Source organism: Desmodus rotundus, chromosome 7 (assembly GCF_022682495.2).
Source record: "Desmodus rotundus isolate HL8 chromosome 7, HLdesRot8A.1, whole genome shotgun sequence".
NCBI classification, from domain to species: domain Eukaryota; kingdom Metazoa; phylum Chordata; class Mammalia; order Chiroptera; family Phyllostomidae; genus Desmodus; species Desmodus rotundus.
In genome coordinates, this window is record NC_071393.1 from 103,093,803 (window position 1) to 103,237,981 (window position 144,179).

Below are 144,179 nucleotides of genomic sequence, written 5' to 3' on the forward strand. Positions count from 1 at the left end.
TTGTGCTGTCCTGATTGGGCGGGGCAGGTTTCAGTCCACTGATTGAAAAACAAAACCAGGGCTTTCATGCAGTGGCTGACTGAGCCGGTGTAAACAAGCCCAGCATGGTGTCTGGCATGGAGAGTTCAGTCTGAGGCTCTTCCCAGTATACAGAGTACCCTGGGAAGCCCCTCAGCAAATGGTCACTAGACTCTTTACTATTCACAAAACTTGGGCCCTCAGTTGACCATAGGGAGTCCATCTCAGCAGACATGTTTCTTCTTGGAGTTCAAATCAAATAAACCTTTCTTCTTGGAGTCCATATCCTGTATGTCCTCTAAAAGAACATATTGAGGGCAGGACTGGGTCTGGAATCCATCAGCTCCCGAATGACCTAATAGGTGCTGGGCAATTGTTCATCAGCTGGTAGCAGAAGAGGGTGTGGATGGCTATGTGCCCACTAGTACCAGGAAAGGCCCTGCTTCTCTCGTGTTCCAGCTTGGGCCTACGTCGTCCTCCCTGCAGAAAGACTCAGCTATGTCTAATGACCCAATGCAGCTGGCCCACCAGGAGGAGGGGAGGGGGAAATCGAGCCCAGGAACCTGACTTGGTAGCAACATTTCAGGAATAAAGGGCAGAATGCTGCTGAAGTACAAGGTGGGGACTTATGCCTGGGGCAGAGGGAGAAAAGGAAGCAAAACCTTAGTGAGACTTAGGAGCGCAAGCACTAGGCCCATGTTATTTATTTACTAGTCACAGTCCTTTGGGGTAGTTTGACCTAACGGATACCGTGTGACAGAAGCAGGATGGTAGCTGCCTGCATTTGTTCAAGCACGCATGTGAGGCAGCCCACCACCACCACTTCCCCAGCAAACTTCACACTATGGGGTGAGCTCTCCAGGAGCTAAATATCAGGGTGAGCTTTTCCGGTGGCTACTTCATTCATGTGACACCATTTGATTTTACTGTTGGTGAAACCGCAGAAACTGTGGGTGACAATAAAATATACCATCAGTTAAGGAGAAGGCAAATGACCGTGAATCACAAATAAACAAAGCAGTCCAAGCTCGAATATCTGGAGGGATGGCCCTGGCGCTGACGTTCTCTGAGGCAGATCAGTCCCTAGGAAGAAACTGATTAGCGCAGAGAGCTGGCAGATTGCTGTCCCAGCAGGGGTGAACAAAGGGAAGACAAGCCTGGGGTGTGGGGGGTGTGAAACCTCTCACCCTCCTCCTTCCTTCCCCCCACCCTGGGGGAGGCTAATTAGCTGGTGCCTGTTGCTAGGCCCCAAAGAAGTAATGCTCCTTAGCTACACTTAGACTAGGAGCTAAGGAGTGGTTCTCAATGGAGGCTGAATTTGGAACCACCTGGGGGCTTTCAAAATGACCCTCTCACCTTCTCAGATTAGCATTTAATTGATCTGGGGTGTGGCCTGGGAGGTGGGAATTCGCATGTTTAAAATCTCCCTCAGGTGATCCCAGTGAGTGGCTGCCAAAATGAATAACACCTGGGTTAGAGTAACCCCCGGAAGGAGAGTTGGTTGCACCTAATATTTTGAACGTAATATTTTGTGAGCGACCACTATCCCCAGGCATTGTGCTGAGTGCTTTCCATGAATCCTTTCAAATCCCTGAAATCAACTTGCAGGTAGATGTGCTCATTTCATGGTGAGAAGTGAGTAAAGTGCGGTAAGCCTTAAAGCTAAATCGAGGTCACAGAGCCTGTCCAGTTGGCCTGCCCCCAGACCCAATCCTTTAGTGCCCTGGGCTGCCTTTCTGGGAGAACAGCACCATCGTTTCACAGGCCGAACAGACAGGTAGAGAGACCAGAGGTTATCCTCCCACTCTTCACGGCAGACCATAAAGGCTCTCTGACACCTTTTCTGCCAGTATCACGCAGCTGTCCTTGAACCAAAGTCTTCTTCCTCACAGCTGTGCTGCCATTACCTCCGAAAAGGGTTTGCCCCTGTTGCTGTTAGTACTTCATCTTTCTTGTTCTTATAATGAGGCCACACCAGATGCTAAGGGATGTAGCAGAGAATCAGAACACACAGTGCTTGTCTTCCTGAAATCTCTTGTAAAGTAGCAAATGTTAAATGAAACTACTTTGGAATAGTAATATAGGGTGGGGACAAATTGTTCAAAGGCAATGAATGGCTCTAGCCCTAATTATTTAAAATGGGGTCCTCAGACCAACTGCACCAAGGTCCTGCAGAATCTCAGGCTCCACCCCAGACCTGCCCAGGCAGAATCCGCATCTTAAGTGACCCTGTGTGACACATTTATACAGTAAAGTTTGGAAGCAGTGGTCACGAACAGTATTATCGGCACTACTTCTGTCTCGTTTTGTGGCTGCGGGAACATCTGTTGTATCCTCTTTTTCCTAGGAATTTCTCACATATGATCTCTCCCTCTCTCTCCCTCTCTCTCTCTCTCTCTCTCTCTCCCCTGCTCCCTCCTAGAGCACAGTCGCAGTTCTCCCCACCATGCTAAAAGCACAGGAAAGCAGGACGAGCAGAGAACCCGGATCTTGTTCATAACTAAGTCTTTGTCGGTTTTCTCATATGGCCCCAGGTGCCCTGGCATAGCTGCTGATATTTAGTTACGTTCTGCACCAGCAATCCTAGCATTTGGGAAGTGAAATTCATTTTTATCTCTCTAGCTTATGAAAGCCTGGGGCAAAGGAGGTGAAGAAAGGGTAGCTTGGGGGAAATCAGTATTGGAAGTATCAGGTGTAGCAGTGGGGTCAGACCATTTTCGCATTAAGTTCTGGCATTTTATTTAGGCCCTGACAATCTATCCCTTTAAATGGAGATGGGAGAAATTTCTGTAATAAGGCCACAAACAAAGGTTTGTAGTTTTCAAGTGTTTGGCATTTGACTCACAAGTCCTTATATTAAGTTACACCCTAAACTAGGGTTATGTTCTGCTGTTTGGAATAATTACTCTTAAAAAAATGTTCAGTGAATTCCTCTCCAGCACGATCTTCAGACACGTACAATACTGTTTCATTTAATGAGGGAATGACAGTCTCGTTTAAGCTTACATAAGTAAGTGATTTTTTCATTTAGTCAGGTAATAAAATGAATCGCTTTTAGATCCTAGATCTCCTGTTTAACAAACCTGTTCTGCTCCTGATTTTAGCATTGAAAACAACGCCTTACCTTTGTCACTGGGCAGACTCCAAAACAAAACCTACTCAAACAGAGGAAGCAATTTGCAAATGCTGGGAAACTCTGGAGTTGAAGGATATGGGTGACTTTGAAACAAAGTATAATTCTTGCAAAGTTGCAGAATTATGCTATATGTGTTTGCATTGGGGAACATCAGTTATGAGCCTAAGTCATGGGTTAGAAATAGAATTAAACTGATTAGTGTCGTAGGATAAAAATAAAAAGGAAGGCCTGTGACAGCTTCCCCCGTCCTCCCCACTCCCCAGAAAGGCTCTTAAAGGAACATTTAAAACACAAGCCTTTGTTCCCTCAATCTACGGTGCTCAGGTCAGGCGGACCCTGCGGCGTGGCTGAAATATCTCAAACAGTCACTCACGAATGTGTCATTTGACCTGCTGTTCTCCCAAAGAGGTATGAAAAATGTGTTTCTTGCTGTGATAACTTGAAATCAAATAAACATAATCTCTTTAATTCTTTCTAAATAGTTCTATATTTTAAGTCTAAACACAATAGAATACAAAGCTTCTGGCTTTCAAAAAAGTTTTTTTTTTTTTAATGTGTGTTGTTGGATTTTTTTCTTTTACTTTGTGTTTGATTTGAAGAGTATAACTTACGTTTTGAACCAAGTGAATATGTTTCCTTCAGTTTAGACACACACAAAAGACAGCCATGTTATTACTTGGTTAAACATACATGTGTGCTTTTACGAGACTGTTATTTTTAACCAAAGACAAATTTCTTATTTATGTTAACCATCACCTGATAGGCCAGAGAAAAGTCTTCACCAAGGCTTGCAAAAAATTGAATGATATTTCCTTATGCAAAAAAAAATGGTTCTGGTCCATTGTTTTTATTTATCTGCAATAATGGTATTCACTCAAGTTTGTAATAACACTGTCATGGCTGAAGGGAGTTTGTTTTACGTATTATATCTATTATCTGCTTCCTCTCTCTTCTTTAAATGGAATTTCCAAGGGGAAAGTTTGAATGTAGCTTGGATTTAAGAGTAAAGAAAAACCAAAAGCTTTCCTAAAATCTCACTGGATTGGAATTTTATATTGTTTGAAGATTTTTAATAATTCTTGTTTGTTTGTTCTTGGCATTGAGCATTTGAGTAACACAGAACTTGCCTTGTTCTTAGAGAATTATAAGGCTTGGAGTCATCATATAATATCCTATTAATTTCTTTTGCTGTTTTGAGGCAAGCCTACCACCTAACCTTTTGCCCGGACAAGGATTATCTAGTGCTCCAGGGCAGTGGAAGTGTTCGCTTTGCTTCACCACCACTAGAGTGTGCTCTAGTGCCATAAGATTCAGCATTTCTTCAGAGGTTGGCAAAGTAGATGCAGGAAATACCTCGAAAAGCATCTTTCTGTCCAACTGCATGTCCCTTTAAGTGTCTTGGTAAGACTGGATTTGGCTCATGGCTTTACCTTCCATGTTAACACCTGATAATATTTTGGATGAGTTTCATTTTTTGTAGTTGAATTAGCTCCACTTAGCTCTAATGGGGTGCTAAGAATTATTACTTCCCCTCCTATGAGCTACAGGCAGTAACTCTTCTACTGTACTTATAAAATGAGTGTCACTGTGGCCCTAGTGCATGGATGTGAGGTGGGGTGAGTTGGGAAGAAGGAACTATCTATTGCCCTTGTAGCACTCGAGTCCCCGACAGAAGGCCACTACCCCTGTTCTGGGTGTCAGGGGCAGTGATGGGGGGAGTGACGAGAGCACAGTCCCTGTATCTGCACTGGAGGCTGGTCACATCTTAGCAGCACCTCCTCCCTGCTCAGCCTCTATTGAAACAGAGCTCTGTCTTTCATCTTTACTCCTCTGCGGAAGAAAGCAGGTCACTGAGACTCTCCAGGCACCGTGGTCCCACCCAGTATCTCCAGTGATCCAGGGTCCTTTTGCTCTTGGGCTTTTACACAGTTGCAGACAGAATGTAACTTCCTTCTCCGGGCATGAGTCATGGTTGCTCCAGCAGAGGCTGAAATAAGGTCCTTGAAGCTGCAACCACTTGTCTCCTTAGAGCTCTAAAACTCTCTGTCTGCATTGAGTTCAGAGACAACCACCTCTGGAGCTCACGATCTCTTTCTGACCAGAAGGTACCCCAAGACCACTTTCAGAGAGTATGTAGCTGGCTGGAGGCAGTATGGAGGCCCAGCTTAGGTCCAGCTCGGGGGCTACCCTGAAGCAGATTGGCCCCAGAGGGACCACAGCCCTGAGAGCCATCTCAGGTGGCCCAGGGCACTAAGCTTCCTTTGCCTCTGACGGGGCCTGAAGGGACAACCCCCCCCCCCAACATAGATGTGTAACCACCTGTGTGGGACTCCCTGCTCCTCTGTTCCCATGAACCTCTGTTGGATTCAGGGTACACAGCATTCCGGCTCCCATTTCAGCTGGGCAGTGGTGGTGAATGCTCTTCAGCTGAAGGTTTTCCTTGCACGGTGGAGACACGGAGAAGTGGCTTGGGAGATTTCAGGACCCCCCTGTCCACACAATAAATCACCTAGCCCCTTTCAAAGCCATCTCCTATAACAGCAAACTATCTTATTTTTTCATTGTATTTTTTTCCATTACCATTTATCCACCTTATGCCCCCCACCAACAGCAGACTCTAAATAAAAGCAGTGCATTTCCTAGGGAAGTATAGCTTTAAGCCAAGTGACATAATGAGTAGCCCCTCCAGCTTCCAAGCAGAGCCCCATCCGCACGGACATCTGTGAGCCATGGCTCATCTGCAGCGCCCCTTCCGGGAACTCAGAGGAGCCAGCCCTGCTGGACTCTCGCCCTCTGGGGCAAATGAGCACCATCTGTCCTACTTCTGATTCTGAGATTCTAGCAGGACGAGGAGCCCCCAGAATGCTGGGTTTTGAGGCACCTCAGAGGCTTCTGAGAATACCATAAAGATGATTTGTGATAGCAAAGCCCCCAAGCTGACCCTGACCCTCCTCTTGCTCTCTTGAAGTTCCGTGGCCTCTGTGCTTGTGTGATTTGCAGACACTCTTGAGTAAGAAAAAAAAATGCAAATGCCGCTGTCGGCTCCTCACTTGGGCAGCAGTGAGACCCTGTAGAAAGAGGACAGGTCCCAAGTCACTCCTCTTGTCAGTCGTGTCATCGGGGAGGTTTCAAGTTTTCTGGGCCTCAGTTTCCTTTGTTATTAAAGACAGGTGGTATGAGAACCAGGCATGACGTGGCATCTGCTGCCCCCAAAGGGAAAACCAGTGCTATGCACTCGGGAGAGAACCCTTTAAACTAGGTGCACGTGCTGATCGGCCATCCGCAGGTGCTTCACTCAGTCTCATTCGTCAAAACTGCCTTCCAAAAGGACTGACGAGCTGCTCCATCTGGGTTTGTATTATTTGCCAGACAAGGTGTAATTGAAAAGCAAGAGCGGTTTGACAGACTGGAAAAGGAAAACAAAATCTGAGATTGACACAAAAATGTTTACCTACCACAACATTGAATTTTCACCACTGAACATGTTATATAATATGTTGGCTTTTTCAAATCATTGTGGTTATTTATTAATGTACTGTGGGAGAAGTTGGAAATATATAAATTATATATATCAGGCCTGTCCAGAATGGGCCCAGCCCTGTACTATGAAACATAGAGACATCTATTGAAGAAGATATGAGATACAAGAAACATTGTACATAGGACAATGATGCCTCAGTTGCCTTCAAAGTAGGCACCTTGGGACCTCACACAGTTCTCCCAGCATCTCCTCCACTGTCTAAAGCACTCTGCAAAGTCCTTTGTTGGAATCGCCACCAGCTACCCCGTCATATTTCCCCGAATCTCACCAGCCATCTGAATCTCTTCCCTTTCAAAGGTGATTTTCGTTTTGGGAAAAGCCAGAAGTTGCAGGGCACCAAATCTGGGCTGTAGGGTAGCTGAGTCACCTGGGTGATTTGATGTTTGGCCAAAAAACTCTGCATGAGACATGATGCTTGAGCAGGCACGTTCTTGTGATGAAGCTGCCAATCGCCAGTTGCCCATAGCTACAGCCTTCTGAATCATCCAAATAGTTTCCATGGAGGAATGTTTGGTTTAATGCAAAATTTGATGCAGATACATTGCTGTACTCACTCAGTCAGTTTGAATGTAATGGCCACACAGTGCACATGCTCACTCAACAGTGTCTACCGCCCCCACTGACTAGTACAGTAAAGTCATCATTGTTCACGTATGTGCATTCCAGTCCACTCTCCTTGGCTGCCAGGGAACATCTATGTTGTGCAAACCATTCTCTTAACCTCCCTGGTGTCTGCTTCCTTATCTGTAAAATGAAAGGCTTGAAGGGCTGTAACTGTAGACCAACGGGCCCCAGACCAAGCTAATCAACAGGGTCACCTGGGAAGTGTTGAGCATGTGCAGATATCCAGAATCCACCTAAATTACTAGTATCCAGAGTTACTAATTAGAATCTCCAAGGGTGGGCCCAGGAATCCACAATGTTAAAAAGCTCTGCCAAATATTTCTCATGATCAGCCAGGTTTACGAAACACATTAGAAAATGGCCACACTTGGTCTTTCTCTAAGACGCCTCTTTTCTCACCCTACGTAGAGAAATCTCTCTCAAACCCATCCCTGGTCTCTTGCATCGCATTTCTACTCCTTCCTGAGGGATTCCACAACATGCTCCTTTGCATCTGTGGCCTTAGAAACACATCTTTGTTTCCCCTATGTCCTCAGGTCCCCTCTCCACTGGGAGCCCCAGACTGTTCTGACTGCTTCAGTTCCTGTCCCCACAACTCAACTAGTCCCCACAAGTGAAGCCGCTCCTCAGGATGAACCCAGTCTCTCCCATCCACCTCCAGCACCACCCACACATCCACATGCTCAGGCTACGGGGCCTACACTAGCCCAAGGCAAGGGCACTTCCAAAACTAACTTGAGGACTCAGTGAAAAATGACAGGGTGCGGACGAGATAGCGAGATAGCCGCCCATCATTGTTAACGTGTGGGCCTGGAGATGAAATGCATAGGTCTGAACTCCGCACTACCACTCACTGGCTGAGTGACTTGGGCAAGTTGTCTAACTTCTCCAGAGTTCCCTCTCCTCATCTGTAAAATGGGAATAGAAATGTTTTCTAGCTCACAGGGTTGCTGAGGATGTACAATGAGATCGTGTGTAACATTTTTTGAGTGTTTATTTATGCAGCAGGCAGTGTTTTGAGCAATTTACAGGAATTAACACATTTCACTGCTGGAGGCAGATCTCCAACCCAGCCACCACTCTGTAACTCATGCAGCTTCCTTGATGAAGTGCCTGGCATACGGTAGGAGTTCCTTAAATGTTCATTTAAAGCAAATCTGTGTGTTTATCCTCATTCTGACTCAGTTTTTATCTAGGATCCAAAATTGAGGCTCTTGCTTTGTATTGGGACTCTTCCTTTACCTCATAGTCCAATTGCAGCTGCACTATGAATTGTTCTCTAAGACTCCACCTTACTGCCGTGTCTAATCAGCCAGTTCCCCTAGGACTCAGCTACTCCTAAGAGTTCCCTCTTGCAAGGCCTTCCTTCCAAACACCTGCGTCTCTAACACTGCACAGTCTTTCTGTTCTTCTTCCATCACCATGAAAAGGACGGGACTGCGCTAGCCTAGTGGAAGATGGGAGACATGTGGAGAATTACATCCCCCCAACCAAGGTAAGATCAGCCAAGATCAACAGAGTCACCACGACAATTTCCCAGAGGCATGAGCACTAGTAAACCCTCATTGTTATATGCCACTGAGGTTTCGCAGTGTTTTCTTACACAGCATCATTGAAGCAATAGGTGACTGGTGCATAAATATTAAGTGATATCACATGAACAGGATAACAAAAGCCAGAATCTAGAAAACCCTAGAGAATAAAGTATCCAGTTTATTTTCTTGTGCTGTAAAATTCCCCACATTCTGAAGGGAGAAATGTTATCGATTAAGAGACTTAGAAGACATATGAGCCAAAGGCAATGGCTAGATCTTACACGAACCTTAATTCAAACAAACCTGCTGTAAAAAATTGTGAGACAACCAGAGAAATTTAACACTACCGGAATAGTTGATGTTTTAAAGCAATTATCACTAATTTTCACATGTTATAGTGGTAATATACTTATGTTTTTTAAAGAGACACCACACCTCTGGGACACATACTGAAACATTTGTGAATGAAATGATGTCTGGGATTTTCATCAAAATAATCCAGTAAACCAAAAGACAGGGGAGGGGAATTGATGAAACCAGACTAGCCGTATATTGATACGTGTTAGAACTGAGCGATGAGTTCTAAAGTTTTATTATATTGTACTGTTCTCTCTAGTTCTGTGTATGCTTGGAAATTTCCATATTAAAAAGGGAGGAAAGGAAGAAGGAAATGAGCAAACTTCCAGGGACAAATGGTGAGTCACAAAATAAGGTGAGGCTAGACACTTGCCACACAGTGTTATGATAAGAACCTCATGCTGGGCTGTTAAAACCTAACTTCAAGCTATGCATCCTTTAGTGTTAAAGCGGAAGCCGCCATGACATGGTCCCAGAATATAATGGGGAAAATGTAACAGCGGAAAATAAGCATGTAAACAACCTCCAGATCAATAAAGGCCCAGTGGCATGAAATAAGAATCAACAGGTCTAACAAACTGGAAAATCCACAGCTCAGGAAATAAATAAATAGAGCAAGCCTCAAGATATTAAGAAGAAAATAGCAATTGTGAAAGAAAAATAAAGAAGAAAAAATAACCTTGTAATTATTAAGTAAATATAAGACAATGACGAATAAGAAGCAATTAGACATCATAGAAGTGAAAAATGTAGTTAATTATGTACACCGTTAAAAATTCATTAGATTGGCTAGCTTGTGGCCTCTTTACAACTGAAGAGATAATTAGTAAATTGGAAGAAAGAACTAAGGAAATACCTCAAAATGTAGCTCAGAGAGATAAGAAATAGAAAATATGTAATAGATGTAGAAACAAGGAGAAACCCAAATGAACTTTCAGAAGAAAAAGAAAGATAACATGATAGAGAAGCAATATTGGAAAAGATAATGGCCAATATTTTTCCAAAACTAAAAGACCTAAATCTTTACATTAAAAAGAACAATGAGGGCCTAGAAGAATAAAGTTAGAAACATCTATGCCCAGACACATCACACACAAAAAATAAAAACAACGAAGACAAAACAAACAAACAAAAAACCCCAAAAGCTGCCAGAGAGAAAAGGCAAAATAGCTAAAGGACTGACGACCTGATTGATAACAGATTTTTCATCAATAGATGCCAGGAGAAGAAATAGTCATAAAACTGCTAGGGGAGGAAATGATGAATCTGAAATTCTGCCCAGCTAAGTCATCATTCGGAAAAGGGGCGAAGGGAAAGATAGGTTCAGACGTACAAAGATTCAGAAATGACTAAGGCAGCAATATTTTTGCCAATATATCTCCTAGGGCAAGGGATGTAAAAGAAAGAATAAACAAATGGGACTACACCAAATTAAAAAGCTTCTGCACAGCTAAAGAAACCATAATCAGAATGAAAAGGGAACCAACTGTATGTGAAAATATAATTGCCAATGATACCTCGGACAAATGTTTGATCTCCAAAATATATAAAGAACTCATATGACTCAACACCAGAAAGACAAACAATCCAATTAAAAATGGGCAAAGGACCTGAACAGACACTTCTCCAAGGAGGACATACAGAGGGCCCATAGACATATGAAAGGATACTCAACATCACTAGCCATCAGAGAGATGCAAATTAAAACCACAATGAGCTACTGCTTTACACCAGTCAGAATGGCCAGCATTAATAAATCACCAAACAACAAGTGCTGGTGAGCTTGTGGAGAAAAGGGAGCCTTAGTACATTGTTGGTGGGAATGCAGATGGTGCAGCCACTGTGGAAAACAGTATGGAATTTCCTCAAAAAACTAAAAATGGAACTGCTTTTTGATCCAGCAATTCCACTGCTGGGAATACACCCTAGAATCCTGACTCACCAATTCAAAAGACCTATGCACCTCTATGCTCATAACAGTGTTATTTACAATAGCCAAGTGCTGGAAACAGTGTTATTTACAATAGCCAAGTGCTGGAAACAGCCTAAGTGCCCATCAGTAAATGAGTGGATCAAAAAACTGGTACATTTACACAATGGAACACTACACAGCAGAAGGAAACAAGGAGCTCCTACCCTTTGCGGCAGAATGGATAGAATTGGAGGGTATTATGCTAAGTGATATAAGCCAGGTGGCGCAGAGACAAATACCATAGGATCTCACCTATAAGAGGAACCTAGTGAACAAAACAAACAAATGAGCAAAATAGAACCAGAGATATGGAAACAAGGAAGAGAGAGTGACCAGAAGGGAAGGGGGAGGGGTCTAGTCAAGTAACCTGCATAAAGGACCCATAGACATGGACAACAGAGTGGGGATTGACTGTGGGAGTGGCGGGGGGCAGGGAGGGAGACATGGGGCAGAGGAGAGCAACTAAGAAAAATTGGGACAATTGTAACAGAACAAAAGTAACATAATATTAATAATAATAATAATAATAAAGAAACTACTAAGGGATCTATTTCAGGGGGAAATGAACCCAGAAGGAAATGGCAGGATGAAAGAAGTAATTGCTTTTTCAGGCAGCACTTAGAGGTACCAACATATTCCCACCCCCACTCCAAGTATTGCCTGAGAAAAGCACCTGCATTTAAATACAAATATTATAACGCATTTAATTCCACGTTTCTCATCTATCTTCATTACCATTACCCTGGTTAGGACCGAAGTCAGCTCCCACATAGATTACCACTGCAATTTCCCATAACTACTTCTCCTGCCTCCGCATAGTCTTATTTGCCTATCTCACCACTCCGCAGGCAGTGACCTCTAAAGCATAAATCATACAAACCTTTGAATTGATAAAATTTTATATGGATAAAATTACATTTGCAAGTTAAAACAGAATGGCTAAATAAGAGAATTTTATAAATGTAACACACACAGGAGACAACCGATTTAGGACAAACATTTATATTGCTCCTTCTTTGCTTCAGGCTCTTCTTATACATTATAATCTGTAACTCAAAATTTTGGGCTTTTTTTCATTCTCAATTGTTCCTTTACAAATATTTCCCTATTCTTTATTGAAGGAATACAATGCATATGGAAAAGAAATATATAACAGTACAGAACAGCCCTGACTGGTGTGGCTCCGTGGGTTGGGTGTCATCCTGCAAACGGAGGTTGTTGGTTCCATTCCCCATCAGGACACATGCCTGGGTTTCAGGTTAGGCCCCTGCTTGGGGGCGTGTGAGAGGCAACCAGCTGATGTTTCTCTCACACATTGATGTGTATCTCCCTCTCTTTCTTCCTCCCTTTTCCTCTCTTTAAAAGTAAATAAATAAAATCTTAAAAAGTAATAGTACAGAACCACTCATGATGAAAGAAGTATCTCCCATCTTGCTCCTCCTCTCACCTAGTCTCCCTTCTCAAAGGCACTTTTAGCCTTTTCTTCTGGTTTTAGTTCTTCTCATACTTATCATCCTGAATAATAGGCCTCTACGACGATCTCTTAATTTATAAGACACAGAGTTCATTGCTGTAACCCTCACCTCCACTTCTGATTTGGAGAGTTGTTATTTTCGCTTTTCTAATTGTTTACTTCCGTGCCTTTACATAACATTCCTTTTTATGTGATATCTGTGAGCTTTTTTAAAAATGGGTTTGTTAAAACTTTGTGGACCACTGACAGACACCAGTCTGTGACACCAGGTTTGTTTGTTTTCTGAACATCTGGAGCATAATTCACAAAATGTATGTTCAAAACTACATTGGAGGGAATTTAATAATCTATTACACTGGATAGCCAGGAGTAATTTTGAGAGAAAATTTACTTTCATGCTGAAATTTACTTTCCTTGGGTATGAAACACCTCCATATAATCCCTCATGTTATGTGGAACTAAAAAGATGCAGGAAAATTTGAGTTATCTTAGGCCAACTCAGGGTAATACTCTGGTTAGCATTCATTACGAAAGTGCCCAATAGACATTAAATAACTGTTCCATAATCTGCCTTCCCTCCTGTCTACTATTTTAGTGAAATACTTTTGTAAGATATTGTATCGATAGAAGAATGCATAAAACATTTGTAAAGAGTTTAAACAGCCATGTAGCCACAGCCCAGGTCGAGAACAGAAACACTGACAGCACCCTAAAGCTCACATGATCCCCTCCCCAGTCACAGCCCCCACTCAGGCCCAGACGGAACTACCATTATCCCAACATCCGTGATGATGATCTTCTGATATTCTTTATAGCTTTAAACTCTATGGGTATATCTTTAAAGAATATAGTTCAGTTTCAGTATCTCTCCACTTTAAATACAGGAGTCATTCTACATGTATTATTTTATCACTTGCTCTTTTTTTTTTTAAATCCTCACTCAAGGATATGTTTTTATTGATTTTAGAGAGAAGGGAATAGAGAGAAAGAGAGAGAAAGGTCGATGTGAGAAAGAAACATCAATTGGTTGCCTCCCATATGTACCTCAGCCAGGGACTGAACCCACAACCTAGGTATGTGCCCTGACCAGAAATCAAACTTGCAACATTTTGGTGTATAGGACGATGCTCCAACCAACTGAACAAAATGAGCTACCGGCCAAGGTCATTTCCTCATTTCTTAACCCACTATTGCCTGGGTTCCATATCTACTTCTCTATTGAAACTGATCTCTTAAACTTTCAAGGTTAAGATATTTTCAGGTCACCAAATGTAACTATAGCAGGGCCTGCTAGTTATCTCCCAATATTCATTCTCTCCTTCTTCCTTTTGTAATAGAATCTTGGAAATTCATTAGGCTGAAAAGGTACATTTCTTAGCTGCCTTTGCACCTAGGAGTGGCCTACTCAACTGTGGCCAGTGAGATGTAGCGGAATTGTGGAATGACATTTCCAGAGTGCTTGTTAAGAGGGTTACGGCATGCCCTTCTCTTCCCATCTTTTCCTTCCTCAGATAAAGAGGGATTGTCTGGAGCATTAGCAGCCATCTTGGATTCAGGACACGGCCTTGAAGATTCAAACTGAGTGGGATAGTGCAGAACGATATAAAAACCTCAGTTTTGTCCTGAATGACATCAAGGAGTGGCCAAACCGGTGTTGGACTGACTTCCTCCAGACCCTTTTACATAAGAGAATAAACACTTGCATGTTGAAACCACTGTAGCAGGGTCTCTGTTACTAGTAGCTAGTAGCTAAATGTGATCTCTAATGGATACAACAGTGGTCTATTATTGTTCTTTTATTCATTCATCACATAAATATTTAAGTACTATTTTGTTCCAGGTACCACATTAGGCACAGGTATACAGTGGAAGTAAGATAGACACAGTCTTCCAGGTTTCACATGCTGTTCAAACCTGGAAGATATAGAAATGGAGAAATCACAAGGCAGTTGGGTTTTTTAAAAAAGTTGCAGCTTAAAGAAGAGGTTGGTGGTATGTAGTTTTGAGATTTATCAGCCTGTAGTTACTATTTACAGTTTCACTAAAACAATTGTGGGAAAGAAGGCAGAGAGAGAGGTAGTAAGTCCACAACTCAGCCCTGGTACATGGGAGATCTGACAGAGGCAGAGCCGGGTGGAGATGCCAGGGGTAACGGAAAGCCAAAGGTACATGCTGTCGTTGAAGCTGGAGGAGGAAGGCTCCAGAGAGGAGCGGAGAGTCAGCATGCTTACTGAGAGGTGGTTAGCACAGGGAACCGGCCATTCTTCCTCCTCAAAGGAAATTAACTGTGAAACTAATGAAGCCTAAGTTTCACAGAGGATCACTAGCACAGGCTCCTTTGAGTGTCTGTACCTAATTTTGTATCTGCAGTTTTATATTCTTTTGCTTAGATGGCTCTCCAAATGGTATGAACTCAAGCCCCATAAAACCTAGATGTGTTGTCCCTCTTCATCATCCTTCACCTCTCCATGACAACCTGACCACAAATATTTCATTGACGTTATTTCTTTCTTAGCTTCTGTGATACATCCCTCTCTTCCACTGTTCTCTTCTCCCACCATTCCCTAAATGAAGCTACGGGCTAATAACATTTGGCCTCAACCCTGTTCTCTCCACACTAAGCCTCTGTGAACTTATTCACTCATATCATCCTTACAGGAACAATTCCCAAATTCATACTTCCAGTACTGACCTTTACCTCCCAAACATAAGCAAAGAATGATGCCTTTTTGAAAGTAATTGCCATGCTAAGCATTTATCTTTTTATAAAGCTCATGAGCAGGAAAAAGATGAGATGGATAAAAAAGGAAAGAAATATATGCTTGGCTCAGTCAGTATTATTCATTGGCACACTTTTGTAGAAAAGAAATTGAATGCAGCCTGTCTTAGTAATCTGCTGAACAACAAATCACCCGAATATTCAGCGGACTAAAACAACAGCAGTGATCCCCCCCCCTAGTTACTATAGGAGAGCAATCTGTGGGATTCTCACAGGCTGCAATCCATGTCTTGAAAGGAGTTACCATCATCTCAAGGCTCATAGGAGAAGAGAACCATTCCCTACCTCCTTCGAATGGCATAGGCCAGATTTAGTTCCTCTCAGTTGGTGGACTGAGGGCCCTAGTTCCTTGCTGGCTGTGGGTTGGAGATGGCCCCCAGTTCCTTGCCATGTGGGCCTCTCCATAAAGTAGCTCACAACATGGTAGATGGCTTCATCAGAGTGAGCAAGCGAGAGGTCAAGAGAGGCAGTGACCACAAGAGAACATGCAAGCAAGATGAAAGTCAGTCCAAAGTGACAGCCATCACTGTTGCCTTATTCTACTGATAGAAGGGAGTCACTAGGTCCAGCCCACATCCAGTGGGAGTTACACAAAGGAGTGAATACCAGGAGTCAGGGATCACGAGAAGCTACTTTAGGAGCAGCCTAGCACACAGCTCCTGCCCTCCAGGAATGCACAATATAGGTGAGAAAGCACTGCGTAAGCACCTGAGAAAGACTAAGGGATGCTGGCACAACGACTGCCAATCAACGTAGATGTGTGTTAGTCTCCAGCCGAGACACTGTGCTCCTGTCAGATGGCTTATAACGAGCTTTAGACGGTCACTGAACTCCAGTGCACTTTGAGAAGCATTTCACAGAGGTTGCCCTCCTCCCCACCCCTCCAGAATAATTGCTACAATAATGTAAAATGTAAGTCTAAAAATCCGAGTGTGCTATGGCCCCTGAAATAGTCCCCATTCTTTTTTCCATTGCTGCTAGTTGGAAAGTACAGTGTGTTTCATTTACCACTTTGTAAATGAATACTCCTCTTCATTAAAGTAGGAGACAGCACTATAAGGATATGAATTATTTCTATTAATGCAGAAACTCAAGTTTCTCAGCTCATCTCCTGAGATTTCCTCATGCCATAAGAAAAAAACAGCCCAATTGGCTTATTTTAATCTCCCTACAGATTACTGAGCGATTTAATAATTAGCACACGGGCTTATAATTACTCTCAGTAAACATATGCGATCAAAGTAGTTACCTGCTTACTTGCACCTACTATACGCACACGTCCCCTTGCTTTAACGCAGTTTGGGCTCCGGCCTCCTAATCTTGGTCCTCACGCGTAGTTCCACCCCGCGCCACCGGAGGCAGAAGCAGCCTTTCCTGGCTCGTGGTTTTAGTCCCAGCTTCTGTCTCTGTCAGACCCTACCAAGTTCGTAAGAAAGGGGGGAATTGCCAAGGGAAGACAGCCCTGTTGCCAGACTTGCTTCTTAAGAGAAAGTTTATCCCCATTATAAGCTTTCTTAAAGAATAGTATAATTATGTAAGTTTTACCACTTGAGAAAGCTCCCAGGGCCTGGCTCATGCGAGGCCTGGCATTTTCTGCTCCCCCTGCTCCGCTGGAGAATGGAGCGGTTTAGCCTGCAGCACACCAACCCGGAAGTCGCACCAACACAGGGACTGTGTCCTCCTCACACTTTGCCAGAGAAGCTCCGTGCTGACCGGAGTCCTAGGGCTCACCTGGTCCTCCTCCCTGGGTCCCCCTTCCTGAGCCTCATTGGCCCATGGGGCTCCAGAGCGGCGGCAGGGGCCGGGCCCCGGGGCGGGCAGCCCGAGTGGGGCCGCGGAGCTCTGGAGGCCTGGGCGGCGCTGTCGCTGTGTTCACCGCTGTGGCTGTCGTGTACACCCTCACGCTGCCCCCCTCGGTGCCGGGGGGAGACTCGGGTAAAGTACTCTCAGGGTCGGCTGTCCCACCCCTTTCCCCGGGTCCACACTCTTCTCAACAGGTCTGGTCAGCTTACACCCTCCGTCCACCCGCCTGTGCCCAGGGTTCTGCGTTCCCGAACCAAATCCGGTTTCTTTAGTTCTCAGACTTTTGACGCCGGGCTTGCTAGTTTCGTCTGATGGGACTCGCCGACCTCTCCACTACCCCAGATCATTTTTCTGGACCTGAGTTTTGCTTTCCAGGCCGTTTTAGTCTGCACGTACTACTTGCTGCATGCTCGTGTTCCAGACAAAAGGAACTAACAGTAGTGCTGAGCAAGGATCCTGGAGAGTATTCTAGTGCTGGCAGAGACAATACACAAGCTACTGAATAAACAGCTGCATATTAAGTGGTGCCAATATAATGTTGACAGGGAAATGTGATTGAGAAGGGGGTAGTAGTGGCTTTTTTCCCTTTTTTGTTGAGTTTATGGGGTGGTATTGATTAATAAAAGTATAGGTTTCGGATGTACAATTATATAATACATCATTTATAATACACCACAAGTCAAGTCTCCATCTATCACCATTTAAACCCTCTTTACCCCCTTCTACCTCCCTCCAACCCCCCTTTCCCTCTGATCATTGCCACAGTGCTGTGTCTTCTATGAGGTTTTGTTTATTTGTTTCTTTAATCCCTTGACCTTTTTCACCCAGCCCGGGACCCCCCTCCCCTCTCAAAGCTGTCAGTCTGTTCTCTGTATCTATTCTGTTTCTATGTTTGTTAGTTTATTTTGTTTATTAGATTCCACGTGTAAGTGAAACCATATGGTATTTGTCTCTCTCTGACTGGCTTATTGCACTTAGCATAATGTCCTCCACGTCCATCCATGCTGTTGCAAAGGGTAAAATTTCCTTCCTTCCTTCCTTCCTTCCTTCCTTCCTCCCTTCCTCCCTTCCTCCCTTCCTCCCTTCCTCCCTTCCTCCCTTCCTCCCTCCCTCCCTCCCTCCCTCCCAGCTGAGTAGTATTCCATTGTGTAAATGTACCACTTTATCTAGTGGCTCCTTCTGAATGGCTAGTCAGGAATGATCTCTGAAGAGGTGATATTTTCCTGAATATTGAGAAGGAACCAGTCTTGCATAATATTTGGGGGAGAATACTTAAAATAGTGGAAGTCAGGTCATGGCTTAAAGCAAGCTACTTCTATTAAAAAGAAAGTCATGCCTCACGGGCCATTTAAATCACACACGTTATTGTTTTGTATTTGGTATGAGAAATAAGGTCCAGATTTCTCTTTTTGCTGCCAACTTGAGTGGCCATCCAATGAAGCCTAATAATGGCCAGTAATTTTGTCAGTGCCCTGACTTCAGCTAGTGAATCCATGGATTGACAAGGCTGAGGGCACTAGTTATCTTTTGCTGCGTAACAAGCTACTCCCAAATTTAGTGGCTTAAAACAAAGAACATTCATTATCTCATATTTTATGTAGATCTGGAAACTGGATGCCCTTTAGCTGTGTGCTGTTTCTCAGGACAGCGTTGCCATCAGGGTGTAGGTCTAGGCTGCCGTCCTCTGCAGGCTCAACCTGGGGAGGATTTGCTTCTAAGCCCAATCTAGTTCTTTGCCAAGTGGGTCTTGGTGAGCTAACTTCTGTCGAGAGAAAGGGATGGTCCTTGTTCACTTGGTGACCTAATCTTGGAAGTGATAAATCACTGCCCTGTCTCGAGTCATGGAAGGTAGTCAGTCACTCCAGCCCACATTCATCCAGGGAGAATACCAGGAGTTGGAGATTGTCAGGAGTCATCTTCAAGACTGCCTACCACGTTTGAGCTTCCTTGAAGTTCCATTTTCATGCTATCACCTTTCTTCTTTCAGGTCCTATTGAACACGTAGGAGGATTATTTCATTAGTAGGGAACGGAGTTACCATGTTCCCAAGGTTTTATAGTTGTGAGAGTATTGATGTTGGAGAGCGTTAATGAGAGGTTGGGTAGTTCTGCACCTTTCCAAAAAGAAAACCACTGACAATTACCGTGGTTGATTGAGCCTGAAGTATGGGGGTAGGCTGAACAATAGTTAACATTTATTGAGCACTTACTATGTGCCAGGCACAGTTCTAAGTGCTTTTACGTGGATTGTTATTTTAATCCTTCAGCTGCTACCCTATAATGTAGGTACTATCAATATCTTCTTTTTGTAGATGGCAAAATTAAAGCTAAGTTGTGTCCAGAATCACTTATCTAGAAAGTAGGGGCAGTCAAGGAAAGAACCCAAAAAGACTGGCTTTAAAACACACTCTCTTAACCTCTACTCTCTGTGAAAGAATTTCCCAAAATTGTTAAGTCCATCATTACATATATAGTGATATTTAAAATCTATGATTGTTGCCTTGTCTTTATTAATTGTTTTCAAAAAGAATAAAGTTATCTATTTACTTTGAGTTACCAAACTTTTGAGGTGCTATAATTTGTATAGTTTGACTCTAAATATCAGTTGCTTCTAATATTTTTATTCATTTCTGGGAAAGATAAATAAACTAGTCCAAGTATCCCCAGTAAAATTTGTATAATCATTATCTTTGATGATTTTGTGTATGTTGAATGGACTGTTCTTCAATGTTTGTATTTATGAAACATATTTTCTATCAATAAACAGAACCCATCTCAAAACCACTATAAAGCATGTATTCTTCTAACTGATAAATCTTAAACTACACTCCATAAATCCATCACATTGTGTGGCCTTGCCAGTGTTGTGCACTACTTGATACGTACAGTTGACTTATGGGCAGCAGTGCTCATAGTCCTTTGGAGGAAAGGGTGGGAATCTAGCCTTCACTTCAATTTGTTATTCTTGGGGAAGAGAAATTCACATTAGGATTCTGTCTTTAACAGACTTGATATATGACGATATATTTACTATAAAAAGTATAATATAAAGGAACCTAATTTTTTTTTTGAAACGTTAAGCCTCTGCTAACAACTCTGAGCTTGCCATCCATCTGTGTCCCAGACAGAAGAAAAGGTGTGGTTCATAAACTCGAAGGTACTTCAGAGTTGCCTGGGCAACTTCAGCCCCGGTGCCAGAGGGTCCTAGTGTAGGTGGGTTTGGGCTGTAGTCAGATTTTCGGTTTTATAAAGTACCCAGATAATTCTGACTGCCGATGGGAGTAGGACTTAAGTTTCAGGAACTCCTAGTGTAACAGGTTGGGGAAAAGCAAGGACCCAGGAGGCCCTTTGTTGGTTTTATGTTTTACTATTCACTTACCCTCTTCTCTAGTATATTCAATTTTAAGGGTAATATTTCCATTTAGCTCTTTATCAAAGATGCAGTTATAGGCTTTGAATAGTAGTAACATGTATAGATTTAGTTTAACATTTTGTAAGAGTTGATGGAAATTTGTCACATTCCAGATTTATCCTTATACTAACAGAATTCCAGCAAAGAGTTCTACATAGGTATAGTAACAACTTACTGATTTTTTAATGGTAAAAAGAAGTTAGAGAAAATGGGCTGTTTTTGTTAAATAGAGGAGAATGACTTATGACCTTGAAATTGTGAACTTCACTGTACTTCATCACACCTACACAAATGTAAGAACAAGAAACCGATTAAAACAGTTTTGGACTGAAGACGCAAGAGCTGTCTCATTGTAGAGTAAGACTGTGTACTTGACAGTAATTACAAAGGGAACAGTTACTCTAAACATTTTTAGACCATAAACAATTTCTTTAAAAAGTATGTAAGATACAGAAAGTACATTTGGTTTCCAAGGTTTTCTTGACTATCCCCAGAAAACTTAAAAGATGCCCTTAGGTAATTGACTTAGGTGAGCAGTATCTGTCTTTCGGTGTCTTTGTGGGGGTTCCATGATGGAAGCAGTCATTCACGTAAGAGGGGTGTCTGAGTAGCGAGGACGACAGTGTGATGTGTCTTTCCGCCAACCTGTGTTCGGAGCTCGAATTAGAGTCTGTGGCCAGAGGAGGGAGAGGTGGTGATGTCTTGACAGGATCCCGAAATGGATAGGATAATATTTTTAAATAACTTAGTGAAAAGGCAGAAACGAAAGCAACTAGCTGGAATATAAGGCGATCTAAGGGCTACATGGAGAGGTTCAAGCAGGTTCTATGAAGGAGGAAGTGATCCATTTTGATGGGGGAATTGGCTTGGGAGAGGGTATGTGTAAGGAAACTGTCAGTGGGAAGGTGGCAATTGAACTAGGCCTTGAAGGACTAAGAGAGAATACTGGGTGAGAAAAGGAGTGACACGGCGCAACACAGGACCATTCCAGTGGAACAGTGGGCGATCAGGTTTGACCGAGGCGAGCGTGGGTGTCACGGCCATGACCCTTGTAAAGGGAACTTGAAGCCATAGAGGGCCTGTGGGTCATGCTGAGGAATCTGAACTTCACTGAGAAACCAGCGAGCAGCCATTGAGAAGTTTCAGAAGAGAGATACGATCTGGCTTTTTGGGGGGTTAGGGGAGTGACCACGGGGTGGCATTAATAAGTGATTTCAGTATGAGGATGAGTTGAAGTAGAGGATTAGTCAATGCTATTGCCGCAGTGCAGGCCAGAGAGGGTGCAGGTCTACACTGTGGCTAGGGCAGTGGGTAAAAATGGAGAGTATCGGTATTCATTTAAGGATGGCAAATGGACATTCATACATTTCCTAATAGATAATAACATTCATAAATCATCAATTAATATTGATTGATTTCTTAAATTGCACTGTACTACAGTGTATAGGGATGAGGCAAAAATAGTCCCTGTGTTCTGGATACTTAAAATATTAACCAAACAGGCATTGAGTTAATGCATTATAATTTTAAGAATATAAAGGACTGTGTGAATAGTATAATGACATAATGGTTTGAAAAAATAGATCATGGTAGTTGGGGTTTACCAAAATAACCTGGAGCAAATACCCACTTGGAAATTGCCTAGAGGTATCCAGCCTAACTGAGGTGGAGAAGGTGTTCAAATGTCAGGTTTAGGGCAGCGTGGCCCACTGTTGGGGGCGCCCTGACCTCAGAGTCTGCATTTCATAAGGTCACATCTTTACAGACAGTTTTGTACTAAATTGTTGAGAGGTAACTCAGCATATTACATTAATGCTCTGTAAGAGTTTTTAAAAATATATTTGCAAGTGTATACAACTTTCAGGAGGGGAGAATAAACATTTTTGTAAAAATAGAATTCACCTATATTTTTACTGACCAGTTATTAAAAGCTACCACAGATAGTTTGTTCAATAAGGCCTAAGGTAGAAAATAGTCTTAGACTATTCATGCTGTTAAATCTCTGAAGATTTACCATTTTATCCGGTCAAATTAATGCAAAACCCCAATGCAAGCATTCGGATTTTGAAAACTTTGGAGGAGTGTCATTTTCTAATAGTAATTATTGGTTTTACATTATTTTTTCACAGGGGAACTGATCACAGCCGCACATGAGCTTGGAGTAAGTATTAGTTTTATTGTTTAATCAATGCTCTCATTAACAGTTTTAGGAATTAAGAAAGTTTAATTAAGCATGGAATAAAGTAGATTAATTTATTTTTAAACCCCAGTTTTTAGTAACTTATAAGTACAGTACGTGACAATTTACTTTAAGTTTTAAATCCAATTAAACTAAATTATAAAGCAAAGCCTTTACTATATATACAGTAGCTGGCGTATTATCACCCCAAATTTTGTATAAGCTGTGGAGAATGAAATAAATCGGGTTAACAGTTTTAATAAGTTTATTATTTAATAAACTTTATTATGGTGCATGATCCCTTCAGGCGAGACCTTAGGACTGTCGGCGCGGCGGTAATCCGGGAGCGGCGGGGCCTTTGCACTCTCCAGCCAGTGCGCTATTTCAGAACCGGCTTTTTTCAATAGCCTTTTAAAAGACCCTAATGTACTGTGAACCCCGAGAACAAACTGCTTGAGAGTTGACAATGAAATATGTCACCCTTTCTCTAGGTGATACACCGTGTGATAGACGCCGCTGCCAGATCCACTAAAGAAAATATGTGTTTGTATTGGCGCCAAAGGATTACAATAGAAAACCACTATTTAAACAGTTAGTCATTGGCCCGTAATCTTTCTACTTGCCTGAGGAAAGGCAGACTTTGCAATTAAAGCCAGTGTGACCCTTCCTTTACTGATAGATGAATTCCTTCTAACTTGCGAATTTTTCTGTAGGTTGCCCATCCTCCTGGCTATCCTTTGTTCACGTTGGTGGCTAAATTGGCAATTACACTGTTTCCTTTTGGTTCCATTGCCTACCGAGTCAATCTTCTGTGTGGCTTATTTGGAGCAGTAGCTGCCTCGTTACTTTTTTTCACCGTTTTCAGGTAAAGTAGTTGATTAGTTAAGATCCAGTTTGACTAATTGGAGGTGCAGTTTTCTTACAGCCCAAATACATACATTAAAAATGAGTTTTGTTGTTTGAATGGTTTTCCAATATCACTCAGGTGATTTCCCTTTCTTAATTTACAGTAATTTCGTGTGCCTTTGACCGCTTAAGTGATAACACAGTTGGTTCTGCTTCATACAGTGGAGCGAAGGTGTCACCAGTTCATTATCACAATTCTCTGGTTAGGCAGAACTAATAAGGTTTGTCATTTTATGAAGATGCAGATGGGCCAGTTTAATTCAACAATATGTTCATCTTTGGGTAAATGGTAAATATCCTTTAATTACACACAGTATTGTCGATGGGCAGCTGCCTATCAGGTTCCGAGCTAATACCTGATTGTATTGTATTTGAATATGCACGTGTTGTGTACTTTTTGAAATGAGGCTGTTAACTAAGGAAATCAATTTGGGATGTGGTTTAGGAAGGTTTCACTTTGTTCCATTGTAGCTGTGGGGAAATAGGCACATCAGTCCCCACTTACTTCGGTTTTGAAGGCCACCCTGCTTTTAAAAAATGGGTCATTTGTTTAGGATATTGATCAACTCATTTGTCTTTGCTGTTTCTGTTTCCTTTATTCTTAACCCAGTCTGACCGGTGCTTAAGAGGATTAAAGTGAAAAATACAAATTATACTTTCTGTAAAGGGAAAACCAAATCAAAACACTTGTTTCAAAAACAATTGCAGGTTTGATTATAAAACAAATAACTTTTATATGTAAATGTAATGTAGTTTGAATAGACATGATATCGAATGTCATTTTGGAGACCAGTGTTTTTGTTTGTATTAGTCATAATATTGCCCTTAAGCTAAATTCTTTTCTAAATTCTCTTTTAATTATTTACAATAAGGTAAAAGTTAACATAATTATGACTCTATACTTTTAAATCTATTTGTAGAAAACTTTCAGATTCAGATGTTATAATTTTTGGTTGTTGACTAAATTATTATCTATATTATTTAATTTGTTTCTATTTTAGTCTTACAGGTTTTCAGTGATAGCCAAATTTTTAAGCATGAAATGTTAAAGTAACTTCTCTGCTTGGATTGGTTTGTGTTATGGATGTTATGAATGTTTTCTTTTTCTAAATGATTAGAATACTCTTTATAAAAATTGTTTCTTCTGAGTCTTTTATAATTAAGGATCTGTCATTATTTTTGTTGATAGGAAAACTTTTTTATTTTTAAATATGTAGGTTGAAATTTAGAATTACCGGTTCTAAAGGTAACACATTACCTGGATGTGTGAGTTATTAATTTTCACAAGACATTTAAGACAAAGACCTTTAAAGAAAATGCTTGTATTTAGATAGTTCATTTATATTTCAGAAGATCATTTATGTAACATATACATATATTTGAATTTTATGTGGATATAAATAGCTTTTATGCAAATAAGGGATTTGTTTTCTAGAACTTCTCCATGTTTTTCAGAATATTAATTGTGGAAGCCATTCCACATGAAAACCACTGTAAAAATCATATATAAAAATCTTTATTTTTATAGAATCCAAATACCTTTGGACAGTAGTTTCCCTTAGAGTTTTCCATATTTTAAAATAGCTTTTATTAATTATTATTCTTGACTATAATGGGTTATAGAGTAGCACACTAGCCTGTAACCCTTTTCTTTTAATATATATATAGTCTTAATGATAAATTTTTATCCTTGCCGATACATGTTTTAAATCAGAAAACTCTTAATATGACTAAACTGGATATTTGAGTGGTTTTAATAATATAATACTTTGGAAAAGTTGCTTTCTTTCAGAAAAGGAATCTAACAATATTATCTCTTACATACATTTAATATGAAAATACTTCATTATTTTGAATACAAATAATTGACAAGGTACACGTCCTTTGGGAACCACCTAGTTCAAGTGGCAAATCTGTTTTGTCAAACAATAGACACCCTTCAGGAAAGAGCAAGCCATCTCTATGGTAATAGGACTAACAGTAGCCTATTGATTGAGTGGAAGAAGACATTATATACAGTGTCAGCTGGCTTGTTACAATTTCATTTGTTGTATGACCTGAACTTAACCTTTAAAACCTTTCTTCTGTGACTATAAACCCAACAGCAGGACACAGTTTCTGTGCAGCCATTACGTGGCGGCTTTTCCAGCCCAGCGTACAGTAATGTCCTCCTTTCTAGGTGGGCTCCGTTATCAGACTCTGTTTAGGAGACATCTTACTACTTTATTCACTTACACAGCAAATCATCATTCTGTTTTGTTGTTCAGTGCTGAAGGGTTTTGATTCACGAAACTGTTTTATTCTTTCTTTCCCCTGTCACTTAAGAAAACATTACTGTACATGGGGGATTAATGCCGACTGGTGTGCAGTAAATTAATTCTTTTAACAGGTTTCGGGTTTTTTCAGGTAATTGTTCACATAGCATTCACTATATTTAGCTCTTGGGGTGGACATAAAGACCTTCTGTACCTTTTAAACAAAGATTGTATTTCAAAAGCAAATTTCTGTTTAAATGTGTTGGCGTAAAAAGCTCCATTTTTTTTTCAGTAAACATGACTTAGATCGAAAGAACAATCTATTCACTGTTTCCAATTACCATGTAATTTTTGTGTTTCTTATATTTTTCTCTTGCTTTTAAAAGCAGTCAGATGTCATTAACACTACATTTTTTGGTCGTTCTTTTCTAATGGTTGGCGAGAACTCATTTATACTGGCTTTGCCCTAGTGTGGAAAGCATATGAGTAAAACAGCACATTGAAAGCTATCTGTGTCACTGTAGTTGACTGAATTAAAAGTAGTGAGATTGTGCCAGTTGTTTCTGTATTTATGTTTTGTCCCCTGCAGGGGTATTTTTAAGCATGCCTTATGTTAAGGGAATTTAATGTAATACGTTTAATTTATAATACGTGAAATAGTATTCATTTTATTAATGTGCACATCTGTGCATTTAAGACTGTAATACAGTTAGTGTTTTACAGGAACTGGGATTTTCTCTGTTAAGGCCATTAAAGTAAATGATTTTTGAGTTTGACAGTATGATATTTAAAGTGTTAGATTTGAAATTCTCAAAGCCCATTAATATAAACTAAAAGTTATAATGTAAATCACGGATATGAACAGCACTTAGCATGCCCTGCACTTGAATTTCAAACTTCCTTCCTAGGAAAGAAAGATCAGAGTAGGTCCTATGTACTGAGTGAGGAAAACACCGAAAGCACTGCCATTAAACATCAGTGTGCTTACGTTTCCTGTGCTGGTAGCACTGAAAGGGAATCGGGCTGATAGCATTGTATGAAAATGCTTTGCCTCAGGAAAGACTTAAATTGTTTTTGATCTCTGATGAGGGCGTCCTTTGTCATTTATTTAGGTTGTTACGAGGCAGGGAATATGATCTCCACAGGCCTGAGAGTCAGCATGTCCTTTTCAAACTCTCAGAGGCCGACTGGCACTACAGAAGGGTTCATTCAGCAGTGTTTGTTGAGCACCCACGTGAATTGAAAGTAAACTTGTTTTAGTTTTTGTAATCAAAATTCAGTGCTTATTTTAAAGAAAGACAAATTCACTAACTGTTACTTAAGCAGTTTTTCAAATATTTTTTTTTCTAAAAGGCACTGTTTTAGGAAACTTGCATAAAAAACTTTCTAATGCCACTGACATTCAATAAGAAATCAGATCTCTTAATATCAAGCAGTTTACCTAGAATATATGAGTATTAATAATAATTAAAAGGATACTGAAGCTATGTCTGTTTTCTCCAAAGAACCTGCAACCAACTTCAGTAATATTGAAATACCTTTGGGAGGATTATTTTATGCCAGTATTTTATTTATGGGGTATTTCATTTTTTTTTAAGTTATATATTTCTAAACATTGTGCTGCGGCTGAAAGTTAATTTGATTATACTTTTGGCAAAGGGACGCTTGACTCTGAGCACTGTGTCTGCTCCTCATAACTTCAGTAAGATTCCATTCAGTAAGGAATAGGAAAATGACATCCCTAGAGAATGTAGCGTCTCCTGCTTAAGGAATGTGTGGATTTTTCAGCTCAAGGAGTATTTTAGATTATTACCACAGAGCATAATATGAAGCTCGGCCTAATTTCAGAGGTAACAGATAGTCACCAAGTTTTTGCAGTTGAAGAAGGATGGAAAGTACTGGAGCCTTAATTTCCCTCCAGAGACTGTCTGTCTTGATCCGTGGTTAATTGATCATATATTTCTCTCATACTTGTATTAAAATTGTATTGACTCCGACTAGTTAAGCATATTAAGAGTTTGGTTCATTTGCATTTTCTTATAAGTAGAGGGACATATTAGGCTCAAATAGAGCACTTCATTTTGAAGGGAAAAAAGCAGGGCAAAAACTCTTTTTTTAAGACTGTAGAGTCTTTTCTGACAGCTAGTCAGAGTTAGAATTAGTTCAAGGAAATGTTAATAATGCACTGCCTGGCCTAATCCCTTTGATATCACCAGGTATCCTCCTGTTCATGGGTTAATTGCTTTAAAAGCCAAGGCAATATTCTGAGCGGTGGGCCGCTTCACCTTTTCACAGCTGTTACCATTGAGTGACAACTAAATCCCATGTGTAAGATGAGGAAGAGCTCAATCTCCAATTGGGAGAAAATTTATGTAAACCACAATCCCTTCAGAATGTGCGGAAGTCATAGACTTTCTTGATTTACTCTGCTTTTCCCAGAAAGCTCTATTGTTCACTTTCCTAAGTCCCATCAACCCTTTGTAGCAGAATATCACAGCGGCAGCAGATAGCTTGAAATATATAAATGCTATCATAGCTCTGATTAATAGCAGTGCTTATGAGTCAAGTCTGATAACAGTGCAGCTCTCCACTCAATTTCAGATACTGCTAATGGAATCTGTCTTCTCCAATTGTAATATGAGAAGGCCTAATTTGCCATGGAGCTTGGAGCTGTCACCAGTAGGGGATTGTGGGGTCAGATGGGAGCTGCCAGGTTTTTGCCCTGCAGCTTGTATCTCTCACTTTGAATAGAGCAGCCCCCTGCCTGCCAGTTAGCTGATAGGCCGCCATGGGGTTTATGCCACTATGTACAATGGGAAAGGGCTGCATAGGCTGACTTTATAATTGTGAAGCTAGCTCATATTTCCACAGCTACTGTGCTGCATAATTTCTAATAAGTGGTTTTAACAAATGTCAGATTATGAAAAGTTTCCTCAATTACAAAAACTTATAAAACATTTAAATTGCTAAATCTGTTTCCTGCCGAGATTTTGCCACTAGAACTAGTAGTCATCAGTCATTATGGCTATAATAATAAATGCATATATTTCTTAAAACTTCAAATAAAATTCCAGATCATAACTCCTATAGAAATAGAAAACAGGCTTCACGACACTAAGATACACTTCATAACTTTACATAACAAGAGGACTTAATGCTAATTTTCTATTTATTAATTTGGTTAGGGTTGCTAATGAAAGTAGTTTAATACTCTCATTTTGTTGATTTTTGTTATTTCAATCTTAAGTTTACTTCATATACCTTTAGGATTTTAACATTTTAAAAATTATATAGCATTTTCTAATTCTGAGTTAAAAAGGACTTAATGTGCTGCCTTGGCCAGTGCCTTTGCGAATAATATGCTGGAATATACTTTCAACCAATTTTGATTTTGCTACTGAATACAAAATACAGCTGTCAAAATTGAGTAATATTGAGGTCTTGTGTGTTTTTAAGCATTTCAAGCAATATTGACGAAAATCCATAATTTGGGAGTTATTTTAAACTGGGCTGTGCTTAAGAAGATAATGCCCCCCATTGTGCAAGTTATGTGGCATACTATGAGAACTTAGTAAAATGTAAATAATGATGGTTTCCATAAAGCCCAGTTCAGTGTTTTTTTGTTGGATATTGGTATAAGTCGATGGGATAAAATAAAATGAATTGTTCTAAACTATGAATAGCTTTCTCATTTATTGGTTAATGCATAAATCTTACTTGTAATGGAAATTGTGTGATTACATTTTATTTATGGAAGCTATTCATAATCTTACTCCCTCCATTTCAGTGGTGCTTTTTTCCTTTTTTTTGAAAGCTTTTAAGTCCCCCCTACTCAGTTTTATTTAGTGGTTTAAAATCGGGAATATTACTTTGTACTTTTCCTTTTAGTGTACTGGTGGTTGATATTTATGTAGCTGAAAATTCAAGGTAGAACAATTCTTTTCCTTTTGATCGACTCTCGTGAAATAGAACAAACCTTGGTAGGATTGTAGCTGGAGTGAAAGTAAATCTTTGTAAAATGTGGGGAAAATGACTTATTTGCAAATTTATTAAAGATGGAAATGTTTTACATTTCTTAGGTGCAGTGGTGGTTGCTTCAGAGATAGATATAACTTCAATATACCTATACCGTGTCCTAAGTTATTGATTTATGTTCATTAGATCTGAAAAATTAGATTCTACTACTCTCTACATGGCCACCAACTATAATTTGCACACAGCAGACCTGGCACATACTAGATGCTCAGCATGTATTTTGTTGAGTGTTGGGTTAATTGCCACCGAAAGAGAAAGGTCCAGCAGTGCGCCTTTCTCTTCAGTAGGTTGGCTTTCCAGTTTGGCCACTCTCCAGGTACACTGAAGAGATAAATGTATAAGTGGGAATTATGTGAATGAACTAGAAGGGAACATTTATATAACTTTCATGAAAAAGGCCCAGAAAGATAAGAACTTGGGAAGATGGAGGTGATAGGTTTGCTATTAATTGCTTCTTGCTTTAACCACACTGTAATCCATTGCATTTTTTTTAGCTGTCAATTAGAGTTGACAGTACCAGTAATTTATTGAACAGTAGTGCCCAGGTGCTGCACTGTGGCCTTCCTACTGGACTCCACTTACTTCATGGAGTTTTCCATGCAGAACGAAGGCAGTGTACCCTCCATGTTGGGTTCTCTGCATGCAAGTAACACTGAAGACAGATACGTTCATGGATTTTATGAAGCACGTCAAATGTGTGTTCTGAAAGAATTTCAGGTTTCCGTTATTTGCCTTTTGATGGAGGGTTAGACAAACATGTGACTACACATGAAAATCAAATACTGTGTAGTGGAAAGAAAAATATACCTTGTAATCAAGCAAAGCTGTGTCAATGGTGTAAATTGTAACCTCTTGATTTATCCATTGTGTCAACAGATGACTAGTATTCTATCAGAGAGAAAACAACCGCACATACAATACCTTTATAAGGAATCTTATCTAGGTCTCATGGATTTTGTGAACCGAAGAGAAGGCAGTTAACCATAGAATTCTGAGCTTCACCTTTGGGATGCTCTTAATAGCATCACGTATTCCTTACCCTGCCCCCTGCCAGTGGAGAACCCCTGGCGTTTGCATTGTCTGGGCGAATTTTAAATAGGTGATCACCCTGCCCATACTAGCTATCATACTCTTGGTGTGTCTTTCCTCATTGACTAGCCATATCTTATAGAATACGAGCTACAAGATTTTAGTGTCAACCCAAGTAAAAAGCAACTAGGTAGATGTATTTACTGCAGATGTACTACAAAATACATTTTATATTTTAAAAATAAATATGTAATAAATAAAATAGTAATATAAAATATGTTTATTTACATAAAGTAGAAGATACCTTAATAAATTTTGGATTGCTACTTTGAATCATCGTATCTTTGATTTACTCTGTTAGTATGAGACTGAGCATACCTCGGCGACAATGTAAACTTTGATTTTGATTGTTGGTGTTGATGTGTGACTGTCTTTTACAGTACAATAGTTGCGTTATGAAAATAATCATAGTGGTGGTATTTGACGTATGATCTTTATGTAGCCTCATTAGATGTTATCTGTATACATCAGGTTAGGTACAAAAAATTGTATTTCATTTGCAGAAATGTCTCCTTTGATCTTCTCCTATGAAGTTCTATGAGAATTAGATTGAGAATGGAAACATTTTTTCTCACCTTATATCTAATTTATTATAACTGTTCTTAAATTAACATGGAGGATAGTTTAGACTATTTGGCAATTTAGTAGTGAGTTCTGGTGAAAAGACTTCATTTTGTTCACCATCTCATTTGAATTTTTCTTCTTTTTCTCCAGTTTACTATTAGTTTTGTTGAAGTAGTTTCATCAATTTAAGTAGAAAAATGTGTGTCTTTTAATTTTAAGATGTCACTCTACACATTATGTGTAAATAAACAAACATTAATTCCTTGGATGCTTTTTAAAAAATAATAATGAAGCGTACTTATTTAAAACAATAAAATGAAAATTGGAAGTAGGACTTCTGGGTTGCCAAGTGAGAACACAATGGTGTTTTCCGATTATGTCATTTTTAATTAAAAAAAAAAGCCATCAGACTTTGGTCTCTGGGTACCCGTTTGTATTCAGTACCCACTTAATACAGTTAATAAGAATCTGGAACAGGGGCAACCACGCTAGTCTTAGCAAAAGTAAGAAATACTTCTTGGAAAGGTGATGCTTATGCTGAGTGTACACAATCAGTGGGAATTGCCCAAGTGAAGGCAAAACAGTTCTGGATACAGAGAACCTCATATACAAAGAAGCCCAGAGAGGGAGAGAAACAGTTTTAAGCACAGGGACTTAGAAGCCATTTAGTGTTGCCGAAACACAAAGTCTGAGAGGTGTTATATCAAAAAATGAGGCTACGGGTGGGCTGAGATCAGATCATAAAAGGTTTTGTCTATTGTGATGAGGAGCTTGTCGTATTTTATAATCAACAAGGAGTCAGTCCAGGGTTGGAGGCAGAAAGGTGCAAGAGCAGGTATGTTTTAGATCCGTTGCTCTGGAGGCAGACAGTGTACCAAGCTGTTGTGTTGGTGTGAGCCTGGGGTGGTGATAACAGCTGAAATAGGGCACTGGTGGTATGGGTGGAGAACAGAAGATGAGTTTTTCACATGTTTATGAAGTGAAATTGGCGGGTTGTGATATGTTCAACAGAGAGAGAGGGAAGGGATCTTTTAATGGTGGCCTCTAGGTCTCTTAGGCAACTAGGCAATGTGGACCATGAGAGGCAGGTGATGAAAATCACTAAGAGAACATAAGAGCAGGAGCCATTTCAGGAAAGAGGACGAGAAATTAATTTTGCATGTGTTGTTGACATTGAAGTTGTCTGGGATATCCAGAGTTGGAGTGGCTCTGTGGCCGGGTGTACAGCCGTCAGTCAGAGACGTGAGAGTCCTGAATTAAGGGAGAGGCAGTGCTGGAGACAGATTTGGTTTCTTCAGTTGGTAGCTGGCAGTTGACATCAAGAGCGTAGATAAAGCCACCCAGGCAGAATAAACAGAGTGAGAAGAACAATTGCCCGGGAGTGAAATCTTGGGAAACACTGGCTTTAAAGGAGTTGAAGCAAGAAGAGGAACCATTTGGGAAAATACAGATGGCAGATCCAGAGCTATAGGTGGGAAACCAGAGGGATGAGAGGTCCCAGATGTCAGCACAGTGGAGGGAGGAGTGAACGACACAGCAGAGAAGTCCCAAAAGCCTATTGTATGTGGCAGTTAGATGGCCACTGGGGACCTCAGCAGGAGCAGTATCAGCAGAGTGCTAGGGTGAGCACAGAGGGTAGAGGCTGCAGATGTGGACCATGAGAGGCTAACACTGTGCCCACATGACCCCGAAGCTTCGCGTTGTGAAAGCATCCTGACATCCGCGTGCTCTGTAGTCATTTATCTCTGTCTCAGTAAAGGGAAAGGAAGCATGCTCAGATAACGCAATATGCCTTGAACAATATAATGAGACTGCCTACCTACAGAGTCTGTGAAGGACTTGAAGGCCTTCTCCAATGTCTTCAGAAAGTCCTCATTCTTACCGCTGCTGACATCCTTCTTTGGCTTGTCAGCAAGGCTCAGTCCAGCTTGCTGCGCCCTGACATGGGGCATCACACCTCCTTGTTAGAATGTATGTGATGTCTCAGCACTGGGCCACACACCTGTCTTCCTACATGGCACTCACCCTGCAGACTTATTCATGTATGGCTTACTGCTTGTCTCTCAGGACCAATACGTAGTTTTAATGAACATTTTAAGATTTTGAGAACAGCTTTATTAAACTCTTTTCCATCACGGGCCGCTTTCAACAATAGAAGAACCCAGTGCTGTTTAACAAGGCTGTTGCACCCTTCAAGTCCATGTGCCCTTCCCCGACCACTTTCACTCCCTGCATGACTTGGGCTTTCAGCCCACCCATTTCCTTGATGCCCCTACACTTGTCTTCCATTTAACTGAGACCGAGAATGCTTTGCTCATTCTTTTTGTCTCCTCCATCTGCCCTCTGGCTTTACTTCCCTCTCTGTCCTGTGTAGGCCCCATGGTTCATGACTTTAGCTCCCTTTCCCTCTTGTCATTCTGACTTACCTACCTAGTGAAGCCCTTGACCCTGGCTCAGGCTGCTGCTGACTTCTCCCCAGCCACGCAGACTCCACGTCCACACTCTCTGCGGTCTCCAGCCTCTGCGAGCATTGAGGGCTACCATCAAGTCCTTGTTGTGTATCCTGTAGCTTGCGGAGTTTTCCCTCAACAGATGTCTCAGAGTATCTCTACTTTTCCCAATCCACTGGTCTGTACATGTTACATGGTCAGTGAATGCTGGTGGATTCTGAGTCTTAGCATAAAGCAAACCTTTAGAGGCAGTGTGTTCAAGTCTGTGCATTTTAAGGGACATTCACAGTTTGATTTATAAAATATACTAAAAACCTTTGATTGTACATTTTAAATGGATGAGTTATATAGCATATGAATTATCTCAATAAAGTTGTTTTTTACAAAACAAAACATTCAAATCTAGAATTAAAAAAAAAAAGAAAAATGGAAATTGGAGAGCCCAGGGAATTCCTAGGAGGGCTGGATTAGTAGTCTCTGAGCCTAGAACACCTATAGTCCCAGGCAGGTATGTTCTAGGGGAACCACCCCGGGCTGTCATCTCTGGGCACCAGGCTCCCCAGCTCACCTGGGCTCTGAACATTGCCCCAAAAGTGCTGCCGTTGTTTTCTGTGGAAGTGATACAGAAATGCCACCAGCCAGGTCTGAATGTATTCTGTCCCCATGCCTGCCGCTTTGCCTCACCAGCCTCCAGTTGAAAGAATGGAACGGGCGCTTCTGACAGGCAGAGCCCAGGTCACACACCTGTTCGTGCTCTAGCTGCAAGGGAGGCTGGAAAGTATGCTGTATTTTCAGCATGTACCGTAGGAGGGCACTATGCCTTATAAGCTGGGCATGCCTCAAACATAGAAAGGGATTTTAAATGTTGAGCAGAAAGTTTAAAAACAAAACAAAAGAATACTCTTTTGTTTCTACTTTATATTAGGACTACAGTGCAAACTCCTATAAGACTTAGTTTGATTTCCAAGCAAGCTCTTTTAGATGCTAAAAAGATCAAGATTATAGGTTTCATTTCCATTAATGGTTTTATAATCAGTTACCACTCTTCTATAACCTCCCTCGGCAGTCTAACAAATTATTTCTCTGATATCAAGGAAAATCAGTTGTAGGAATCTATGAATTATTCTTTGCAAAACCATCCTGGCCTTAGCATGGGGGATGGGCAGAGATTCAGATTATAGGCCTTGCTAATGTAGGATTAGTCTTTAATAAAACGCTAATGTATGTAACTAACAGTCTAAGGTGACTGGATAAATTTTATCACTGGAGTTGATCATTTTACCTTACTCTCTTCAATTTTTAAAACCTTATGAAATAGTTGAGAAGGCAGTTAATTCCAATAATTCATGCCAGCAATTGAAACACTTCAGGATGTCTTCCTGAGCATAATAATGTGTTAAAAATCATTGTAGATTAATGAGTCTTGGGTTTTCTTCCTGAGAATTCATACGTATCAGGACTGTCACCTCTTTCGGTTCTCTTTAATTAACTGATGGTTTTAAATTTTGACTAATTGCCCTTTCCTGGGTTGGTGGGAGAGGGAGAGGTTAAAACCAGTCTTGAGAAATATTGAACACAATTCAAGCTGATAGTTTGCTGTTTCGATAAAAGAGAAATAAACACAATTCTAGTAGTTGACATAATTGTTATTCTAGTCTGTTCTTCACTCCAGGGGGTGCATATTTAACCAAATAAAAGTACTATAATGCAGTGGCACTAAATAGCTAGACTAACAGTTTGAATTCTGGTTAATTGCCATAGGACCTTGGAAAAATCACTTTACCTCTCTTGGACTCGATTTCTTCATTTAAAAATAAAAAATAGTATCTTTATGTGGAATATGGTTAAAATTAAATAAATTTATGTATGGTAAGCACTTAGAACAATACCTGGCACATGGCAGGCAAAAAAGTCAATAAATGTTAGCAAATTATCTGAGGAATTTGTTGATTTATTTTTTTTAACTTTTTATTTTAACATAATTTTAGATTTATAGAAAAGTGGCAGGAATAGCGCAATGTCTGTGTGACTTTCACCCAGGTTCCCCAAATGTTAATATTTTGCACTTTCTTTATCCTTGATTCATTTTGTTTTTAAGCTACAGTGATGGTATTCTTTTACCCATAACTATACTTCGGGGTATGTTTCTTAAAACCAAGAACATTTTTTTTAAATACCCACAGTGCAGTTCTCAAAATCAGGAAATTACCAATGGTACAACATTATTATCTAATCTATAGACTTGGTTCAGATTTTGCCAGTTGTCCCAATAACACACTGTATAGAAGAACATCCCAGACTGTGCCTTTTTTTTCTATTGTCGTGTCTGTTTATTCTTAATCTGGGACAGTTCCTCATGGGTTTTTTTTTTTTTAATTTTTTGATACATATAAGCCAGTTATCTTGTAGAATGTCCTTCAATTTGAGTTTGTCTTTTCCTTCATGGTTAGACTCAGGTAAAGCAGTTTTGGCAGGAATATCATAGATACACTGTTGTATTCTTTTCTTTGAAGAGAGCAGGAAGCACGTGAGGTTTGTCTGTCCCGTTACTGGGCTGTTAACTTTGATCATGTGGCTGAGATGGTGTCTGCCACTGTAAAGTTAACATTTTTCCTTTAGTAACTAGTCTATTTATGGAGGGGGGTGGGTACCTTTAGACTCTGCACGTATTTCTGGTGCTGCAAAACTTTACCCACTGGTTTAGTATGCATTGATTGGTATTATGGTTGTGAAATGGTGATTTCTAATTTCATTGTTTCGTATACAGTTATTAATTGGCATCCATGAACTTTCTCTTCTCCCCCATTTATTTATATCACTATACATTCATAGATTCTTATCTATTCATTGGATTATAATCTATTACTGTAAGTATTTTGATGCTCAAATTATCCCCAAATTGTCTAGTGAGAGCCCCCTTAAGCGGGCTCCTGTGTCTGTTGTTACATCTCTGAGCACTGCCTCCCTTTCTGGCACAAGGTGTTTCAGGTTCATTTTGTACTTGATCTGCCCTAGCCTTGAAATCAGCCATTTCTCCAAAGATGCTAAATGATATTTAAGTAGAGGAAGGAATCTTGTATGTTACGCTGACTTTCCAAAGTAATATTAACAGATGAATCATAGGAGTTCCTTTTAAAATGTTATTAATATTTTAAGATTAATTCATGCTCTCATTTCACTAAGTTTCCTATCTGTGTTTGGGGCTAGATGCTTCCAATAGGAGTGAAGTTTAACTCCAGTTCACATTTTAAAAACGATGTCAAAATAATGGTTACAGACAGTTAAATACTATAGATGTTCAGAGGTGGGCTAGAAACCTGGGAATTGGAGAGAAGTTTGAGAAAAGAGTTTGAATAAATACAAAGGAGCAGAGAGCACATTCAGTTCAGGGGTACAGCTTGAGCAAAGGTATGGCGCTGCGAATCGGCATGTTTTACTGGAGAATTTTGAGAAGACTGACTAGTTGGTGGAGAAAACAGTGTTGGTCATTAGTAGCTAGGTGGGTGGGGTTCAGTTTATTGGGAGCCCAGACTTTAGGCCAACTCATTACAAATTTATCCCGCAGGCAATGAAGAGTCCCTAAGTTCGGGGGCCAGGTGGTAATAAAGAGTATGTTTGGGAAGTTTAATCTGATGTAATATTGCAGAACAGATTGAAAAACAAGACAAGTCAGAAACCTATTAGAGTAACTGAGTCAGCCCAGAGCGGTGTGGCTCGTGTCGTTGGCATATCAACCCACAAAGCGAAAGGAGCACTCCCCCATCAGGGCGCAGGCCTAGGCTGCGGCTTCAGTCCCTGGTCCGGAGGCATACGAGAAGCAACCTGTCGATGTTTCTCTCTCACAGCGATGGTTCTGTCCCTCTCTTTCTCCTTCCCTTCCCCTCTCCCTAAAAATAAATAAATAAAATCTTAAAATAAAGTGAAATAATTGAGTCAAAGACCTTAGGAATACAAATTGAAAGGAATTTGGAAGGAAGAAATGATGTCAGTTTCTTGAGTCAGAAGAACTAGAATGGATACTGATGAAATAAGAAAGTGATGATTTTTAGAAAAGAAAGAAAACAAGTTGCAAAGAGAAACTCAAAGAAAAACAAGTTTGGTGATAACAAAATTTTTATTTTAACTTGTTTTCTATCAGGATTAATTAAGAACCATAGAATTACTCCATAACTTTTTATGCAAAACAATACAGTTAGTTAAGAAGCAATGACGTGGGGCCATATAATATCATAATTATTAGATATATTAATGCTTGTGGAATTTCATAACACTTGTCACACATAGATATTTGTAATAGCTTTAACTTCCATAGCTTTAGATTTATAGTGAAATAGGAAGTTTTCTTGGTTTGACATGCACCAGTATAGGCAAGCATATTACCAGTCTCAATCCTGTCGCTGACCTGAAATCTAGATTCCTGACAGATTTGAAATACATGGCTCTGGTTGGCATCTGGGGGAGTGAGAATATTGTTTCCAAGTGTAGCATTTGATTCTTATTGTATTAGTAAAATTCCCATACCCGTTCCTGCTTTTAAAAAATATATTGTTTTTAACTTCAACTCTGTGTAAAAAAGAAGTCATCAGAAATTAAGAGCTTAGCTAACAAGATTTTATTGGTCATCATATTTGGTCAACCATGAGTGACCAAAACATACTTTGGGAGGTGAGTGTAGAAAGTGCCTAGATCCAAACATTCCCAGGAAGTGAGAATGAGAGTTCCTGAATAAATATTTTGGCATTTCGTTAATTTTTACAATTGAACACATTTCAGCCTTAACCAGATTATCATTCTTTGTGGATATAGCGAGAAAAATGACACAGGTTTGTTATCTCTCTAGCTACTATCTCTTCAGGCTTTCTGAACTGTCTTGAGTCCTAGAGGTTACATCTGAGAACTAAACCTCATTTCATCCACAGGACACCAAACAGGTTTGTTCATTTGTTTGTTAATAGGTTAATATATGGACTTCCTAATTAAAATCTGTTGAAAAATACTATTACATGAAGGAATGCATTAGCCATGGAATGTGTTGGGATAGTGCTGGGTGACTGTCATAATTTCTGCTGCTACAGTTTACAAAAGGAAAATAAAGTCAGTTCTTCTTGGTGGGAAAGAGATTTCATGTTATCTGTACTTGCAGGCTTTCTGGCTCATCTGCTGGAGGAATCCTTGCTGCGGGGGTGTTTTCATTTTCTCGTCTAACGTGGCAGTGGTCCATTGCAGCCGAGGTTTTTAGCTTAAACAATCTGTTTGTGGGGCTGCTGATGGCTCTTACTGTACACTTTGAGGAGGCAGCAACTGCAAAAGAAAGATCAAAGGTAACCTATTTTGATCGAAGTGAAATCACTTTTTGTTTTAATTTTTACGTAGATGCTAATTTTTTTTTAAACTTTGGTTCAGGTAACTGTTTATCTGTTCTGATTACTGTCAAGGTAATTTCTCTTTCATGTTGAGAGAGAAAGTATTCTCAGGTCTTTTACTGTGAACCATGAGAGCCTTTATGAAAAACGGCATTTTTCCCCCCCTTGGAGTTCAAAAGTTTTTTGGAGAATGAGGGGTTCTGAAATCCCCTGTGAGTCCTATGGGAAAGACAGGCCTATTGGTTAGTTCCTCCACTGTGTGTGCGCGCTTGTGTGTGATTATAAGATGCCAAGCTCTAGATTGACCACTTTAAATTGTATACCATTATGGTACATTGACTTATTCCCTAAATGAAAAAAAAAAATCACATTTGTACTTTTTTAAAGGAAGATATCAAATGTAAAATAAAGTAGTTCAGAGAAGATAACAGTAAATTCTAAGGCAGGCGCTATCTACAAGAAACTCTGAAAGACAAAGCGCACCTGCGTTCTGAGCGCTCCCAGCCCGCGCAGCGCCAGCCCACCTCGCACAGGCAGCGCTGCGCGCGCCGTTAGAAAACGTGGGACAGAACCCACCGCAGCGAATCTGTACTTTCCGGAAACAGGTCTGTGCTGCTGTCTGCGGGGTTTTGTTTGTTTGTTTAAAGTAAACTTTTCTGATTATGAAAATAACACATGTTCAAAAAAGGGAAAAACACTACTCATCAATAACCAGATTCTAAATAAATAGGGTTGTATTTCATTTATTGAATTTAATAGAAAAAGTAAAGCAAAGAATTGCTGGATTTAGTTACAGATTTTACTTGAATAAGAATTACACAATATCCTATTATGGTTAGGACTTATCTAGCTATCATACAGGACTTTCTGAAATTTAGTTTGAAGACAGTAATTTAAGGTCAAATCGCAATGATTTGGTGAGAATTAAAGATATTAATAAAAAACAACGGTGATAAATATTAGTGACTGGTAAAGCATCTAAACGATTGATTTTAACCTCACCTGTGGTATGCCTAGTTTTACAATAAAGAATGGCCTTTTACTATTGTGCTTGCTTAGAGTTTTAGGTGAGCATTTAACTTGATTTTTCTCTTTTGTTTATTTTCAGGTAGCTAAGATCGGTGCTTTCTGCTGTGGCCTTAGCTTATGTAATCAGCACACAATAGTACTCTATGTTTTGTGCATAATACCATGGATTCTCTTTCGACTTTTAAGAGAGAAGGTAGGCTTTGGAATTTTGTAAAATTGAAAATTCGTAATACTTTATTTAGGCCCAGTATAACATATCATGGGGCTTTAGTTCTTTTTTAGTTTTACATATTACATAAATTACATTAGGCTCTAACAATATTTAAAAAATAGGATTTACAACGATTATGTAGTATTGATTACAGTGGCATCTGGCCTATTTCATTATTTTCTTGCGGATTCTGAATTGCCCTTTGATGAAAATAGGCCGAAAGTAAAATTTCTTAACTGTTCTGTTATACATTCTAAGATACTAGATAGTGTATTACTAACAGTTCGTTCTTTCATCCAGCTGTCTGTTGAGTGCCTGCTGTGTACCAGGTGCTGGTCTAGGTGCTAGGGATTCAGCTCTCAACAAAACAGACCCATCACTACTGTTGTGAAATAAATAATAAGTCTCTGGTAAACACCCGTTCTGTTTTCTCAGATTTCCCTAGAATTAAAATGATTATTTTCGTTTTTTCTCTGAAAGGAAAATGAGTACTCATTAAATGGCGGTACAGAGCCATATAGAAAAGTTACTTTGTTAGGGTGGAGGAGCTGTGGTATAGAGAAGATAGGGAGCTGAGTTAGACGCAAGTCTTGGGAAAGATGGACGCTCTTTATGCTGCCCGTCTTTCTCCCAGAGGCTGAAACAGTCTGTATGCAAAGCCCGGTCTGGCGTGATTTTACTTACTTTATTTATTGTTTATTTGTTAATGACACCTCAGGCACATTGATCATTTTATTATTTGTCACCTATACCCAGCTATCATCGGAATTATATTAGAAAAACACATAAATTATATAGAAAGATGGAAATAATTCTATCAAAGCTTTAGATAATTGTATTTACGGTACTTGAATATATTTTATTTGTTAGCTTCTAAGCAACAAAGCAAAAAGAGTAATACGGAGTTGTAAAATTTTTATTATATGATAAAAATAAATAAAAGGGAAACATAATTGACAGGAAAGATGAACTTCTTGGAACTGAATTTTATTAAGTTAATTGTATAAGACCTTATGTAATGAATAGTAAACAGTGTAATAAGCACTGTAATTTAATAATGGTCTTATAGAGTACACAGCAAGTTCTTTATATGGTCTTTTATTATATAAGCTCTTGATAAATAAGTGAAGATATAAAATTAAAAAAATATAACTCGGCAGAGACTTCAGGAGGCCCAAACATCTTCCTTGTGAATTGATGGGTCCACAGATAGGGATGCACTGACATCCTGATTCAGTAACCTTAGCCAGGCTTCTTTTCGTTCTTTTCAGCTTTATTGAGATATAATTGACATTGAACGTGATATAACTTTAAAGTGCACAATGTGATTATTTAGTATATGTATATATTGCAAAATGATTACAACAGCTTCGTTACCTCTCAGTTACAATTACGTGTGTGCGTGTGTGTTGAGAACTTTTGAGATCTACTCTCTTAGCATCTCTCAGATATACAGTACAGTATTGGTAACTGTACACCATGCTGTGCCTCATATCCTCAGAACTTACTCATCTTATAACTAGAAATTTGTGCCCTTTGACTGCTTTCATCCACTTCCCTCCATAACCCCCATCTCTGGCAACCGCCAATTACTCTGTTCCTAGTGCAGGTTTTTAGATTCCACATATAGGTGAGATCATACAGCATTTGTCTTTCTCTCTCTGACTTATTCCACTGAGCACGATTCCTTCAAGGTCCATCCATGTTGTCTGTCACAAATGGCAAGAGTTCCTTCTTTTTATGGCTGAACAACATTCCAATGTGTATGTGTATAGATAAAGATATAGTTACTGTATTTTCTTTATCCCTTTATTCGCCAGTGGGCACTGAGGTTGTTTTCATGTCTTGGCTATGATAAATAATGATGCAATGAACAGGAGCATGCAGAGATAGTGATCTCACTTCCTTTGGATACACGAGTTATACCCAGAAATGGAATTGATGGATCACATGGTAGTTGTGTATTTCATTTTTTGAGGAACCTCTGTACTGTTTTTCAAAGTGACTGCATCGATTTGCATTCCCACCAACAGTGCCTAAGGGTTTCTTTTCTCCATATCCTCATCAGCTCTTGTTATTTCTTGTCTTTTTGACAATAGCCATTATAATAGATGTGAGGTGATACCTCATTGTGGTTTCGGTTTGCGTTTCCCTGATGATTAGTGATGTTGAGCACCTTTTCATATGTCTGCTGGCAATTTGAATATCTTCTTTGGAAAGATGACTATTCAGGTCCTTTACTCATTTTTTTTTAGTTAGATTATTTGTTTTTATTTGTTTGTTTGCTATTGAGTTTGGTTAGTTCCTTATATATTTAGAATATTAACCCCCTTATCAGATGTGTGGTTTGCAAGTGTTTTCTCTTATTCCACAGGTTGCCTTTTCATTTCATTGATACTTTGTTTCTTTGCACAGCCTTCTTTCTTTGATGTAGTCCCACTCACTCGTTTTTGCTTTTAGGGCTTGTGCTCTTGGTATCATATCCAACAAATCATTGCCAAGACTAAAGTCAAGGAGCTTTTTCCCTACATTTTCTTCCAGGAGTATTATGGTTTCAGATCTTACATTTAAGTGTTTAATATATTTTGAGGTAATTTCTCTGAGTGGTGTAAGATAGGGGCCCAATTTCATTCTTTTGCATGTGAATATCTCATTTTTCGTGGTCTTCGTGTCCGTTTTTATGCTAGTACCATACTGTTTTACAATACAGTTTAAAATTCAGAAGTGTGATGCCTCCAGTTTTGTTTTTTTTCCCCATCAGGATTTCTTGGGCTATTTAGGATCTTTTGTGGTTCCATAAACATTTTAGGATTCTTTTTAATATTTTTGTTAAAAAAATTGCCATTAGAATTTTGATAGGTATTGCATTGAATCTGTAGATGACTTTGGGTAGTATGGATATTTTAATGATACTTATTGTTTCAGTCCATGAATATAGGATATTTTCTGTGTATTTGCATCTTCAATTTCTTTGATCAATGTCAAAGAGTTTTCAGTGTACAGACCTGTCATATCCTTGGTTAACTCTGTTTCTAAGTGTTTTATTATTTTTGATGCTATTATAAATGGGATCATTTTCTTTTATTCTGGGTAGTTAATTTTTCATATGTAGAAGTGCAACTAATTTCTGCATGTTGATTTTGTATTCTGCAACATCACTGAATCTGTTTATTAGTTTTAACAGTTTTCTGTGAAGTCTTTAAGATTTTCTATATGTAAGATCATGTTATCTGCAAACAGAGACCATTTTACTTCTTCCTTTCTGATTTGTATGTTTTTTTATTTCTTTTTCTTGCCTAATTAATCTGGCTAGGACTTCCAATACTATGTTGAATAAGAGTGGTGAGAGTGGGCACCCTTATGTTAGCTTTCAACCTTTCATTATTGAGTATGATGTTAGCTTCAGACTTGTCATATATGGCTTGTATTATGTTAAGGTATGCCCTAGATCAATTAAATCAGAATTTTTTAGGGGGCTCTGCAGATGGGCAGAACTGCTGGCTGGAATCTCTGCTCAGGAATGCAGGAATACACTTTCCCAAGATCTGAGCACCAGTTGCTTTGTAAGCCCAGGTTCCCTTCTCTATCTGTCTGATCCTCAGTGGTCGAGCTCTGCAAATGTCCCCAGTGGTTCCCATGAGGTGACACTAGAGTGGGCTTCCTGGAAAGCATCCTTCAATGCTAGAGGAGCTGGATGTCCCCTTGGGCTCTTTTTTCCCCCCTGCAAAAACCATAGGCCCAGGGGTGCCCTCTTTGTGCAGCACTGTGCTGGCCTGAAGAAGGGGTGATGCGGTCAGTTCTAATGCAGTCCTTCTCAGTCTCTGTGTTCCAGGGGCACGCTTCAGCCTCACCCTGGTTTCTGGTATTTTCACAATGGTGTTTTGTCTGTGGATCGTTGTTGGTTGGTCTCTTTGTGAGGAGGGCGGAAGTTAGGAATGATCTGTGTTGCCAGCTGAATGGTGTCACTCTTAGCCAGGCTTCTGACATTGGAGAAGGTACATTCAGATGTCAGAGAAGTGCATTTCAGCCAAGTATTTCGTGTTAGTTGACTGGGAGGAGGCCCATATGCTTTGTGTAAAGCATGCAGGGCTCAGAGCGGACAAGGTAGGAGGCTGCTTGGAGAGCCTGTCGGCCCTGTACTGAGGGCAGTGCTAGAGAAGGATGAAATTTTTGGAAGTGTGACTCTTCAAAGGACCTTTTATTTCTATTATTTAAATAACAGAGGCTAGAAAAGAAGGTCCACCAATCATGTGACAGGGTAGTTGGATTTGAGGTAGAGGAAGAAGTCCTGAGTCAGTTGGTTGCAATTCTGGCTGCTCCTTAAATTATCTGGAAAGCTTTAAAAAAGTAAGCGTGTGTGGATATGTGTATACATATATTAATGTATGTATATATGTATGTGTGTATATTTATGCATATATATATATATATGTATGTATGTGTGGTGCCACCCTAAAATAATTCTGACTTGGCCCCGGGTGAAACCCAGACACTGGTACTTTTGAAAAGCTCTCCAAGTGATTCTAGTATATGTACAGCTGGGACGCATTCTCCTGCAGTCTGTGAAGTAGCTCTCATGTAACTGTCTCCCTGTTTATTTCCTACAAAAGGAAAACCCTGCAGCAATCGCATCTCCCCATTCTAAACTGATCTCTGTAATATGTAGAAACTGCCAAAATACAAACATTCACTTTCGTTAAGACTACTTTTAAGAACAGCAAAGGCGTGTTGTTCGGTTAGTCATTTCTTACACTCTCTTGAGGCCATCATTTTTATGCATCTCATTACTACTTTAGAAATATCAAGTGAAATCAGCACAATAATAAAAGCACTCCATAACCAATTAAGAATGTTTATTTGAAAATGCTAATATAAGGCAACTGCTTATCCTATGGCTGGTGAATGTGAATCTTGGTTCTTGTATTTATTGTAACATGTGAATTTCCCTTTTTTTAAGGGAAAAATTAGGAATTTCCAATGATAATATCTGTAAGAGACCCACTTTCCCAATTACTAAAGTGACCACTATTTGAATCTTTCTGGTAGTACATCAGAATTCTTTTGGGCTTAACCTTTATAAGAATTTGTCGGTATTATCCTTTGTTTTAGAAATGTGCAGATGAGAAATATATTCTCACAGAGACAACATTGTTACATAGAACAACAAATTTCCTTTAGTACTCCATTCTGTATGTAAATTGAGAATTACGAGCATTTAGGTAAGCTAGTAGGTTATTTAAAAGTTAGCTTCATTTGTGCTAAATATTTCCATGAAATGCCCAAAACTCTTGTAGAAAGAATTATATTATCAATGTATAATCAATATAGACCTAAAGTCTATTCCTGCTGAGAGCAATGAAGTGAATTGGTATTAGGACAGTATTTTGGTCATACTCAAAATCAGCCGAACAGCTTAATCACTTCCACGTGGGTCATCTCAGCTGTGCAATGCTGCTATCGTGACATGGTTTTGGATGTAACAGATGCAATAAACATGGTACTTATGAGTCTTTGCTTATAGTATTTGCTTCACTCAGATTTCACCTGCCATGCAGAGGCATTCAGGCTGATGCAATTTTCTAGTAATCCATGGTAATCAGAAGGTTTAACATAGTATTCCGTGGTGACTTAATATAAATTGAGAGATCAGCTCTGAGTAAACATATCTGATAGTTCTCTTGATGTGTCCTTGAAGTTCCAGGATGAACCGGCTAGAATAAACATTGTCATACAACACAATATGCTCTGATGCAGGAACTGTCCCTGGGATATTTGGTGAAGTTGAGTCTGTACTTCTCTGCGGGTTTGCTGCCCTATATCTACCTCCCTGTCTCATCCTACCTCAATCAAGCCCGCTGGACCTGGGGGGACCAGACGACGTTGCTAGGATTTTTGACTCATTTTCTCAGAGAAGAATATGGAACATTCAATCTGGTAAATTTATATTTAAAGCCCTTTCAAGAAATAAGTGCCAAAACTTCTGTTTTGCCTGGACCTCTATTGAAAAAAAAGAAAACAAGTTTATCAATGACAGTATGTAGAATTTTCATTTCAGTAACAAACTATCCCATTGAAATGTGGCCTCTGATACACGTAAGGGAAAAAATGGAATCACTTAACCTGACATCATACTGTTGTATAGTTTGAATGTATTTTTAGGATGACAAGTGTTAAAAAGACTCCCGCCAGCCCTTGAAGCACTTCCATAGTGTTGGGGGTCACTTTGAGCTCTTGGTCTTTGATTTAAAGTATTTGGAAAAGATTAAAAGAAAAAAAACCCTCAACATCTTTAATTTACCTGGGCCAGCACCTTCTTCTTACATATGTGATGACTAGTGTTCATGTTAGTGTTTAGTGTAATATCTATGTGTAAATGCTTTAAAAAATGTAATTTCACTAAGTGTGTGAAATTTAGTGTGTTCTCAAGTTTAGAAGTTCAAAGGCGCTTGTTTTCCCTAAAACATAAATTAAGGGAACACATAGAAGTGGAAGGTTATCTGAAAAATAAAAGGATACACAGGTGATTTTTTATTAAAATAAAGTTTTAATACAGACCGTTGTACCAGATTTTTCTTCATGGTTCATGCTTTTTGTGCCTTAAGAAGGCAAATCTCAGAAGAGTACATATTAAATGACACCATTTATACAAAATTCTGAGCCATGCAAAAACTAAACAAGCATTGTTCAAGGATACATACGAAAGCAGTAAAACTGTATGATTTTAGAAAGTACGGGAATAATTAGCACAAGGTTTGTGGTAACAGGTACCACCGGGGGATGAGGCGGGCAAGGCTGCGTGGGGCACCTTGTGGTACTCGTGCAGTTCTGTTTCTTGAATGACGCGGAGTCTGTAGAATTTTTTAAACTATCACTTAAATATATACTATACGTGTTGTTTGTAAGTCAGAAATACTTCATAATAAAATAGGGTAGTAAAAGGATAATTATTTTTTACTTAAGAATTTGACGTTTTAAATTTATATTCTTGTTTATTTGTGTTGGTCATTCCGTTAAAGTTTTACATGAGGACGATTCCAGATTTGAAATTTGTATAGTTGACACGTAATTGTGAAATTATAGACTAACAGGTGATAATGAGCTCTAATCAAAGTGCCCAATAAAGAGCTTAAACAGATTCTAACAAAAGTGTGAAGTCTGTCAATTCAGTAAGGTGTTAATAATTTCTGCTGGAATAGTTTAACTGATTTTTAGCCAACTATTATTTCTGAAATTCTTCCTAAAGGAGGTCCATGTTTCGTTTTCATTGACTTTGCTTTAAAAATTCAGTAAGACTCTGAAGTAAAGACTTTGAATGGAGGTGTTGCATTATATATTTAAAGCATGTATCTTTTAAATCAAGATAGATACAGTATCCTAACAGAGCTTTAGTTTAATGCTTATGCAAATAAACTTTTCTTATTTATGTTTAGGCTAAATCTGAAATAGGATCCGGTATGTCTAAAATTTTACTGTGAGTATGAAATATTTGAAATTATTTTTAAATTAATTTTCTGTTTGTTCCTTTAAATGGTTTTCAGGATTTCTGAGTTTCTCTCTGTGTGAAGTGGTATGTTTGTGAGTAGTTTTCACCCATACAGTTAACAGTTGTTTTGCATATGGTCAAATATTCTACCACTTCCTTCAATAAGAGAACTTAAAATGAGCAATAAATGCAACACCAAATGAGACTATTAGGAGACTACGTAGAACCTATAAAACCAAAATGTTTCAAGTTTCACTTGATAGGAAATTAGCCAATGTAGTGTTGCTTTATAAAAAAAAAATTATGCCTTATCCTGGTTTTATATATCTCCTTTCTTCCACAGACATTTTATAACATAGTATTTATTCACTTGAACAATTATTTTCTTGAAAGAATATACAATCATTATGAAAAGTTTAGAAAATATAGTTAAGCAAAAATAGTAAAATGAAACTTACTGTATTTCCAACATGCAGAGATAACCATTATTATTAATCCATTAAGGTTTTTATGTATTCTTTCAATATTTTTAATATTTTTTTGTTTTAAAAAATGGGATCATAATATGCAAGGGTAGATAAAAGTAGGTTTACAGTTTTTTGTATGGAAAAATAATAATAGTAATACAAGAGTAAACTCTTGTTTTGCTTACTCACAACTGTAAACCTACATTTGCCCATAGTGTACATGCTAATTTATTAGCCTCCTGGTTTTGATTGTATAGTACATCTTGAAAATATTTTCCTGCCACCAATTATTCTTATATAACCTTTGGCGGTTCTCACAATTGATTTTAAATATTTCTTTGTATGTCTGATGGAGACTTTTGTGTCCCCTTTTTCTCTTTTGCTGGAGAAGGTAGATTCTTGCTCAGTTTCCCTTTTAAAGATATAGACAGGTTGGCCAGTGTCTCTGGGCTTTAACTTTGTCCTGTGTTGCTCCACACCGAAAGACTCACTGCCTGCTCTTTGCTACCTACCTTTTGGGGTTGTTATCGCACCCAGGATTGTTGGCATATTTTGTTTTTACAAACTCACGTAAACTCCAAAGAACTCTCGAGAGGAATCCTAGACCACACATCTAACTTCTGTAAGTTGCACGTAGAAGTCATCTATTGGATAGGTAAAGGTCTCCTTTACATTGAAATAATAGCAGTTTGGTTATATGCCCAGAAAAGAGACCTGACAAAAATGATGACCACTCACTGTTTGTTCGAACCAAATCATAATGTGAAAATGGAGGCATAATCTTTGCACTCTCTGATTGAGTGAGAGAATTTCTAGTGTTTAATTGTTTCAGGTGGCCAAGAGTGTTGAGAAAGGGAACTCATAATTAACATACTAGAAAATCCTTCCAAATGATGGAGCCTAATCATCTACCCTTTGCCAGTCAAGCAAATTAAATTCTTTCCCCACTCATTTCTCTACATTGCAATCCTGTACAGTAAGGCAATTATTGAATCTAACCCTAGGCAGTGACCGTGTTTTAGAGCTTACATTTAAGCAACAGATCTCTGAGAATTAATTTTGAGACTGACTTCATTCCTTTTGAAGAATGGCCTGAAATGGGCCCCATTCCGGAATCAATTTTTCAAGTGTATTTGAAAATGAGTAAGGATATCTTCCCACAGTAGATGAGTCTCCATTAGTAACATGAACATTGTGTGGCTTCCATAATTATAGCATCACATTTTCTCCAGTGAACTTGCCGAGAGGGAGAAGAAGGTTCTTTGAGATGGTGTATAGAATCATATCTTTTTCAAAAAAATGGGGACTGCTAGGGCTATCTTAGAACCCAGATACCATTTGGAACATGCTTATTAGTTAATTAGTTTACGGAGCTCCTAACAGAAGAATTTAGTTTAATTGTAAGGAATAAAGGATACATTTCTCAGAGATTCCTTGAACATTTTTTGAGCCAAATTAATACAGAAAACAAGGAAACCTTTTAAGGAAGAAGGTAACCCAGGAAAGAATGATTGGAGATCATTTCTCTTTTTTCATTCATGATTGAATCTCCAAAAAATGATTTGAATTCATTTTGTCTTCAGTTACTAACCACTGGAGGCCGTGAAGTTCACAAACCCATTTCAGACGACTTCTTATCGAACCAGGCAGGAGTACCCCGGTATCACAACACTGAAGAGTTATTTGTTCTGATGCTATCCCAAATTATATAAGTTGGTGACCAAATGTTAAATTGGAAAACATCTTAAAACACCTTTAACTCTTTCTTATGGTACTTTTTCTCCAGAATTTGAAAGCAGACAAAATAATTTTCAAATCTGACTTCAGCCCTTCAAATTATTCAGTGCATAATCTGAAGTATTATACAAAGAAAGTTTATTTGGAATAAGCAAATTTGTTTTCTGCAAACAAAAACTGGATTGTCTTTTACAGCTCTCAGGTAACAAGTATGAGGACTGAACTCTCGTTCAATATTCAAGCCCTTGCAGTTTGGGCTAATATATGTTTATTAAGAAAGTAAGTAATTAATTTTTTCCATTATTTTCCCTATGTTTATTAATTAAATTAATATGTTCAATATGTCATTGTAAAACATTACCCCTAATATTTTATATTCCAAATAAATGACTCTAACCACTTCTATGAAAGCAAATATGTATTACTTTCTTGCTAGGTTTTTTTTTTTAATTATAAATTAGTGATTTTGAAAGATTGAGCCAAGTATTACCATTTAACTAGGAAAGTCATTTAATATCTTAAACTTTGGTTTGACCCCTTACTCTACCCATATCCAATTATTATTATTGCTTTGCAAAAGAAGCAAACAATTATTTGAATTTCTTTGAAGATAAAGTAACCTCCAATGATAAAAGAAAACCTAAAAAAATAGCACTATTAACCTTCATTAATTTGTTCCTTTACTTTCTAGCCTGTCAAATGTATTTTTATATAAATGTATACATGTATATACATTTATAGTTTCATTTCCTTAATGCTTAATATTATATTTTAAGCATTTCCCTATACCATACAAATTATTTAAAATCACATAAATGTCTGTATAATAGTCCATCTTAAAACCTAGGGAAATAAACATTCTCCTGTTTGAGGATCTTTAGATAGCTTCTACTTTTTTCACTATTATACGTGATGCCAAAGCATTTTTATAGATTGAGGACTGAATGGTTATTCACATTTCTGGTTATTGCTTAAAGATTTATGCCTCCATGTGAAATTACTGGATCAATTAATGTGAATATTTTTAAGGCTCTTGATATGAATTATCAAAATTAGTTTTCTTAAATATTGTACCAAAATACATTCTTATACAACCTTATTCTCGCCAATACTGAAATCTGTCATTTTATTATTCTGATGCATAAAATTATCCTTTTGTTTTGCATGTGTGTTAACTGTATCTTAAGTTTAACAAGATTAATCATTTGTATATCTTATGCAAATTTTAACTTTGTATCTTTTGCTGCATACTTTCTGTTGTCTATAATACATATACAGTGTAGTTTATTACTATGTTTTAGTTATCTATTGCAATTTACACTTGAAAAACTGAGATCATTTTTTATTCTTACTTAAAAATGGAAAATTTTAAAAATGGAAAATTTTAAATATTTTCCTATAGTTTAAAACTATGTAATATTATTGGTGATACTCATGTACATAAATAATTTTGGACATATTTTAACTTTCTTATAGGGACAGGCAGAGCCCATCATTAATATGGCTTTTTACTGGAATGTTTTGCATTTATTCATTGTTCTTTGCTTGGAGGGCAAATTTAGATATTTCAAGACCACTTTTCATGGGTGTGGTAAGTTCTATTTAGATATATCCTTTGACCAGAAAGTTTGTGAAGAATGTACCAATTTGATTCTTGTCTCGCATTAATCCTGTGGAAAGGAAGATCATCTCAGAAATAGTTAAAATTGCATATACATTATTGTAAATCAAAGTTATGCCCTGGCTGGTGCGGCTAGGTGGATTGAGTGCTGACCTGTGAACCCAAAAGTTGCTGGTTCAGTTCCCAGTCAGGGCACATGCCTGGGTTGTGGGCCAGGTCCCCAGTTGAGGGTATTTGAGAGGCAACCAATTGACATATTTCTCACACACTGATGTTTCTCTCCCTCTCTTTCTCCCTTTCTTCCCCTCTCTCTAAAAATAAATAAATAAAATCTTTTAAAAAAATTAAATTGAACCAATAAGGCAAAGTCCTCTTTTTAGGAAAAAAAAAATGTATTGTTTAGATAACACAATAGTAGATAAAAAAAATAAATGTAAGGTAGACTTAAGTTAGTCATTTTTTATGTGTACTTATAGATAGATTCAGGTACTACTGTACTTCAACTGAAATTTTTTTTAAAGAGCAAAGAAATATGAATTGTAATCCGGGACTCTTATCAACACATTTTATTTATTATTTTTTACCTCACCAGTTCAGGCCCATGCAAAAGAGCAGCCACATTTCTGTTTTTCTCTGGCTGCCATTTCGGGGGTTCTCCCCACAATAGAAACTCTGTAAATGTAGATAGCTCTTTTCTAACAGCTGAAACAATTTTTTGTGTGTCCAAGTGGCCTGGTAAAAATAGCCTACTCACCTGAGTTCTGAATCAGTTGGGAAACAAGGTAGACCAGTACCACGAGTGGGAGAACCACCTTTATTACTGATAATGCTGAGGTTGGAGAATGTGCTTTATGTCTGTGAGCAAAAGGGCTTCCTCACCCTGCATCCAGAATAGGCAGGCCTACCCAGTAGTCACAGGGAGTGCTGCACACGGCAAGCCTTCCCCACCCCACTGGTGCCGCAGGGACCCAGTCTGCGGCTGGACAAGTGCTTCCTGTGGGCAGCTCATTCCCAAGTGAAAGAGAGAGGAAAGAGAAGGGCTATGCAGGCCTAGTCCCAGCTCCCAAACTGCCCAGTCAGCTCAGTCCCTACGGTCCTACAGGAAGAAATAAGTGAGAAGGCAGAGAGAGGCCCGGAGTGTTAAACCAACAGAACTTCTGCACATGGAAGGGAACCTCAGGAGTTAGGATCCACTTTGTGGATCCACGTATTTCAGGAGTTCATCGTGAAGTCCATAGCATTAAAAAGAATGTATGGATCCAAAAAGAGAGATTCACATGTCAAACTAGAAAGAAGGAATGTTTGAAAATCAAAAACTAAAGTAACATAAAGCTGGATTGGGGAAGTCCATTAACAAGACCTGAGTGACGGCAGCCATAAGCAACTAGGTGTATGCAATATATTTTAAAAATGGGTAAGTACCAGACTGTTTGCGAATCAGCCAATAGGACGTACTGTTTGCGTGCCCCTTTGGCAGGTGGAACGGTTCTGGATGCAGAGCAATGCCGCGGTGGCCGTCCTCGCCGGCGTCGGGCTGGCTGCACTCGTGTCTGAGAGCAACCGGGTGCTGAACACCAAGGGGCTTCAGTGTCTGGAGTGGCTTTCCGCAGCTCTTTTCGTAATTTACCAGATATATTCTAATTACAGGTAAGAAGTGGGTATTTTATAAAAGGTAGCACTCAAGCTAGAGACTTTGGATAGTTAGGGTCTAGGACTTTGTTTCATCTCTGATTACCACTGGTTTCAAAGTGAGACAGCGTGGTCTGAGTGCCGCGATTCTTCAACTTCTGAGCCGCACTCCCGGCCGAGTGTTGTGTGGTTCCGGCCATTGCAAAGGTCCCGGGGTGCGTGTACACTGTTTGTATGTTTTCCTCTGAGGAACCCTAGAGATAGCTTGGAGAATCTGCAGTGTATGTAAAATTCCATGATGTAGAAGACCTCTGAGACGGTGAGTAAAGATATTTGGGGCTGCTTGTATGCCCAGAAGTAATTCACTCTGTGCTTCAACGATTTCTTCTCAGTAGTACCTGGCCCTTATCTAGTTCCTCTGTCGTAGTGAATATTAATTATTTTGAAACAAAGTTCTAAAAGTTTCTTAACCCTTAGGCATTAGTAGTGTTCTATGTATTTTTCAAAATCTTTTAAATAACATTCTAGTGAAAATCTCAGTCTGTGATAAAAGATGTCCGAGTTTTAGAGACAGTTCATTCGCTTCCAGCAGTATTGAGTAAACATTGCGGAGGAAGAGTCCATTGGAATTTTGTTACAGTAAGATTTGATTGGTATTTTACAAGGTTAAATTTCCTCTTTCAACTTAACTTTAAAAACCGATGTTCTTTATCATGCCTGCGTAGGGCCAGTGTTAGGAATGCTACGTCACCAGGAGAGGCCTGGTGGGATCCCAGGCCTGCCGTGGGTGTTTACCCAATCTTTTCTTATCCCAGTCTTCACCGGGCTCCAGTCTCTGGGGCAATCCATGTTCAAGACCAGGGATGTCAGCACAGGCTGGGTGGTTTTATCTTGCTTTGATTCTTTTATTTGCCCCTGTGAATGGCCTAGACAGGAACATTGCTGGGCGGTGAAATGTGACGCATCACCCTGCAAAGGGAGGATTCCTATGAGGACACTGTTGCATCAGTTACGAAAGCAAGGATAATATTTTATTCCTGGAAGTGTTTATTTGCTTTGTGAAACTAACCTGGTGATTCAAATTTAGGCTGTGTTTCTCAGTACCATTAAATGACCTGGTAAAAATGGGAAGGACATGGCTTGTTCAGTTTTTCCTGAAACTTTTACTCTTGTGGTCTTCTTTTTTTTATGGGAAGTACTCAGAATCCATGCTAGTTTTTCTTGAAAGTAGAACAGGCACTTAATCATTGAAGGGAGTTGTACTGCTTTTGTTTTGATGCCTGGAGAGAAGTAGCAACTGAGCCCTCTGTTCCTTGCCTCCCTTCTCATTGGTCTCATTCCCTGATGATTTCTTGGTCTGTGAGGGAGAGGGAGGGAGAGAGGAACATGGGGAGCCTGTGGTTCAAGGAAGGGAGTGGTGCAAAGGATCACCCTTACAAGTTAGACAAATGTCATCTCATTTTCCAGAAACTGGCAGATGGCAGATTTCCTTTTTTTCTTTAAAGATTCTATTTATTTACTTTTAGAGAGAAGAGAAGGAAGGGAGAAAGAGAGGGAGAGAAACATCAATGTGGGAGAGAAACACCGATGTGCAAGAGAAACACTGATTGATCAGTTGCCTCTCACACACCCCCAAATGGGGACCTGGCCTGCAACCCAGGCAGGTGCCCTGACTGGGAAGCAAACTAGCAACATTTCGGTTCCCAGGCCGGTGCTAGATCCACTGAGCCACACCAGCCAGGGCTCTTTTTGCATTTCTGAATGTTCCTAAAGGGAATTAACATGAAATTATCTTAAATTCTAAGTGGAGTCAGAAACCTTACTTCTTTTTAGTGAAATTGGATACACTTTTAGGAAAATAAAAGGTCTTGAGCACTAACTGATTCTCTTTTGATGAAAATAATTATAAATTCTAGAAATTAAATAATACATTGATTTTTTAAAATTGCACAATAAGCCCCTTTTTTTCCCCCACATGATAGTGTTCACTTTTCAAATATAAGCATGTTCTTAGAAAATATAAATTTGAATACTTTGAAGCAGTAAATATAGATTGTATGATGGGAAAGGAATGGGGCAGAAAATAAGCCCTTATTAAAACTGAAGCAATGTGTTAGTATTTTAACGTGTTTTTTATCCTTTTATTTAGCATTTGTGACCAAAAGACCAACTATGTGATTGATAAATTTGCAAAGAATCTTCTAGCCTCTATGCCTCCCGATGCAATTATCTTACTCAGAGGAGATCTGCCGGGAAATTCTCTGCGTTACATGCATTATTGTGAGGGACTGAGGCCAGACATTTCATTAGTGGATCAGGAAGTAAGTATATGAAAAATATACCAATATTTAGAACATAGTGAGTATAATCATTTAAAAATTTGTTTTAAAAAACTAATTTTAATAGTGTATGGATACAGTTACCATAATCACTCTTAGGTAGAATATATATTACATTCTTTTGTTTATTTTAACTAATGATATAAGTCATATGAGTTATCTCTTCATTATTTAAACTGTTTTAAGAATGTATTTCATGTTCGATTCGAATAATATCCTAGGCCTCTAGTTCGCATGACAAACCATGAAAATATTTTTAAATTGTTCTGTTACATTCAAATTAACATTGCCCACTGGTCCAGGGACTAAAATAAATTAGGTTGAATGTAAAATAAATCATACTGCAGGTAAGTAAACATTTCACTCAAAATAGAAATTATTAATTACAACTCTGCTACAGAATTTTTGTGTAAACTTTGTTGTCTTATGGAAAAAATATTGTTGGAGAGGCTTGTGAAAATTTTGAAGTCTATTAAAACAATCTTCTGGAACTGAAGAAATACATTTAAATTATAAGATTTATCATTTAAACCATAAAAGGGAACAAATCTGTCTCTGATTTTTTAAAATTTTCTTATTGTATTTTTTCCATTTCATTTAACTCCTTTATACCCTCCTCCCCGCTGCAGTCACCACACTGTTGTCCGTGTCCATGAGTCGTTTTTCCTCGATCCCTCCACCCCGCCAACCTCCTCCTGCACTAGCTGTCAGCCTGCTCTCCGTCTATGAGTCTGTCCCTGTTTTCCTTGTTAGTTCGGTTTGTTCATTAGATTCCACACATGAGTGAAATCATAAGGTGTTTGTCTTTCTCTGACTGGCTTATTTCACTCAGCATCCTGTTCTCCAGGTCCATCCATGCTGTTGCAAAGGGTAGAATTTTCTTCATTTTTACGGCTGAGAAGTATTCCATGTGTAAATGCCCCATAGTTGTTTTATCCATCATCTACTGATGGACATTTGGGCTGCTTCCATATCTTGGTGATTAGTGAATAACGCTGCAAGGAACATAGGGATGCTTATGTTCTTTCGAATTAGTGTTTTGGGTTTCTTTGGATATATTCCCAGAAGTGGGATCACTGGGTCAAACAGCAGTTTCATTTTAATTTTTTGAGGTATCTCCATACTGCTTTCTACAGTGGTTTTACCAGCTAGTATTCCCACCAACAGTGCAAAAGAGTTCCCCATTCTGCACCTCCTCACCAGCACTTGTGGTTTGTTGGTTTATTAATGATGGCCATTCTGACAGGTATGAGGTGATATTTCATTGTCATTTTAATCTGCATTTCTCTGATGGTTAGTGACGCTGAGCATCTTTTCATATGTCTGTTGGCCACCTGTGTGTCCTGTTTGCAGAAGTGTCTGTTCAGGTCCTTTGCCCATTTTGTAATTGGATTATTTGTTTTATTGATGCTCAGTTGTTTTTAGAGCGGTCCTCAGGAAAAGAGAAATTTTTAATCTTAAAAAAATACTATGATTAGTTTGGCTGAGTAAATTATGAGGCATAATACTTATTTAATGGATTTTGTTGAATTAGCAGCTAAAGCTTTTTGGATAAAACTTTAAAAACAGATGTGCAAATATAGGGAAATTTACAAATGACACATTTTTATAAGCAGTTTATTTTAAGGCTCGTTTATATCTAGTACACTGATTAATTTTATCTGCAGGTTAGATTCTGACAAAAGCTAGGTTATCTGTTGATAATATGGTATCACGGTATGTTTTTAAATACTGTTTGGGATGGCAGTTACTATAGTTGAGAGGTATGGATTTCAATATTTGGGTTTTTTAAATATTTTTATTGTATTTTTTCCATCACCATTTATCCCCCCCTTGCCCTCTGCCGTCTCCACCCCAGGCCCCCCTAGATTTCAGCGTTAACTAGACCTAAATTCAAGTCCTCTTCCTGTCACTTCCTGACTCTATGACATGGAGCTAGGGGTTTTTCTTCTCAGAGCCTCTGTGTTCTTGTTTGTGAAATGGAAATGATCATCATATAAACATAGAATGCTTCTGAATGCAAGAGACAAAATACCTGATTAAGAGTAGCTTCAACTACGGAGTTCTTTGATCTCAGATAACAAGGAGTCTGGAGACAGTTGGTGTTGGGGTATTGTAAGTAGTTCAGTGACGACAGAGTCCGGGGCAGCTTTTCTGCAGGTAGCTATAGAACTAAGAAAATGACTTTCCAATATTAATGATTTACTGTAAATCTCAGGATGTATAATTAATTTGGAGATTACTAATAGATTCAGATAATTTAGCCAAAAAGGTTTGTATCTTTGAAGCCTAGATTATCATATGATTGAGCTTCTGCAGGGCAGGGATTATATCTTCTTTATTAGGTGAGCATTCCTGTCCTTTGAATGAATGGAAGAATGGAGTAATGACACATCTTTATTTTGCCTAGGTTGTCTGTCTCACCATCAAAGACATTGCAACTTCAGAAAACATAATTTGAGAACTATTCTATGCCAGGCAATGTGCTAGGTGCAGAGGCACAAAGATGAGAAGAAGCAGTCCCTTCCCTCTAGGAGTTCATAGTCTAGCAAGAAACAGGCCAGGAGCTGTAGTAGAGGTAGGCACCAGTGTTACAGGAGCGTAGCATTCTGCTGTGGAAACCGGGGAGGGCGTTGTAGAAGAAGTGATGTTTAAGTTGGTTTTGAAAGTTGAGTACACATTCCCTAGGTCTAAGAATGGGGAAGGTCATTCTGGATAATCTGTGAAGTGTGTGGGGGGAGAGTGAAACTAGATGCTGACCTTACCAATGACAGTCATGACTTACAACATGAGACCTGAGGTTGAGTCATTACAAGAGTGGTCAGTGCCACATACCTTGGTTGTGCTTGGATGTATTTTTCAATTATGTTTATACTTGATGAGCCTGTCTACATTTTAGAACTTTCATGTTGTACTTGCTGAATTTGATTTTTTTTTAAAGAAGTATAATAAAAGCATGACATCGTATGTTATTTTTCTGGCAGATGATGACTTATGAGTGGTATTTACCCAAGATGGCAAAGCATTTACCAGGCGTCACCTTTCCTGGGAACCGGTGGAATCCTGTGGAAGGAATATTACCTAGTGGAATGGTCACATTTAATCTTTATCATTTTCTTGAAACAAATAAACAGTAAGCATTCTTTTCATATAATAGCTTTTCTAAAATCTTAAGCTGTTCTAAAATTGTTTATGTAGCAGCTGTGCTTCATCCAAAAGACCAATTTTCTACACCTATTTTCCTGTCACCAGTGAGATTATCTTTGTAATTAAATTGAATATCTGTGCATAAATGAGGCCAGGCAGAAATAAATGTTATTGTTCTGAGTAAAGGAAAAATAAAGACAGATTAACAAGAATAGCAACTAAGATCTTAGTACAATTCAGAGAAATTGGAGATGTGCCTGCCTGCTCGGAGTCATCGCAGGTAGGTTGCAGCAATTACAGTCCCCCCTGATCAACACCGTGGCCCCCATTTAAAGGAAATGTTTTCCAGGAATAATCGCTACATGAAAATAGCTTAAGGATTTTTTTAATAAAGGATAAGGCATTTTTATAAATAAGAAAAACACCTACAGTTATATTGGCTGAGATAACATGTGAGAATTGTGAATTCTATACTTAAGAACATAAAATTATTCATAGTTAAGATCAAGAATAAGTAACTCCTTCAAGAGTATAGTGTTGAACACGTGTCCTGTCCATGAAATGCTTGGGATTGTCCAGAGTGTGAAGAAGAAAAACTTACTTCGTAATTTCTATTATCTTATAAAGGGGACTTCAGACATTTTTTGTAAATTGCAAAGTTAAATTATCCTTTACTAAGAACATAATATATACTTCTGGTGTTCAGAGTCTGAAGTTTACTGTGGCTTAGGAAGTAATATGAAGGCAATGGGTATAAATGTGCAGTGAGAATAGCACTTAATTGTCCCATATCGGAATAAAATGCTAAGAACCATTAACATCCCCAAATAGGCATTTGTGTGTATGTGTGTGTTAGTTGTATTTAATTCAGCCTCACAAAAATGTATGGACTCTACCATGTCCCAGCTTATACCAGGCCCTGGCAATACAATGAGAGTCAGTTCCCAAGTTAAGTAGACCACAGTCCAGTTGTATGTACGCATTGATATGAATACAACTGGCCGTGATAGGATGAGAGAAGCTCTATACTAGCAAAGCTTCGTACAGTGTGAGATACAGTCAGTGTTCAGCGTGTGTCTGCTGAGTGGAGATTTAACTGACTGTATTATCCACATGTTCTGGGAGCATGGTTGAGGAAGCAATTAATTCTGCCTTGGGGCATTCACTCAGCATTTATTTAGTAAGTATTGGGTGTCCAGAATATCCAGACAACTATACTAGCTACAGCTGCATGGACATGACCCCTGCTATTAGTGCTTTTAAATACGGTTTCAAGTGTTGTCTTAACTATGAAACAGATAAATTATAGTATCATCTGTTAAGTGTGATAATGTTACTACATACCAAATGTTGGAGACCTAAAGGCTAAGTAGAATTTTTTAAGTGGGTGGGAGAAGGCTGATTTAAGGGAATTGCATGTACAAAGTCATGGAGAGGATGTGCTGAGCTCCAGGGAAACTGGGGATGGCCCAGTGTGCTTAAAGCTCAGGGCTCAGCGGGCTGCTAGGTGAGGGGATGCTGTGGTGGGATGGTGGGCCCCAGGTCATGGGGGGGTTTGTTCTGTAGTCATGGATGAGGCATTTCCCCATACTTCCTCCTATGGAAATATCTTGACCCTCCGTGCGAAAACCCTAGGATGTTACGGACAAGTATAAAGATCAGTATCATGTCCTCTGAGGACAACCACTGTTGACACTTGAGGAAACATTTTGGGATTCCATTTATTTTTAACAGAAATCATTTCTTTATATATACACATATATACACTTGCATAATATAGTTTACATAGCTGGAATAATACTCAGTTTCCTGTCAATTATTTCTTCACCTGATATCTTATTATGAGCATTTTCCTGTGCACTAAATAAAAAGTCTTCCTTAACATCTTTTTGGGCTGTATAATATTCTCCCCTAGATTCCTGATAACAAGTATTGTATTGTTGGACATTGTTGTTGTTTTAGATCTTTTCTACTGTAATATGGCATAGTGATGAACATTCTGGCCCATAAATTTTTGTTAATATTTTTGACTAAGCAAGGCCACAGGATAAATATTGTTTATTGGTATAGGTTTTTAATTTTTTAATTTTTTAATTGTTGTTCAGTTACAGTTGTCCTCGCTTTTCCCCAGTACTCTTCCCCTGCCCTACCCACCCCCAGCCTCCCACATTCAATCCTCCACCCCCATTGTCTTCGTCCATGGGTCCTTTATACATGTTCCTTGACTTGACCTTTCCCCTTCTTTCCCCCATTATCCTCCTCCCCCGTCCCTCTAGTTACTGTAGTTTGTTCTAGGTTTCCTTGTCTCCAGTTCTATTTAGCTCGCTTATTTGTTTTGTTGATTAGGTTCCAGTTAAAGGTGGGATCATATGGTATTTGTCTTTCACCACCTGGCTTATTTCATTTAGCATAATGCTCTCCAGTTCCATCCCTGCTGCTGTGTAGGGAAAGTGTTCCTTCTTTCTCTCTGCTGCCTAGAATTCCATTGTGTAAATGTACCATAGTTTTTTGATCCACTCATTTGCTGATGGGCACTTAGGCTGTTTCCAGCACTTGGCTATTGTAAATAGTGCTGTTATGAACATTGGGGTGCATAGGTTCTTTTGAATTGGTGTTTCAGGATTCTTAGGACATAATCCCAGCAGTGGAATTGCCAGGTCAAAAGGCAGTTCCACTGTCAAGTTTTTGAGGAAACCCCATACTGTTTTCCACAGTGGCTGCACCAGTCTGCATTCCCACCAACAGTGCACTAGGGTTCCCTTCTCTCCACAACCTCACCAGCACTTGTTTATTGATTTGTTTATGATGGCCATTCTGACCAGTGTGAAGAGGATGGCATCAGTTTTTAAAATAAAGCCTTTAGTTTAAAATGTAGTATGTATTTATGATAGAATAATAAATGGTTTTTTAACTAGAGAAAGTATGATCCTATCACTCAGAAATAACAAGTATATCAAAAATGCATATTTTTTACAAAGTTGAAATCACAATATGGAAGAATCCTATTTTTGTATTGAATATTATAAAACTATTTTCTTAATCTTTTTACAAATCCTTTAAAATGTTTTTAGTGGGTATATGTACTATAATTTAATCATAATAGGTGAATTGAATTATTTGTAGGTAGTTAATATGATATCTTAATTTTATCCATCATAAGATTATAGGCTACAACAAATGCTTTTGTGTATATAGTTTTCTTGTAGAGGAGGTGAACATTTGAATTATTAAGGTAAATTCTCAGAAGTGAAAATTTAAGTCAGAAGACATGAACAAAATTGAAAGGTACCTAATACAGATTTTTTTTTCCCCTCTGAAGCATTGAACTGATATTGGCATTAAATGAAAGCTCTCTGAATTGGTGCTTTAAAAAAGGAAGAAAGTTAGTATTTATTGAACACCTATTATTTTGGTTTTTAATGTGCAAAAATGTACCCTTTTTTTGGTGTACAGGTCTATGAATTTTAATACGTGTATACATTTGTGAAATCCTGGCAACAATCAGGACACAGAACAAATCCATGACCCCCCGAAACTTCCATGTGCCGTTCCTGTGTAGTCACACTGTCCCTGCAGCCACTGGTCTGTTCTCCACTGCTACGGTTTCACCTTTTCCCAGAATGTCACATAAATGAACTCATGTAACCTTTTGACACTGGTGTATTTCACTTAGCATAATGCCTCGAGATCCATCTAAGTTTGTGTGTGTACCAATAGTTTATTCCTTTTCACTGTTGAGTAGTATTCTATTGTGTGGCTGAACTACCATTTATTTATCCTTCATCTCTTAAGGACATTTGGGTTGTTCCCAGTTTGGGGCATTTTTGAATAGAGCTGCTGTAAACATTTATGTATAGGTTTGTGTGAATATGTTTTCATACCTTAGAGTGGGATGATTAGATTGTTTGTTTTTTACCATTGAGCTTTAAGAGTTCTTTAAATATTCTGAATACAAATCCATTGTCCAATATATTATTTATAAATATTTTCTCCCAGTTTATAGCTTGCTATGTTATTATTTTCAAAATGTATTTTGAAGGTAAAAGATTTTTTTATTTAGATGAAATCCAATTATCATTTTTTTCTCTTATGGCTCATACTTTTTGTTATCATATCTTAGATATTCTTTGCCTAGTGCCAGGTTACAAAGATTTCCTCATGTTTTCTTCTATGATTTTTATAGTTTTGTGTTTTAGATTTCAGGCCAATGATTCATTTTGAATTAATTTTTGTAATGAGAGAGGGGTTAGAACAAGGGGGATTTTTTGCATATGAATGTCAAATTGTCCTAATATTATTTGTTGAAAGCATCCTTTCTTCACTGAATTGCTTTCTGTGCCTTTCTCTGTATTTATTTTTTAAAAATCCTTCTGGGGTTTTTGATTGTTTTTAATTTGATTAGTATCAAATTAATTTAATTTGTATCTTTCTTTGTCCTCTTGCTTTTAACCACCAATATCATATTTAAAGTGGGTTTCTTATATACTTGGGGTGTGGTTTTATTATCCATTCTGACAATGTCTACTTCTTATTGGTATACTTAGACCATTTACATTTAACGTAAATATTAGTATGGTCAGCTGTGTGTCTCCCATTTATTATTTGCTTTTTGTTTGTTCCCTGTATTTTTTATTCCACTGTTTCCCCTTCCCTGCCTTCTTTTAGATGATTTGATTTTTTTTTTTTTTAGTATTCCATTTTAAATTATTTGTTGGGATTTTTACTATGTTTCTTGGTAAATTATTTTTAGTGGTTGCTCTTGGGACTGTAGTGCACATACTTAACTTTTCATGGCCTATTTAGGATTAAAGTTTGAGTGCTTCAGGCGGGATGCAGAAAACCCACTGCCCTTGGCCTTTCACCGCCCCCTTTTGATTGCGTTGTCCTGTGTATCGTGTCAGGCGTGACCGTGTTTATTTTCCACTGTCATGCATGTATTCCTAACACCTAAGATAAAAAATGATCTAAAATACTAATCCAGATATTTACCAGATCTGTTGCTCTCCATTCAATCCTGATATTCCAAGTTTCCCTCTTGTATCATTTCCCTTCCATCCGAAGGTATTCCCTTAGTGTTTCTTTTAGAGCAAGACTATTGGCGGTGAATTTTCTTAGTTTCCCTTTATCTGAAAATCTATTTCACCTTCATTTTTGGTGGATATTCCTAGATATGGAATAATGGGTCAATAATTCTTTTCTCTTCCCCAGCACTTTACAAATGTTATTTTACATACTTTTGACCTGCATGGTTTCTGTTGAGAAATTCAGAGTCACTCAAATCATTGTTCTTGTGTATGAAACGTGTTGTTTTTCTCTGGCTGCTTTCAAGATTATTTGTCTTCAGATTTCAGGAGTTGGATTATGGTGTATATGGGCATGGATTTCTTTTGAGTTTAACTTGTTTGGGGCTCACTGAGTCTCTCGAATCTGTAAGGTGTGTCTTTTCCAAAAATAACATTTTTCCTGCTCTACAGTTTTTTCTCTTGGTTTGAGGTTCTGATGGTATGAATGTTATTGTCCCACAGGTAATTTCTTATAATGTTACAAACAGGTAGGTTTTATCATTTATGTCTGTCTACTTTTCCCCAGACCCCCAAACAGCTCTTTCACACTAATTTCAAACAATCGATTCGGGAAAGATTTAAATAAACCAAAATGTTTGCAAATGGCTTATTGGTGAATAAGGTTTACAGACTTAAAAGTGACCTTCATGAGTAATATTTATTTGACATTTAGAACTTTAAGGTGAAAATACATCTTGTTTATTTTCTGTTTTCAATAGAAAAGAAACATTTGTTTGCATAGGACTTCATGAAGGTGACCCAACCTGGAAAAAGAACTATTCACTTTGGCCATGGGGTTCTTGTGACAAATTAGTTTCTTCAGAGATTGTATTCAACCCTGAGGAATGGATTAGACTTACAAGAAATATCTATAACTGGACTGAAGAATATGGACGGTATGAATAACAATTATATTTTTCATCAGAGTGTAGCAATTTGTGTGCCTAAAAAACACTAAATTTTGAGATGCCTTTAAATTTTTGGATATTTTTATTATTAATATTTTCATTTGCTGCCCACAGAGGATCACAGCAGGGAAAGAGAACATGCATTTCCTGTCCTCGTGTTTGAAGAACAGTGGGGCGACGGAAGGGGAAGGGAGGCTGTGGTTGAGCGGGCACGTAGTCAGACACATGGGACCTCCCCTTCAAGTCTTGTAGTGGACGTTGTCCGCCAGCCCCTTAAGGTGGAAGAGATTCATTAACAGCAGCAGAGCTTTAAAGGCCCCTCTGTTGCCCGTGATAATCTCGACGTCATACACTTGTCAGATTTTTCTTTCCTTAAGAGTGGTAGATAACTTCTCTATGGGGGAGACCGGGACTTAAAGAACTTTTCCTTCACAGCTGTTTATCATCAGCCTGGTTATGTTGTTTGGGCATGACTAGTCTTCTTGCTTGAAGGAACCTTCTCTCACATGGAAAATGAGTTCCCTCTAAAGAAAGGTGCCTCCACTGCCTATGTTTAACAATATGAATTATTTAAAGATTAGATCATTATTGCTTATAATTCAAGGACAAGAGACACGATCATATGAAAAATGCCATAAAGGGTTTTTTAATGAAATTGAGCAAATGGACCCATTGCTGTGCACCAACCAGAGATGGATAAGTAGGTCTGCGTCAGGGTACTCTGAGACCATCGTCGGAGGTCAGAAAACAGCCTATGCTGGAAAGAGCTGTGACAGTTTAGCTCGTTATCTTTGCTCAGTCACAATACATGCATAAGAGACATTTTAATTAAGAGAAGGAAAAAATTAGTAAATGGTTTAGCCAGCATCCTGTGAGGAGCATGTAGCTCCAGCAATGACTTAGCAAAGCCAGGAGCCCCCTCTGTTCAGGCCTCTCCCCTTGCTTCCCGGCTCGCTGGCTGCTAGATTTGTCTGTAGAGTGATCGAGGCCTCAGCCTCGCCCCTTTGCCTGCCTGACAGTTCTTAGAACAGCTGGCTCCCCAGATGCCTCCAGCCTCTTCTCACCAGTCCTTTTGTTTGCTCCCATGAGACACTGGGGCTCATTATACAGATTAAGAACACATTTACCAAAACTTCAAATTACTAACAATCCAACTTGTCTAGCAAAGTTTTTATTTCAATCTCTATCAGTACTTCAAGATCCAGTCTTATTTTATTTGCCTCGTAAGATTATAAAACAAAGATTACATATCCATAGCAATAAATATGGCAGAAAAAAGTTACTGTTTTCTTGTAACTACAGGTTTGATCCATCTTCCTGGGAATCTGTGGCCAATGAGGAGATGTGGCAAGCAAGGTGACTAATCTCCGGTTCTGTGTTTTTGATCTGTTTCTAATAGGGCAGAGAAGTAGCCTGTGGCACTTTCCACTTAGGGAGTAGGGGTGGTTGGTGATAATAAAAAAAACATTTGTTTTTTATTAAAATGTTTATTGAAAACATTTTGGGCAATCATTTTGTTCGAGGCAGTGTGCTAATCACTATAATGAATAGTCTCATTTCATCCTCACAACAACCTATTAAGAAGTTAGTGTTGCCTCTACTTTACCAAAGGCCACACTGGAGGCAGAGAGGTTACTTGTCCAAGGCCACATCGCTACGAGGATGGAGTCTGACTCTGGAACACTCGTAACTTCTATCCTCTCCTGCCTCAACTAAACCAAAGTGAGCATAATGGAGGAGAAGTTGATAATTACCCTGTCTCTGTGTGTAATGTGCTAGTTGAAAACTTAAGCACTTGGGACTTCCTAGAAGCCAGGTATTGAAACTACACATACGAATATGACAAAGTCCCTGCCCTTGAGCTGTCCACAGACGAGTGGAGCAATCAGACATGTTAAAGGAGATTTGAATATTAATGTGCTGGATGCTTTACTTTTCTGTTTTTCCCATATGCACACTTCATGGTGATACTATTGACTCTGTAGGTTTCTGTCATCTTAAAATATTTAAAGTACTTAATGCTAACAGACTCTGCCCTAAATATCAATGTAAAAGTTACAAATGACACAGATGGGGGTGTACCGTGTACGTAGGACACACTTCCTGCAGCAATGGAAGGGAGGCCCCTCTGGGCCAGGGACCGCTTGCACTGAGGCTTGACTTCCGGTGTATAAAGGGTTTACTTGTAAACATAAAAAGTTTTTTAATTGTCAAAAAATATAGCTCCAAAATAATTATAAAAATAGGCATACTATAGTTCATGCAGCAGTGTTTTTGAAAATGTCAGAAATGGCGTATTTCAAGTTATCAGCCTAGTTATAGAGACGAAAACTTGCTGTGAAGAACTGAACAAAGAAATACCGTATGTTCGCACAGCTCTTCACTGGGATTGAATGCGGGAAGGCTGGGGGAGCAATCACGTAAAGAGGAAAGCAGGTGGCTACTTGGGCAGGTACTGGTGTCACGGGTGTGCTGAATGCAAGTCGGCTGCATTCACATGGTCAAAGAGCGTGGCCACCTCTGAGGAGCTGATAGCTCACGGCGTGAGCCACCACTGTGGGCGCCTTCAGGGACGTGCTGACAAACTCGGCAGATCTCGCAGTTCCCAGCTGCTCTTGCATAACAATAATGCGCATCTGGAGGGAAAATCATGTATAATGGTGACAATGAACATGAGCTTTTTTCTAAAACATGTGGCAGTCAGTGTGAAAGCAGTGTCTCGGCAGTAGGGGAAGACGGGGATGCTCTTGGCCCAGAGAAAACGTCTGTGCATATGAGAGAAGTGAGAATAATGCAATGAAGCGTTTTGTATGTTCCTTACCAAAGGGAAAGTCTGGCAGATTTAACTTGGAATTTGAAATTGACCATGTGATTTTAATGAAGTCCCCCCTTCCAGGATGAAGACGCCATTCTTCATCTTTAACCTGGCAGAAACTGTGAACACGCCCACAGACGTGAAAGCCCAACTCTACACTCACGCGCACGACGTACGTTGTGCTTTCCCATATACAAGTGTAGGGGTGGGGGCAGTGCTTGGCGGGGAGAGGGCGCGTCACAGTGGCCTGTAACCACAGGGTCCTTATAAAGGCAGAGGAGGAGAGTCAGAGTCAAAGAAGGAGATGTGGCAGGGCAGGGAGAGGTTAGAGGAAACAACCTGAAGACGTGTGCTGGTGGCCTGGAGGACGGAGGAGGGGCCACGGGTCAGGCAGCACACGCAGCCTCTGGGAGTGGGGAGGGCAGAGACGCAGCTTCTAGAGCCTTCAGAAGGAACACAGCCCTGCTGATGTTACAAAACCCTTGATTTTATGACTTTTCACCTCCAAAAGTACAAAATCATGAATTTACATTGTTTTATGCCACTATGTTTGTGGCGATTTGTCACCACAGTAATGGGAAACTAATATAATGGCTTTCTTTAAAAAAGTTCTGACAGGTTGCCCTCCATTGCAAAAGTCATGACCCTTGCTTAAAACAATAGGGCCGAGGCTGTTGAGATTTTACGAGAAAGATAAAGGGTCTTAGAGAGTATCTTTGTCCCAGGAAGCCAGACCTTAAGACACAGCCACACTAAGGCTCTTGCGCAGTCAGTTCTCTCTGATGGGAAAGAGGAGTACAGAACAGAGGTTTGCCTTCAAACTATTTTAACAAGTCCCCGCTTTTCTGTGATTTATAGTACTGGGCTCTTCAGACACCTTCAGAGACAGGCTTGGAGCCTGCTATACAGGAAACAGATCTCCTGGCATGGGCCAATGAGAACAGAGCCCAGGAGCTCTACACATGAGCAACGGAGCATTTCTGCTGTCTCGAGGCCGCTATGGGCCTACTCAGCAGGGCATTTATTTGGTGCTGAGTCAAAATAGCATGGTGTCCAATCAGTATGACTAATTTTACTTCTGACTTTTGTGATTATTGGTTCACTGCTTATTCCTTTAGTCACCACTCACAGACCATTTATTGAGCAGCCAGTCTGTACCAAGTATGGTGGTGGGAACAGGGACGATCAAGCATTGTCCCTGCTCTCAAGGAGGTGGTCGGCTAGAGAGGGAGCCAGAAGATGAAGTCCTTCGTTAAGTTCACTCTTGTGAGTGGTATGAGACACTGGCAGAGGTATTGTGGGAACAGAGAGCACACCCTCACGCAAGGGACAGTGGTGAGGAAGGGCTGGAAGGCTTCCAGCAGAGATGCCACGGGAGTTTCATCTGGCAGATCAGAAGGAGCTAGTGAGAGAGTAGTGAGAGAGTGGGGAGAGGACATTCCAAAAGGAGGGAGCCCCAGGGACAAAGGCCCAACCCTTGAGCTGCCTGCCCACTTAAGGACAGCAAGGGACAGATTGTAGGAGGCAGCATGCTGGAGTTCTGGCTGGCAGTCGGAGGTCCAGGTTCAAGGCTTGCTCCACCACTGATTATCAACTGTAAGTCAATTAACCTTTCCAGCCCTCAGTATTTTCTTTAACAAACAAACAAAAAAGTGGCTCTGTGGCACAATGGATAGCACATTGGACTTCTAAAAGAAGAAAAAAAGTGGGCTTTAAACATTACAGATTTTCTCTCATATCCTGCTCGTATCATATCCTGTTTATCTGTAGTGCCCTGTGATTCTGTGAAAAACAAGTAGCGTTTAGTTGGGAGACATCTGAGACTTACTAATATTTCATATTCTCATCAGCGGTCTGCTTCACGGTCAGTTGTTAGGCCCCTACTGAAGCTAACTGGTAGCTTTGGTGTCCCGTTGGGCCTGAAAGCTTGCCTCTGTCAGTGAACAGGCGTCTGCAGCAGTCCGTAGGTATCTCCTTAGCCTGTGTCTCCAGACGGGTGACTGTTTGAAAGTCGAATGAGGCCAAATACTTGATGGATCAACACAAATCCGTCCTCCAGTACTGGTTGTTCAAACACATTCTTGTTGGGTGTAAAATATATTTTTGTTATTACTCACATGATCCTGTTCAGTAGCTTACGCAGAATATTAAGCTCAGGGGACATTAAGTTCAGGTGTAGTGGGGGAGCACAGAGTATCTGTTATCTTTAGGAGTGCATTTGAAAAATTAAAGATCCCCCCAATAAAGAGAATACAGTCCACCAAGACTATTGACAACAGTAACACACACACACACAGGAGGAAATATCATTCCATGTGAGGAGAAATGACTGGCTTCTTAAGATACGGCACATGTGACCATCCAGAATAAGTTGATACATCAGTAGCAGAGTGTTCTAGAAAAGGGTGTAGCGTTATTCTGATGGCTGGAGACTATAACAGGGGGTCATGACTGAGCTTCTCATTCTCGGGAGCCACCAAGGAAATGCTCGTTGAGGTGCTGGCCTAGGCTTTGAACTCCAAATCCTCAGTAGGATTTTGAAAACATGGGGAAGTAAAGAACAGGAGCCGTTCCTGAGTGCCTGCTCTGTGTGGGCCAGCGTGCCAGGCACGCTCCCCCCGTCCTCGTCCAGGGAGCCTCTGGAAGACAAGCAGCAGGTGCAGGAAAAAGACCACGAGGAAAGTGAGAGAAACACAGTATTTTACCAAGCAAAAGAAAGGGGGCTAACTTCTGGGCTTTAGTGTATCTGAAAATTATTCATGAAAGTATAAGATGACTTTCCTGTTGTGTGGAGTGAGGGAAACTTACGGGAAAATTGCTTTAAAAGGCAGCTCAAAGAAGGAAGGTTATTAAATATCAAAATGGCATATCAAACAAAGATTGTGGAACTTTTCATGTGGGTGCTAGTTAAAAAAAAGTTAGATACAAATTTGTCTGCTCTGGAGTAGGTAGTGGGGAAATAGATAATATGTTGGGTCCCTTTCAATGGAATAATATGATGACTACATCTCTAAAAAACGCTCTCCCTAGAGAAAGCCTGCTTGCTTGTTCCAGGCTCTCAGGGAGTCTCCTGATAAACTCAAGTTCCTGTGGACCCGACTCCAATTTGACAGTCCCCAGGGAGGCTGTGAAATTCCCAGATAACCAAGTGTCACCTCCCATTTTGCAGACAGGTATCTCCTTTTGTTAAATTTTCATGTTTTTCCACCAGAAAACTCTGTATCAGAAATTCTAAGTCTGTCCAATTAATTACTGTCTCTGATGCTGAGAAACAAAATTCCTAATTTCTGTGGGCAAACTTGTCACTATCAAAATGGTAATTGGAGGATACTATGAAGATCTTTAAGGATATCTCTTAAATTCTACTCAGCCCAGCCTTTTCAATGCTGGATTTGTTTGAGTTGTTCTCATGTTACTATTGTTATTACTGTTGTTTTTAAATGTAGGGAGAAATTCATGTGAAAGTAAGGGGCTAAATTTACATCCCTTCAAGTTCTTTTTCCATGCAGTTTTCTGAAGAAAGCTATTTTTTTTTCTCCAACAGCTAAATTTAGAGTTTCAACCTTCTGCCTATTGAGTAAATAGCTTTCTGTGAATTAGAAGTAAATCCCCTTTCCCAGAACATCTTTCTGGAGGAAGAGCATTTTGTCCCGACAGTGTGTCCTAGGTCCCCTCTGCGACATCCGACAAACCCCAGAAGCAGTTTTAGATGAAGCCCACTTGCCTCCTGCTACTGCACTAAGGAACACCCTTGCATTTTCTGCACGGCCTAGCAATGGTTAGACTTTTACTGTAGGCCACTCGGGGCTTTTATTTTTCTTGTGTTTTCTGATTTTTGAAGAACAGTCAAGGGATAATAATGAAATACCGACGTGTTTGCTCTCTTCCAGCTTTATAAGGAGATTGTCTATTTACAAAAGGAACACCCAGTGAACTGGCACAAGAACTACGCCATCGCCTGCGAGCGGATGCTCCACCTTCAGGACAGAGGCGCAGACCCCGAGGTCTTGCTCTCTGAAACCATCAGACATTTACGTCTCTACACGCAGAAAGTGCAGAACGACCCACAGCTGGCTGACATTTCAGTCGCTCTAAAGCACCTCAGAAAAGAACTGCAAAGTCTGAGAAATATGAAAAATGTCTGAGACGGCAAAATGTGGAAAACCTGCTTGTCATCCTGTTTCTAAAATTTCGAGGTCCAAAACTTCTTCCTCCAAGAAAAGAAACTGTATTAAAAAACTTTGAAGACTAAGTCACTTCCCAGATAGAAGTAACACAGTATGGCAGTAGCTTTCCTTGGGGGGGTCAGTGACTGAGTTGTGCTGCTTATGGAAAATCTATTTATCCCATGTCCCCAAATTAGCATTTCAGTGAGAATCTTTTGAACATTCCTCCTACTTTCACAATCTTTCACCTAATAATTTTGCTTGATTAGATTTTAAAAGAGAATGGACTCTATTCATATACTTAAAATATCGACTGTAAATCTTTTAAGGCCCCTGCCTATTGGGATCGGTTTTGTAGGTTAAACTCTTCAAACATTAATATCAGACCAAAGACATTTTCTGTTTCCTAAAAGTGAACTTTTTTAAAAAGAGTGAATCTCGTTACACTGCAAGTTAGAATACCTTTTTTTTTTTTTTTAAAGCTGTGGTTGTTGCATAATCTCATGCTTCAAGCTAAACACCAGCCGGGTGATATTTTGAAAAAAATTGGGTTTTTATTGTCTTAGGTAATTTTCTGAAAGCACTGAAAATAAAGCTAATTCGTTGTTGCTTTTTTCAGTTGCATAAACTGATTGGCAATAAAAGGATTTTGTCGTTCCTTAATTAATTTTATATTTGTGTTTTGCTTCTATTTGGGCTCATAAATCTGGGCCCAGTAATTAGTAGGCTCCTGCTGCCAAAATGCAAAAAAGGGGGGAGCAGGGATTGGAGGGGGAAAATGGGGAGGTGGTTCAATAAATTCATTTCTGTTACAAGCATCTTTTATACATATTACTAAAGAGAACGTAGTAAGAAATGCAAATAATAGTTCTTTATTTTATTATGACAGTTAATTAATAGCAACCTGTTTTAATGAATAAAGTCACTCAGAGTCCTTCAGCACTTCCTAAGTAGAGGCCCGAATCTGTAGGGATTCTTTTCCCCCCAATTGTATAGCTCCTAGACTCCGAGCACTATATAGGCCCCTGTATAGAAATGCTCACTAATGAAGAGGGAGGGCTAGAAGCTTGTCTGCATTCAAAGATCACTGGTGAGTCATTCAGCAAGAAAAGGCCCCTTACCAGGAATAGTCACAGTTCCGTGGCATTGTACTAGCAAAAGGGTCTGATCAAAGGTCTCCTGTGGAGCTTGCATGGTTCCCTTTCATACCACGACCATAATTAAAACCACTAATTCTCTTTTAAAATGCTGCAGGATGCCATGTAGGCATCTGTCTGGAGTGTCCTTTGTGATGTCATAAGCTGTTAAGGACCAGGGCCGAGGGCTTTTGAGTGAAACGCCAGTCATGAAGGTGCTTCAAGACAAGGGTGCCTCTAAAAGCTTGACAGGGCCTTGACTGCACAATTCGAGCTGCATTTGCCCCTTGTCAGCTGCCAGTAAATAAATCTCAAAGGGGGAAAAGCTGAAGTTTCATTACCTGATCCATGGGGCTTTGTTGGTTTTGGCACCACACAGGGGAAGCTCTTGCCCCTCCATTCTCTGGATTTGAAGATGTCCATTGGAGCCTGCAGTGCCTGGACAGGGTTCAGAGCGGAACCTTTTGAAGAGTGTCAATAGTTGTAACAGTTCAGCTGTTAGGAAGACAAATAAATGGAGGAGCTCATTAATCCGCTTTTGGCTCTCAGTGCCTTTTGCCCTTTTATCACAGCCTTATTAGGCTCCTACTCATCTTGAACCAGAAAAAAATGAATTGAAGTTGTTGAGTACTAATTGGCAAAGACTTTTAATCACGGGCCAAGAACTTTCACTGACTTGAAAGTAACTTCTCCACAGGGAGGAACCGAAAACCTGGTTTACCTTAAAACAAAAACCTGTCGGAGTCCGGCGTGGTGTAAAAACTTAAGGAAGCATTGATAAATTGTCAAAGTTGATCCATTTGAAAGAAATTCTGTAAGATTGTGATTTCCACTTTTCTTTAAAAAAAAAAAAAAAAAGAATAAAGATCACGTAGACATTCCCTAGAAATGCATTGTCTTTACTGGTCAGAGGAGAGATTGCACCCTGAGGTGGCTGTGTGTGTTCCTGAACGTCTGCACACACGTGGTCGTGCCCTTCACCTGAGCATCCGCACGCACACGTGGGGCCGGAGGGGCCTTGTTGAAAGTGGCTCTTCCTTCTTACACCCTTAATGGTTGATGAAGACGTCTTTTTGAGAATATCTGCTTTTTAAACTTGTCTGTACTGTGGAGCTATATATACACATATACAGGACTCTGCCTTTTGCATTGACTGTTGTCAAGTGGTGCCCGGATTATTCTGTAATTGTCCAACCGTGGCTTTGGACCACTCTGCCCTTGAGAAAGCAATGATATGATGGCCCAAAGTAGACAGGATCATAATTATTTAAATTTCTGAAAACCATCAGTAAATGGGGAAAAAAAAAGAAAAGAAAACGAGCTGAGATTTGGGGACGTTGGGCATCATTCCCAGATCAACTACTTTGAAGAATCCTTTCCTTTCTATTGTGTGAGGTTTAAAAAGTTGCTTGCTTTTTCTTCCCCTTGCTTTTCCTTGGCGAGTGAACAAACACCACAACATCTGACAGAAGGGTTTCCTTCGGTCCAACCCCCTGACATGGAAGAGAATGTGAAGAGGTGACTTCTCATGCAGGATTTTGCCAGCATTGTCCTAGCAGTGTCCCTGGAGTGCCAGGGGTTGGCAGGACGACAGGAACCCCACAAGGCCGACTTCTGCCTGGACGTTGGCCTGAGGAACAAGTGGGAGCCAGCAACACTGTCTGCCCGTCCACATGCTGCTGTGCCCTGCCGCCCGGCCCCGAGGCTGGCACACACCGGGGCCAGTGGAGAAGGGGCTGCGGGGCTCCGTGTTCTCCAGCGAACCTCCCGGCCCCGTTTCCGCCAATGGGAGGTGTGCTGGGCTCTGGTTCCTCTTGTCTTTGTTTTTTTAAAGGACCGTTTATAAAAAATTCTTTTGTTCTAGTACTCAAAATGCAGCCAAAATAGAAGGGAATCAGTTACTAGCGTACTGTTTTAAAATCTTCAAAGAGAAGTTACGAAACGTGACTTCTGTCCGTATTCTTAGGATTTGCTAGTAGTAGAACCGTGATGTTTAGCCTTTATGATATTTAAATAAAGCCCATTTTGAGGGTCAGGGTTATTTTTGATATCGTAGTGATTTCTTGAAGGCATTGGGCTAGGATATAAAGTTGTTTTAATTTACATTTTAAAAGTTAAATAATGTGAATCCTTAATCATAGTTCCCACCAATATCCCTCAGAATTAAAAAATGTTAGTAGTTTTAATATTAAGGAAAAAGGCTAATAGCAATGGTTGAAAAAGAATGGATCCTGTTACAGCAAATCCTTTTACTCTTTTAATTCTGGTGTGTTTTCAAAATGTGCAAAGGAGGATTATTACTTAAAATTCTGTTCTAAGTGGTTCTAAGTCCATGGTAAGTAAAGAAAATGGTAAGAGATTCACATTGCTTTGTTCATCCTCATATTTTGTTGTGGATGCAAAACCATCCCAAGGCTTATACTCACAAACAACTAAGTAATGTTTCCAGGGGTTCTGGGAATATGGAAAGGCCAGGGTCTTGGCACCGCATTACAGAGCAAACAGGGAGCTGAAGCTTTAAGCAGCGATCATATTCGATGAAGACGTCATTGTCAGTACCTTCTAAAGGTCTGTTTGATTTGGATCAGCATGGATGAAATTTTAAAAAGCCTCAGGAAGAGCACGACGTGCTTACCTGGATATGGGAAAGTAAACTGATGGAACATATCTTGAGAAAGGGATTTTTTCTGAAAAAAAAAAAAAAATCCTATTGCTTTTCAACAATGTAACATAGATGTGGTGGAAATTGCATGTACTGGAAAGATTAGCTTATGTCCCATTGAAAACAAAAGAAAGGGGAGATGGGTCGAGGTGCTGAGACTGTAACCATGAAACCCGCAGTTGTTCACCTTCGTGTGCCGAGTTAGCTGGGCCTCGTCCACAAACCCCAAGTGGTATTGCTGAGGCTTAATTTTCAGTGATATAAATAGGAGTATTGTGATGACTTTAGAAAAGTCAAGTTGATAAGGCTGAGAAAGTTTCAAGACAGAGATCAAAGACACAGGCGAGTAATTGGACCACGTTCCCATCCGAGCCAACCAACCTCACAGAGCAGCCAGGTGACCCCAGTGTTCTGTCCGTAGCCACCATTGGACGGGGGTAATGTCAGATAAAGGTCTAATGAGAGGCAAACAGACACAAGCCAAGTCTAAGATTTTAACGCTTTTAGAATTGTTTAGAATTTTTTATAAATCTGCATAAATAGTTTTAGGGGGAAGTATGACAGAAGGAGTATAGTCCTTGTATTGTTAAGTTTATTAAATATATTGTAAACTAATATATGGAGCTTGTATGCTATTTTTTTAATATACACACAGACCATAATTATCTTCTACTTAGAAGTGTTGCCTGAGAAGCAGTTGTTTTGTAATTAACCTTTTAAAGAAGATATTTTTGAGATTTTTTCTTATCTAAATGAAATATTCCCAATGGTTGAGCCATTGGAAATATCCCTAATCCTTGTGGTTGTTGCTTTTATGCGAAAGTGTATATGATTAAAGTAAAAGAGGGAACACTGCTTGGGAAATCAGACCCAGTTTTCTTTTCCTTTTTTTTTTTTAAGATTTACTTATACACTTTCAGCGAGAGGGGAAGGAGGGAGAAAGGGAGGGAGGGAAACATCAGTGTGACTGAATCAGTTGCCTCTCACACACCCTCAACCTGGGACCCGGCCCGCAACACAGGCCTGTGCCTTGACAGGGAATCAAACCAGCGACCTTTCGGTTTGCAGGCCGGCGCTCAGTCCGCTGAGCCACACCAGCCAGGGCTGACCCAGTTTTCTCATCCTTGGATGATGGTGTGATGGAACATCAAAGAAGTGCCCCTGACCGTTGATTATCACCTAAGACAGGAAACCCCAGTAACACCCTGGTGTGCCATTGAGGATTTGAGTACAGGGTAAAGGATGCGAGGACTACAATCTTCTTACAGTATCTTCCCTCAAAATAGGTTTTGAAAGTAGAAGGAAACATATAATTGTTGTACTATTAACAGTGCTTTTAAAAGTTGATATTTTAAAAAGTCAAAGGCTTATTTAAAATATTCTAGCAAAAACTACAGAAACTTTAAAAGGAGTTGTTTATAAACAGAAGATGATCCACTTATGAAAACCTAGGGTTCCTTTGACTGAGGAATGAAAAACCAAAGTTAATTTACGCAGAGCTTAAAACAGGTAAGTTCACCGACGGAGAGCACTTGTGCTTAGTGGCGGTGGGTACTCGGTGTGTCATCATGTGTCCCTGCACCTGGAGCGTGTTCCTGCAACAGGTGGGCTGGTTTTTATTTCCTTTCGGTGACCAGAATTGTAACCCCTGGGCTCTGCAGCTGCCCGGTGGGTGTGGGATTGTGCCAGCTGTGGTGATTGTCAGGTTTGGTCATTAAGTCAATTTAGTGCACACTGAACAGACTTTCTTACAAAATAGAAATAATAATGCGTCTGAGGTGACAAGGGTAATTATTGTTTCATGCAATTAATTTCATATATGTGGCTGCATGTATAGTGTGCATGCCATATATGCACACAGTATACGTGTTATACATACACATGTGACATGTGTTGGCCTAGGAGAACTTAAACCAACTTGATTGGGTGTTAATGCCAAAAAGGTTAGTAAGGGATCATGTGGTATAACTAGCATGACTAATCTAGTTCAGTGAATAGAGAAGCTGAGGCCTGCACTGAGTAAGCGACTTACTGAATGCTATACAGCGAGGCAGTCGCAGAGCTGGCCCTACAGCACAGGATTCCTGGCTCTGTCTGTATACTTTCCCCGCTTCCGTCACAGTTAAATGAAACTGGCTACGTTCTACTATCAGCTTTGTCACGTTAAAGTCTCCAGGAGCTAATATGAACCAATATAACATTGTATGTCAACTGTAATTGAAAAATAAATAAATAAATGCTGCACTTGTTGACACATTCCTTCCCCGTCCCAAACAGGGTTCAAAACTTGGTAATGTTTCTGTTTGGGAGAAGGGAATGCGTCCCAGCTCCACTGGAATGTTGGCTGAGTTGGGGATTTGACTTCTCCTCCCAGAATCCGAGACCATCTAGAGCCGCTGCTCATGATGGTTCTGTCTGGTCCTGCCACTCAGTTAAAGAATTTTAACAGTGTCCAGAGGGCAGAGGGCTCTGAAGACCCAAATATCTGGTTTCCTAATTATGAACCTTACTAAGTCAATGTTTAAGTCGTAATGCCTTCTAAATTTGGCTCTTGAGTCATAGGTGTGATTTGTAAAAATACATAGAAACAATAATTACTATTATTGTAACAACTAATCCCACTCAGAATCTGCTGACTGGCTTCGACGGTCTAAAATGACCTAAACTGCCTGCATTTGCTGGGAGAGTCGGAAGTACCTTGGCCCTTCATCTCTGGGAGACAGGTGCGCTTGGGGTCACTCATGGGACAAGGACGCCTGACACAAACTGTGCGGCTGACCTTGTGTGCATTTGTTTAGAGATGACCTGCCTTACAGGGTTAGCATTCGTGTGACAATACATTTCTCCTTTCGCATGTCCTCTTGTGAACAATGATGTAATTGATCCACGGAGCCCAAACCTGGTGACTACTGTGAGCTGATTTGTGGAGGTCAATGTGTGAACCTATACAAGATCGCACAAAACCACAACTCTGTTTTAAAGCAGTGCCACGAGATTGCATAATCGTTGTGCTCACGTGACTGCTTCAACGTTTGTTGAGACACAGATTCTATGTTCCTTGTTTATTATGGTGCTGGTGGAGTAAATACATACCTTAGCAAACACCTTCACGGCGTCCTGCAAGCTCCCAGAACAGTGTGCGAGCTCCCGCAGGACTCGCCAGGGCCTGCAGGTGAGGGCAGGCCAGCTGCAGTGCTCGCCGTCCGCATGACGGCGCACGCTCCAGGCTGTGTGCCTCGTGGACTCGTTTTGTCCCTGAAGGAGCCTGGAGCAGACACCGGGTCCTTCCCGCCCCTCCGTTCCCATTCCCAGGTTACAGGCTCTTTAGAAAGCACAGGCCTTCCCTTTCTAAGTCCCACCAGGAGTCGTGTGTAATGGTTAGTGCTAGGCTCCCAGCTCTGCCACCTGCTGTTTTGCTTCTCTTTTGTATGTTTAAAAAAGGCCTCACTAAATATGCATCTGGAAAACACATAATTCAATTTAAATTACAATGGTAATTACAATTATGTTATTTAAATTATGTGGAAACAATTACAAGAAAGTAACAAGAAGCACTGAGCAGATGAAGAAACCAGTCCCACCAATCCATAAACACATCAGCCTGCGCGCGCGTGGGCACCCGTAACATTCACTCCGTGGGGCCCATTAGCGAGAAGACCTGCCTGTCCATCTCTGCTGGCCTCTCCACACCGCGCCTGCTCTCGGCCCAGCTGAGAGGAGGCTTCATCATCACCACTTGCCTCCCCTCCCCAAGCTTACTTTTTGTCACCTATACATTTGATCTGATTGTTTCTTTTCTTAAACAGCGTAGATTCCGTTGGTCCCAGAGACCTCTCAAAAAACAGTCTCCTCCCAACACAGCTTCTCTGGGCACTTCGAGGACTGGCATAGGACAGAAAGCTTGGAGTCCTGACCTCAGGGCCACTGACGGGCCTCCAAAGCCAAGCTAGGGGTCATAGATTTCTGAGTGGGCAAGAGTAGAGTACCCAGCAACATGTCTTATAAATGCGTACCCCATTCACTCGCTTATTCTACTCATTTAAGCAATAAACATTTCTTTAGTTCCTACAACGAGGCAGGTGCAGGTACTAGGTTTTCAGAGAGAGAGGGAACCAGACAGACAAGAGCCTGACCTCAAGGGAGCTTCCCGATTCTAGAGGGGGAGGAAGCCAAAATGCAAGTCTTAAAAATCTGCCCAAGGATTTTTTTTCTCAGTAGCACATCGGCTTACCCCATGCAGGGAACCAAACCCGCTCTCTCACTGTTACAGATGCTGCTGACTGAGAAGGTTTGTCACCGCCCCCTCAACACAAATTAACAAGTTTCCCACCCATGGAGATGTCTGCGTCTCATTCTTGGGTTATCTAGAGCCCGCTGAATCCACAGAGGGCTGTGGTGAGCCACAGAACAGTCACTTCGCCCACACTTCCACCTTGGTCCTCCCCTCCCCTCGCCCCTTCTCCCCCACCAACATCCACAATCCTCCACCTTCCCCTGCTGATCTGAATGGCACGGGGGAGAAACAGCAAGAGCACGTGTAGCAAAGAGGGCCCTCACTTCTTCCATGGCCACCTGTAGCGACAGAAAGGAGGGTACACGTGAGAAAAGCGTGTCAAGTGCTCTTCCTCAGTCTCCGTTCCCAGAGGCATCCTGATTGATTAGAGTCACAGCATGCACCCTGCTTACCGTCATTGCTGGAAAAGCAGACCCACCTCCATGAAGCAATGAGAAGGAATTGATGCTTCTGTAGTATTCTTGCCAAAAACTGTATAACTACAGTTTAGCCTCGAGAAAACATCACACAAACCCAAACTGAGGGACACCGTACGAAATACCCGACCGGAACTCTTCGATGAACAGTGTCAAAGCCATGGACGACACGGGAGGACAGAGAGCGTCCCAGACTGAAGGCCACTGAGGACACAGGACGACGAGGTGCCAACGGGGCCCTGCCTGTGGGACCCGGGTCGGGCCTGAGAACGGCAGGGAGGCCCTGGCGGAAACGTGGGGAGCTCTGCACCGGAGTCTGCAGTGCAGCTGGTAGAGCTGTGCTGCCCTTAGTGTCTTGGTTTCGATCATTGTACTACAGTCAGGCAAGATACTTAAAGAGGGGAAGTCGGGGAAAGGTTGAATAGGCATTCAACGATTTTTACAACTTTTCTGTAATTTTAAAATTATTTCAAAATGAAAGAGTTTCTTTATTAAAAAAATGTTAAAGGCAAAGTGCTCCTTTTTCCTCTTACTCTTTGTCATTCTTTGTTGACTGCCTTAAGCCTCAAGACGAGCAATAGATACCACAGTGGTCTTTATTACTTGGGCGCACCAATGATCAAAGAGACAAGTTGCTCAAGGCCAAAGGCCACAGGCCTGCCCCCAGCACTGCATTAGGGTAGGTGGTCCTTGTTGGCCCAGGGCCTGAGCCCCCTCCTCGTGGCTGTCCAGTGGGACCTGGGTGAGGGCGGGCATCTCCAGGGGGCCCAAGGCTGTTTCCAGTGCCCCGGGGAGGCTCAGGAGAGGTCTGTGGGATTAAACGCCCTGCAAAGCCACTGGACTCACACCTGGTCAGAAGACAGCGGGCTCTATCTCGGATTATTCCTGTGGTCCAGGTTCCTCTCTTCAGGCCATTGCTGCAGAAGAGGGAGTGAAGGCAAAGCACCCGTAATACCCTAATTCTTTCCAAAGACGAATCACATTTTTGTAGCTTCATTAGCATTTGTAGATAGACATTGCATAAGTGGCATTATGCTAAATAATTATTGTTACATGATGTGAAATTAAACACATTTTCCTCAGCTTGAAATTATTCCTGCCACGTACTGAGTTTGGTGACAGCTTGAGAATTTGGACAGTGGATTGCAAGAAGGAGAGAAGCAATCTACGTGCTAAAAAAAAAAACACCCACAAAAACCCAAATCAAAAAAAATGCCAATCTGAAATATTCCACCAAAAGGTAAGTCCTTGTAGCAAAATAGTTTTGGCTGAATGGAATATTAAACCTGCTACTATGAATTTCACGCCTTGCATTCCTAACGCAGATGCGGAGTAATGATGCCAAAAATTAATTGGAAATAATGCGGCTTGCCTTGTGTACTCTATCCAGTAGAGGGCACAGCAGATAAGCGTTGTGTGCGCTGGTGACTTAGGGACTGATAAGGCTTGTTTGTAATTGCTTCTGTAAAGATATGTAGCAACATGCTTGGATGCTTATTTACACTTAGGAATGTGGTTCAGAATAGGAGGCTTAGATTTATAACTTCGGTTTTGCCTGTCAATACATGGGAGACTTTGGGTCGTTGCGAGCATTATATTTACCAATGCACAATGTCAAATTGCTGGATTTGATTGTTACAGTACAGTGAATTATTCTATTACTTCTGACTTTTTTTTTTTATCCCAAGGAAAATGCAAACTTCCCAGGCTTCAGGGCAGGATAAAACGGCTCCGAGCATGTCAGCATCTCAAGAGCACATGACTTCCTTAGTGGGTTGTATTAACTTCACAGATGCAAATTTGAAGAATTAGAAGGCTTAGAGATGGGAAATTTGGAGAAGAAAAGAATAATGTCTTCAGATTTCTGGAGGGTTAACTGGGTAAGTCATTTTGAAAGCTGCCGATGCTAATTCTCATAGCAGGAGATGGAGCAGACCCTAAAATGACCAGGAACAAGGCACAGAAATGCTAAGAAAGAAGAGAATCTCGTGTCACACTTGGAATTGCCAACAGATTATAGAGGTTCCTCTCTCTCTCTCTCTGGCACCGAGTTCTCCTGTGTAAACTCCTTATAGGGCAACTTTCCACAATCTAGGTAAAGGGTGTTTGGCAGTTCCACTTAGTTTATTAAACAAATGAGTCTCCTGCCTCAGATGCACATATTTGGATGCTAAAGGACAGAAACGTGACATATAAACATTCACCCAGAAGCACTATAATTTGCAGCTGAAGGGAAAGCTGTGGAAATAAACTACAACATCGTAAAGCCTAATAGACAATAATCCTGAAGAAAAGTCATAGGCCTAGCTCCTGCCAGGGAACAGGCTGTTTCCCGAGTATCGAGTGGGCAGGAGTGGGCGACCAGGAACTATCCTGTCCGCCGTGTGATCAGATCCTCAGCCAGGCACCAGGCAGGTAGGGCTGGAATCCCGGTTGTCCTGCCCCCACCACAGACTCTCCCCTCTGGGGCTCTTCCCTCTCCCCCCATTTTGGAGCCTTCCATACAAGTCCCAGGTCAGAGACACCCCACTAGGAAAATGAGCTGGGGAAGAGATTCCCCACAGAGCTGGCCTCTGGGGGTGGGTGGCGGGGGGCAGGCATGTGGGCTCTGGGGTGTCAGGAACTTCCTTGTGTGCCCCTGTTAGCTTTGAATTTTGTCCCATGAGCAAATACTGCCTAACCAAAAGTGTGGAGAAATGGACCCTGGACCAATGGGTAAAGGGTGGCCTGCCCTTTCCTTGACCTGCTCCTGTCTGTCAACCCTGCTCCCCACCCCGTGGGTGTGTCCCTTCCTCCCTCCCTTGCTTTTCCCAAAGGAATTATAATCCTTTCTTCCAGGGTCTTGCTCTACTGGAGATCTTGTTATCATTGCTCCTTTGAAAGGTCCGCTCCTTGTTTATATCTCTCTGTTTCTTTACAAATGCACTCCTCCCTAGTGTGTGTGGTAGGTGAGTGGGGGTGGTGCCAAAGGATGCCTGTGGAGGGAGGGTCTGCGAGAGAGAACAGGGAGAGGCCCTTCTCATCAGAAGGGTTGTGGCAGAAGAATTGAACCTACAGGCTTTTCAAGTTATGGGTCTAGTTTTAGGGGATGAAATCGAAGGATGAGTTCAAGTTTAGTGTGAAAGTTAAGGTCTCCAAAGCTCTGCCTCCCATCCAACCCTCCGAAGTCCTACTGGTAGTACTGTCACAGAAAGCTGTACGTGCACCCAAAATGGCAAAAGCCACGATGTAGCTCTTACACAGCTGAGCTGCCAATAAAATGTACAAATATTGCCTCTCATCTTGGAGAGTGTTAGGTAGCTGAGGTGTCTAAGAAAAGATGGGAAGCCAAAAAGGTCCAATTAAGGGCTTTTATTTGAGGCGGGACACAGAGATCAGGTGGGCTAAGTCCGAGAAGACTGCAGTGGCAAGAGAAAGGGTAGAAGGGTTTTCAAGGGTGTGTAGCAGACACCCAGAGAGCATGGGTCACCCTGCTGACCTGCCCCAGGTGTCCAGGGTGTAGGTGTTTGCAAGACAATGTCCTCTGATCAGGAATGGCTGATTCGGGGACAGAAAGTCCCAGAGATTTATGGCCCTTGTTTCTGGGAAAAGCTCGAGGGAGAGGGGAAGGGTCGTGAGGATTCAGATGGTTTCCTGCAGGATGCCCAAGGCTATGCCTCAGTTGCTTCTGCTAATAGGGAATCTGGAGGTCAGGTATTTAGCCAGTGATGCAGACCGTCTTTGTTCTAGCATAGGGCGGTGGCTCAGGCCCTCCAGGTCCCGGTACATTCTAACAGATAGCTGATTCTCTTGCCTTCGAATATTTGTAACCAGAAACTGTATTTAATATTGCAAGTAATTACTCTTATGGTATATCAGTCAGGGTCCTGTTGTGACGAGCAGAATTCATTCCAGCTAGTTTCAGCAGGAAGGGACTTATTAGGAGACATAAGACAGCTCACAGAATTCCTGGGAGGGCTGACGAGACACGCTCTGAGCCGGCCCTTCTAGAATGACCCCAGCACTGCCCTGCAGAACCCCGTCACCCACAGAGCGGTGGCCTCCTTTTGTACAACTGGGAAGCTCTGCGTTAAAATGGGAAGCTGCTGCTCCTGCCCCCAACTCCAGAACCATGACCCCACTGCCCCCCTCGGGAAGCCACCATCGTCAGGAAGTTCCTGCATTTGCTACAGCCCGAACCACCTCCATGCCCACTAGACTCCACACCAGCAAATGGCTGGCCCACCACTGCTTTCAACACACACAAAGCCAGTGATCAGACTCAGCAAAATTACATATGTGTCATGACAGTGCTCGCCAGCAAAAAGCACGGAGATGAGGGCGGTGTCTCACTGCCGCCTTCCAAATCCCTCCTGAGTGCATCTGAGTGGCTGACCTGTTCTCACGGCCGGAACCCCGGTCTGCATTTCCCAGCCTCTGCAGTATGGAGGGCAGGTGGAGTAAATGTTGAACATCAATAAACTACCTGCTACACTTCAAATTAGAGAGAAGAAAACATGTAAAAAAAAAAATACCCGTACACAAGAGCCAATGGTTTCTTTTGAACCAAAAGTAAGTGTGTATTCAGAAATGGATGAATAAGTAATGCAGAACTGTCCCAACAAGAATTTGTAGGACCTGAGGTTGGCACAAAAAGGGGGGGATAGGAATTATTTTATTTCCTCCATCCTAGCAATAGAGGAAATTGCAAAGGTCAATGCCTGGTGTCTGTTTGTGTGATACCCAGAGCATGTTAATCAATACATGATTAGAACATGGTCCAGAAGGGCAAAAGGGGGCTGATTTTAGCCGCTAAGAACATGGAAGCTGGTGGGAACTCCCCTGCCGTGAAGGCAGAACTGAGAAAGGAAACTATTACATCATCAGTGGGATGGGTTAAAGGTGCACAGTGGTTCCGGTCGGTCTGCAGGACCTGGCTCTGCATGCGTGAGCAATGGCATCACCATGCTTCCACAAAGATCAGAGGGCCTACCAAGAGGAAAGAACCAAGACAAACCAGTGCATCTCCCACGTTTTTATCGTCATTTGAGAAGCCATCTTAGGACCCTTGGGTGTGAGTGGAGCGTATCTTTGGGACCCTGCAGGAAGGCAGAGTGGGACGTGCCACTCAGGTGTCAGAACTGAGACAAAGTTGATCATGCTAAAGAGCAGCTTCCAAAAAGAATTTCTGGAAATTCAAAATTAAATGAAGAGGCTACAATACATACATTACTCCAAGTCTTTCAGAAGCTGTAAGACCACTTATAAAGAAAAACATAACCTACAACCGAGTAACACAGGCCGCAGAATGCGGAAGAGATAGGAGGAGGACAGGAGCAGAAAGACATGGTGGAGATTATCCTGTGGGGAACCCTCACGAAGCCTCCTGCAGTTTCCAGTGGAAAGTCAAAGCCCAACTGTGGACCCAAGCGTGACACAGCAGCTGATCCCAGTGGCCACGCAGAGTCACCAGTACCCCACTCAATCGCACCACCTTGAGAGGAAGCAGAGCCAACTGCTCTACCGCTCTGAGTGACCTTCAGTATAGACATGAACTATTTCAATCTTCTTGTTTACTCAAAAAGTAACTCTAACAGAATTTTTTAAGTATCTACTGAACTCTATGTCAGAAATAAGAAAAATATAGGTGTGGTATTTCAAGGGCATTATTATTTTATCAGGGTCAAATCAAAATAAAGAAGCACTTTCGTTATAATGTAGTAACTGCTATAACAAGGAAAACATAGAGGAAACCTACCCAAACTCAAAGTGGGGAAATGTCACAAAAGCCAGGGGTGGTGGCTGGGGGTGGGAGGAGACCAAGCTGCAGTAGGAGTGGACAGGGAGAATTGGCCGGGCAGCCAGGGGAGGAGACAGGGGCAGGAGGAGGAGGAGTGTATCAGAAAGAGGGAATCTCAGTGCAAAGCCCTAGCATGGAGAGGGATTACAGTGCGTTCAAGGAATTGATGGGAATTCTGGTGGTTGAAAGGCTGAGTCTGGAGTGAAAATGGCCAGAAATGCAACTGTGAAGCAAGCAGGGACCAGCCAACACGGATCTTCAGAGCCACACTGAAGAGTTTGGGTTATTACACCTGAAACCAATATAATGTGTATCAATGGTAATTGAAAAATAAACTTTAACAAAATTTAAAAAAGAATTTGGGTCGCATCTTGCCAGCAATGGGAAACTGTTGGCAGTGTGTTAAAGTGGGGTGTGACGCCATGTGACCGGACCAGGTTGACCACATGTAGAGAATAGACTACGAGAAGGAGCAAGACAGGAAGAGGAGAAGCCAGGTGGAGGTGGTCACCGTCACATTGAGGGGACGCTGTGGTATGGCCCGGTGACTAACTGGAGAGGAGGAAGGGTGGGCATACTTGAGTGAACTTCGAGCCTTGAAAGGGTCCTTGACATAGCCAAGCAGTCCTGGTAAGGACAATGTCTGCTCCCCAGGACAACCATCGCGAGCTTTCTTCTCAAATCCCAACTCCAGCTCCCGTTCCTCCCCCTCTTAGCCATCTCCTATTTGGTTGAAACACTGAAAGCCATTAGAAAGGATTTCTTTTTTCTTGCCATCAGACCAACCTGCTCCTGTACGAACGTTCCCCTTCCCCATGCCTGAACCCTCCCCCCATCACTAGCCACCCCTGAAATCCTGCGCCGGGCACCTTCTCAAGGACCCTGCTCCTCTAGGTCCCTTCGTGTCTACATCACTGGTGTCTCATTCCTCTCCCTTCCCCTCCGTGATCTGACTTTGCTTTCCCAACCTCCCCTGGTCCTGTTCTATTCCTTAAACCCACACTTCAGGCACACTGACCCCAAACACTCCAAGCTCAAAAACTTCTCCATCTGCCTGAAAAGCTTTACCATTTGCACTGGATTGAATAGTGCCTCCCCAAAATTCATGTCCACCCAGAACCTCAGGATGTGACCTTATCTGAAAATAGAGTCTTTGTAGATATAATTAATTAAGATGAATTCATACTGGAATAAGGTGGGTCCTAACCCAATGACTTGTGTCCTCATAAGACAAGAAGACGACACAGAAAGATATGAACACACAGAGGAAAAGGTAGGATCCTGCCCATGGCAACCGAGGAGTGAACCATACTTTTAGGCCCTATTAACTTAGGTTGATCTTCAACTTGGTCTTCAATTTATCCCTAATTTGGAGGCTGAAAAATATTTCATCCTCTTCCATCTTTCCAAAGTATTTGCAGGTCCCATCTGTAGGAGTCTCATAGGAAAAAAAGAGAAGGAGACCTTGGCATCCTGATACTGTCTCCTTTGCTATGTCGTCCACATGCGGTTGGCCTTCCTCTCTTAGCTCGAAGCAGGGGTGCTGGAGGCTCCCAGCGCTGCCCCACTGCTCCCAGATCCTTCACGCCCTGGCCCTGTGCTCGCTGCCCTGCGCACAGCCTTCGTCTTGCTCATTGGCCCGCCCAAAGCAGGACACTGTGGCCTCCGCAGTTCCCTGGCCCCCACAGCAACACTTCCTTCAACAAGCACTGCTTTCTGTCCACAGCCCTGTTTCTTTACCTTCAGAGATTGGCAGAAAGCTTCCCACATGGCTTTCTATTTACACATTTAGAATGAAATGTGTAATTTTATTGTAAACCGAGATGTGTCTGGGGGAGGTCAGTGAACCACACTGAGCCTTCAAACATTCCTCGCTGAGCCTGTTACCCAACATGCCTTTTCGTTTCGCCACCAAACCTGTTTGCTTCCTTGAGATGACAACTTGTTTCCCTGATTCTCACGCTGGAGCTGAGCCTGCCCACCCCGGCCTTGTGGCTTTGTGTCTCAAGGCACCCTCTTCCAGGAGCACTGTCCCTGGGTGAGGTGCTGGCATGTGGCATGAGGTCAGGGGCCTGAGCTCTGAGCCCCGGGCACTTGAGATTCCATCTTCCCTTTTCATTTGCCCCCTGGGGGTCTTGAACCAGTTCTCTAACCTTTCTGAGAGGCGGTGTCTTTATCTGTAAAATGTGGCCAGTGATACTTACTCCACAGAGGTTTGAAGAATTACACGATGTAATAAATGCCACCTGGCCCACTGTTACGTGCCCAGTCACCACCCATCGCTGTTACACACACATCCCCCAGTTTGGCAGTGGCTCTCCCCTAACTCTCTTCCCTTCCTTCCCTGGTTCTTAGTTGGCTTATTTCCCCTTCTGGCTCAAGCTCTGATTCAGGCTCAGTTTGGGTGCCATCGTGAGCGTACCTCACTTTCAGGCCAGAGCAGCCCTAGCAACAGCTTGACTATTCCCAAGGTCATGGAGCCAGGCCACTCTGCTTCCAATGCCTTAGGTCTGAAGACCAATGCGGCCATCTGCTGGTGGAGCAACATTACCCAGATTCCTGCGCTTCCCTGAGCTTCGCTTGCTACCCTGCAGGACGGGCACACTGCCTACGTGGGGATTTACACATTGGTAATACACATGGTGGTTGACCCTCCCACATCCATTTTATCCCTCCTCCTCCGTCGGGTAGTGACCTCGTTACCATCTGAAGAAACAAGGAAGCTTCCAGAAGCCATCTTATAACAATGAGGATAGTTCTGACACTGTAGACTGATCAGCAAAACCAAGTGAAGCTGAATACTTCAGTGATATATTTATAGTGGTCTCTGACTTGTCTTCCCAGTAGACTGCGGGCTTCTCTGAGATAGGGACTTTGATAGTCTGGCACATAGCAGGCCAGCAAGCAATATTTACTTTAATGAATAGGAGTTCGCCAGTCAATGAATCAAGAAAACAGTATTGTGAGCAAAGGACAACAGTACATGTAGACTCAAAAATGGCACAGCCTGTTCAAGAACAAGGAGAAGTCCAAAAACGCGAAGGACGTAGGAAGAGGACTGTGCAGCGAAAGCCGGGAAGAACGGCACTGCCCTGACAAGGCAGGTCCGCAGTGTCCTGCTGAAGACTAGTTCTGCTAGTGCAATGAACTACCATGCCTTTCTGTGGCTTCATAGTTCATTCTTCTGCATTGCAGAACACTATTCTACCGTATGGATGTGCCTCTGTTTATCTCTTCACCTGTTGAAGGATATTTTGATTGCTTCCAAATTTCCAGCAATTATCAATAAGGCTGAGTTTGCCTGGATGTAAATGTTTACATCATTTGGGTTAAAATACCAAAGAGCTCAATTGCTGGATGATAAGGTAAGGCTGTGTTTAGCTTTGTGAGAAACTGCCAAACTGTCTTCCAAAGCAGCTGTACCATTTTTGCATTCTTATCAGTGATGAATGATAACTCCTGATACTACGGCCCTTATCAGTAAGGGGTATTATCAGTGTTCTGAATTGGGGCCATTTCAATAGGTATGTAGAAGTATCTTGTTTTACTTTGCATTTCCCTCATGTCAAGAGATGTTGACCATCTTTTCATATGCTTATTTTCCACCCATGTATCTTCTCTGGTGGGGTATCTGTTCAGATCTTCCACCCATTTTTTTAATCAGGCTGTTTGTTTTCTCATTTTTGAATTTTAAGAGCTCTTTGTGTATTTTGGATACAAGTCCTATATCAGATATGTGTTTTGCAAATATTTTCTCCTATTTGGTGGCTTGTGGCTTCATTCTTTTACCAGTATGTTTTCCAAAGCAGAATGTTTAAATTCTAATAAAGTTCACCTTATCCATTTTTCATAGATTATGAATTTGGTATTGTATCTAAAGCCATCACCCGGCCCAAGGTCACCTAGATGTTCTCTCCTATGTCATCTTCCAAAAGTTTCGCAGTGTTGCATTTTACATCTGGGTCAATGACCCATTGTGAGTTAACTTTTATGAAGGTGTAAACCTGTGTCTAGATTCATTTTTTGCACATGGATGTCTAACTGTTCTAGCACCATTTGTTGAAAAGACTTATTCTTTCTCCATGGAATTACTCATACTCCTTTGTCCAAGATCAGTTGACTTTATATGAATCTGTTTTTTGGGGAGTGGGGGAATCTATTGTTTCATTGATCTGTTAATTGGTTCTTTCACCAAAACCAGACTATCTCAACTTGCTGCAGCTTCATTGTACATCTTGAAGGCAGATAGTATCAGTCCTCCAACTTCATTCTTCTGCAATATTGTGTTGGCTCTCTGCGTCTTTTGCCTTTCCATATAAACATTCTAATCAATTTGTATATATTCACAAAATAACTTGGGATTTTGATTGAGATTACTCTAAATCTATAGATTGAGTTGGGAGGAACTGATATCTTAACAATATTGAGTGTTCTTATCCATAATCATAAATATCTCTCCATTTTTAAGATCTTTGATTTTTTATCAGAGTATTTTTTATTATTTTCCTCATATAGATCTTGTGCATATTTGTTAAATATATACATAAATATTTCACTTTTGTGTGCTAATGTGAAGATTGTTACTGTTATATTATAGGTATAATAGCAAATCAAAGAAGTTGCTAAGCAGAGGAGTAATATTGTGTGTGTGTGTCTGTGTATATTTTATGGGGAACCATTCCACGCATGGGAAATGTAGCCCAGCTCCCACTCAGAAAAGCCAGTGGGGAGCGAGGTCTAGCACACAGGACCCACGCTCATGGACAGGTTCTCCCGTGGGGAATCAGGCCTGCATTGTACCTAGGCTGCTATGAGACTTGCTCTTGCTAAAACTCCCTCACCCTGAATTAAGGCAGCAAATGTTTCCTGAGTATCTTTAACTTTCTAAAGTCTGTGCTAAACCTCCCAAGTATGGAGTGTAACCAGTTTAACCACTTTCTTCCTTGATCTGTAACACCCTTTTCTTTGAAATAATTAGCAGCATTCTTTCCTTTGTTGTCTGTAAAAGGTAATCACCTACAGTGAACCTGTGCATAGTAAATGAGGACCATCCTTGATGTAATGTGCCCAGAAAAGCACTAAAAGCCTGTCTAGGCTGGGGTCAGGCTCTCTTGGGCTCTCTCTGGCCCTCTTTCTCCTTAGAGAGTGGCCATGCCATCCCTTTTTCTCCACAGGATTTCTGTAGTCCATGTGAATTTGTCCATTGCTGCCACAACGCACGGATCCTGCTGGCCAGGATCCTTATCAATATTTAAAGATTGTATTTATTTATTTTCAGAGAGAGGGGAAGAGAGGGAGAAAGAAAGGGAGAGAAACATCAGTGTGTGGTTGCCTCTCATGTGCCTCCTACTGGGGACCCAGGCCACAACCCATGCATGTGCCCTGACTGGGCATCGAACCAGTGACTTTGGTTCTCAGGCCAGCACTTAATCCACTGAGCCACACCTGCCTGGGCTGTGTATATATTTTTAAGAGGAATGTACTAACAATGTGGAAGCCGGATTAGATTTGAGTAAAACTGGAGATAGGAAGACCAGTTAGGTGAATGTATTTTTAACGGTACAAATGGCAGTAAAGACCTAAACTGACAGAAGGAATGAGCAAATGGTAAATGTAACTCAAAAAATAAGGCACTAGTAAGAATGTTCTTTTTCTGTGAAAACCAAGCAGACAGACGCTCCAGCAGCCTTGACAACTGCTCACCTCCTACACTATTCTAGATATCCTGGGGAAGGGATACTTAAAAAACAAAATGGCAATGTTAGCTGCCTGTTCCAGCATTCATTTATTCCCCCAGCCTCCTTTTTTCCTGCCTAACATAACCCCAGTTTTGCTCAAGTATCCCTCTTCTCCACCTGGCCAAGTACTACAGGAGAAGCCATCTCCAGCACCAGCTCCAGGGGTGGCCTGACTGGCCTAAGGGTGACCCCATCCCCCCTGCCAAGACTGGACCAGGAACAGGCATGTGGGCCAATTACTTCCTCCACCCCAAGTGAGAGCTGCAGAAAGAAATGGTCTCCCGCCCTGCTCTGCAGGTTGCCATGTCTCTGTGACTCCTAGAACTGCCGCGGCCATGTGGCTACAAGCCTGAGGATGGAGCCAGCAGTGAAGGTGGAAAAAGCGGTTGTTGAGCCACTGAACCAAAAGGAACCACATTTCTTTATTACTGAAGGCAACATGAGGTGGCATTTCTGAGACTTACATCCAAAAGCACCTGTTACACCTGTCCTTATCCAGTAACTAAAGTAAAGGAAGTTTGCCTGCTAACCGCCCGCCCTTCGAAAATACTGTTTTTCCAAAGTATCCTAGTAGATTGCACCCCGAGGGTAAGGCTGCCTGTTCACTGCTCTGGCTGCATGTCTAGAACCCGACTTTTAGTAGGCCCTTAACTGTGATGTGCCCATGAGTGACTGAAATGCCAAAGGGCTACAATCTGAATGACATGTGTCTAGTTAGTCCTCTCATCCCTTGCTGTTTTCTTTCATTAAAATTTACCATTGAGTCCTGGCTGGTGTGGCTCAGTAGACTGAGTGCTGGCCTTCGAACCAGAAGGGCACTGGTTCCATTCCCTGTGTGTGAGAAGCAACCGATTGATGTTTCTCTCCCTCTCTTTCTCCTTCCCTTCCCTCTCTCTAAAAATAAATAAATAAAATCATTTTAAAAATTTACCATTTAGTTGTGATTGATGTATGAGGGGGGCACCCACCAAAACACGGGATTAATTTGTACAGGCTCTCTGCACACCTCCCCACCCCCCACCCCCACCAGGTGAGTGTTCTAGGAACCCATCTGTATCAGTGTACTAGCTGGCGTTGTTGTGAGAAGGAGTGTTTGGCTTCAGTGAATTGTTTCTGAAGACTCTCAATGAGTTTACCCATTTCACGAATGGTGATTTACGAGCACAGCTGCCCACACCACGCTGAGCATTCAGTAGTTTTTGACCGAAAAAAATAGCATGACCTCCCTGTTCACCTGATCTAGCCCCTAGCGACTATTGCTTTTTGTTTCCCCGGATAAAAAGAAGTCCTCAAAGGCAAATGTTTTGCCAGCGTGGAAGAGGTAATACAAGGAAAATGTAAGAAGCACTAAAAACGGAAGAGTTCAAAAGCTATTTTGAGCCTGGAAAACCCATCTCAGTAGGTGTATCGCACCAGATAGACAGCACTTTGAAGGTGACTGGAGTTTAAACATGTACGAATAAATACACAAGATTTCATAAATAAATTCCTGGTTGCCCTGACTGCTGTGGCTCAGGGCACTGAGCATAGGCCTGCAAAATGAAGTGTTGCTGGTTCGATTCCCAGTCAGGGCACATGCCTGGGTTGCAGGCCAGGTCCCTAGTTGGGAGTGTGCAAGAGGCAACCCATTGATGTTTCTCTTGCGTATCAATGTTCCTCTCCCTTTCTTTCTCCCTCCCTTCCCCCTCTCTAAAAATAAATTAAATCTTTAAATAAATAAATAAATTCTGGGTTTTGGGGGCCCCCCTTGTATGCTTTTGATAAGTACCAACGATTATATTGGGAAATAGCTATATCAGAATAGCCTCTGCATTTGCTATACAAAATGATTGTCAAACACTGTACGATGTTTTCAGAGTACCTATATGAAGTCTCTGAAAAGAAACTCTCATGCCAGAAAAAAAAAATATGTCTTTGGAGAATTATTCTGCTTCCTTCTATTAGGGTGTATGGACTAATTCAGTGTCATTTTTGCCATGGCTGCCAGGAAGCTCAGAATCTAATCTGATGCTAAATCACAATAACTATTACGCTTCACAGTCAGTGCTTGCTTCTTTCCTCTTCCCATGGTTTTGCTTTTCTAATTTTAGTAGAATGAACTTATTGTGTTTGCCTTTATAGTAAGTTGCTTCAAATCCTTTTCAGAAATAGGTGCATATATAAAAAAAATTAACAGCTCAATTCTAAAAAACCATGCAGAGACAGAGTTGGCACCACTTGCTCTTTGTAATAGCCTGGGAAGGCCCCTAAAGTAGCCTGGTGCTTTATCTTTATAAACACATGTCAGCCAGAGTAGCGGTGCTCACCGGAGATCTCGGGAGACAAGGGCAAAAATCACCCGTCATTTTCTACTGAATGGGTGTCTGGAGGACCATTCAGGCTCCTAGTGGCTGGATTTGGTGGGGCGGATTAACATGGAGAGCCCTTGGAAAATCAGCATCGCCCCTGCCTGCACCAGCTATTGTTCCAGAGGTGAGTGTTCTGTCTAGTTTTGAAGATAGAATCTCCCTCCTGCCTGGCCCCCAGCTCCACTGGCTTTGCACACAGACTCCCATGTCCTTTCTCCAGCTCTGGGCCACAGGCCTCTCCAGCCAGCCCTCTGTGCCAACTGACAGAGGGTGCTCTTGTATAGCAGATCAGACTCCCTCCCCACAAAGCTCTAGCCAGGCTGCCTCCACCCGCTGGGGACACTGGAACCTTCATGTGGGCAAACTGCTTTCCCCCCCACCCCCACCCCCACCCCCAAGGGCTGGCCTAGGCCATGTTGCAAAACCACTGCTGAGCTGGCCTCATTCCCCTTCACACTGGTGTGTTCCCTCTCTGCCCCTCAATTTTCCCACAGGTGGAATAGAATGAGGCTAAATTTGAGGGTGGGGAAGGCAGAGTTGGTTTGCTGATATCATGTGTGTGTTGGGGAGGGAATGAGGGAGGAGGAGAGAGAAGACACTGTCCTCTCAGAGCTCTGCAATAATAGATTTCATGATTTAATTGGAAATTTAGTAAATCTGCTAAAACATTTAGTGGTTTAAATTTTTCCTGTTCTGCAAAGAAACAAAGGCTTCTGGTTCACTCTGTGTCTTTCAACAACTTTAATTTCATTTGTAGATTACAGATGGAAGTAGCATTTCCACTCGATTGCATACTGGGCATTAAGAAGACAAAAACCTTCATTGTGTGCAGCCCTCAGAATTTTTTTCAGACATTAAGCTGTAGGTGGGATTCTTTATACCTGACATCAGAGCACTTTTGTCAGGCGTTTAGCTGACAGGATTTGCTGCGGCCCATCCTAGGCGTGCGGAGCGGCGAGAACAAGAAAATACTGCGTTCAGGTGGGCAGAGAGAGGAGCGCACAGGCCCATAGGCCTGATCGGGTGGCTGCTGCTTTTCAAACTGTGTAATTAAAGACCTTCAGGGTTTTTCGAAGGGAATTAATTAGTAGAGAAAGGCTGTTTTGTTTACAGTCCTAATCATCAACATAATCAACAGCCAGCCTTGATATTGGTGGCAAATTGGACTGAGTTCTCTGGAAGCCAAGATGCTTCATACAGAGATTTTCTTGTTTTGGGAGGTTTGTTCCATCTGTGCATTAACTTGCCATTGGGTGGAGGCGAGAGGGCAGAGGGGGAAGAAGTGCATTGTGGGTGGGGTAGGGGGAAGCACTCTCGGTATTGTCAAAACACACACAGCCTCCTGTGGAGTTCCCATTGCTAACACCCACCTGTACACGGTGCGTTGGCAGGTTGGGATTAGTGTTTATGTTCACCTGTCTGGATGATTTGTTCATGAGTGAGTGAGTGTGTTTCAGGTCCAGACCACTGCACTGGGGAAGCCCTAAAGAAATCATCTGGCAATGGGTCACGGTAGATATCAGTGTATTGGCCTGGTGGCATGAGAAATACCTGGAGTGCTTCATAATAAATGAGGATGCCTGGGTCTCACCCAGACCTATGAAACCAGAACCTCCTAGGATGGGACTCAGGAATGTGTCAACTCACTATCCGGGTGCTTCTGATGTGCAGCCAGGTTTGATTTGCAGAAATACTGATCTCAGCCATTTGGTCACTTTTTGGTGAAAGGGCACGGGCATGAAGTAAGGAGAAAGGCTTGGGTACCCCGTGAGGGTCACCTTGGTCCAGAAAAGGCCGGTCACAAGGTAGTAGGCCCAGGGCCTCCAGGTACAAACAAAGGCTGTTAGGAAGCAAGGCTACTCTTTGCAAAGTACAAACAAAACTTCACCTTGAAGAGTCATCTATAAACCTCGCCTAGGCAATAGTGGCCATTCTCCAAACAAGAGAGACTGCAGGGCAGCTCCCTTTCCCCCAAAGAATCCTATCTCGTGGTGCCAGGAAATGTTCAAAAGGACCAGCAGAATTAGGGCAGGGACATGAGTGGGTCATATGACTACCCAGTTTGTGAGAAGCAGGTCTCAGTAGAATCTGGATTTTATAGGCTCAATTTCATCTGAAGATCTTGGAGATAAGATTCTAGGTCCTGTCTTGCCTTGGTCAGGACCAGAGCTCAGAGACTTCCTCGGCTGCCCCGGGTGTGTCTTTCCCCAGCGCCCACTATGACCCAGAGCCACCCTTTTCTCTGGATTTTATAGAACATTGAGTCCTGGCCCTTTAGTTTCGTTTGCAGTGACAAGTTTCTACTGTAAATGTAATACAAGTACTCCGTGTTGTTAAAAAGTTTTTTTTAAACAAGTAGAGGTGCTTGAAGTGGAGAGTGGAAGCTCTCCCTCTAATCTCCCCCTTCAGAGATAATCCCTCTTAACGGCGTCAACCACCTCATTTTCAAGACACTAGGGTTCAGAAAGGTGAAGTCAGCGCTTCTGTGGCAGAGCAAAGATGGGGTCCCACCTCTCAGCCCAATGCTTTGTCCACCTATGACTCTGAAGGAGGCCTTAGCACCCCAGTTGCCAGAAGCTTTGATGCTACCAACAAGGAGGTGATGCTACCACAAGGAGATGACCAACTCATTTCTCATGCATTAGTAAGCATGGTTGGCACACTTCTCTGGAAACCTGAGCCTCACCTCAACACCGGATTCTTCCAGGAAACACCCCAAGGCTGACTCCTCTCCTCCTTCTGAACTTTACAGCCATCAATTTCTCATCACAAGGTTCACTGAGATTAATGATTCTGAACAAGGAAAGCAGAACTGAGCATGCTCTATAGCTGTTGGGTGGCTGGGGTGTCACAGAGAGAGCAAATAGGGTAAGGCAGGTGGAGTTACAGTCCCCGAGCAGAGCCTGCTATGCTATTCTGAGTTCTCTTAAAGACCCTTGCACTTTTCCCCAACATTCCTGTAAATGCAAGCCTGCCTGTGGTTGTCACATCTTTCTACAACATACAATCAGGTGAGGGATGGGGAGTGGAGACTGGAGAATTAAATACCCTTGAATCCCACCTAACGGGAGGCATCCAGGTGCAGTTTGGCTACAGTGAAAGGCTTTCAACAACAAAGTGGAGGTTTATGCTTCAGGATGCATTTGGTTTTGCTCAGTAGACCCAGTGAACAGTCGTGCTCAGCCCACCTCTCTGTATCTGCAGTCATAATACAACAGCAATGTTTCATTGTATTAACTGTCATGTATTAAGCATCAACTAAATGCCAGGCACCAGGCTAGGTGCTTCGCACAACTTATCTAATCTACTGGCGGAGAGTATTGTTACCATCTCCATTTACAGATGAAGAAACTGCGACTCAGAGAGGGTACCCAAAGGGGCCAATCCAGGTTGATTTGATTGCAAAGCCTGACAGTTTGTAAATGTGTATGCAGGCCTGGTGTCAGATCTTAGCCTGTACCTCCTACACCTTAGACAAAGCTTATGGAGAAAGGCAAGGGCAGCTAAAGTGAGGACTGGTTTCCCACCTTGCACCCCAGTGAGTGGCTGCTGAGCAAGGCTGTCCACCTGTCATGTTGGGTGGAACGTTTGGGGACACCATGTTACCTAACACATGACAACTGCCGTCTCAACTGGGGCTAGAAATTTGTTATTATACCTTGCTGACTTGTTTTATGTTTAATCTCCTTTTCCCCTAGAAAAAACGACCTGCCCCTCTGGAAACCCTTTGCCAATAGTTCTGTCGATGGAAGTACCGTAGACTGCCCACAGCAATTGATAAAGAAATAAAGGCTCCATCACCCCCAGGGCGGAGGGAAGCACTGGGGCTCTGTCAGTGAGGGAGACCCAGCCCGCTTGGGAGTCAAATTCAGGACAGCCAGGAGCCCAGAGTGGGTTTTGTTTTTGGGGTTTTTTTTTTCCCCTTTCTATCATTTTAAAATTCATGTCAGCAAAGCCAGGGTCTTGGTGACCCCCTCTGAGAAACCTCTCACTTTTTTAGCTTAGTTTGAATCTCCTGTGCCTTTGCCATACCATTGTTGGAAGAGACCTTAATTTTAATTCTCTTCTCTGGGCCCCTCCTTCTCTCCCCCCTTCCCGAATGTTTTAGCATCTGTTAATCCCAGTTGGAAACCTTAGCAGATAAAAGTCTTGTTCTGTGTAGATTGCTTCCAGAACAAATACAGGTGGTAGATAATTTAGCATTCAGTTTCAGGAGGGCTTAGGGTGGGGGCTGCAGAGGACAGCACCTCTTCCTCATAAGACATCCAGTAAAAGCAAAGGCAGAGTAATTCCAAGTTCAGATGGAATGCACGTAGATCGAGTTCGTTTCCAGAATGGCTGCTGCCTGCGTGTAGGTGATATTAGAAGCCACCATGACAGCAAAGTGGTTTTATGCACAGCGGCTTAGCGGGCACTCTGAGAAGTAGTCTAGTGAAGCTATCGGGTCGAAAAATACCAAGTCACAAAGTTTTAATGAAACTAAGTGTGGATCAACGTATCATAAAGAGCATCCAGGAGGACTTAAAAGATCCATGGGTGGAAATTAGAATGGATCTTCGGGATTTATTTGGCAAAGCCCGTCTATTTTGACCTTTTTTTCCATTTCATATTAAGGCTCCTGAAAGTGTGTTTTGTTTGGCTGAGGCTAGAGGAGGACAGCAGCCACTGGGGCTTTTACATGGATGCTGCCACTGAAGTTTAACTGCATTAATTGACTGATAAGGGCCCAGGCATCAAATAGCAGAGAGAAAGGCCATCGGAGATTTTCTTGCTTTATTTCTCTCTGCACTTCATTTACATCTTAAGCCATATTGGTGATCCAGATTTGAATAAAGCCACAGCTTAAGCAGTGATTAGATCTCAATAGCGTGGATTTTCTATGAAATTGCTGCATTTTTACTAGATGTATTTAGAAATACTGGTGAAAACTGACACCTTGGGTAACTTTATCATTTAAAATGGAGCTTCGAGTGAATAAAAAAAGCAGCTAAAATGGGGGTATTAGTCACCAGGCCTTTGACTCAAGCAGTGTCAAGGGTAAGAGTTAGACAAAAGCCAAGCACAGTATGACTCAGGCAAGAAAAGAATGCAGAGAAGTCAGCCCACCACCTTCCCCTCAGCCCACTCTCCCCAAAATGTTAATCGAAGCAGTGATCCCATAACCTGAAGAAAAATAAGGGAGCCAAAAGGAATATATAATGCAACGAGGAGCTTTTTTTATTCTGCGATTTTTTTTTAATCATGAAGCAATATTTTTAACTCTAAGGTTAACCTGCTAATCCTTAAGCTGGTGATATGACAGTGTCAAATGTGATGGGATTTTGCGATTCTCATTATTGTTATGTATTGTTCTTTCCCTGGTATCCCATATTAATATTTATAAATGCCCTTTTTATAGAACCAAGAGGACCAAACCCCATTATTAAATTTTTAAAATGGACAAACCTCACATCCAATATAGTTGATTACAATTTAGAACAAAAAGGATTTCGGTAGTAATCCACTTCTCGTTCCCCGTTGTTGTTGATTTGGGAGGCAGCGGAGCTCCCGACGTAATTTTTTTTAAAGTACTGTTTGCACAAAGTAACATCCAAGTGACAGCGAGTAACAGAGTATTGATTCTGCTCCACGAGAAGGAGGTGAAAGTCACCATGAGCAGGTAAGAGGGCACGATGGAGAAAAGGTGTGCATGTAAAATGCTAAGTCACTCACCAAGAGCAAGGGCAAAATGAAAGAATCGATTAAAATTTTAAAAAGCAGGAGGTTGTTCATTCGGCTTTTTTCAAGTGCCTCATTTTACTTGACAAGTGGCCTCTGAAGGGTTCAGTAGGCACCCGTGTGTGTGAAAGAGGAAGTCTCCGTAATACAGAGAGGCGAATCAATCCTTCCACCGCCGACCCAGAGATGGGAATCAAAATTGACAACCAGGCTGCCCAGTCTGTTCTCCTTTCGGCTCCACAGGATGCAATCAAACATCTTTAGAGTCAAACAGGAAGATGAAGTCTCTCTACCCAGCTCAGGCCATTCCCAGTTCTGGGCAGCCAAGAAGAGTCTTCAGCCTCCGAGAGGAATATTCACAGAAGAAAGATATTGTATGGCCAACCGGTCCCACTACTCCCTCTGTCTCCAAAAGGGCCTGAAAAACTGGGTGTAATGAACAAGAGAGTGTAGGACTAATGGGCTGTGCTTGGGGGGTTGGGGGAGAGGGTGGCTGGTTGGTCTGGTTTTGCAGAATAAGCTAGGAGGAAAGAGGGTAACATCTCTGCTCCTGAATCCAAGAAACTGGAACAGTTACAACAAATTGTTGGAAATGTTTCAACCCCTATCCTTTTGGAGCAGTGTTTTCACAGGCGAGGTTTTTATTCTTTTTTTATAAATATTTTTTTCCCGACTCAGTGTCTAAAGCTTCAGAATCAGACCAAAATGTAAGTCCTGGCCCTTCCCCTTCAAACTGCGTGATCTTGGGCAAGTTAAGCAAATTTCCTTGATTATAAAATGAGGACACCGACACCTACTGTGTGCTGTTGCTGTGAGGGTTACATGAGATCACCGCATGGTGAAATGGGGTGTCAGGCACATAGCCAGCCTGCAAGGACTCACAGCTCCAGTTTATATAGTGATGACTTGAGATCTGAACCTCTGGATACCTTTCTCTTTATCCTCTCCTGGCTTGGGCACTGCAGCCCATGCATATGGGTATTTGTAACTATAGGTGTGCACATGCAAAAAAGAAATCGGGTGGGGTCTGCGAGGGCCCGGGTTGCCTGAGGAATTCCAAGCTATGTCTGGCCTCCTGGAATAGAATATCAGGTCACTTGTTTTTAAACACATCTAAGGTGTTTTCCAACACCAATAAGGAAAGAGGAGTCAGAACTGATGCCTAGTGGTTCTGACAGTTATTCTATTATAGTGCAGAGCTACGGCCACAGAGGTGTGGTGTTAGCTCCCAGCTGAGGAGTATTGTATGCTCAAAGCAGCAAAGGGTAACTCAATTCCAATGAAACCCAAGTTTGGCGAAGCAATGAGAAGGCTATTCATCATGACCAGTCTTTATGGAATCTGGCCTGCCTCTGGGCCAACATGTCTTATGTTTCAAGCATGTGTAACAGCCTGGGCCTATAGTACAGAGCTAGCTCAGAAACCATGCTAAGCATGCAGACTTTTCAGATCGCTCAAACACTTGTCAACCCATTTCTTCTTGAAGTACCTCACGTCCTCCTGTCTTAAGAGCCTAGATTTGAACTCCTCTTAGAGGGAGTCCTCCTGAGCAGAAAGATTTGCCAGGGTGCATTTCTCCTCCTTTCCATCGGGGACCCCAGACTTCTTTCCACACTGTCCTCAGGTAATCGGTGACTTGAGTAGGCCTTGCGGAACTTCCCTCTCCACCATCACTCGCTGCCCCCAAACTGTTCACCTGCCACTGACTTACCAAAATTTACCTGTCTTCTGCTCCATTTCCTCAGAAGGACCCCGAGGGAGAAACCTGGCACTCAAGTAGACAGCTCAATAAAAGCTTGATCAGACTTCAATTTACGTATTCAGTGATTGACATTAGGCTGATGGAAGAGCGGCATTCTCCCTCAGATAACATTTGTGCCAGACAGCTTTGGTGCCATTTCTCACAAGGATGGAGGCTGCCTTGGAGCTCCAGCTGTTACTGTGGCCACACCTGTGCCCAACTGTAGCCCTTTTCCCGACTTCCCCCTACTTCCTGCCCAGGGCCTCTCTCCTCCCACTGCCTGTGGGACCCGGTGCAGCCCTGCTCACGCACCCGTGCACGATCCTGGGGGTGCGAGGCAGTCAGCACTCCCCGGGGCAGACTTTGACCAATGGAGACAAGAGCCAATGGGCACAACTCCCCTTGCCCTTGTCTTTCACACAGTTCCTGAGAAACTGCCCCTGGGGAACCAACTCCACTTGCCTGCAGCGGTGGCCAGCCCCCTGACACAGCCCTGGACTGGCTTGCCCTGCCTCCTCGTTCCATTCTCCCTGGTTGCCCCACTCCAGATCCCTACGTCCCCTTCTCAAAATAAACTACCTGCACCCAGGCCCTGTCTCAGACTCTCCTTTTGGGGAGAAGCCAAGGTAAGACATTTTTTCCAACACAGAACTTCTTAAAAAGCTCCCCTGACCTAAGACAGTCCATCTCCACTGGGGGAGTTTCTGTGCTGTGGAATATATAGGGGGGCGGGGGACTCTTCATCTGAGCTCCCCTAGCTGTCAAGGCATAATCTCCAATGACTTCGTCATATTAGGTTGTCCTGACCTGCTTATTTGTTTGTCTCCCCTTTATACTGAGCTCAGGGGTAGTGTCCCCTCTCTGTAGCTGTGTACCCCGTGCAGTGTGTCTGGTGTGCAGTAGGTACTAAGTGTATTTTTGATGGATGAATGAATGAATGAGTGAGTGAATACAAGAGAACCACGCCTGCCCCATAGCACATGTCCTAGTTCACCATTTACATCTACAGCCCCCAAAATACAAAATACGATATAAAAATTAGACAATTTTAAGTGACATTTCAGGGAAGTAAAGAAGAAAAACTCCAACGGATAATGCCCCTCACATAGAAAACCCCCTTTGGTCAGTGTGCACCCCCTTTCCACGGTGCCCCTCCTTTACTGTTGTTGAGCACCTTGTGCTGGCTACTCAGTAGCTGGTCCTCTCTTGGCCCCTTTCTTCTGCCTTCCCAGGTTGAGCCTTTAGGTATCATTGCATCCGTATGGACGTTCCTTCAGGGATTGCTCTGGGATCAGGTCTTTCTATAAAGTTTGAGAACCACTCAGGACTGAAGCAATGCACGTATTTTACCTGGACTCCACATAATACAAGACCAAGCTTGATGGGAAACTGGCACCAAGAAGAGAAAATCATTTTAAAAAGCATCCTAGGGTGCCAACAAGCTCTCTTCAGATTCCCTTATCTTCTGTCTAAAACACCATGTGCAACTGTAAGATTTTTCTCTGAAATCCATGCATTGCATTTGAGCCCAGCGGGCCAGGAGGCAGGACTTCAATGGGAGAGCGTAGCTGCACTGGCTGAGACCCCCCGCCCCCCCTCTCCATGCAGCCAGGATGGCTCAGCACATCTGTGTCATTCCTGAAGCTGGAAGACAGATTCTCTCACTGGCTTAAGTGGAGTCTTAAAGACTTAGTGACTGTAAGGCATTTGGAACAATTGCAAGTTTGTATATCAGTTTATTTTAAAATCAGTTTCCTACTTTGTTAAAAGAGAAACTGAGCTTTTAGCAAAGTCTCTGCAACAAGAGTAGTGGTTTCAGAGAACTGAAGAAGGTTTAATCTTGCTTGTCAACAGCCATAGTTTATCATTAGGATGCTTTTGGTTGCAAGTTACAAAAACTTTAAATCCAACCAATTTGAGCAAGTTGTTATCTCACGTAACAGAAAAAGGTGTGGTGAGTTCAGAGCAGGTCGATTCAGCAGCTCAAAGATGTCATCAAGGACGCAGGTTCACTCTCCTCTGCCATCTTAAGTCTGGAGATTTGGCTTGAGTACCCATAGTTTGTGGTTCAGGAATCTGCATTTTTTAAAAGCCTGTCCAGTAATCAGGATGTGCTGCCAGGTTCCACATCACAGCTGTCTGTCAGCAGGTAAAGGGCCCCTACTGATAGTTTTTCCCTCACCTGATGGTTAGTTTATTTAACAAATGATGGTCTGCATTAGGTCACTAGGGCAACAAAGTGATGTTTGTTGAGCCTAATAAAATAATAAATCTACTTTGTAGTCACTTTGTGTCATAGGTTATTTTGTTTTTTGAAACTTTTCTGATAAGCTGAATGAGGATGTCTCTAAACAATGAGGCTGTCTCTAAAGGAAGCATAGAAGCTTCTTTCTGATTTGACTCTCGATAGAATAAATTTTAATGGAATTGAGCCCATCTTGAATATATACTTCTCTCGTTACAAGCAGAAGTGTTTGCTACTGTTCATTGCTTGCCCTTTACCATAGCAAATATTGGATCGTAGGAGCCTTGCTTCCACTCTCCACACCTCAGTTTACTCATCTGTAAAATGGAGTTAGCAATAGCATCTCTCACGAAGGGCTGTTAAAAATTAAACAGGACAGAACAGAGAGCCTAGAAATAGAACCACACAAATATGCCCAACTGCATTTTGACAAAGGTGTAAAAAAAGAATTCAATACAGGAAAATGGGCTTTGCCAGGTTGCTGATGCTGGAGCAATCGGATATCCACGGGGGAGGTGTGGGGGGTGGGGAGAAGACCTCAGTCTTACGTCTTATACAAAAATGAACTCAAAAGTGGCTCACAGTCTTAAATAGAATATGGAAAACTATATAAAACTTTTAGGAAGAAACATAAGGGAAAATCTTTAGGATCTAAGGCTAGGCAAGGAGTTCTTTAACTTGGCACCAAAAGTATGACCCTCAAAAGAAGAAAAATCTATATATTGTACTTCATCAAAATTAAAAGTTTTCTCTGCAAAAGACTATTAAGACAATGAAAAAAACAAGCTATATAGTGGGAGAAAATATTGCAAGTCATGTATCTGATAAAGGACTAGTACCTAGAATACATATCTAAAACTCAAAAATTCAAAACGACAGTAGAAAATGAACAATAATCCACTAGAAAATGGACAAAAGACATGAAGAGATATTTCATCAAAAGGATATACAAATGATAAGCATATCAAAAGATGTTTTATACCATTAGGGAAATGTAAAATAAAACTCCAGTGAATTATCAGCACACGCTGATCAGAAAGATTGAAGTAGAAGAGAGCTGACAACACTAAATACTGGTGAGTATGTGGAGAAACTGAATTGCTCATACGTCACTGGGGGGAATGTGAAACAGCCCGGTAATTGACTAAGAAACTACTGCCGTACAACCCAATAGTTACACGCTTGGGCATTTGTCCCAGACAAATGAACTATGTTCACACACAAACCTGTACACGATGAATGTTTACAGAAGCTTTAGTCATAATGGCCAAAAACTGGACACAAGGCAGGTGTCCGTCAGCAGGTGAATGGTCAGATGGCCTGTGGCGCATCCATGCCAGAGAGTACTACTCAGCAACAAAGAGGAAGGAACTACTGATGCATGAAACAACCTGAATGACTCTCCAGACAATTATGCTAAGTGGGACAAAACAGAAAAGATTACATGCTGTATAATTCCATTTGTTTAACATTCTTGAAATGACAAATTTATAGAAATGGAAAACAGACTAGTGGCTGCCAACGGTTAGGAAGGGGTGAGGTTGTGAGGGAAGTAGGTGTGTCTATAAAAGCACATGAGGGATTCGGGGGTGATGGAAATACTGTGTTTCTTGACAGCATCCTATCAATATACTTCTGCAAGATGTTACCACTGGGAGAAACTGGGTAAAGGATATAGACTCTCTCCTCTTGTTTTATACAATTGCATGTGAATGGACATTTATCTCAAATTAAAAATTTAATGAGTGGGTTCGGCTGGGGTGGGGTGGAGGGATGGGGAAAATTGAATAACAATACAATTTTTTTTTAAAGTTAAAAAAAATTAATGAAAAATTAAATGAGTTAATATTGATACAGGTACATAGTAAGCCTTTAATACATTTAACTATTATTGATTACACTTTCCTGCATTCGCTGGATGCCACTCCTGTTTTGTCCTTCGGTCCCCTCTGAAATGCCACGAGGCCGAGCATTTCAGCAGAGAGGCAGTGCTTGCTGGAGGCGCGCTCAAGTTCCCATCATGACTGACACTTACTGCACCGGCTGGGACATTGGACAAGATGAAGTCTTTCTCGAACCTTACTTTGTTCCTCAGGGAAATGAGGATAATATTATTCCCCTCTGTCCTTGTCACAGGACTTCGGGGTTTGTTTGTGTGCTTGGTTAAGAATCAAATATGTTTTTGGAATATTTGCTCTAGTTCTGTGAAGTAAGCCATTGGTATCTTGACAGGAATTGTGTTGAATCTATAGATTGCTTTGGGTTGTATGGACATTTTAATGATCTTAAGTCTTCCTGTCCATGAACACAGTATATTTTTCCACTTATTTGTATCTGCTTAAATTTACATGGACCCACAAAAGACCCAAATTAGCCACAGCAATCTTGAGAAGAACAAAGTTGGAGGAATCATATTACCTGATATCAAACTATATTATATGGCCACAGTTCATCAAAACAGCATGGCACTGGCATAAAACCAGACATACAGATCAATGGAACAGAATAAAGAGCCCAGAAATAAACCCACACCTTTATAGTCAATTAATATTTGACAAAGGAGGCAAGAACATATGGTGGGGTAAAGATAGGTTATTCAATAAATAGCATTGGGGAAATTGGACAGATATGAGCAAAAACATGAAGCTATACCACCTACTTACACCATACACAAAAATAAACTCAAAATGGATTAAAGGCTTAAATGTTAAGACTCCAAACCATAAAAATCCTAGAAGAAAACATAGGCAATAAAATCTCAGACACTCCACTTAACAGTATTTTTTCTGATATATCTATCTGCTTGGGCAAGGGAAACAAAAGAAAAAATAAGCAAATGGGACTACCTCAAACTAAAAAGTTTTTGCACAGCAAAGGAAACCATCACAAAAATTAAACGACAACCCACTGAATAGGAGACCATATTTGCCAGTGACACATCCAGTTAATAGCCAAAATTTATAAAGAACTTATAAAACTCAACACCAAAAAACCCAAACAATTCAGTTAAAAAATGGGCAAAGGACCTGAATAGACACTTCTCCAAAGAGGACATACAGATGGCCCATAGACATATGAAAAGATGCTCAATATCACTAATCAGAGAAATGCAAATTAAAACCACAATGAGGTACCACTTCATACTTGTCAGAATGGCTATCATAAATCAACAAACAAGTGTTGGAGAGGATGTGGAGAAAAGGGAACCCTAGTGCACTGTTGGTGGGAATGCAGATTGGTGCAGCCACTGTGGATAGCAGTATGGAGTTACCACAAAAAATTAAAAATGGAACTGCCTTATGACCCAATGATTCCACTTCTGGGAATATATCTGAAGAAATCCAGAACACTAACTCGAAAGAATATATGCAGCCCTATGTTCATTGCAGCATTGTTTTCAATAGCTAAGATTTGGAAGCAGCCCAAGTGCCCATCAGTAGATGAGTGGATAAAAAAGCTGTGGTACATTTACGCAATGGGATACTACTTGCCCATAAAAAAGAAGGAAATCTTAGTTACCCTTTGGGACAGCATGGATAGACCTGGAGAATGTTATGCTAAGTGAAGTAAGCCAGTCAGAGAAAGAGAAGTACCACATTATTTCACTCATATGAGGACTATAATGAACAAAATAAACTAACAAACAAAATAGAAATGGATTCATAGAAACAGAGAACAGACTGAGAGCTGTCAGGAGGGAGGGGGCTGGGGGACTGAGTGATCAAGGTAAAAGGATTAAGCCAAAGAAAAAAAACAAGGAAACAACTCATAGACACAAACAGTATGGTGATTAGTGGAGGGAAAGGAGGGTAGAGGGAGGTAGGAGAAGGTACATGGAGGATAAATGGTGATGGAAGGAGACTTGACTTGGGGTGGTGAACACACAGTACAATATACAGATGATGTACTATAAAATTGTACACCTGAAACCTATATAATTTTATTAACTAATGTCACTCCAATAAATTAAATTTGAAAAGAATCAAACAGACGATGTACAGGGTGGGGAAGCTTTAAAAATTGTTAAGAGCTATAGAAATGCTATACATTCAACATACATTTATTAAATACCTCTTACTCATCTACGACTGCAATTACTAATAAATATGACCATTTACTCGCTTGAAACCCTTGTTGGAATTTGGCATGCAAATTTCCTGAGTGTTGCTCATTTGCATTGGAAAAAGGGAAAGAGGTGGGAGGCCTTTTGAAGCCTTTTGAAAATTGAGCTCAGGGGGGGATGCATTCTTATCACTGGGCCCAAGGTATAATTGATTTTCTAAGCAAAAGCTCACAGGTGCTACATTTAACACCCTGAGTAGGAGGAGGATGGAAATGTTTCCCTGAGGTGCAGCCTGTACTTAAAATATCTGTGTCAGCCCCTTCACTCTGGGGAAGGCCGAGAAGCCTGGGGTGCTTGGGTACTCCACCTTTCCACCAATTGTCTGAATGTGCTGATGGAGGCACCTGCTCCTTACTTCTTATCCCACTCGGAGGACTGGGCCTTGGGTTTCTTATTTTCAGTGGCCAGATGCCAAAAGCACCTCTTTTCAGACAGGGATCACAAGGTTAGGGAAGAACACAGGGAAAGCCCACCATGAAACACATATTAATATTATAACAACCCTTTCAGAATTCACTGTTGCTATGTCAACAAAGCAGCTGGGGAAATTGGGTCTTTGGGAAGTTGGGAAATGAGGCCGGCTTTGGCAACATGGCAAATGTTTCCTTCTCTCAGAACAATTGCTCTGTGACACCAGCCAGCCTTTTTCTACTTGCCCTTTCTCCTGCTTGTTTATAGAAAAATTGAGAAGCAGAACAATAGCCATTAAGGTTGGCGGTTAAGAGCGTCTGTGTAGTGGAAGTAGCAACTGAAACAGAGTTACCCCCCACCTCCTTTCACCTGTTTATGTCAGTTCTCGGTCCCAGCCTGGACTCTACTGAAAATGAATTCTATACCCAGCTCTGCGACTTGAAATGAATCACTGACTTCATCTCACTCTATCACCTCCTCAGTAAAGGTGTATTTCCAGGATCAAGGACATAATTTTTAGGGCCCAAAACAAGATGAAAATTCAGGGCCCCTAACTCGGAAATTAAGAATTTCAACATGGCAACAGCAGAGCCTTAGACGGAGTGCAATGCCTGTCTAAGCAGGGGGCCTGGGTGAATGGCCAGGCCTCACGCCTGTGAATCCTGCCCTGCACACTAACTTATGACTCTGGGTCTACAAACGAGAGAAGCCAAATCACACTCATTCCGCAAAAAGATAGTTTAGTGAGCAGTTATGGTGGTCTTGTGGAAAACAAGGGACAGTTGAAAAACTGAGGGGCCCAAGAGATGCCTCTGGGACTCTGTTCTCTCATCTCTGGTCTCCCCAGAGCAGCAGCTTCGGCCTCTTCCTTCACACCTACCCTGAAGATAAAACAGAACCAGACAGCTCCTGAGTTTTCCACCTCACAGCGTTAGCCAACAGAGACTCGTGGTCGGACATACACTTGGTACCCCAAGTGCCAGAGCTTGGGAAGGGGCTCCCTGGCTCAGATGAGGTCAGGTGCCCATTCTAAACTAACCAACCCTGGCTGGGGGGCCTGGCTGGATTTCAGAATACTGGTGGGGCCTGGCATGTAATCCCCCAGCTGCCCTGCATGTTGTAAGAACAGAGCCAGCAGATGGCATGCTGCTGCTGTTGCAGGTGTATTGGTAGCCTCTGCCCAGATGGAAGGGTAGAGATGTCTGGGGCCACACTGGGCTGTCAGGAAGGCAGGCACCATGCTGTTTTTGCCATGAGGAGTGACGGCACAGGTACCTGCGTTGGCCATCCTGGGCCTTGATTCTGAGAGCTCTGAGTGTTCTCACGCTCCTGCCATTCTACAAGAATGTCCTCTCTGTGCTCATGCTCATCCTCCAAATGAACTTTAGGAAGACTTCACAGGTAGGGATCATTTATTTTGTTCAAACGGTGATGGTGAAATGTGATTGAATCTTTTTAAAATAAATGGATGTATTTGAAATACACAAGAAAAAAAATGATCTGGCTCACGCAATTCTGAAGCAAACTCTTAAATCAAATAGTCAGCTCCTTAGCAAATCTGCATTTTCATATAGAGTGTTTTGCTTTAAGATGTGGAGACTCAGGGTTCCTACTTGGAAAGACAGCCACTGAGGAAGATGGTGAGGGGTCTGCAGCATTACAAATTGTACCAGAGGCCTCGCTCCATCCCACTCCCACCTCAGTGACAAGGGAGAATTTTCCTCCATCTGTACGTCCTTGGGTGGCCTGTCCCCTTTGAGGATGCCTGCGTGATTATTCTAGCATGACTCCTGTTGCAGAGCCGGTTTTCACTTGGGTGGTAAAGCAGGGAATAACAGGAACAGCTTTAGACCAGCACCGTCCAACGCGGCAGCCACTAGCCACGTGTGGCTGCTGAGCGCTCAAGAGGCGGCTGGACCCAACTGCGCTGACGGAGATGGGCTGTGTTGTGTAAGTTACACATTGGATTTTGAAGACTCCATGTGAAAAAACGTAAAGTATCTTAATAACAGTATTTATGTTGTATGTATTGAAATGATAATTTCATCATACATTGGGTTAAAAAAGATGTTAATACACCTGTTTCTTTTTACTTCTTCATGTAGCTACAAGAAGATTCAGAGTAACTCGTGGCTCGCATGACGTCTCTGTTGGATGGAGCTGCTCCAGACCCTGCTGCCCAGCGGTGGTCCTGGGTATGGCCATGATGCCTCGTCGATCAAAGCTTTTCCAAAGCCAATGGTGAGAGTAGCTCAGACTAAGGGAGACTAGACAGAGGACAGAGGTAAAGTAAGGCAGAAGCAAAGATTTTTTCTGACTTCAGGGCTATGTCTGAAAGAAACCTGTAGAATTCTAAAGGTGGAAGCAGTGGAGCGATGGTCATGCTGTTATGTCACCCACACAGTGTAATCTACCCCGTCGTGGAAATTAGAGTCAGCTGCCAGCTCTTGAGACTCTTGCCATGGGGAGGTGGTCTGTGTCACCCACGCCCTCAGTCGGGGCAGGCTCTGCGGCGGCTCTGCCAGTCCAGGTGTAGGCTTTAGGAGGACTGGCAGTTTTTTCTTCTTTCCTCCAGAGCCTTGAACCATCGTGAAAGAACTTACACCCCCTTTCCGCCGAGGCCTGGAGACCACACAGAGGAGAAGAGGAAACCAGTTGAGTCCAACCTGCCAACCTTTTGCACTAAGGTGCCAGGACATGCAGATAAAGTCATCTTGAGTCCCCCAGACCACTCCAGCCACCAGCTAATACCGCCAAGGACCCCAGCTAACACCACGTGGGAAAAGCAACCGCCCAGCAGAACACTGCCCAAATGCCTGATCCAAGGTTTTATCTTGAAAGTGAAAATGGTGATGTCTTCAGCCACTGAGTTTTGAGTGGTTTCCGCTGCAGCATTAATCAGAAAAACTGCAAATCATCTGCTGTTGGCTCCATTGGCAAGGAGATATCAGCACTTACACCAAATAGTCACTCATCATTCCTTTGGGCACATAAGAAAAGGAAGCAGTGAAGAGTAAGGAATATTAAAATCAATTTGTAAAGAGTCTTGAATTCAAAGCCGAGGAGTGAGATTTTATTACGGAGGCAACCGGGAGCCACTAAATGTTTAGAACAGGGAGTAATGCAATCAGAGCTGTGCTTTAGAAATGTTACTTAACAGCTTTGTGCAAAATGGATTGGAGAAAGGATAGATTAGGCATGAGAGGGCCAATTTGATGACCCCAAATCCAAAATCTCAGATGAAAAGTAAATTGTGGGAATCCAGGCTAGTGACAGAAAACCAGAAGAAAAGTTCCCGTGTTTTTCAACAGGGATGACGTTGAGCCTGGGGAACATTTGGGAATGTCTAGAGCTGTCTCTGATCGTTGTGGTGACTGGAGGGCATTATGGGTATTGGGTGGCAGGGGTCAGCCACATTAAGTGACCTGTGACACAGAGGACAGTCCCACACAATGAAGAGTTGTCCTATCCACTGTCCCCTGTTGAATAACCCTAATAGATAGAAGACTCCACAATAGAACTCAGCAAGCGATTGGATGGAGCAGAGTAAAAAGCGAGATGTAAGGTTTCTAGATTGGATGACTGGTGTCGTAAACTGAGACAGAACTCCAGGAAGACGAACAGGCTCGGGCAGAAGCTGAAGAGTGTGAGGTGCTTGGGAGGCTTCTGGGGAGCAGGACGGCAGTCAGGACCCACTCGGAAGACAGGTCCTGGGGTGGAGGTGAGGAAAAGCCCACTATCCCACCCATGGTTTCCACCGCCTTGCAGGGGCTGAGCACCCCCACTTTAGGTCTTATTTAAATATTATAGCTCCCTGCTCCGGCAGACCTCCCTCGGGCCTGGGCACAGCCACCAGCACTGAGTGATCATCAAGGCTGAGAAGGGTGAATAAGGGGCAGGGAGGATGCTGGACCGAGGAGCAGCAAACCCTGGTCTGCGGGAGTGGGGGGTCTCCTCCTCACACCCCCTGCAGACCCAGCCAAGCCGGCGACCTCTGTAAAACAAGGGTGCTTAAACAATGACTGGGGCCATGGCCCCCAGGAAGGACCCTCCTCATGAAGTTTTCACAAGAGCACAGGGGTTCTCTAAAGCACTCCCTCCAAAGGAAGAAAAGAGGGGGTTCCATGGGCACTCAGGTTCAGATAATGAGAAACATAAACTTCCCACTCTTGCTCTTCCTTGCTTCTATTCTAACGTAAAGCCTGTCTTCTTAAGGGCTTATGTTGTGCCTACTCTTTTCTTAAGGAGTGGTGACAAGCAGCCGCCCCATGTCACTAAGTGCCTACATCACACCTGAGCCTGCTCATTGCTTCAGTATCTTCCCCCCATGCCTCCGGACAGGTGCAGTAAGACTTGTGTCCAACGTGAGAAAGGAAGTAGCAGTGGACATCCATTGTCATTTCCGAGGTGCCTTACAGAGCAAGGAGATTTGGAGGCCCAGAGCAGCCAGGTGACACCTTTGCTCTCCTGGGGGGGGGGGGCAGTATTTGAAAGTGAAGTCACCCCAAACACCCAATTAAAATTCACACTTTTAACCTCCACAATCTTCCGAGATCCATATCATTAAGTTTGATTCCGGTAAGCTGCCTCGATATTCTAAATTATTTGTCAGCCTGGCACGGCAAATAAACATTTGTGAAATTCATTTCAAAAGATGTTAACACTGGTGAAACCCACGTGCCCCCAGAGGGATTATACAAATTTCCATGTCAAATATTTGAGGCAAAGCACTTGTAGAGAAACAGTGTTTTTTTGTGTTTTGATGCCTTTCATTTCCATAAACTAGATTACTTTCTGAAATTACTTTCACACAGAGAACCGTTTCTATTGAATTCTCGTCAGTGAACTCCTCCGAGTGTGAGGTGAATAAAATATCTTGGGGCTGTGGGGTTGCCTCGATGCACATGCACCTGTGTTGTGTAAGGAGGGCGAACCACATTGAGATGTTATCTTTAGAGAGCTCATGTACCCAGGTCTGCTGTCTTACAGTAATTGCTAAACAACGATTCATTTCATTTGGAGCCTAACAAGGAAGCTCTAGGGTTTTCTCTTCCCCCCCATCTCTCCCACCTGGCTAACAATGACTCCAGCTCCTTTGCTAACTGGAGATTTGCTGGCAGGCAGCTGCTTGCTACAGCGAGGTTCTCCAACAGTCAAGTTTTATCTGCTTCTTGCAAACACTGATTCTGCCAGAAAAAATTCGTACAAAAAAACTTGATCCGAGCAAACATTGTCCTATTGTCCTAGTTCTGTGAAGCCCATAAAATTAAAATGGACTTAGTTTTCTTAAAGGGACATAAAAAAAGGGAAAAAGTAATTGAAGGCCCAAGGAGGAGAAAGCTGCTGGGTTAAAGGTTACTGGAAACAAATAATAGGCATTTCCCATAGGTGTGGGCTGAGCAGCTAGATGGTGCCACCATGGAGATTCCTGTAGGGTGGGGACAAAGGATCAACTTCTCCTTAGATAAAGGCACTTGAAGGTTTTTCCTTCCAGGGCTACTAGGGAGAGGTTTTGGATCTGGGAAGAAAACATTTTTTAGCATATCTAATCTTGACCAACTTTAAAATGACTGACTCATTAGCATGTGAGATAAGTCTGCAGCCAAGGTGTGGCCCTGAGAACATCTGCAGCCGACACTCCTCTAGAGAAGGGGGGAGAACAAAAGGAAAAGACTTAGAGCCACAGGGCGTGTTTTTTTGATTTTGTTTTTTTCTGAAGCAGCAGAGTTTCCAGCTCGAGGCCTCAGAGTGAGGTGAGAGCCACTGGACAATGTAAACGAAGAGCCAGGTGATCAGATTTGCTTTTTAATAAGATCAACCTGGCTGCTGAGCCAAGTGCAGACCAAAGGAAGAAACGGTTAGAAGGATGTCGGACTAGCTAAAGTAAGACACGATGAGGTGTTGGCCCTGGCTTGTGTGGCTCAGTAAGTTGCATACCAGCCCACTAAAGGGTTGCCGGTTCAATTCCCAGTCAGAATACATGCCTGAGTTGCAGGCCAGGTCCCCTAGTTGGGGGCATGCAAGAGGCAACCAGGGGATGTTTTTTCTCACACATCGATTGTTCCTCTTCCTCCCTCCTTTCTCCTCTCTCTAAAAATAAATAAATAAAATCTTTAAAAAAAAAAAAAAAGACCTGCTGGTGGTTTAGACCCAAGTGGCAGTAGAGGTGCGAGGAAAGGTTAAATGCTTTCAAAGGTGAACTAGTCCTGTCAGGGTGTGAGCATAAAGGATGCCCCCACTGTGTTATCCCGAGCAGCTGGAAAAAGAGTTGCCTTTACTTAGATGGAGAAGGCTGGAGACAGAAGCCAGGATTGGTCACAGTCTTCATTTTGATATATGTATTAGGCTTCTCAGTGGAAAAGTAGGATAGGCACAGAGAGCAGTCTGCATGCAGGACAAACTCTAGAGCCATCAGTTTAGAGATGTCTTTAAAGCCTTGAAACTGGATGAGAGTACCGAGGAGGTGAGCGTAAAGATAAGAAGAGGTCCCGGGGCACTCCGACATGAGGCACATTTGCTGCCTCTCAAAATGTAATACAAATGCAAAGTCGGCTAAGATGGTTCAGAGAAAAATTGGCTATCTGGTCACTTAATGGGCCCTGTAGGACCGAACACAGGATGTGTACATTATGGAGACAAGGCAAAGTCACTAGGAAATGCTGACATCTGAGGGATTTAGGGGGAGAGAAGGTGATGACGGTCGTCTTCAGGGCAGAATTGCCCAGGAAGCAGAGGATGTAGCAAAGGTCACAGGTGCAGATGAGAAAAATTGGGTGTGCTGGGAGATCATTAGAGTTGAAAGAAAACAGAAAGGGAAGCCCAAGACACAACCGCCCTTTGCAAATTTTGCTTAATCCCTTGTTCCTCCCCACTCTTCATTGTCCTTGCTCCCAGCCGTCAACAAAATTTCCCAAATAGAATATTAGAAAACAGAGAGACTTTCTTCAGGTAAAAGAGATTGCAAACCAGAGAAAAGCAGCACTCATAGCATAAACTGAAAGTACAACTTCCTCGAGTCAAAGCGGGAAAGCTGCCTTTTATAGGGAAATCTCCTGCCCAGGTTTCCAATTAGGTCCATTTAATGCAGATGATGTTTCCAAAATACAGTTCCGATTGGTCGGCATCTTGCATTCTGATTAGTCAGTATAGATGCAAATGACGATATGCAATTCTGATTGGAGGGGTAGGTCTCAGTCCTGGTTGTGGTAGAAACACAATCAGGAACTCCTGTATAGTGGTTGACTTAGGTTGTAGGAACATACCTAGTACAGGAGGTTGAAAGCTTAGTCTGTGGCTGTTTCCAAAATGAAGAGTGCATGAAGAGGCCTCTGTCAGTAACAGCCGCTAGACGGGGGTTATGAATTGGGGCCCATTTAACCACAAGAAGTCTAACCTGACAGATATATTTCTTCCCAGACTTCAAACAACTTTCCATGCAGCACAGGTACCCATGTGTGTGCCTACAGGCACTCCCACACGTTCTCTCTCTTCTCATCCAAGAAAGAGATTGGTAACAGGGCACACTGGTAGAGAGATGCCTGACTTGGAGGGTAAGAGCCATCTCCACCCTTCCGTTCTCCATCCCCTCACCCTGCTTTGTTTTTCTTCATCTCCTCACCACTGCTCAATGGAATGGCTCTGTGGGAACATGTGTTTTCTCTGGGTTAATTGTGGAATTGGAATTAAATCAGCAAGGATCAAGTTTGCTTTCTTTAAAAAGCACAACTCAAAGTTGCTGTTGAGTTTTCTTTTGGATTTAATATATCTGGAGGGAGCGGGAAGGGTGCAAGGGTTCCTGGATGACCTGGCATGGCTTTCTCTGTTGGAAAACCCTGCTAAATCTATTGTTTCATCATCTGCTGGATGAGGAGAGAAAAACCTGCTTTGCAGCACAGAAAATGTGCTGGGAGCCTGAACTGGGCATCGTGTTTTGAGTCCACGATCTTCTACCACATACTAGCTATTTGATTGGGGAAAAGCATCCAAAAGTCCCCATGCGTTTGATTTCCTAATCCATGTAAAAGACCATTTTTGCCTCAGAGACTTGTGCAGATTACATAATAAGAAGTATAATGAAATTGTTAGCACCCTGTGGCTCCCAAACTGAGGCCACCAGAACTTAATGAATGAGCTGGGCACACTGCTCTTGCCCTGCTTCCCAGAAGTGATCCCTTGGGGAGACATTCAAATTCATTCTGCCCATTAAGAAGTCTCTGGGAAGCCCTGGCTCCTTGTTCTACAGCAGAAGAGAGAATCAAGCCCATCGCCTGTAAAAATGGGTGTTCCATACAGACATTATTATTGTTATCTCTCCACCTGCTCCAGGCCCATTCCAAATGAAAACTGCAGTCTCCAGGCCTTTCCAAGTTCTCCTGAATGAAAGATGCAAGGGGCCTGCAGCTGCAGATGTTCTCAGCGAGCAGGTTACTGCCTTTCCTGGTGAGCATGACCTGACATAGAGCAGACTCGAAGACTAAGAGGTATGGACAGGGATATATACATTTATGTGGGTGAAGTGAGGGGCCAGTCAGGGTGGGCCCTGTTTCTGGATGACCTCCCCCACCTACCCCAGTTGAAGCTGTTTTTGTAGTTCTATTTCACAGGTATATTCAATAGCACACCTTAGGCTGGGCCATTGTTTCCTGGCTTTACCATGAAAATTTGCAGTGGGAAGAAGTTTGGCATGGGATGTCTCAAGCCAAGAAGAAGTGCTGTCTGTCTGTCTGTCTGTCTGTCTCTCTCTTCCTTCTCACAGATTTTGAGTCACAGTCGCCTAGTCAATTTACCCTAGGAAAGTAATCTCAAAGTAGAGCCCTACCCACTCACCCCCAACCTCTTGGAGGTGAGTTCTTGCATCAGAAGCAGCTTTTAAAATAAGTCTTCAATTTTCCCTTCGGGAACTGAGATGTAAGAAGCTTCTCTCACAGCCTCTCCTGAACACACTGTTATTCTCTTATTGATGGCAAACATCACAGCCTTCCTCTTGGCATCATTTCCTCATATTTATTCCATGCCCAGAACTTCCCTGGGCACTACTGAAAATCTTGTAAGTAGAGAGAAGCATCTTCTGTGCGGTACAGAAACACCAAAAAAGGACAGGGTAGAATGAAGGATGTTTGAAGGGCTTAAACCTCATACATAATTACTAAGGACTTAACGTTTTTGCTTGGAAAACTAAAGAAATTTGGAAGGAAAATGTTTTTCAATGCAAAAATGTAAATTTTGCATTTTAGTGTGATCAAAGAAAAGCCCAATGACAAAATGAGAGCACTTGAAAAGAGGATAGGCTACTTTGATTAAAATGAAATTTACTGATAATCAAGGGCAAGATTTAGTAAGGCCTTTACTTTTAGGCTAAATTTATCTCACTGTCCATTCATATATTCAAATATTATCGAAAGCTTACTCTGTGCTAAGTTTGCATTTAGAAAATGTCACATGATTCTTTTCAGAGGTTGTCCTTAGTAATCTTGTTATTTTACATTATCAAATCATTTTATAAAATGCAGCTATACTCTGGCTGGTGTAGCTCGGTGGATTGAGTGCTGGCCTGCAAACCAAAGGGTCACTGGTTTGTTTGATTCCCAGTCAGGGCACATGCCTGGGTTGAGGGCCAGGTCCCCAGTAGGGGGCACGCGAAAGGCAACCACACATTGATGTTTCCCTCTCCTTTTCCTTCCCTTTCCCTTTCTGCAAACATAAATAAATAAAATCTTTAAAAAATAAAATAAGATGCAGTTCTTACCATGAAAACTCATTCTCTGACATTTAAAACTTTTTCCCTCATAGAAAGCTGGATGAAACCCACAATAGAGTTTGAGTCACTAAGATCAGAGCTGGAATTCAGCCTTGACTCTCTCAGGATCAAAGTGGAGGGCATGTAGGGAGAAACTTTCTTGCATATCCACTATAGACCAGAGGCTTTACAAAATAACCCCATTTAATTTTAATTCTCACAATCCACAGCTGAGATTTCCATTTTGTAGTTTAAATACTGAGGCTAAGCAGAATAATACAGCTTGTACACAGTCAGATTACTTGTAAGTACTGGTATCACTAAACCTCACTGTTTCACAGCACATCATCCATTTCATCAGTGCATAACTTTATTGAGCACCTACTATGTACCAGGAACTGTTTCAGGAAATAAGAATACAGTGGTAAAAAAAAAAAAAAGAGTCTCTGTGCTTATGGAATTTCCAACCCAGTGGTTGAGAAAGCCACTGTGGCTTGAACTTGCTTGATGTTATTATGAATTATGATTTATACTTAACACTAGTGGAGTCAGGCAAGGTCCTGAGAGGGACACAATTACAGACCTTAAAGTCACTGGCCCTTGCCATTCTTTTTTTTTATTTTAATTTTTTAAAATCCTCACCTGAGGATATGTTTATTGATTTTAGAGAGAGAGGAAGGGAGAAAAAGAGAGAGAAATAATGATCAGTTGCACCCTGACCAGGGATTGAACTCACAACCTAGGTATGTGCCCTGACCAGGGACCGAACTTGCAACTTTTTGGAGGATGGGATAATGCTCTAACCAACTGAGTCACCCAGCCAGGGCTAGCCCTTGCCATTCTTAAGGGAAAACAAGTTTATCTGAGCTTTTCTCCATGGGCTTGTGAGTAGCCGCTTGGCCAGTCTTGGTAGCCAGGGAAGTTGACCACCTCTGCGCTACCAGTTAACAGGATTGGTTTTCTCGCCTTTAGGGTAGCATGGATGCTTTGAGTAACTCTGTATGGATCTATGACCACCTATTGGAAGAGAGACTCCCTATATAGAGCAAATGAGCTGTTTATTTCTGGTTATGCTAACATGGGGAAGAAAGCCTTGGCCCCTCTGATTTCTGATTTTTGTGTTCACATAGAGGCTTTTTTGACAGAGACACAAAGGTGACCTCCATCTCTTACAGGGTGAACAGACCACCCTGTAAGTCCAAATAAAATCAACGTGGAGCAACTTAACAGACCAAACTATCTCTCCAACTGACAGCAACTTGGCTGACTAAAAGTCTCCCTCAGAGCACCTAGAGATTTAGTTTAGTTTAGAGCCACCCGAGGCTCTCCTCCGAAGTAGATCTCTAGTTCACGGCTCCATTTCCAGATACTTGCAGTTCACTGGAAACGGATAAAGATGGAAAACCCGAGGCCCAGCCCCCAGACCTGGCTAGGACCAAGGACAGATCTGGCCCCTGGACCTGGATTGGAGCAGTCCTCGACTGACCATTTTCTCCCTGAGTGGCATTACAGCACCTGCTCCAACCTGTCCACCCTTCCTGCAGCCAGGTCAGCTCTGCTGGACCCTCTCACCTCCATTTCTGCCTCTGTTCCCCTGTCCCCAAAACCCCACCAGCATGGCCATCCATCTTCACCTCTGCTCTTCCCTGATGCTTCCTCACCGTCCTCCCTTACCTCCTTCTCCACACACCACTCTTCGTCTCAGGCTTGCAACCAGGGCCTTCCGTCCTCTCGGCGGCAGCAGGGATACTCACCAGGCTCTTTTTGGGGTGGAGAGGAAGTGTTAGAGTATCTTAGGAGAAAAGTATTTGAGAGTCCGTGTCTTGACCAGGCTCCTTGCAAAACCTTCAGGCAAATATGAAGAGAAGCAAGAGGGCCCCAGCCCCACTGGGCCCCAGCTCTAGCCTGTGCTCCTACCACCCGCAGACAGGCACCTGGCCAGCAGTGGGGCTCCTGGCCCAGCAAACCCCTGGTTAGCGAAGCTGCTGTCAAGGGGCTGTCTGCCACCTCCAGTACTCAGGGTAAGCACTCTTCTCTAGGGCCTCCCAGGGCCAGTGTGACATCTGCCCAATGCCCCCTCCGGAGAACGAGGTTGTCCCTCCTGCCTGCCCATGTGGGTTAAATACACACCCCTCAGGGATGTGATGGCTGTCCCTTCCCAGGGAGCCTGTGGCTGTCCTTTCTGCACAATGTCACATTTGGAAGCTTTGTCTATGGTTTTCAGGTAATTAATTCCTTGTGAAAACAAATACCTAGAGAAAGCAAACTTTTCTCAGGGATGCAAATAACCATGGATGTTCTGTGTTTTGTAAAGACGGCTAAACACTGCTGGTTTCATGAATGGCTTTATTACATGTGTCAACCATCAGAAATTTAGCCTCATTCCCAATCAACATGAGCGATTTGTAATCACAAACTTTGTGACAGAAAGACAAATGCGGAAATCTCAGGACCAAATTAGGTATAATTAGTATCCATACAGGAAACTCTCCAGTAACCTGGCAATTTGCAGCTGGGGGAGGACACATGCGGCATTGTCTTAACAACAAGTTCCTCAAACATGTAATTAGCCACCGGCCACCAGCCACCTTTGCAAACTGAACCGGAGCTGCTGCCAGTCACAGACTGGCCTGCGGATGCCTCTTAGAAGCCTAGGTAAGTGCCCAAGTACAATGAGCACCAGTGGGTACAAATGACTGTGTCTGTCTGGTTTCTTATTTGATGGACTCACAATATTTTTTCTCATTTTAATAAACTTGGATTTCATTCCAGGGGTCAGTTTCACTCAAGTTCTTTCTAAAGCAGGAAGGACATCACTTTTTGTCCGTGTTCAGTGAGCACTGTGAAGAGAATCGGCCTGTGGAAGATGACCTGGATTCAGACCATTTGATTTCCCATTGTAAGAAGGTGATTTCAAACACTTCCAATAAGAAAGAATATTTAGAATCCCAGAAATCATAACCTCAGACATCCCAATACGGTGAAAAAGGCCTCACCACCCCCAGCCTCCTCATTCCAGAGTAACAGAAAGAATTAACTGCAAAATATTCTCTCTGCAAATAAAAAATAATAGTACATCCAATTAAGCATGACCAATAAAGATTAAAGTCTGGCTTTTTTTCTGGACATATCTGTCAATTCACTCTAGGACCAATATAGACTATTTCTCTCAGGAGGTAAGATTACAAAGGAAGAAAAACGTTCTCAGAGCTCAGTTGGTAATTAATCTTTGCATATGACTTCCTCATAGTTCCCATTAATTATCAATATTCAATCATGCATTAAAAAGTGGATTTTTCTTTGACAGAATTTAGCTGTTTATAAGACTTACTATATCAAGCTAACTTCTAATATAATCACAGAGCGTGGCCTTGCAAACCTTCATTACATTTTTTACAAATCCTTTAGCGGAAGGTTACATACAAACACATTGACAGTAGCCAATTCAGCAGAATCAATGTGTGAAAAGCAATATCAAAAGCAAACATAAGCATATCAGTCATTTGTAGTGTGTGGACTTTATTTGGATTCCGATTCAAGCAAACTAAATTTTCTTTAAATGAGGACATTTTGAGATGACTGGACACTGAACATTGACTAGATATTATTAAGAAATGTTCATTCATTTTTAGGTGCGATCATTGTATTGTGGTCATGTTTAAATATTTATGGATGGGATGATATGATATCTGAGATTTGCTTCGAAACAATGTGGAAGGGAGTGAGAGGGTAGGTAAACCCATACCGGCCATTAGTGAATAAATGCATGGGAGTTTCTCGTATGTCTCCTCAGCTAGATGTTACAGTTCAAAAATAAAAAGTAAAACCATGGAATCAACATAAGCATTGTCTCTCTAAAGGGTACATGTCAGGCAGCAATGGGTTAATAAAAATGAAAGCCAATTCTTCTTAATAAGACTCTAAACCAGAGGTATCAAACTACAGACCTGCTGATTGAATCAAGCTAGCCATTTTGTTTTATTTGGCTTGTGTATTGTCTTATCAAAAATTTGAATTTTTCACTAACATAATAAAATCAGTATCTTTTGCCAGATTCCTGGTTTGTCTGGAAAAGTACCAAGATTTGGCAACCTGAGGCCCACTTTCCCACTTTGCAGCTACTGGCAAGAGCTGAGGAGAGGCTGCCCCTCTGGATGGAGCAGGACTACTAGGTTGCCAGACCCTACCAGGCCCACTGAACTGAGTGTGTTTGGGCTTTGAACCACACTCTTAGAACCACCCTCCAGGGTTATCAGGGACCCATTGCCTGAGGATGAAGAGCTTTCAATCAGCTTTTCAGCAATTGCAACCAGCCACCCACCTTTTCAAACCAAGAACCTTTTGCTAAAAAGGGCACAGTTCTCTCCGAGACTGAAAGGAACATTGAAGACCACCTAACCTAGTGGTTCTCCACCTTGGCTGCAAGTTAGAACCACTGGGAGGAAGTGGGGCATTAAAAATTCCAAAGTCCAAACTTCATCCAAGGCCTTTCGGTCAGACTCTCTAGGGGCGACAGTGACATGTAAATGCAGCTGGCCCTCACTCCAGCCTAGCAGTCTGCCTTCCACTGCCGGCTCGCCAGGGCCCCGCCATTCAGGCCGCCTTGGCTGCTCATGAGTGTCCACTCATACCCCAGACTTCCCATGCCCTTCAGCATAGCCTCTGCTGCTCAGGCCTTCAGAAATCTCCTCTGCCCCTCCCAATCCTTTCAAGACTTCAAATGCCACCTCTATACAATGTCATCCCTGATCTAATCACCCAAGCAAGATATTTTTCCCTCTTCTGACTTCCCACAGCAAGTAATTTATAGCTTTCTTAAAATGTGTACTCTGTTCTACCCTGTGCTGCAGCTGTTTTGTCCACCTGCCTTTCTATACATTCCAGATCTTAATCTCCCTGAGGCCAGGCACGTGTCTTCATGATTCCATCACCCCAGCATGAGGCTTGGAAACCATTATTCCAAGATGTCAGTGAAATAAATTAGAGTTGCATTAAATGATCGGGACCTTATTAGCTTCATAATCTTAAGTAATGCCCACATATTTTTAGTTTGTTTGTGTTTTGTTTTGCTGACTTACTAGGAGTGGGAGATACAGGTAGGTATTAATTTCATTTTAGAGATGGCGATATTATAGTAACAAGGATATTCTGCTTAAAGCCATATCGAGTTGATGGCAGAAAAGGAGCTAGAAGTCCAGCTTGCTGACTCTCACACCAGTCTTTCATCTGCTCAGTGTCCTGCTCTGTGTGCCGTGGAGCCAGTAAGCTTGGATGCGGCTACTCCAGTCAGGCAGCCAGGAGCACTGGGTGGAAGAGGACAGCATCACCTCAGACACCAACGCTGCCTGGAGACTCTCTCCGTGCTCAGCAGCAATAGGCAACTCTGTTCTCACTACTCCACAGGCAGGCTCAAGGGCCTCTAAGAGGAATGCCATGGCCCTTCCCCAGCCCTTCTAATGGATGGGAACACCCAGCAGAGCTGGCACACAGTAGGTCCTCAACAACTGGTAGTAGTTGATGAGTTCATGTGGCTCAAGTGCCTGGCCAAGTGCAAGTGCAGAATTGGGAGCATGTGCATCCTGTCACTGGTCCTAGTGGAAAGCCCAAGGCAGCAGTAATTATTATTTTTAAGTCATGGAGCCTTTTCAGGACTGAAGAAAACTATGGACCACCGCCTCTAAAAGGTGAACGTACCATTGCAGGGACTTCAGGTCTTGGCTGAGGCTCACCATTAGCAACCAACCCATGGCTAAGAAACCTGCCCCATGATGGAGCGGCCCTGTGCGCTTAGGCCTGGGAGATGCTGCAAAGTGCCAGCACTGTGGGGCACCCTATTGTGCGCACGGCAACCCCTTACTGGCCATGCAGCCTTGGACAAATTACATGTCCTCCCTGCTTCTCACTGGTCTTAGATATAAAATGGGAATATTTTCCCCATTTACTCACAGGATTTTTGAGATTAAAAATGAGACGCTATTGTTGTTGTTCTTGTTGTTACTTAGTTTTGTTTTTAACCAGCTGGCACATTATAGGTGCTCAATAAAGGTTATTTCCATTTCCCAAAGCAGAAAAGACTAGAACTGCAGCTAACTGATTACTAGGCCAAGAGAACATGAACAGTCAACATATTTGACCTGTCAGAAGTCTAATCAAATAAGAGGACTTGTACCACATCCTGAAGGTCAAGCCCTCCCAGTTTGCCAGCCTGGGGTGGATGATCTGCTTGCAGAGGCTGACTTTTCCTTCTACTGCAGGACTGAGAGATGACTTGGCACATCTGAATTGCAATTGAATGTAAACAGAGCTCTTGTGAATCACTGGAGAATATAGCTGGGTGCCCGGTGGATGTGCAAATCCTATTTTTACATTACACTGTGGTCCCGTTCTCCAATACCACACTCCAAACAAGGAAATTAAATTAAGCATTGCTTAAAATGCCTCAGACAATAATATAAATTTGTATTAAATGAATTTAGTGTCATTTTCTTGTTTGGAGTGGAAGGTGGGAAAACACTGGAGTGGTGGAAAGAGTAAATAGCTAACTTGATTAATCCTATTGAAGGAGAGGATGGAGCTACACGAGTGACTTTTGTGAGTGTTTGGTTAATATTTTACTGAAAATTGCTATTAGCTCTAACTGATCCAAATCAAAATCCACTGTGTAATACAGCCAACAACTTAATAGCTGAAGTGCAGGATGGAAGGCACAACATGATACGTGCTATTCAGGGAAATAGAAGAAACAACAGAAAAAATAAAGGTGGGGGGGGGAGCTGGAACTTGAGATTTGAAATCCAGTGAAAGGAAAAATTCAAACCAAGTAGGGAGCCTGGATGTTTGGGAGAGGGGGGAGGAAGGGCAGGGCAGGAGGTGGGTGGAGGCCGGTACCAGGGCCCGCTCTACTGGAAATTGGCTTTTTGTAATTCACTGAGGCCAAAGAGAGGGTTTGGAGATGGGAGATGGAGAATCTCAAAGTGAAACCTCAACTCTACCTGCAAGAGCAGTGGTTATAGTAACTCTCATCTCCCCTAGGGCTCCAGCAAGGCACAGAGAGGGGAGTGTCCCCATGCTGGCCCTAGCCTGAGGGATAATTGGCTTGGGAGAGGTCTTTTACCTTGACCTGAAAAGGGAGGCTTATTTTTTAATTTCCTTTCATGGGGACACGGATGGGGGGTGGCAAAAGTAGGGGGCAGGTGGAGGATGCCATGTTAAGCCTTTGACTCAGAGTTTGTGTCACTTTGTCCACTACTTGGTGTCCGGCCTAGTGAGGCAGAGTCACTGGGGAAAGGGAAGGTTACCGTGAAGGATCTAGCCGGGCCCTTCCTGAGTCAGTACAGCTTGGGAAACATGGGAACCATGGAAAACTCCATTGTCCCATCCTGAGGGTCACAGGCTTCAGAATCTTGCAGTTTACATTTAGAATCCTGACTTTGCACTTACTTGCTGTGAGCAGAAAATGATGTGCTGAAAATTGGGGCTGTTGAGGAGGATTGAATGTGTTTACCACTTCACCATCTAGAGCCAGGAAGTAAAAGTCTACCTTTACTGTTATCATTATTGCCAGAGATTCTCAAAGTCCTGTCCAAGAAACGTGAGCCTAGACCAGAGAGATTGACCACAACTCAGATTATATCTCACATCTTCTGAAAAAAGACTTCGGTGGCTTCAATGTGAAAAATCATATCAAACAGGACAATTAAAGATGGCAAAAAAAAAACAGAGGCCATCTGGGGAAACAGGGAAGTGGGTCCTCAGGAACTCTCTAAGAGGAGTTAATTAGTCTTGCCGCGCATTGATTTTTTGGCTTCAAAGACTCCAGGGAACTAAGACAAGGAGGCAGGTATGTTAGGTGACATGGTGCCCTGCCTCACCAAGAGAGAAATCTTTTTCTGGGAACTAATTTCCAGGAGAAATTCATGAAGTAATTTCTGAATATCGTACATTGGATAATAGGATCACACCTTCAGCTCTGGCTTTACGTATGCAGAAAGGACTCTTCCGCTCACCCCTACACACCTGGAGGTCATGATGCTCCTAGCTACATCACAGCTTTGGGGGAGAGAGTGGCAGCTGAGATAATGTAGTACTAAATGCTTTGCTTTCTTTTGACTTCACTTCATAAAGCGAGAGAACTTGATCTAGGAGGATGGATAATAGACATGTCCTTTGCTATTCCATTGAAATTCTCTGGCTGGTATTGAATATGCCAGTTCATGACAGAAACCTCCAATAAATGCCTATCGCGATAACCTTCGAGGATCTTGCTGGTTAAACTGAGAGCCATTTGCTTTAACCATCAGATAGGAAATATACTGCTGACCCAGCTGTGCCTTATCATTTAGCTGAATATATTAAGAATGTTAATACATCAATACAATGTGAATAAAAAAAGGTAGGGAGCAAAAGAGAAAACACAGCACAATTTTTCATGTTACAAGGTCAACCAAATGCCCCCCATCCTGATATAGTAGCCATTCCTTATAAAACTAAACAGCAAAGGACCAAAATGGATTTAGTCAACTAATTTACTCAACAGTAGTCACTAAGACAACATATAAATTGGAAGTTGCTCATAGTTATTCCAATGAATCATTGCCATCGTTTTGCCATTTTGAATTCTAGTCTCCTAGACAAATTTGGAAGTCCATAAGCAGCCTTGCTAAAAAGTAATTTTTATTCATCCCCTCAGTAGGTGTGAGTTCATGTCTACTGCGTGGACTGCTCTAGGCTCCTGCGTTACATCAGTGGAAAACCGCAGATCTCTGCCCGGGAGTAGCAGGCATTCTCAAAGGGGAGACAGACAATGACAATACCCTTGACCAGTAAGTAAAGTATGGAATATGTTAGAAGGTGATAAATGTTGTGGGGGGTGGGGGAGATGAGGCAAGGATAAGAGGAGCAAGGGAGTTAATGGGACAGGGCAGGATGCAATTTTAAACAGAGTCCTCAGGATAAACCTTATTGAGAAGGTAACATTTGAGTGAAGAGCTGAGGAAGGTGTATGTGGCTATCCAATGAATTTGTTGTTTACGACGCAGTTGATCTGAAGTTCAACACGTCCAAGCACAACCTGCCAGTCTCTCTGTCTCCCCCACTGCGGCAGGCTCTCAACTGCTGTTTCCGCCTCACCGAATGATGTCCCCATTCATCCACGGAACCAGCTAGACATGGAGACCACCAGAGCACGGTGGTCAAGAATAAGGGCTGGCAGCCCACCTGCCTGGGCCCCACTCCCAGCTCTGCCATTTACTGACCTGTGCCTCTGTTTTCTCATTGGAAACTGGGAGGCCACGTTTACCACAAAGGGTTATTGTGTGCAACGAATCGCCATTTGTAAAGCACTAACAACAGTGCCAGGAACATACAGTGTTTAACAAAAAATGGTTCTTCCCAACTCCCCATAAATCAATCACCAAGTCCTTCTGCATTTATCTCCAAATACCCAGCAAATACACCTACTTTTCTCTTCTGACAACACCGTCCTAGTCCAAGTTACCATCATCTCCCCCGGCTAAAATCCTTTAATAGTCTCCCTTCCTTTTTTAGATAAACACGAACTCTGACATGGTCAACAGGGCCCTTCAAGGTCACGCCGCAGACTGCTGCCACCTCATCTCACAGCAGGCTCCTGGTGGCCCCCTGCCCCTGCTGCTCCTCACCCCCAGCTTCTGCCTCCAACCTCAGAGCCTCTGCTGGCCATGCTCCCAGTGCTCCCTCCCCCAGTAAGTGCAGCTCATCCCTCAGGTCTGGGCTAAAGCATCCCTTCCACCAAGAAGCCTTCCTGACCTTCTCCATGGAATCAGATTCCATCCCTTGCAGCCCATCCTCAAACTGTGAGCCTCAAATCTTTGTAGCACTTGCTCAGAGAATGTTTACATGTTTCCCTTCCCCAGCTGCTCTCAGGGCTCAGAACACTGTCCTCGTCTTTTCCCACCTCCGTGCCGTGGTGCTGGGGCAGCCTGGCCCTGAGAGAGATGCTCCCTAAACACTCACTGAATGATGAGTCCCAAATAACCAGGTGTCAACTAGGCACCATGAAGTTCTCCAGTTACGCTAAAGATAGAATCTTTGCTTTCAAGGAACTTGCGTTGGACACTTGCAAACAACGGGTTGAAGGGGTAAGTTAGGGAAGTACAAGGAGTAATGAAGGGGTCAGGAATTGCACAATCACTGTCCAAACAATGCCAGGTAAGGCTTTGTTGGGGAAGAGAGTTTTGAGACAAGTTTTTTTTTTTTTTTAATCCTCACCTGAGGAGCTTATTGATGAGAGAGAGAGAGAGAGAGAGAGACATCGATCACTTGCCTCCTGCTCACACCCTGACTGGGAATCAAACCCGAAACTTCTTGGTGTACCGAAAGGCACTCTAACCAACCAGGGCTGAGACAGGTTTTAAAGGGGCAGGACTACAAGGGCAGAGGAGCAGTTCTGAGTCGGTGTTCTTATTCAGTCTTATTCTTAGTCTGTACGACACAGCCTGAGGAGTTATCTCTAGAGCCACATTGCTGGATTGAAACTCGGCCCAACCACTTACCACCTGTGTGATCTCAGACAAGTTATTTTCCCCTCTCTCTGTCTCAATTTCCTCATCCATAAAATGAAGAGAAATACTACTTCAAAAAAGTTTGGTGAGGATTGAACCAGTCCACATGTGGAAAGTAGTTAGATTGGTACTTAGCATGTAGTAATACTATATTTATATTTGCTGCCATTGTTGTGGCTGTTGTTATACTATTGTTATTGGTAGAAGGAGTGGCCAGGGTGGAAGCAAAGAGGCGTTGATTAAATGCTGCACAGGGACCCTCTATTATCCTGCCAAGGATACCAGGTTGGTACTGAGAAGAGCCCCAGGCGAGCAAAGCACTCAGCCTGTTATTGGGTCAGCATTGATTTTAACTAGCACAGTGCCTGGCACCAGTGGGTCCTTAAATATTTGTGGGATGAATAAATATTTTTAACCATTTATTGATAATGTACAATGTTCTCGGCACCGAGCTAAATTCTTTACATGCATGATCATACTTAATTCTCACAATAAACCTATAAGGTAAGAACAGTTGTCATCTTTGCTTTTCAGAAGAGGTGTAGGAAAGTCAGTTTACTCAAAGGCACACGCCATTAAGTAGCAGATCTAAATTTGCACACAAACAGCCTGATTCCAGAGCTCTTAATGGGAACTCTAGAAAGGAAGAATGAATGAATAATCAACTCGTTAATGAAAAATTTGAGTGTTATCAACAGCAAGAATGAAAAATAACCAAGGGCAAGAAATACAAGGTATTACCTTGATAAAAGGTTCTTAAGAGGCCAGATAATGAAGACAAAGACCTTGTTTAGAAGCAAATATGGGAATAAAGGCAAAGGATGATAAGGACTTGGAATATAAAACAAGGTCCTCTGCCTCCACCAGGAAGACCACACCTGGGTTTCTCAGGCTCTTTTGCATAAGGGGAAGGTGTAAGCATTACTCTTGCTCTAACATTCATTGTTTTAATTGGGGGGCAGAGCTATTCTGAGCATCTGATAAAAACTGTGATCCTTCCCTTGAGAAACACACACACATACACTAAGTGTTAACATTTCTAGGGGGTCTCAGTCCTTCTGAAGCCCACCATTGGCCCTCCTGGTCAAATCCAAACTTAGTGCACCCACCAGGCTCACTCAGGAATATCTGAGGGAAATAATGCCAAGAGGAGCCCTCCTGCCAGTGCACAGCCATGGAGAGCCAGGCTCCGCTGCTGTGAGACGAGCCTCCGAGTCCAGGGGCAGAGAGGAAGCCACCCTTCTGGTAGTCCTGGGTTGAAAAATCACATTTCTCCCAGTGCCTTCAAATGTGCTGTTCTTCAGCCCCAGGTCTCCATAAGGTACAGAGAACTCAGTGGGAAGCCTTGCAGACCTGGGAACAACACGGGAGCCAACTCAGAGACTGCATTCTCTGATGGGTAAGATGGTGACTTTCTATGACTTTGCAAGGCTCAGGATTCATTTGACATTTTAAAAAGATCATCATTTAAAATTTCCTTGTGATTGTGATTGAGTTGGAGACATCACCAGGAAGCTGAGAAATATCAATTTCTCTTGGGGCAATTTCTCAGGCATTTCTCTTGGGACTGGCTTTAAAATAACTCCAGAAAATAGAAAGAAAAATATTTCAATAAAAACCTAGGCAGAGAAAATTTAGTGGAAATTTCTGGTTGAAAAAATTAAAATTCATCTGCATAGTCTACTTCCTCAAGGACTTGCCCATACTGATAGGGGACTTAAGAGTTGGAAATTTTTAGTTTGAGTAATAGCTAATAAGCTCAGTAATCATATGAAAGATTTTGTGCAGGAACTGAAAGTATGACCCACCCTGAGTCCAGGTGACCATAAGCAGTTCCACCTTTGTGCCTCAGGAGGACTGCAAGCAATTCAAGATAGTACCTGAGCCATTGTCCTCCAGGGTGAGATGACGACCGCCCAGAACACAGCTAGAGACCACTGCCTGGGGCACAGCTTAAGACCACAGCCCAGGGCAAGAATGCTGAAGTTGTTTCTTTCTTTTTTTTTTAATCCAATGAACTTTTCCTTGAATTCCAAACCCCTTACCTACACTTTATTCTCCTTATAAAAAGGGCCATTTTAAAATGGACTATAAGATGGTCTGTTAGGGTACGAACCCGCCATCTTCTCAGATCTCCAACCATCTGAATAAAGCTCCAATAAAGATTCAGTCGCTACCATTGCTTATTGGGTTTGGTAGTGACAGGCAGTCCGAACTCTGGTGTCTTTTCTGGTTTCATATTTTGGCGACCCCGCCCGGACAGACTTTGGGACTCTCTGGTAAGTCTGGGTACTTAGCAGGAGTCCCACTGGCTGCCTGTGCTGAGAGGCCCTGGTGGTTTGGGTTCGGAGAAACCCGAGCAGCTGCCAGGTGATTTCATTTGGAGATTCTCCCCATCACTCCCTGCACTTCTTGTCGTTTATCACGTTTGACTGAATCATTGCACTTTCTGGTTCAGGTTAAAATCCCAGGTCACGACTTAAGTCATCTGGTAAAGGTACCTTTCTGGGCTACAGAGCTCGGTCTGAAAAAAATGATGTCCAATTTGGTTTGGGTACCCTCTGTCTGAAGGAGCTCTGTCTGGAAAAGGACGTCTTTTGATTTGGTTTGGGTACCTGTTGTTTGGAGCTCCATCTGGTAGAATGGGGGAAAAAGCCTCCATTCTGGGAAATAGCCCTTTGGGGACAGGTCTGGCTAATTTGTTGACTTATGAGCAAATATCTAGAGCGTATGTGGTTTTTATTGTAGTACTGTTCTGCTGTGTCCTGTATAATTTAGACTCAGGAGAACGCTGGTCACTGAATGGGTCTTTAAATTACTGTATTATACTGTAACTAGAGTTTTGTCAAAAATCAGGGAAGTGGGACAAAATGCCTTACCTAGAAGTTTTTTTGAGTTTACGTGATAAAGAGACAGAATTAAAAGGAAATAAGTTAATGGTTCGGAGAAAAGGGAACTTTCATGTGAAAGATAGAAGATCAGATCTGGGAGAGGGACCCGGAAGATCTAGATATTATGACCACTGCAAGCTGGTCAGAGTCCCCACAGCCCCAGGGGGTCTACTCAGATGAGGGAAATGGGGAAAGTGCGCCTGAACTGGCATCGCTGTCTCCATTCGGTCAAGGAACCAAATTTGGTGGAAGAAAAGCCCCTACCGGGGCAGGGGAATATCCTTTTCGGAGACTTCCAGTGGGAGCAGGGCCAGCCTGCTGGATATTATTGGGCACATACTCTGTTTCCTACATCAGATCTGTTAAACTGGAAAAGCTCAAACCCTTCTTATAGAGATGATCCTGCTAAAATGACTGATTTGGTTCTGTCAGTTTTTGCCGTTCATTATCCCAATTTGGCAGACACGCAAGCATTGAATTCTTTGCTTATGGGGAATGAGCGGAGGCTGGTGTTGGATAAGGCAAATGAAGAGGCATGGAGGTTGCACCAAAAAAGTCCAGATGGGGCTCTGGGCCCTCCCAGGGCAACACCTCCAACTGGGTCCAACTAGGACGCTGATGGGGATGACCTTCCTCTCTTAGAGCATTATAAGAGATGCCTCCTTGAAGGAATGGGAAAGGCATCCCTGAGCAGAAAAGTCTTGAGTATGGTGCAGGCAGTGCAACAGAAGTCCACAGAGGACCCCTCCAACACCAGGAAACAGTGAAGGAGATTCCTGGGGATGGAAGCAACTGCCACATTTGAATTCCAAACTTTGGGCTCATTACTAAACCACTACTGTATGAGGCTCTGAAAGGACCAGAATAAGCCCTTTAGAATGGACAGAGGAGTGTACTCAGGTTTTTGAGTCCCTGAAGGATCACATGGCTTCTGCACTGGCCTTGGGGCTTCCAAACCTACTGAAGCCCTTTCAATGATATATGCATGAGAGACGGGGCATTGCCCTAGGATTCCTCACCCAAATGCTTAGTGACATTTGCAGCCCATCTCATAATTGTGAAGGAAATTAGATCACACTGTCCAGGGGTGGCCAGCCTGCTTGAGAGCGGCAGCCACCTGTGAGCTCTTGCAGGAAGCTGAACAAGTTTTCCTTGGGACAGCCTATACCAGTTATGTGTCCCAGCAAGTGTTGAGCCTGCTGGAGCAAAAGGGAAATATGTGGCTCACTGCTGGAAGAATGGGCAGGTACTAAGCCATTCTTCTCAACAATCCCAACATCTCCCTCAAAACTGTAAGTAAGTAAGTAAGTTAAATCCTGCCTCTCTTCTCCTGGAGCCTGACTCGGCTGTGCTAGTACATGACTGTGCTGGGATAACTGATGAAGTGTGTTCTAGCAGAATTGATTTACAGGACCATCCTTTAGAAGAAGCAGACTGGACTCTCTATACAGATGGAAGCAGTTACATGGACAAAGGAAGCAGAAGGACTGGGTATGCAGTTGTGACTCTTGAAGGAGTAGTGGAGGCCAAGGAACCTCTGTTCAGAAAGCTGAACTGATTGCATTGAGGAGGGCGCTGGAATTGTCTCAAGAACGAAGAGTGAATGTGTACACTGACTCAAGGTAAGCTTTCCTAATTTTGTATGCACATGGTTTAATCTGGAAGGAAAGAGGACTTATTAACCTCCAATAAAAAGGAGATTAAGCAAGCATGCATTATTAGAGGCTGTTCAGGTACCTTTACAGGTGGTAGTTATGCACTGCCTGGGGCATCAGAAAGAAGACACTGAAGCAGCTTGAGGAAACAATCTGGCTGATATAGCAGCTAAAGAGGCTGCTAAAGAAGTGCTTATAATGCCTTTGGTGCCTGTTCTGGATTTGTCAGAATTTGACCCTGAATATCAACTGCAGACATAGAGAAAGCTAAGGGTTGGGGTTTTGATGAAGAAGGTCCTGATAGAGGATGGAAAAAGAATAAGAAAGGAGCTATACTGTTTTCCTGAACATTCAGTAGAGCCAGTCATGAAGCATTGGCATGGGGACACACACTATGGAGGAGACTCATTAACCACCTATGCCAAACTGTGGCTCACAGGTCCTGGAATTTCTAAAGCCACAAGAAAAGTAATTGCTGGATGTGTTGTGTGTCAGAACAACCCCAAGACAGATCCCCATCAAAGGAGAGAAGGAAAGCAATACCAAGGACAGTGTCCGCTTGAGGACTGGCAAATAGACTTTACTCAGATGCCAAGGGACTGAGAGTGGAAATATTTGTTAGTCTTTGTTGACACCTTTTTCAGGATGGATAGAAGTTTATCCTACTAGAATGGAGAAATCCTTGGAGGCAGTGAAAGCATTACTAAAGGAAATAATCCCTCACTTTGGCCTCCCTGGCAGCATCCAGATTGATAACGGACCTGCTTTTGTTTTAGAAATTACACAGGAGGTTAGTAAATTTTAGGAATCAAGTGGAGACTCCACATGGCATGGAGACCTCAGGCTTCTGGGAAGGTAGAGAAGACGAATCACACCCTGAAGAAAAACATAGCCAAGCTGTGTCAAGAAACTCATCTCCATTGGGATCAAGCTTTGCCTATTGCCCTGCTCAGGATAAGGGTGGCTCCTCGAAGTGGGATTCAGTTGAGTCCTTATGAAATTGTGTACAGGCGGCCATTTCAGGCCACAATTGGGGTGGGAGATATGTATATTGATAAAAAAGACTGAAGGTAGAGAAACTGTACAACATTTAAGCCAGACCTTCGCTGTGATGAATGACCTTGCCTGCATTAGAGACCTCTCCCCCACAGGTTTGCTGCGTTCCTTTGAGCCTGCACACAAGGTGCTACTTAAAACTTGGATGACAGCATCTCCACAGAACCAACTAGGAGGAAAGTGGACTGGACTTCGGGACCTACTCCTCGCCACCCCTGCCATGGTGAAGTTGGCAGGAATAAAACCTTGGACTCATCACACCAGAATAAAGAAAGCACTGGAGGAAGACCTGAAAGTCATCTTTCAAAAACAATGACTTACGTTCTCTTTGTTACCTCTTGTTTAACCCCTTGTTATGGACAACTTGTTCCTTTCAAATGAGATGAATATATTTGGGTATATTTAGCAAAAAATGTTCTGAATATTTCTGACTTTTGTCTTGCAGGAGGAACTTATGTTGAACAAACTTTCACTTCATGCCTTATAGGTGTCTGTACTCCTTTGGAAAGCCTTAGAAATTATACTGCGTTTGAGCATATCGAAAAGAGAATGACTTACTCTGATATTTATAATTGGGGACCAGTGGTAACTATAAAGGACAGGGAAATGTTTTCATTGAAAGTCGCTAATGTCGCCCCAGCTAGAGAGTGTGCAACTTTTGGCAACTGTACTAAACTGTCTTGTGCTCTTAGCAGGTGTGAAGATGAATTGCACCACCACCACTGATGTATCTTATGCTTATGCTCATGATAAACTGCCAACGGGATAGTTTCTGATATGTGGAATGACTGTCTACTCCTATGTTCCAGCAAACAGTCCTGGGGGACCATGCTCTCTTGGAAGACTGACGGTGTGTATGCCTCAGAAGCCCCACTTGGCCCAGGTTGGACAGGATCTCTCCCTTACACCTGATTATATCAGTGACTTATTTTTTTAGCCCTGCTGAATATGTGTCTTTAACTGTATTTGTAATGCCAGCCATGGTAGCCTATTTGAATGCAGACATAAGCAGATTAGCCTGCACTATGGTGAAAGCTTTGAATGCCGCCTCGCAAGTCGTCAGTGCCATTAGTCAAGAACTAAGACAAGTCAGAGAAGCAGTACTGGAAAATCGTGCAGCTATAGACTGCCTTCTTTTAAGGTATAATCATGGATGTGAAGAATTTTAAGGGCTCTGCTGTTTTAACTTAACTGATAGTTCACAGCTCATAGAGCGTAAAGTAAAGCAAGTAAATGATGCAGTGTCCAATATAAAACAGAGAGAGGGATTCTTTGTTATTAACTTGTCTAAACTAACCTCCTGGCTGTCTAGTATACCTGGTCTTCGAGAGGCAATTATCATTTTTATCCTTGTCATTTTCTTCAGTATCATAGCTTGCGTTGCATACAGTGTGCCCCCTTATGTGGGTCTGCAATTAGGTGTATTCCTAAACCCCCCACTGGACAGTCCAATGCTAAGTTACATGCCCAACAACAGAATGAATACTTCCATATGAAGCTGATCTCACAGAAATGAGAGAGTTTAATACTAACAGTGGGGAATGATAGGGGACTTAAAAGTTAGAAAATTTTAGTTTGAGTAATAGCTAATAAGCTCAGTAATCAATGCATGTAAAAAATTTTGTTCCAGGAACTGAAAGTATGACCCCCCCTGACTCTAGGAGACCATAAGCAGTTCCACCTTTGTGCCCCAGGAGGACTGCAAGCAACTCAAGATGGTACCTGAGCCATCGTCCTCCAGGGTGAGATGCCCACCGCCCAGGACACAGCTAGAGACCACTGCCTGGGGCACAGCTTAAGACCACCGCCCAGGGTGAGAATGCTGAAGTTTTTTGTTTTTTTTTTTTAATCCAATGAACTTTTCCTTGAATTCCAAACCCCTTACCTACACTTTGTTCTCCTTATAAAAAGGGCCATCTTAAAATGGAATTTAAGATGGTGTGTTATGGTATGAACCCACCATCTTCTCAGATCGCAGGCCATCTGAATAAAGTGCCCATAAAGATTCCACTGCTGTCATTGCTTATTGGGTTTGGTAGTGACAGGCAGCCCGAACTCTGGTGTCTTTTCCAGTTTCAATACTAAATATTTTACACACTCAAGTATTGTTTTATTCAACTTGTATGAAAGAAGATAATTCATCTAAAAAATTAAATTTAAGCCATAATGTTTCCAAACATGCATTCACCTGATGCTGAATATTACATTTCTTGAAACCAGCTGTTCAAAGGCATTTCGGGCTCTTACTGAAAAGATAAAACAAGTCATCAACAGTTAGGGATAAAATATTTTTAAATTTTTATTCACCAATATAATATCCCTTCCTATATATCAGGAAAGAAATGAAGTATATTTCAATAGGGAAAGGAGAAGGCTGAAACTAAGGAATTTCTCTTGCAGCATAATCACATTTTATTTTTGACAATCAGAAGAGACTTTGGATTTGCTGTTTTGTTTGTTTGTTTTGTTTTTTTTTAACATTCCAGTGGAACTAGTTGGATGGAGGGAAACGTAGGCAATTAAGTGGCCATGTGTTCTACATGACCCTGAAAACTGTATTGGCCATTTTTCCACTGAAATGACTGGCCAGTCTACCCTGCCTAAAGGCGGAGATGCTGGCGGTGCGGCCGGCACCTGACAGCCCCTTTTAGGAGGAGAATGCTCTCTCTGAAGGTCCCCCTGCAGGCAGTGTTCCTGGCTTGCTCTCTCCCCTCTGTCAGGCTCTGGACAGCTGGATGTTACTGAGTTTGGACAGCTGAGGAGAGTTTGCCTCCTAACCTTCCCAGGATTCCTGGCACCCCTTACCTGCCCGAGTTTCCAGAGTGGAGGAAGAAAGGATTCCTGGGTAACTCGAAGGTAGAAGGTGAATTGGAAAGATTGACCCCCTAGGGAGACTCTGCTGGTTGAACCTTGCATCCTGCACTATGAGAAAAAGCAGACTGTGTGGAGAGAAGGCCTGGGCTTCCTGCTCCTCTGAATGGTTGACATCAGGTGGAGCAAAAGTAGGTTTATAGTGGTGAGTACATGAAACACAGTTTATCCTTGTACTATTATTTGTTATCTATTGTATTTATTTTCCAAATGAGCAACAGTAAACCTACTATTGCCCCACCCTGTAAATGTTTTGTTCTTTCTAGCAAACAATTGCTTTGATTGGACACCTACTCCCATGGGAACTTGTGGTCCCTGGTCTCTGAATGATAACCCTTAAAAAAAATCTCGGCCTCTAAAAGGTAGTCTCCAGGAGACTGGTGTCCAGGAATCTGGGTAGCAACAGGGACGCCATTTCAAAAAGCCCTCGGCAGAGAGGGGACCGTTTATCTCGACCCACTTCAATGAAAATTGTCATGCTTTATATTGCCATGAAATAACAATCAGAAGCTGAGGGAAGGCACACAATTTCCCCTGCCCGGTTGTCCCAAATGGCAGCCCTGCAGAAACCAATTATGCTAATAATATTTTCATACTAAAAAGAAAATGTGTGATTGCTGGTTATTTTGTTTTGAACAGATGTCATTTTTTCCATTGGGGAAAATTTAAATGCAATTTTGTTGTTTCCCTTTCCTCAAAAATGTATCTTAAATGGTAATAAGTCCCAGTTACAAGCATCTTCTAGCAAATTTTGAGGACTAAAGTGTAGGTAACAGTGTTGCCCCAAGCTGCTCTCCACCTCTAGCAGGTTAGCGTAAGTGCCAGGAATCAGCTACCCACCTAGCCCTGCCCTAGCCTCAGCTAGCTCTTTAGACATTTTCAGCCTGTGTCTAAACTTGCAAACCAAATGCTGGTCTTTAAGTCAGCATCACATCCCACATACAAACTTCCGGTGGAATTGTCCCAACTGAATGAAGCTGGTTCTGGCTCGAGCGTGACCAGGTGGGACGCTTCCTCCCTTGTCCAGACCACAGAATTTTAAAATCAAAACAAAGCGTCCCAAAGCCCAACACAAATCAATCTCCACACTCTGCCCACTTTCAGTCCACTCCCACCTCTGCAGGGGTGATGCGCTCAAAAGCCCTTCCTTCTTCAGAGTGATTTCCAGTAACCTCCAGAGTCGTTTTTCTAATTAAATAAACCTCATCTTGTCTAGCTTCCTAGTCAGCATTTTGAACCCCCTACAGATGGGTCTGAAGGATTAACAGCAAATCCTCCTCGACCTAGCTCTGGCAGATGGGCGGCATGTGTCTGATAAATACTCGGACCAGGCTTGCTTCCTCCTGTTCCTAACAGATAGACAGCACGCCCAGCAAATTAATTTTAAAATGGTGCCCCTCACAACCCTTAGAATGGCAAAGGAGGCCAAACACAAATGATATGAATTTCATATGTGGAACACATTATCACCTCCCAATAACTGAGAAAAACATCAACCTGTTGGGTAAACAGGACCTCAGGGGAAGGCTGGGTCAGCAAGCATGCCCTCAACCTGGAGAGCAGGACCATGCACACATGGAGGACGCACCGCCTGGCCCCACGTTCATGGGCCTGTAGCCCTTTCCTGCCTTGCAAATGCCTTTCTGCTTGTGCATTTACTCTGTGGTAACCAAGGCACCTTTATTAGGTGGAGATACCCCAGAAGAGGGTGTATCTAGGGTTTTCATATTTTAAAAAAGAGACAGCCGGTAGGGAGACAAAACGTCTTCCCCAATTGCTAGAGAGTTCTTACATTTAAGGATTGAAGACTATATGAGGTTTTTCCAACTTAGAAAGGGAAAGCAACATGAAGCTCTGGACGAAAGGAGTAATGCACATGACTTCATTTAAGATGCTCTTCCCTCATGAGAGCATTCTTCCAACTACACCTCACTTTGGAATAGCTGGCAAAGCTTAACACTGCCAGTCAGAGGTAGCTGCCCTCTCCCTCACGGGCTGTGTAACTCTGGGCCTTTAACCTCACTTGTAAAATTTAAGGAATACTATTTTAACTTCTTCCCATCCTATCCATCCACCACCCTGCTCCCCCCAAAATTTCAAGCTGGAATACTAGTAAATGGACAAGGCAGGTAGGGGAGGTGTTATTCCCAGTCTACAAAAAAATGGGGAAACGCATTCCTGCTGAGAGCACAGAGTATTTGCTCAGTTAATGTTGAATAAAAGGAGGAGAATGAAACTCAGCCATAAGGATAAACTCCACAAGACATACAGCTACTTTGTAGAAGAGACAAGTGCGGAGCCCAGGTTTCTAGACGGTGAGTCATTCCTCTTGAGATCACGTGCTTTGCAGATCGGACTCTTGAATTCTCCCAGACGACACAGGTGGCAGACTTGCTGGTAACTCTTTCCTGTTGGAGGACAATGGCCCACAGAAATTAACGGGACAAACCAAAGGTAACGTGGAAATTCCAAGGATGATTCAGAGTAAGAATCCAGGTCTCCGGATGGGTGGAGGTAGAAGAAGGTACAAGGGGGATAAGTGATAATGGGAAGAAATGCAAAAAAGCCCACAAAAAACAAAAAAAACCCTATTTAAAAAAAGATTAAAAAAAAAAAAGAATCCAGGTCCCTGATTCTTGCTTATACGCCACCATATTCTATGACTTTATTAGCTTTATTCTTCCTTACACCTAGGGCGACCAGATATCCACTTTTGCTCAGGGAAGTCCTGCTTTATACCTGTTGTCCCAGAGTAAATATGAAAATTACTATTTTTCACACTCAAAAGGGGTTTGGAAAATTTTAATTGCATGATAAACCACCATCTGACACATGTATATATAATTTGTTTATTGTTTCTCAGACCCATTAGAACACAGGCTCCATGATGGCAGGGACTCCGTGTGTTTTGTTCAATGTGTCGTCAGCACCTTAACTGGTGCTGACACGTAGATATTCAATCGGTATTTGTTAGAGTGTTAACTAATACACTTTAAGTGAGTGGGATTTCATGATTTGTTCAGACTAGTACTAAGGAGCTAACACAATAAAACGGGTTTTCGTTTTACCTCTGACTTTCTGTGTATCCATAGGGCAAGCTCCCTAACCTCCCCGAGCTGCAGGGCCCCCAGGGGAGAGAATGGAACTCGCAGCAGTCCAGCTGTGTCCACCAGAGGCAGCAGCACGTGTGCTAACCTGTATCAGCATATATGCAAATGCCAAGGAACTGTAACGTGCCCTCCCAATTGCTATTTGATTTTACATCAACAATTACAGAGCGGTGGCTTTGTTAGAAATCAGATGGCAGTTAGGATGAAAGGGGGGTGGTAAAGCTCATATTTAGACTTGTTTTAGAGTGTTAGGCATATTGTATCCTTTCAGACACTGGTGCTAAAGCCCCAAACAGCTAATGCAAGCTTTGCAAAAGAATATTCTACAAAGCTGTGTTTAAAAGGCAACCTTTTCCAGACTCCTTTTTAAGGAACAGGCATTAGGTCATGTTGCTCTCACATTACTGACCCCAGGCCCAGCTGGCTCCCGGCCTCTGCTCTGTAGGCCGCACAGGGCAGCTCTGAGCTGGGCCTCTTGGAGCTAGGAGGGCTCCGCTCTCGATGGGCCGTCCCTCACACTTAGAGCCAAACCACTGCAGGTCCAGAGCTCGCCACGCTCTCCCAGGGAGTTCCCAGAGCAATTAACAAAACAGAGGCCTAATTAGGAGCAATTGGGATTTAATGCGACTTTAAAGTGATCCTGAGGCCCTTTTGAAGGAAAGTGAGGATCCTCCAAGCAGGAACTTGTCAAGGATTTGTCCAAGGGTGGCAGCCTGGCAGCTAATTCTCAAAGCTCTCCTGATACAATCTCCTCTCTGTGAAGGGCTTTCCCCCAATCTAGAAAACTCGAAGTAGCAAGTCAAGGAAACATAATTTTGACAACTTGAGGCCTTGCCTTTTGCAAATGACTTTCTCTGCTGTTGATTTGTATATTGCCTTCAATGAATGATGAGCTTTGTTTTTGACTTTCTTCTCTTTTTTAAGGCGTGACCATTCAGACCATGTACACTAACACACCAGCCTGTGTCCTTCCCTCAGTAATCCTTCAAAGGGGGCAGTTGGTCATTCCTGACCACGGGCTTTGCATCACAGGAGACACCAAGCGGAGTAAAGTCACTGTAAATTGGCATCTGTGGCTCAGCATGGTGCTTTCACCTATCACATTAGCACAGATTGAACAATGTATGGTGCTGTGTTGGTGAGACACTGGGAAACAGGCACCACCATGGGCTGCTGGGGGCATTTCAATTAGTGCCACCTCTGTGCAAAACAGTTCGGGGCAATTAAGTTTCTAAATGCACTTATCTTTTGACCCAGCAATTCTACATCTAAAAATTTCTCCTACAGATATACTAGCTTGTGTATGGAATCACTTCTGTATGTCAGTAGGAGAGCGAGTACACGAATTATTAGGACAGCCAGCAAAAATGAGGAAGTTCTTTAGGTACCAATGTGAACTGATCTGCCAGATGTATCGCTAGGTCAGAAAAGCAAAGGGAGAACAGTGTGTGCAGAATGCTGCCAGATTTTTTCAGTGGTGGTAATAGATTTTACAAACACATACAGATAGTTTGTTAACTAATAGTTAACATTGTTTGCCTTCAGTGACAGGAACTGGGTGGCTGGGGAACAAGTGTAGATGGGATACTTCTCTATATACCTTTCTGATGCCTTTTGAGTTTTGCATTCTGTGCAATTAGCTTATTATTTGAATAAATAAATAAATGTCTTAAATTGTACATTTTTTACATTCTAAATGTTTCCACTCTAGGCACCAAGATTCGCGTGGTCTACTTGTTATAATGTGCTATATTCATAATTTTTATATTTTAAAGCAGAGAGATACTGTCTTGCATTTCTAAAGTGGGTTCACGTACAGGATTGACATAGCAGGTTGAAACTGTTTAAGTGACACATCTCAGTAAAACAACATTCCATCAAATTTCTTAATTCTTAAAGAGAACTAAAAACGAGATGGGCGTAGAGATGGGTTTAAAGTGCCTGGAATAAAAAATGCATCTTGAAAACCAGATCTTAGTATTTTATCGAATAGATGATAACCAAATACCTCAAGACAGTGTATTTACAGTGGAAATAAAGTTTACTTCACATCCTTCTCTCCTTTAAAACCATTCCACCCTCCTTCCTCCTTTATCTGACTTTCATGAATTCGGTTTGCACTTCATGAGGTAGCCCCACAGCACATGCTTATACTAAACACTGTTCCCTGTGACCAAACATATGAGCCTTAGAATAAAACAGACTAGATCCAGATCCCAGGGCCACGTTTACCGACTCCATAACCTGAAGCTAACTGCATGGGTTTAAAACTCATCTATGAAATGCGATAGTCCTAACACAGGGAAGGATTTTGCAGACGAAGTGAGACCCTTCATGCTGCGCACTTCGCACAATGCCTGGTGTATAGTGACCTCACCGTAAAATGGTAGCTTCTATCTTTTTCATCGTTTTAGCTCTTTGCTTTGTCTCCTTAACTTAATTACATGTGACAACAGGGCTGACTCTTTTTAAACCAGCTCTTTGCCTGAAGCATTAGTGCTCTACACATGCTGAACACCAAGGGAAGGCTGACTGGCTCCTATACCTTGGAGGTGGGGACCTCAAAAACCTCAGTTTAGGTCCAGCTCCTGTACAGATAAGACTTTAGCCCCATGTCTTAGGGGGCCAAAAAGTAGACTGAGACCCCAAGAGGGGGGGGGGTTACTTCTTTCTTTGAAACACAGTTCTTTTGTTCTTAGAAAAGCAAACAAGTTAATTGAGTATGATTATTCTACCTCACAATATTCAAACCCATCCACTACATTTCTTGTTACATGTTGTATGAGATTCTTTCCCTTTTTATGCTCATTTCAATACATGAGAAAAAAGTACCCTCCTTATTTTCATGAAGTGAGATCACATGACCAGATGCAGGGTCTCAGAGATGCTGTGGGTCAGGGGGTGCTGCTTTTGCTTTCCTGTGTGGGACCCCAGACCTCCCTTAAAGCAATGAGGACAGGGTTTCCTATCTGTGGGCTCGGCAGCAAACAATTTCTGAGAGGCCTTCTGGACTGATGTCACACACTAGAGTTGTGGATGGAGGTTCAAATGTCCTGCCATTATGAATATTTCCATTAATACAGTACAGGGCTGTACTTTATCGAAAGTCCAACAAGTGATATTTTGCTTAATGTATATCAAGTTACTCTTACCTATATTTAGTGCAGAGAAGTTGAAAGAGGAGATAAAAAAAATAACTCAGCTCCTTGAAAGGGTGTCCATTGCCACATATGACTATCCTTTCCCATTGTCCCATGCTGAGGTTTATTTGTTGATGCTCACAGGAGAAAGGGGCGCCACTTATACAATAAAGGTGATTGGGCCTCTGCTACCATGTGCAGCCTCATCTGTCCTTGCCTTGCCACAACCACGCTGGACTTCTTCAGTCCCCCTAAAGCATCCTGAGAATGCAGTGTAGCTTTCATCGTTACACATAGTGGTAGACTACCTGGAATGGAATCCTGAATATTCCAATTACTGGTTCAATCCTCTTGGGCAAGCTTCTTAAACTTTCCATGGCTCAGTTTTCCCATTTATCAAATGAGGATACTATGCTTCATAGAGTTATTATGAGGGGGAAATACAGATATAGCGCTTAGTAT

The 144,179-nt window shown here is 42.0% G+C and overlaps 1 protein-coding gene across 3 annotated transcripts; it reads left to right on the forward strand.

Moving 5' to 3' along the window:
* The first annotated feature begins 17,091 nt into the window (after positions 1 to 17,091).
* Positions 17,092 to 72,769, forward strand: TMEM260 (transmembrane protein 260). Of its 3 annotated transcripts, XM_024567523.3 has the most exons (16): positions 17,092 to 17,371; positions 22,780 to 22,811; positions 23,543 to 23,694; positions 39,272 to 39,449; positions 40,600 to 40,713; positions 46,486 to 46,665; positions 48,162 to 48,202; positions 50,614 to 50,697; positions 51,895 to 52,009; positions 53,517 to 53,686; positions 55,818 to 55,989; positions 58,992 to 59,140; positions 64,937 to 65,113; positions 66,428 to 66,481; positions 68,022 to 68,112; positions 71,831 to 72,769. In XM_024567523.3, exons 1-16 carry the CDS (start codon positions 17,212 to 17,214, stop codon positions 72,083 to 72,085), a joined length of 2,124 nt encoding a protein of 707 aa, XP_024423291.2. In that variant the 5' UTR covers positions 17,092 to 17,211; the 3' UTR covers positions 72,086 to 72,769. The 3 variants fall into 3 exon arrangements, with proteins under 3 accessions (XP_024423291.2, XP_045057289.2, XP_045057290.2); XM_045201354.3 differs by lacking the exon at positions 68,022 to 68,112 and having other exon boundaries at positions 71,831 to 72,020; XM_045201355.3 differs by lacking the exons at positions 66,428 to 66,481; positions 68,022 to 68,112 and having other exon boundaries at positions 71,831 to 72,020.
* The last annotated feature ends 71,410 nt before the right edge of the window (positions 72,770 to 144,179 follow it).

What these genes read in the sequence shown, in the direction of transcription:
- TMEM260 (XM_024567523.3), top strand. Translation starts at nt 17,212, where the DNA reads ATGGGGCTCCAGAGCGGCGGCAGGGGCCGGGCCCCGGGGCGGGCAGCC. An exon ending in CTGCAAAAGAAAGATCAAAG is followed by an intron (nt 39,450 to 40,599) that starts GTAACCTATTTT and finishes GTTTATTTTCAG; the next exon opens with GTAGCTAAGATCGGTGCTTT. An exon ending in GAGGAGATGTGGCAAGCAAG is followed by an intron (nt 66,482 to 68,021) that starts GTGACTAATCTC and finishes CCCCCCTTCCAG; the next exon opens with GATGAAGACGCCATTCTTCA.